Source organism: Peromyscus maniculatus, chromosome 7, assembly GCF_049852395.1.
Source record: "Peromyscus maniculatus bairdii isolate BWxNUB_F1_BW_parent chromosome 7, HU_Pman_BW_mat_3.1, whole genome shotgun sequence".
Lineage (NCBI taxonomy): Eukaryota > Metazoa > Chordata > Mammalia > Rodentia > Cricetidae > Peromyscus > Peromyscus maniculatus.
The window spans coordinates 16,276,654-16,397,790 of NC_134858.1; the positions used below are offsets into that span (position 1 = coordinate 16,276,654).

At 42.5% G+C, this 121,137-nt stretch overlaps 2 protein-coding genes, 1 long non-coding RNA gene and 1 pseudogene across 12 annotated transcripts; 1 reads left to right on the forward strand and 3 right to left on the reverse strand.

Moving 5' to 3' along the window:
* Positions 1–7,701: 7,701 nt before the first annotated feature.
* LOC102924041 (zinc finger protein 426) lies at positions 7,702–50,240 on the reverse strand. Of its 8 annotated transcripts, none has more exons than XM_076575757.1 (9): positions 50,135–50,240; positions 49,843–49,912; positions 44,052–44,179; positions 18,589–18,712; positions 16,692–16,765; positions 14,421–14,547; positions 12,517–12,597; positions 10,611–10,693; positions 7,702–10,166 (listed from the first exon to the last, which is right to left on the reverse strand). In XM_076575757.1, exons 4-9 carry the CDS (start codon positions 18,611–18,613, stop codon positions 8,910–8,912), a joined length of 1,647 nt encoding a protein of 548 aa, XP_076431872.1. In that variant the 5' UTR covers positions 18,614–18,712; positions 44,052–44,179; positions 49,843–49,912; positions 50,135–50,240; the 3' UTR covers positions 7,702–8,909. The 8 variants fall into 8 exon arrangements, with proteins under 8 accessions (XP_076431872.1, XP_076431870.1, XP_076431868.1 ...); XM_076575755.1 differs by having other exon boundaries at positions 7,702–10,169; positions 44,090–44,179; positions 50,135–50,219; XM_076575753.1 differs by having other exon boundaries at positions 7,702–10,169; positions 50,135–50,219.
* A 2,009-nt stretch (positions 50,241–52,249) lies between these two features.
* Znf561 (zinc finger protein 561) lies at positions 52,250–81,898 on the reverse strand. 3 transcript variants are annotated; one of them, XM_006987044.4, is made up of 9 exons: positions 81,760–81,898; positions 81,418–81,529; positions 63,711–63,871; positions 62,236–62,390; positions 61,489–61,577; positions 60,340–60,466; positions 59,341–59,421; positions 58,074–58,153; positions 52,250–57,656 (listed from the first exon to the last, which is right to left on the reverse strand). In XM_006987044.4, the coding sequence occupies exons 4-9, from the start codon at positions 62,258–62,260 to the stop codon at positions 56,244–56,246; spliced, it is 1,815 nt and encodes a 604-aa protein (XP_006987106.1). In that variant the 5' UTR covers positions 62,261–62,390; positions 63,711–63,871; positions 81,418–81,529; positions 81,760–81,898; the 3' UTR covers positions 52,250–56,243. The 3 variants fall into 3 exon arrangements, with proteins under 3 accessions (XP_006987106.1, XP_015861057.1, XP_015861059.1); XM_016005571.3 differs by lacking the exon at positions 62,236–62,390; XM_016005573.3 differs by lacking the exons at positions 62,236–62,390; positions 63,711–63,871.
* Positions 81,854–82,564, forward strand: LOC143274191 (uncharacterized). Its single transcript, XR_013052632.1, has 2 exons — positions 81,854–81,990; positions 82,179–82,564. It is a non-coding gene; the product is annotated as an uncharacterized LOC143274191 (long non-coding RNA).
* A 7,449-nt stretch (positions 82,565–90,013) lies between these two features.
* On the reverse strand, positions 90,014–90,921 carry LOC143274190 (small ribosomal subunit protein uS5 pseudogene; annotated as a pseudogene).
* Between the last annotated feature and the right edge of the window lie 30,216 nt (positions 90,922–121,137).

A 121,137-nucleotide genomic window follows, 5' to 3' on the forward strand; every position in this document is an offset into this window, starting at 1 on the left:
ATGGCTTGGCAGTTAGGAGCACTGGATGCTCTTCCAGAGGACCTGAGTTCAGTTCCTAACACCTACATGTGACTCCCAACTATCTGTAACGCCAGCTCCCACATATACATCGAATCTTCAAAACAATAGGGAAGAAGCTCAAAGCAAGATAATAATGGCAATCCAAGCATCTGTTTGAAATATTTTTCATTTTATTTAAACAAGAAAATTAGTGTGTGTGTGTGTGTGTGTGTGTGTGTGTGTGTGCGCGCGCGCGCACACACACGCGCGCGCGCCCCCTGGCCCTATAAAAGAGCTTTATACTTGCATATTCTGTTTGCTCCTGGAATGAAAGTGGCCATGAAGCTTTCCTTTCCTGTGTGTGTGTTGTGACTTAGCCTGTCTGCCACCACCTTTTATTTTTGGCAACCAGATATCATGAGATTAGTTTTGAATGTCTTATGTGAGTTGTGATTATGAGCTAGCCTTGGACACTGCCCTGATGGTCTAAAATAAGACCTGTGAGTCCTTGGAGGATTTGCTCACAGATGCTGAAGTTGGAACATTTGTGAGTCATGGTTGAAATCTATGTGTCATTCACAAGTAATACCCTATTCTCACAGGCTAGAGGTTGCCCACCCCAGCAGCTGATTTCAGGTAGTAAAGATGCAAAAATGTAGTTGATCCTTGCTTAAGGCATTTTACTAGAAACCTTGCTAAACACTTTCCCACTTTTATTGCATTTCTGTGTTGTGTGTGCATGCACTCGTGTGCCTTGGTGTGCTATGGGGGTCAGAGGACAGCTTACTGGCATCCATTCTCTCCTTTCATTAGGCGGGGCTCAGGAATTTCAATCAGATCACTAAGCCTGACAGCCAATAGCGGAGCCTATTAATCTATCTTACTTTCGCCCTTACTAAACATACTTAAAAGTGTTAGTTTTTATGTATTCTTTTTGCGGGGGAGTGTTGAGACAAGGTCTCTATTATTATGTAGCCCTGACTGTCCTGGAACTCACTATGGAAACAGCTGACCTCAAATCCACAGAAATCCACCTTCCTCTGCCTCCCAAGTTTGTTTGTTTGGCTGCTTGGTTGTTTTTGACATAAGGTCTCTGTGTAGAACAGGATGCCCTTGAGGCTTTGGAACACACAGAGATCTGCCTGCCTTTACCTCCCTAGTGCTGGAACTAAAGCATGTCCCGTCTCCCCAGTGGCTGAGCCTACCAGAGTTCCCACACGATGTCACCCACATAGGGGAACGGGTGTCAGAGCACAGGTTTGACTTATGCTTCTGTAGGACCTTAGACCCAGCGCACTATGTTTATCTCTGGTTACTAGTCTACAGGAATTTTTGAGCTGGTAAAAAGCTCATTTATAAACCCCTGAAAATATCTAAGAACTGTGCTGGTTTATACAAGGGAATCCATGTTTAAGGCCAGGCCTCACATGACTGCAGAAAAGCTACCACAGATGGTTCCTGAGGAATCAGCAATGTTGAACTAGGTCAGACACAAAAATTATAGTTTTCTCCTCTGAGGACTGGGCTGCAATCTGTTAATCATGTAGAAGAAGAAACTCCCAAGGTTGAGGTTAGAGCCAGGCCTGTGGGCAGTACCCACACCCCCCGGGGGCGGGGAGCTGTGGCAGGACCAGGCACCATCTCTGCACACTATAAGGATAAATAAATAGACCTGAAGGTCAAGGCTGGGCATAAGAACTCACCCCAAAGATACCCAGAAAAGTACTCAGGTCTGGAACTCTGCATAGCCAAGGATGACTTAAGCATCTGTTCCTCCTGCCTCCATCTCCTGAGGGCTGGTATTACAGACATGAGCCACCACGCCCCATTTTGTGCAGTGCTGGGAATGGAACACAGGGACCTGAGTTTGATCCCTGGAACCTGCATGGTAGAAGGAGAGGGCCAACCCCCAGTCTCCCCCTCTCCACCCCCACAAGTTGTCCTCCGACCTCCATACAAGTTCTATGTCATGTTCATGTCCCCAACAAATAAATAAATGTAAAATCAAAAAATCTGTACCTCATATCATATACAACACTAAACTACAAATGGATCAGAAATCTAAATGTAAAAAATAAAACTACACTGTGCAGTGTTCAAGTGATTCCTTGTCAGAGTAAGGAAAGAATGTGACCACAAGGTGGCAGTAGCACACATCATAATTTGGGCAATAAATAAACAGTTGGAGCAGACGGTGCAAGTCCTTTGCAGCCTTAGACAAAGCAGACTCCCTCCAACTTGGTAATCGTGTGCATGAGTGGGGAGAATAGAACTCCCAGCAAAGGCAGTCAGGGAGGTGGCTTGCATGACTATCTAGAGGATGCTACTACTTGGTAATTTATCCAATAGGTTCTGGGTCAGATCTGAAAGCACTAAGTGATTGGGCTCTTCACAGCCACAGGGTTATGCTATCCACGGCTACCAGGTCTGGGGCACAGTCACAGGGAGGATGAAAAGCATGATGACAAAGATGCTTGCTCCGAGTTTGAAATAATCACGATTGCCAGTAATCGTCCCATCAACACTGCAGTGCAAATACAGCTTTGGCTTCCAGCTCTCGGTATTTTGGATTTATAGGAAAAAAGTATCACTGCATCATATAATAATGAGGTTTAATAACGGGGGGGGGGGGGCACCACAATACAGCTCTCCAGACCTGCTATGACATTTTATTACCAGGAATGCACATTTCCTTACCTTTTACCTTTTCGGTTTCTTGGTTTTCGTTTTGTATTGTGTGGGGGTGGGCACATGTGTGAAGGTCAGAGGACAACTGCTAGAGCCGGTCCTTTCCTGCCACGGGAGCTCCAGGGGTCAAGCTTGGGTCATCATCCTCAGCAGCAAGTGCTTTACCCATTGAGCTATCTTGCCAGACCCTCTTTTCTTTTTCAAATTTCGCCCTCCTCCCCATGAAAGATGATAACGGTCATCGTCAGTGTGGTAAAATGGCTTCTCGTTTTCACTTTGCAGGCAACCTATACCTCTGCAGTCCGAAACCGTAAGACACAGTACGGCCCCCGTGACTTCTGCCGTCCGAGACCGTCAGACACAGTACGGCCCCGGTTACTTCTGCCGTCAGAAACCGTAACACACAGTACAGCCCCCGTTACCTCTGCAGTCCAAGACACGTAAGACACAGTACGGCCCCCGTTACTTCTGCAGTCCGAGACCGTCAGACACAGTACGGCCCGGTTGTGGTTTGGGTTCGTTTTCCTGTTCAGTGACTTAATCATCTTTTGCTGTGCTTGCTGCTCATTTGCACACCGTTCATTTGCATACCTGGTGAAGTTACTCAAGTCCTTTTATATATTTGAGTTTTACTGTTACTCTTGAATTCAGAGGTTTTGTATGCGGGCATGTGTGTGTCTCAGGCTGGCCTCCAACTTCTTATTTGACTTTAAAAAATTAATTGTAAGAATTGGTATTCAAAGCAGCAAGATGGAACTCACTACGTGGACCTGCCGGCCTCTACCTCTCAAGTGTCAGTGCTAAAGGCCTATGCCACCATATTTGACCCCCTTGTACCTTCATGTTGATCTAATAGATTGCAGTATTTTAGACATTTTCTTTTGTATGGTCATTGGTGACATGGGTAATGTTAATTGAGTCTAATTGATTTTCTGTATCTGGGACCTTTGAATTCTAGTGCTGTTGTAATAGTTTGTTTTCTCCTCTCTGAGTAGTACTGGGGTGACCCCTAGAGAGAGGGCTGCTCACTAAAAAGACCTCCAAATAAAACTAGAAGAGCTGTCCATCCAACCACATGAGTGAATCACAGCTTAGAAACACACGAAACACAGGACAGCCAGGGCTACACAGAGAAACCTTACCTCAAAACAAAACAAAACAAACATGACCCCTCCTGGAGATCACTACCACTCAATGACTGACTCCAAACAGAATAGAACGGCTGAAATGCTAGACAAAGAACTCAAAAGTCTAAGTTTTTTAAAGTTTTTTTTTTTTAACTTTTTTTCTCATGGGTCAGTGTGTGTGCATATGCCAGGGTGTGCTCTTGAGGCCAGAGGACAACGTGTGGAGGTCAGTCCTCTCCTTCCACCATGTGCATTCTGGAGATTGGACTCAGGTCCTCTGGATTGGCACTGAGCGTCTTTACTTGCTGAGTTCTCTCACCAGTCCTGAGAAGTCATTAAAATGATCAATGACCAGCCAGGTGGTGGTGGCACACACCTTTAATCTCAGCACTCAGGAAGCAGAGGCAGGCGGATCTCTGTGAGATGAACAAGTTCCAGGACAGCTAGGGCTACCAAAAAATATCAATTACCTCAAAGAAGACTAAAGAATAGCTGATAAATTAAGTAAGAAATCAGTTCAGGAACTGGACAAGAACGTTAGCAACGTGGATGAAAATTTCAGCAAGGAAGCTGAGCATGGTGGGGAATGCCTTTAATCCCAGCACTTGGGAGGCAGATGCAGGTAGAGTACAGAGTGAGTTCTAGGACAGCCAGGGCTACCAAGAAAAACCTGTCTTGAAAAGCAAATTTAAAAATCAGCAAGGAATTTGAAAGTTTGAAGAAAAGAGAAATACTAGAAACAAAATCTCAGTAAATTAAACAACAACAAAACAGCAGAAAGCATCACTAACATATCAAAAGAATATCAGTTATTGAAGATAAAACCGAGGAAAAGCCATATCCAGATATTAGGAAAGGAAAAAAGTCAATACATTTTTTCAAGAACTCTTGGAGATGATAAGAGAGAGAGAGAGAGAGAGAACACACTAAGAAATCATGGGGAAGACAGAGCTAAGATAAAACTAATAGCACAGAAAACATACCCAGTAAAATATTGGAAAAATTCCATATCTAGGAAAAGATGTGGACAGCCACACATGAGACTTACATACCTGATAGATACGAGCAGGAAGAGCCTTTCCTCAGGCCAAGCAAGATGACTCAGCCTTAGACAAGCTTTCGACCAAGGATAATGACCTGAGTTAAATCTCTGAGACACACGTGGTGGGACTAGAAAGCTGACTTAGACAGCCATATGCACACCATGGCATGTACATGTCCACAAACATCAGCCAATCAATCACTGTAATAAAAGCAATAGGTTTGGGGAAATAGCTCAGTGACAGATTAATGCTTTTGCAGAGGATCTAAATTTAGTTCCCAGTAACCATTATCTGGCAGCACACAACCACCTGTCACTCCTTCACAGGCAACCAAACTCGTGTGTACATGCCCACACAGAGACACATAAAAATCATTCTTAAAAATTAGCTGGGCATAATGGTGCATACTTTTTAATCCCAGTACTCAGCAAACAGAGACAGGCAGATCCATATTAAGTTCCAGGACAGCCAGGGCTACATACAGAGACCTTATCTCAAAATAAATGAAAAAAATATATAAAAAGGAACTGTGATTTGACACATGTATTATACTCCTTAAATTCATGAGTCTTCCCACAACTTGAATATTTTCATGTATTTGAACTGAAACAAGTGAAAGGCTTTTCCACATTGCTTAGATGCTGTTCTCAACTGTTTCACATGTGAACATTAAGGCTGGGGGATGTCTTTCTGTACGCTGTGAATATATGTTGTTCCCATTGGTTAATAAATAAGCTGCTTTGGCCTATGGCAAGAAAGCTTACAGCCAGGTGGGAAATCCAAGCAGAGATACAGAGAGACAAAGGGTGGAGTTGGGGGAGACGCTGCCAGCCACCACTAAGAGAAGCAAGATGTGAAAGTACCAGTAAGCCACGAAGCCACGTGGCAAGAGAGAGATTAATGGAAATAGGTTAAGTTATAAGAGCTAGCTAGTTTAATCCCAGCACTTGGGAAGCAGAGGCAGGTGGATCTCTGTGAGTTCAAGGCCAGCCTGGACTACAGAGTGAGTTCCAGGAAAGGCTCCAAAGCTACACAGAGAATCCCTGTCTCAACCCCCCCCACACACACAAAAACCCGTAAGAGCTAGCTAGCAAAAAGCTTGAGCCATAGGCCATACAGTTTGTAATTAATACAAGCCTCTGAGTAATTATTTCATAAGTAGCTGTGGGACCACAGGTGGGAGAGATTCGTCTGGACCTCGGGGCCAGGCAGGACCAGAGAAACATCTGGCTACACTCCATTCCATATATGTTTTATATATATATGTGTGTGTGTATATATACATATACATATACATACACACACACACACACACATGTTATAAAGTTCATTTGCGGGCTACAGAGGTGGCTTAGCAGTTATGCATTTCCCCGTTACCACAAATTATACAGTCACGTTTCCCGTATTTAGGGAAAATGCAGGGGTCAAAACATTTGGAATACAATGAATAGGCCATGCGCTGTGAAAACAACCTTTATGAGCATCTCCCCTGCCAGGTATGACTTATGAATTTAAGTTGTATAATAAATGTGTCAAATCGCAGTTGCTTTTGTTTTTGAGACAGTGTCTTAGTTACTGTTCTATTGCTGTGACACCATGACCAAGGAAATTCTTATTTAAAAAGAAGCAGCAGCAGCATTTACTGGAGGCTTGCTTATGGTATTAGAGGGCCATGATCATTTATTATGGTGGGAAGCAGACAGGTATGATGCTGGAGCAGTAACTGAGAGCTTTACACCCTGACCTGCAGGCAGCAGGTTGAGATATATTGGGCCTGGCATAGGCTTTGGAAACCTCAAAGCCCACCTCCAGGGACACACCTCCTCCAACAAGGCCACAGCGCCTAATCCTTCCCAAAGTTACACTAATTGGGGACCAAGCATTCAAACATGAGCCTTTCCCATTCAAACCACCACAAACAGGATCTCAGTTAGCCCTGGCCAGCCTCAAACTTACCATGACAAGGGTGACCTTGAACTCCTAGTCTTCCTGCTTCCACCTCCTGAGTGCTGGGATGACAGGTGTGCACTACAACACTCGGTTTTATTTTTGTTTCGAGATGGGATCTCATGGCACCCAAGATGACCTCAAACTCAGCATGTAGGCAATACTGAACTCAACTTCCTGATCATTCTGCCCTCATCCCCCCAAGTGTTAGGATTATATTAGTGTGCCGTTATTTTCATGCTATTTGGCTTTTTAAGATTTATTCAGCAGGGCAGTGGTGTCGCACGCCTTTAATCCCAGCACTCAGTAGGCAGAAGCAGGCAGATCTCTGAGAGTTCAAGGCCAGCCTGGTCTATAGATCCAGTTCCAGGATAGCCAGGGCTACACAGAGAAACTTTGTTCCCCCCCTTCAAAAAAAACCCAAAAGAGTTATTAATTATTTTGTGTGCATGAGTGTTTTACCTACGTGTATTTATGTGCAACACATGACTGTATGTTGCCCTCAGGAGCCAAAAAAGGGCATCAGATGAGCTGGAACTGGAATTACAGACATGATTATAAGCCACCATGTGGACACTGGGACTCAAATACTAGGTCCTCTAGAAGACTAACAAATGCTCTTAACCGCTAAGCCATCATTTTGCCCCCATCCCTTGATTTGATTTGTAAAGATGTGATATTGAAGAAAAATGTTTGAAAACACAGAAGACAGACAGGACCTTGCTGTGTAGCACAGGTCTTACACTCAATCCCACTTCCACCTCTCAAACTGTAGGGTTATACAAATAAGGGCCACTGCAATCAGACCTGCATGTAACTAAAGCTTTTGGGTAGTCCAAAGGTTCATTCATATTGAATATATTTGTTAGAGCTAATGCAACAAAGTAACAGACCAGGAAGCTCAAATGTGGTTATTTATTTCTTACAATTGGGAGGCTGGAAATCAAAGATCAGCATAACTCAGGTAGTTTCCTCTGGAGGTCATAGTAGAAACATGTAGTAGAAACATAGTAGAAACATCTGTCTCATTTGCAGAAGGCCATTTGAAGACTTCCCATGGTCTTCTCTCTGTATCCTGCTGCACCTTAGCCTTCTGAGGACATCAGTCACTCTGACCTAACAGGACTCATTGCAACTTCCTTTTCTTTTTATTATCTTTACTTTATGTGTACAAGTGTTTTGCCTGAACATGTGCACTCTATGTATGATGAGTGTTCACAGAGGCCAGAAAAGGGTGCCAGATGTCCTGAAACTAGTTATGGATGGCTGTGAGTTGCCATGTGAATGCTGGGAACAGAACCTGTGTCCTCTGCAAGAGTAGCAGGTGCTGGTAACTGTTTGAGCCATCTCTACAGTCACTCATTTCAATTTTTAAAATCTATTATTCTTGGAGACTGGCAAGAGGGCATGTGTGCCACAGCATTCATGTGGAGATCACAAGGCAGCTGTTAAATGCCAATTCTCTCCTTCCACGGTGGGGAACCAGGGATAGAAAGCAAGTTGTCAGTACTGTATGGAGAAGGCTTTTATCTACCGAGCCATCTCAAGAGCCCCCATTTCCATTCTTGGAAGTTGTATTTATTACTGCGGCATATGTGGGGAGGTGGGTAAACATACGGGGTCACAGGACAACTTCAGGGCACTGGTTCTTCTACCTTGTTGAGGCAGGGCGGGGTCTCTCTTGTTCTTTCTGCCATGCTGCATACTCCAAGCTGGCTGCCCTGCAAGCTTCCAGGTGATTCTCCTGCCTCTGCTTCCCATCTTGTAGGACTGCTGGGAATACAGATGCATGCCACTCTATCTGTCTATTTTACAGGGATGTGGATCAAGTTCCAGTCGTCAGACATTCACAAGTGCTTCTGTCCACTGGGCCCTCTTGCCAGCATTCACTTTAACTTTTCTGACATGGAGTATCTGTGTTGCCCAGTATAGTTTTAAATTTACCCCCATCTTCAGCCTCCTGAGCAGCTACCATACAGCACTGCTCCAAGCTATGTATATAATTTTAAACATTTTCTCTCCAGTGTGAGTACCATCATGTCTTCAAAGCAAACTAGAGCAAATAATGGCTTTCTCACATAGCTAACATCAACTAGGCTTCTCACTAGTGACTTCTTTCATGCCTTCGAAGTGAACGAGGATGACTGTAGGCTTTTCCACACTGCTGACACTTATATGGTTTTTCTTCAGTGTGAGTGTGACTTATTTCATGAATTCTGAAGGAACTGGGACAGATGAAGGCTTTCCCGCACTCCTTACATTCATAGGGCTTCTCTCCAGTGTGGGTTCTTTCATGTATCTGAAATGAAGTGGAATGACTGAATGCTTTCCCACACCGTTTACACTCATAAGGTTTCTCTCCAGTGTGGATTCGCATGTGAATTTTAAGGTGGGTGGAATAGTTAAAGGCCTTCCCACATTCCTTACATGTGTATGACTTTTTGGCATTGTGAGTTCTCATGTGATTATTAAGACATGAAGGATATCCAAATGCTTTCCCACAAATCTTACACTCACATGTCTTCTCTTCAGCATGCATTTTCAAATGTCCATTGAGATTTGAAGAGACAGCAAAGGCTTTCCCACATTTGACACACACAAAAGGCTTTTCTCCTGTGTGAGTTCTCACATGTTGAATAAGTCGTGAGGATGTAAGGAAGGCTTTCCCACACTCCTTACATTCATAGGGCTTATCACCATTGTGAGATCTTACATGTATACTAAGGCCTGAGTACTGAGTGAAAGCTTTTCCACACTGATTACATACATAGGGTTTCTCTCCAGTGTGAGTTCTTCCATGTATCTGAAATGAATTGGAATAATTGAAGGCTTTCCCACATTCCTTACATTCATAGGGCTTCTCACCAGTGTGAGTTCGCATGTGAATATTTAGATATGCAGGGTATCTATAGCCTTTCCCACATTCCTTACATCTGTAAGGTTTCTTTGCATTGAGAGTTTCTATAAGCACAGCCAGTCTTGAGTTTATAAAACTTCTCCCATATTCATTCCAATCATAAATTCTGTCTCCACTGTGAGTTCTTCTATGTGCCTGAAGGTGTGACTGATTAATAAAAGACTTCCCACAGTCACTGCCTTCAAAAGATTTCTCTTCTGTGGTAATTTTCTGATTAACCTTAACTGGGGTCATACAGATTTCTTCATTCTGATTGAACTCAGAAAGTTTCTCACCAGCACAGTTTTTCTTCTGAAGCATTACAAGGTCTTTTCCATACTGACTACAGTCATAATTATCCTGTGTAGTTTGAGTTTCCCTATGTGTCTTAAGGGATGAGAGTTCACTGAAGAAGTCTTCAGATTTCGTCCACTTACAGCGCTCCCTTCCATCCTGGCTTCCTGTCTGCTGATAAAAGGGAAGAACAACATTTCTTTATTGCAGCCAATTGGTAAGGTTATAACCATTTGATAACAAAACATTATGATTATTTTTCACTACATGCATACAGTTCATACTCGTGAATTGCTCTCCAGTGGTGTGATTAAACACTTCCTCCAGAATGCTGTTATCTGGTCTAATCTTTAAAAGATTTCTGTACCATTCCAAGAAAAGGATGTAATTTGTGTGAATTCTGAAGCAGTGAGTTTCATTACACATCACGGGCACAATTTAATACTATTCCTTCAGACTTTGCTCTTGTGTATTATCTGCTTCTCTCAAATCTCCTTTAATGAGTTTTCTCCTTCCAAGGGCTTCAAGCACGCCAGTTAGGTACTGTACAAGAGACACATCTCTAGCCGCTAATTTTCTTTGAGAATAAAAATAAGATAAATTTTTTATTCTTACCATTTGCATCCCATTGGATATGTTACCCCTCAAAAATTCCTGTTGGGGTGCTGAACATTTGTTTTCAAGCTGCATTTTCCATTCTGAAGTAAAACAGAAAAATAAATGTTAAGAGTTTGGAGAAAGAAATGGAAAATGGGAGTTAAAAATAAGACTTGGGCTGGAGAGATGGCTCCGTGGTTAAGAGCCCTGACTGCTCTTCTAGAAGACCCAAGTTTAATTCCCAGCACCCACATGGCAGCTAACAACTGTCTCGAACTCCAAGATCTGACACTGTCACACAGACATCCATGCAGGCAAAACACCAATACACATAAAATAAAAATAAATTATCTTTAAAAAAATAAGGCTCATTTATTTTTATTTTGAATTTTAAAAGGTAGAAAACAGTAGAAACAGATGAGGTTATTTTTCTGTTCTATTTTAAGACTAAGCAGCCCAGCCTTGAACTCACTACACAGCTCATACTATGCTGACTTCATAACCATTCTGTCTCAGATTCCTGAATAGAAGGATCACAGAGATGTGCCATGCCAGGCAAAAACAATAACAATTGATCAAGCTTTTAGATCATATTAAAAGTTAAAAGTTAATTATATAAAAATTAAAACCAATGGTAAACAGAAAGAATTTATAAGGGAAAGAGAGTAGAAAATTTCAGGAAAATTTAAGTAGAAAAATCTCTCAAAGCAATGTTTAAGAATATTGGAAGTTGAAGATTTTCCTTCTTGCCTCAGAGTTCTGAAACAAATTTTATCTTGAATAACTTCATTATAGGAGCTGGGCTGGTTAAAAAAGAGTAAAGTCTTATTTTACAAGTGTGAGGACCTGAGTTCAGATCCCCAGAACTCACATAAGGCTGAGCATGGCAGCATGTGTCTGCAATTCCAGTACATCTACGACAAGATGGGGATGGAGACAGGAAAACCCCCTGAAGCTTGCTGGCCTGGCACATGCAGTGGCAAACAGAGACACTGTCCAAACGCAGTGGAAGGTGAGGGCCAACACCAAAGGTTGCCCTCTGACTCCAAAATACATACCGCGGCAACCCATACACGCCCCTATACACACATCACACATACATATACAAGGGTTTTAAGGTTTTTTAAAACATTCATTCATCCATTCATTCACATACTGAGTGCTGTGGATATCGCTCTACATAAATAAAACACTGATGGCCAGTGACCAGACAGGAAGTATAGGCGGGACAAGGAGAGAGGAGAATTAGGGAAACAGGAAGAAGGAGGGAGAGACACTGCAGCCACCGCCAGGACAAGCAGCATGTAGAGACTCTGGTAAGCCACCAGCCACATGGCAAGGTATAGATTTATAGAAATGGGTTAATTTAAGATATAAGAACAGTTAGCAAGAAGCCTGCCATGGCCATGTAGTTTATAAGTAATATAAGCGTCTGAGTGATTGTTTTATATGTGGATTGTGGGACTGCGGGGCTTGGTGGATCCTGGAGAGAAGCCCTCCAGCAACAACTGAGTGTATGTGTGCACACATACATATGTGTCATAGCATGCAGTAGAGGTCAGGGGACTTTGGGAGTTGGTTCTCTCTTTCCACCATGTGGGTTCCAGGGATTGAACTCAAGTTATGAGGCTTGGCCGCACGTGCCTTTACCTACTGAGCCATCTCTCCAATCCAACACAAGAGTTTAGTTTTTATTTTAAGTTTATTTCAGTTGCAAACATACTAAACTTTCATTAAATAGAATTTCCAAGCCCAGTGACGGTGGTACACACTTTTAATCCCAGCATTCAGGAGACAGAAGCAGGCAGATCTCTGTGAGTTCGAGGCCAGCCTTATCTACAGAGTGAGTTCCAGGATAGCCAGGGCTACACAGAGAAGCCCTGTCTCAAAAGAAAAAAAAAAAAGAATTTCCAAGAATACTGACCTGGGAAAACTATCTTCTGACCTGTACTAAACTCTTCTTGTTCCAACCAAGAGACCAGGCTGGGTTTGATGAGCTGATATCCTGTGCACAAGGTAAGACACATTGGTGAGAAGGCACAGTCAGAAAAATGACGTAACTTCCCATGGTTCATGAATCCCAATTTTTGCTTTTTTTCTCCAGTGTGTGAAGACAAGCACTGGCTTCAAGCTCACAGAAATAGTCCTCTTTCAGCCTCCCATGGGCTTGAATTCCAGAAGTGTGCCACCAACCCTGGCCAGAAATTAGAGTTGTGATGATAACATAAATTATTTTTAAGGGACTAATAATACAAGTACCACCTGTCTATGTCTCAAAAGTTCAATTTGCTCTGGAGCCTAAGACCCCAATTAATTTAGTCACATACACATTTACAAAGCACCAGAGTTTTCTTTCTGTAGTACAGGGGACTGCACCCAGGGCCCTGCAAGTGATAGATAGATAGGTGCTCGATCACTGAGTCATATCTAACCCAGAATCTGACTTTTATTCAAACAGGAAGTAAGAACAGCAACAGCCAGGCAGTGGTGGTGCATGCCTTTAATCCAGGAGGCAGCGGCAGGTAGATCTCTAAGTTCAAGGCCAGCCTGGTCTACAGAGTGAGTTCTAGGACAGACAGAGCTACACAGTGAAACGCTGTCTCAAAAACCAAAAACAAAAGAAGGAGAGAGAGAGAACTGCAACAAAGAGATCTTTGTTCCTCTAGGGAAATTAACTACAAGTGGTTCATATATAGTATTGTTCATCACAGTCATCAAGATAATCAAACTTTCTAATTTACTTATTATTTTGCATGTGTGTATAAGTGCTCATGTCTGTGGGTGTGCTTCTGTATAAGTGGTAGTCAATATCACACCTGGCTTTTACATGAGAGCTGGGGCTCTAACTCAGTCCTCTTGCTTAGGCAGTGACCACCTTACTGAGTCATCTCCCCAACCCCTTCCTTAATTAAATATATGCATTTGCGGGTATGGATGTGTGCGGTGTATGTGTATGTGGAATATGCACATTTGTGTGCATGTCTGTGCCCACATGTAAAGGACAAAGGGGGTGTTGGGTGCCATTCTCTATCACTCTCTGTCTTGCTTCTTTACAGCAGTCTCTCCTGGAACCTTGGCTTATGTTTTTCCAGCCAGGCTGGGAGCCAGTAAGCCTCAGTGATCCTCATTTCCAACCTCCCCCCTATTCTATATACTAGGGTTTCAGGTGTGTGCAAGACCACAAGCCGCTGGTTATATAAGTACTGGATTTCACTCCAGGTCCTCAACAAGGTCTCTTAACCACTGAGCCATCTCTTGAACTCCAAGAGAACTTATTAACACACAAATGATGTAAGATTTTACATTGACGTCTCTAATTTAGCCTATCAACATGGAGAGGGAAAATATATACTCTCTTTCTAGAGTGAGGGGCAGGGTTCAAGATAGGGTTTCTTTGTGCAACATGGATGCCCTGGGAATTCGCTCTGTAGACCAGGCTGGCCTCAAACTCAAAGACTGCTGGCCTCTGTCTCCTGAGTGCTGGGACTAAAGGCGTGAGCCACCAACACCCAGCAAAAATATATACAGACCTTGGACTTTTTGAGAACTACCCCAGAATATTAAGACACATTTAGGGTGGTATACACTTTTAATCTCAGCATTCAGAATGCAGAGGCACGGGTAATATCTGAGTTTGAGGTTAGCCTGTTTTACATCTCATGTTCCAGGCTACCAAGGGCTACAATGAGACTCCCTGTTTCAAAATACAGCAAAGCAAAAACCAAAAAAGTATGTATTTAGGGATGGAGCTGTGTCTTACTCAGAACTACCATCACCATTCCTGAAACACAGTCCATGAGAGGCTACAGGGAGCAACAGCAGACCTACCTACTGTGACCAGGTTCTGGTAGTTCTCCAGCATCACATCTCTGTAGAGGCTTCTCTGGGCTGGGTTCAGTGAGGACCACTCCTCTTGGGTAAAGGCCACAGTCACATCCTCAAAGCTCACTAACTCCTGAAATATTGAAGACAAGCTGGGTTTAGCCAAATAAGATCTTTGTTAATGAACATGGGAGGATGAGGAAGCAGGACCCATCATCTATAGAAAATTTCCTGGCCACATTATAAAATCCTCTGTAAACTTGTGTGTGCGTGCGTGCGTGCGTGCGTGCGTGCGTGCGTGTGTGTTGTGGTGTATATACTTGTATACTGATAGGTATACTTGCCTGTGCAAGTTCATGTGAAGGCCAAAGGTTGATGTTGGGATGACTTCCTCAATGAATTCTTCACCTTATTTTCTGAGACAGGGTTTTTCACTGAACCTGGAAATTGCTGTTTCAGCTAGACTGGCTGACCAGAGAGTCCTGAAATCTGCCAGTCTCCACCCACATGACATTATAGACATATGCTGGGGATATGGGGATCAACATTCAGGTCCCTGGGTTTGTACTACAAGCCCTTTACCCACCGAGCCGTCTCCTCAGGACCTGCCCACCTTTCTGCCTTGCTAGAAGGAACTCAGACCCCGACTGGGCATGCTAGGCAAGAACCCCACCACTGAGCCCCACCCCAGCCCTATTCTCACGCTCTTCATTTCCTCAAGTTACATGCCATGCCGAATTGGAACCGGTACTAGCAGTACACAAGAAAATACCCTATTTCTCTGTATTAAGCGCAATAGCCAGCACTTCCTAAAGATGTGAGGAATGTGCATACATGAATGAATGTCTGTAGAAAAATAAATTGTCATCTATCTTATCATCTGCCAGAGAACTTAACAAAGGAAGAAACATTCAGTTGATCAGGGGCCAGCAAGATGGCTCAGTGGGTAAAGTCATTTGCCACCATGCCTGATGACCTGAGTGTGATCCTCAGACACACATGATGCAAGGAGAGAACTGACTTTTGCAAGCTGTCCTCCAAATCCACACACTGTGGCATGTGCTCATATAAACATTTGCATCTACACATTCATGGGCACATACATACATACATACATACACACACACACACACACACGTAATAATAAAAGAAACATGAGGAAGCTGGGCAATGGTGATGTGTGCCTTTAATCTCAGCACTAAGGAGGCAGAGGCAGGTGGATCTCTGTGAGTTTGAGGCCATCCTGGTCTACAGAGTGAGTTCCAGGATAACCAAGGCTACATAAAGAAACCTTGTCTAGAAAAACCAAAAATAAAAACAAACAAAATGAGGGCTGGAGAGATGGCTCAGAGGTTAAGAACACTGGCTGCTCTTCCGGAGGTCCAGAGTTCAATTCCCAGCAACCACATGGTAGCTCACAACCACCTGTAATGAGATCTGGTGCCCTCTTCTGGCCTGCAGGGACACATACAGGCAGAACACTGTATACATCATAAATAAATCTAAAAAAAAAAGAAGAAGAAGAAGGAGGAGGAAGGAAGAACGGAAGGAAGGACGGAAGGAAGGAAGGAAGGAAGGAAGGAAGGAAGGAAGGAAGGAAGGAAGGAAGGAAGGAAGGAAGGAAGGAAGGAAGGAAGGAAGGAAGGAAGAAAGAAACATGAGTTGATACCATGAAGGTAAAACTAGGTTATTATTGAAAAATCAAGATTAACTGTAAGTTTCCAACTCATTTAATAGGAAAGTTTTTTGTCATAGTCACTGTCAACCTGACACAAACCTAGACATATCTGGGACTAGGGAGTCTCAACTGAGGAACTGCCTTCATCAGAGTGGCCTGTGGGGCATTTTCTTGGTTTGCGATTGATGAAGGAAGGCCCAGCCTACTGTGGGTGGCACCACTCCTGGGCAGGTGGGCCTGGGATGTATTAGAAAGGTAGCTGAGCAAGCCAGGGGCATGACCCAGGAAACAGATTCCACCATTGGTCTCTGCTTCAGTTCCTGCCTCAAGTTCCAGCCTTGGCTTCCCTCAGTGCTGGACTATGACCTGAGAATTGTGACCTGAGAATTGTAAACTGGAATGAACCCTTTCTCTCCCGCCCCCTGTGTTTATCAGGGCAACAGAAGGCAAACTGTGGCAGGCTCTAACTCCCAGGAAACTAGAACAGGGAGCGAGATCCTTAGGTGAGGCTCTATTTACTCTAGAGACGTGTTTGTCCAGAGGAAACTGTCTACAGGCAGAACAGTTTGAAAGTGTGTGTATGTGTGTATTTTTTTTACCTGATAATTTGTCAGGCAGTCAATCAACATCCTTTCTGCTGCTACCTTTTCTTGTTGAAGGCAGACTGAGTCCCCTGAAAGATCATAAGGAAAATGAAGCAAGTATGAACACTCAGTTGTCCAGAATCTCATTCAAAGGCACAGAAGTCATTCCACCTACTACAAAAGCCTTATGTAATCAATCTAACTACAGACTGATGTCTCCCTCCCTCCTATTTTCCATCTTTCTTGTTCTGTGTCTCTCAATATATCCCTTTCTCCTCCCTCTCTCACTCATTCCTCATCTCTCTCTCTCTCTCTCTCTCTCTCTCTCTCTCTCTCTCTCACACACACACACACACACACACACACACACACACACACAAGTGCTCTTCCCCACCCCTACATGCCACAGAATGCTAGAACAGTCCTGTCCCATCTACAACCTGAAAGAAGGATGACAAGGAATGCTGCTTATTAGGATAACTATTAACAACAGCCTAATTTCACAAGTAACATAGCTTTATGCCCTGAAAACACTACTCTATCAGGGCTGGAGCTGGAGCTCAGTCAGTATAGTATTTGCCTAGCATGCATGGAGCCCCATGTTCCATCTTAGCATAAACATGGGTGTGATGGTGCATACCTGTCAGCCCAGTTCAAGAGGTGGAAGCAAAAGGTTCAGAAATTCAAGGCCATCATTAGTTACCTAGCAAATTCAAGGCCACCATGAGCTGCTTGGGGCCCTATCTCAAAAAAGAAAAGTGTTGGGGGTGGGAGATGGTTCAGTGACTAAGAGCACTGATGTGTCTTCTAGTAGACCCAGGTTCAATTCCCAGGGCTCACAAGACAGCTCACAACTGTCCAGTCCCATCTGATACCCTCTTCTGGCCTCCATGGGCACTACACACACATGATGCATTGACAAACACACATACATATAAAAATAAATAAAATCTAAAACAAAAAATGGTACTTTATCATGATTATTAAACTTATAATGAAGACTTCACCTTTTCCCTTGTAACACACGCCAGAGACATTTCAAATATCCCTGTGGGCCAGCAAGTGGCACTTGCTTCCAAACCTGTCAACCTGAGTTCAATTCCAAAGATCCACAAGGTAGGAGAGAGTACGGACTCCTAAAAGTTGTCCACACATACACATACACATACACATACACATACACATACAAACACACACACACACACACACACACACACACACACACACACACACACACAAAGATTCCTTTAAAAAAAAAAGTAATGCAGTGAATGATTGAAGAAAACACCCAATGTGGACCTCTGATCTCCACATGCACACATCAATGTGCACATACACATTAACATGTATACACATACACACACACACACACACACACACACACACACACACTCACGGGAAAAAAACCAAATATAACAAAATCCTTAGGGCACATTTCAAATACTAGATCCTTGGTTGGAAACACTCCAATCATATAAATACCCACTCTCTTCATTGGCACAGGACCAAGGCAGACCAACTCAGAATTTGCACAGCTGTTACATATGGAGTATCTTCTCAAAGAACTACATTTTTGTTTTTAAATTTTACATGTACTAGGGTTCTGTTTGCATATATGTCTATGCATCACATGTGTACCTAATGTCTGCAGAGGTCAGAAGAAGGCATTTGGTCCCCTGGAACTGGAGTTACAGATAGTTGTGAGCCACCATTTGGGTGCTGGGATCTGGGGTCTTCTGCAAGAGCAACAAGTGTTTTTTAACAGTTGAGCCATCTCTGCAGTCCTGAGAACTACCTTTTTAAAGTATATAAAGAATCAGCAACATAAACTATTCTGACCCAGACCACAGTGCTGGGAATTCTTAGGGGAACCTTAGGAATTCTTCTAAGACACAGAATCATCAGACCTTACCATGGGATGAATCAGCTGCTGCCATTCTGTAACATGGAAGTGTGTCTGAATACTCCTTTGACTGGGGTTATCATCACTTTAGTGCAGCTGCTGAGGTTCAGTGGACAGAAGCACTCTCCATTACCTGTTGTACACAACCATTAGCATTCCTGTAGTATCAATCATTAATTAACATGACTCTGAAACATGAATTCTAGTGATCTACCTGCCATTTACTGAGGAATGCTATGTAGCACACTGTGAAAGGAGTGTGTGTGTATGTGTGTGTGTGTGTGTGTGTGTGTGTGTGTGTGTGTGTGTGTATGTGTTCAATTATCATTATAACCAGCCTTCACAGTAAATACAACTGCTCTAAAAAGTCCTACATTCAAGCCAAGTATGGTGGTGCATGACTGCAATGCTAGTGGTGTGGAACAATCTTTTTGTACACTGTGAAAATGTGTTGCTCTCATTGGTTAAATATAGGGCATTCATTGATTTAATAAAGAGCTAATGGTCAACACCTAGGCAGGTAGAGTTTAGGCGGGACTTGTGGACAAAAAGAGAGTATGTGGATGAAGAAGGGCAGAGTCACCAGCAAGATCCAGAGGAAGCAGGAGATGAACATGCCATGCTGAATAAAGGTACCACCATGCAGTAGAACATAGATAAGAAATATGGGTTTAGAGACAGGCGTGGCGGTGACGGCAGGCAGAGGCAGGGAGGTCCAGCAGCGGCCCGCAGAGGTAGACAGGCCCGGCAGAAACAGGCCTGGCAGAAACAGGCCTGGCAGAGGCAGACAAGCCTGGTGTGGAGGCAGAGAGGCCCAGCAGGCGGCAGCCAAAACACAGTTGCAATGAAGACCAGAAACTGAGCTATTACCCGCTGAAGAGATAGTGAAAACAAGCTCTTAATCAAGAGCATGGAACAGGGACGCCTTTAATCCCAACACCCTGGGAAGAAGCTATCTCTGTGGGACGGAACCAGAATGAATCTGAACACTCCATCTGAGGCCAACAACAGGGCCCAGCTTCTCATCCTGCGAAACCCAACAACTTGGAGGTGTTGGTGAGACTACCCCGCTCAGCTGAAATCCATCCGGGAGAGGATTCAGATGACTACAGTTTGAAGTCTGAAGAAACAAGATCAGCTGAGGAGTTGACAAATGAACAAAACAGGACGTGGGAACACAGAAGAAGGCGCTGCCCAGCCACCAAACCAGATCACCAGAATCATAAGTATATACTTCACCGACTGAGACCAGCTGCCCCTGAAGAAACAGCCCAATAGCACAATTTAACCAAGAACTCCTAGTGAACCAAGACTAAAAATTAGAACAAGAGAGGCACTCTCAGACACAGACACCACCTGCACCGAGCAGGGGAAGAGATGAGTAGACGCCAGTGCAAAAATACAGGTAACAACATAAAGACCTATATGGCAACACCAGAACCTAGTGATTCTACACCTGCAAGACCTAAACATACCAAGCAGAAGAAACAGAAGAAATCAATCCTAAAAATGACTTTAAGAAGATGATAGAGGCCCTTAAAGAAGAAATAAAACATTCCCTTAAAGAGGAAATAAAAACTTCCCTTAAAGAGGAAATGAAAAACTCCATTAAAGAGGAAATAAAAACTTCCCTTAAAGAGGAAATGAAAAACTCCATTAAAGAGGAAATAAAAAACTCCCTGCTGGGCGGTGGTGGCGCACGCCTTTAATCCCAGCACTTGGGAGGCAGAGCCAGGTGGATCTCTGTGAGTTCGAGGCCAGCCTGGACTACCAAGTGAGTTCCAGGAAAGGCGCAAAGCTACACAGAGAAACCCTGTCTCGAAAAACCAAAAAAAACAAAAAAACAAAAACAAAAAAAAACTCCCTTAAAGAAAAGGAAGAAAAAACGAACAAAAAATGGGAAGGAATCAAAGAAAGCCAAGAAAAAGCAGTTAAACAGATGAAAGAAACATTCCAAGACCTGAAAAATGAATTTGAGACAATAAAGAAAACACATGCTGAGGGAATGCTGGAAATAGAAATCCTGACTAAACAAAAAGGAACTACAGAAACAAGCATAACCAACCGATTGCAAGAGATGGAACAGAGAATCTCTGACACTGACGACATAACAAAGAAAATAGATTCGTCAGTCAAAGAAAACACTAAAGACAAAAAAGTCGTAACAAAATGTCCAAGAGATTTGGGACACCATGAAAAGACCAAACCTAAGAATAATAGGGATAGAAGAAGGAGAAGAATACCAAGTCAAAGGCACAGAAAATATATTCAACAAAATCATAGAAGAAAACTTTCCTAACCTAAAGAAAGAAATACCTATGAAGATACAAGAAGCTTACAGAACACCAAATAGGCTGGATCTAAAAAAAAGTCCCCTTGCCACATAATAATCAAAACACGAAACACACAGAACAAAGAAAAAATATTAAGAGCCACAAAGGAAAAAGACCAAGTAACATATAAAGGCAAACTCATCAGAATAACACCAGACTTCTCAATAGAGACTATGAAAGCTAGAAGATCATGGACAAATCTTATGAAGACACTAAGAGATCACGGATGCCAAAGCAGACTATTATACCCAGCAAAACTCTCAATCACCATAGGTGAAGTAAACAAAATATTCCAGGAGAAAACCAGATTTAATCAATACCTGTCCACAAACCCAGCCCTACAGAAAGCACTAGAAGGGAAAATCCAACGCAAAGAAGCTAACACATCCATGAAAAATCAAGCAATAGATAATGCCACACCAACATACACCAAAGAAGGACAACACAACACAACCACAAAAAATAACAGGAATTAACAATCACTGGTCATTAATATCCATCAATATCAATGGTCTCAACTCACCTATAAAAAGACATAGGCTAACTGAATGGATAAGAAAACAAGACCCATCCATCTGCTGCATACAAGAAACACACCTTAACTTCAAAGACAGACACTGCCTCCGAGTAAAGGGCTGGGAAAAGGCTTTCCAAGCAAATGGACCTAAGAAACAAGCTGGTGTAGCTATCCTAATATCTAATAAAATAGACTTCAAACTAAAATCAATCAAAAGAGATCAGGATGGACATTACATATTTATCACGGGAAAAATCCACCAAGATAAAGTCTTGATTCTAAACATTTATGCTCCAAATACAAAAGCACCCACATTCATAAAAGAAACACTACTAAAGTTTAAAACGCACATCAAACCCCACACATTAGTAGTGGGAAATTTTAACACACCACTCTCACCAAAAGACAGATCTACCAGACTGAAACTTAACAAAGAAATAAAGGACCTAACAGATGTTATGACTCAAATGGACTTAATAGATATCTACAGAACATTCCATCCTAACACAAAAGAATATACCTTCTTCTCAGCACCCCATGAAACCTTCTCAAAAATTGACCACATGCTTGGCCACAAAACAAATCTCAACAGATACAAAAAAAATTGGAATAACCTCCTGTATTTTATCAGACCACCATGCCTTAAAGTTAGACCTCAACAACAACAAAAATTATAGAAAACCCACAAACTCATGGAAACTGACTAATGCCCACCTGAAACATCAATGGGTCAAGGAAGAAATAAAGAAAGAAATTAAAGATTTCCTAGAATTCAATGAAAATGAAAATACAACATACCCAAACTTATGGGACACTATGAAAGCAATGCTAAGAGGAAAATTCATAGCTCTAAATGCACACATAAAGAAGATGGAGCAATCCCATACCAATGAATTAACTGCACAACTGAAAGCTCTAGAACAAAAAGAAACAAACTCACCCAGGAGAAATAGACGCCAGGAAATGATCAAATTGAGGGCTGAAATCAATGAAATAGAAAACAAAAGAAAAATACAAAAAAATCAATGAAACAAAGAGTTGGTTCTTTGAAAAAATCAACAAGATAGACAAACCCGTAGCCAAATTAACCAAAAGACAAAGAAAGAGCACCCAAATTAACAAAATCAGAAATGAAAAGGGAGACATCAACAGACAACGAGGAAATCCAGCAAATCATCAGATCATACTTCAAAAACCTGTACTCCACAAAAATGGAAAACCAGGAAGAAATGGACAATTTTCTGGATAAATACCACATACCAACATTAAATCAAGACCAGATAAACCATTTAAATAGACCAATAACCCCTAAAGAAATAGAAACAGTCATCAAAAGTCTCCCAACCAAAAAAAGCCCAGGACCAGATGGTTTCAGTGCAGAATTCTACCAGACTTTCAAAGAAGAACTAATACCAATACTCTTCAAAGTGTCCCACACAATAGAAACAGAAGGAACACTACCAAACTCTTTTTATGAGGCTACAATTACCCTCATACCCAAACCACACAAAGATGCAACAAAGAAAGAGAACTACAGACCTATCTCCCTCATGAACATTGATGCAAAAATACTCAACAAAATATTGGCAAACCGAATCCAAGAATACATCAAAACAATTATCCATCACGACCAAATAGGATTCATCCCAGGGATGCAAGGATGATTCAACATATGAAAATCAGTCAATGTAATACACCATATAAACAAACTGAAAGAAAAAAAACACATGATCATCTCATTAGATGCTGAAAAAGCCTTTGACAAAATCCAACACCCCTTCATGATAAAGGTCTTAGAAAGATCAGAAATACAAGGAACATTTCTAAACATAATAAAGACAATTTATAGCAAGCCAACAGCAAACATCAAATAAAACGGAGAGAACTCAAAGCAATAACACTAAACTCATTAACAAGACAAGGCTGTCCACCCTCCCCATATTTATTCAATATAGTACTAGAAGTTCTAGCTAGAGCAATAAGACAACAAAATGAGATCAAAGGGATACAAATTGGCAAGGAAGAAGTCAAACTTTCATTATTTGCAGATGATATGATAGTATACATAAGTGACCCAAAAAAACTCTACCAGGGAACTCCTACAGCTGATAAACTCCTTCAGTAAAGTGGCAGGATACAAGATCAACTCAAAAAAAATCAGTAGCCCTCCTATACACAAATGATAAAAAGGCTGAGAAAGAAGTCAGAGAAACATCACTCTTTACAATAGCCACAAATAATATAAAATAACTTGGGATAACACTAACTAAACAAGTGAAGGACCTTTTTGATAAGAACTTTAAATCTCTAAAGAAAAATTGAAGAAGATATCAGAAAATGGAAGGACCTCCCATGCTCATGGATAGGTAGGATTAACATAGTAAAAATGGCAATCTTACCAAAAGCAATCTACAGATTCAATGCAATCCCCATCAAAATCCCAACACAATTCTTCACAGACTTGGAAAGAAAAATACTCAACTTTATATGGAAAAACAAAAGACCCAGGATAGCTAAAAGAATCCTATACGATAAAGCAACCCTTGGAGGCATCACCATCCCTGACCTCAAACTCTACTATAGAGCTATAATAATAAAAACAGCTTGGTACTGGTATAAAAACAGACATATGGACCAATGGAATCAAATTGAAGATCCTGACATTAATCCATGCACATATGAACACCTGGTTTTTGACAAAGGAGCCAAAACTATACAATGGAACAAAGAAAGTATCTTCAACAAATAGTGCTGGCATAACTGGATGTCAATATGTAAAAGATTACAAATAGATCCATATCTGTCACTATGCACAAAACTCAAGTCAAAGTGGATCAAAGACCTGAACATAAATCCAGCTACACTAAACTTAATAGAAAAGAAAGTAGGAAGCACTCTTGAACGCATTGGCACTGGAGATCATTTCCTAAATATAACACCAACAGCACAGACCCTGAGCACAACAATTAATAAATGGGACCTTTCAAAATTGAGAAGCTTTTGCAGGGCAAAAGACACAGTCAATAAGACAAAAAGACAGCCAACAGAATGGGAAAAGATCTTCACCCACCCCACATCTGACAGAAGATTGATCTCCACAGTATATAAAGAACTCAAGAAACTAGACATCAAAATACTGAACAGTCCAATTTAAAAAATGGGTTAAAGATCTAAACAGAGAATTCACAAAACAAGAACTACAAATGGCTGAAAGACATTTAAAGAAATGCTCAACATCCTTAATCATCAGAGAAATGCAAATCAAAACGACTCTGAGATACCACCTTACACCTGTCAGAATGGCTACAATCAAAAACACCAATGACAGTCAATGTTGGAGAGGATGTGGAGCAAAGGGAACACTCCTCCACTGTTGGTGGGAATGCAAACTTGTACAACCACTGTGGAAATCAGTATGGCGGTGTAGCTAGAGTTTTCCTGCCTTGCCCACAGTCAGGACAAATCTCTGTCACCCGCCAGTCCCACAGCCGCTCAGACCCAACCAAGCAAACACAGAGACTTATATTGCTTACAAACTGTATGGCCGTGGCAGGCCTCCTGTTAACTGTTCCTATATCTTAAAGTAACGCATTTCTACAAATCTATACCTTGCCACGCGGCTCGTGGCTTACCAGCATCTTCACATGCTGCTTGTCCTGACAGTGGCTGGCAGCGTCTCCTTCTGCCTTCCTGTTCTTTTATTTCTCCTCTCTGTTAGTCCCGCCTATACTTCCTGCCTAGCCACGACCAATCAGGTTTTATTTATTAACCAATCAGAGCAACTTGACATACAGACCATCCCCCAGTACAGCCAAGTGCAGACCATCTCAGACACCTGCACTCAGGCCCATGGTCCTAATCATCCTCTATGCAAACCTGCTGAGTAACGCCACAAGGAACCCAAGAAGGGCTCCCACAGGACATACATTAACATCCCACAGCATGGCGGTTTCTCAGAAAATTAGGAATCGAACTACCTCAAGACCCAGCCATCCCACTCTTGGGCATATACCCAAGGAATGCTGATTCATACCATAAAGATACATGCTTAGCTATGTTCATAGCAGCACTATTTGTAATAGCCAGAACCTGGAAACAACCTAGATGCCTGTCAACAGAAGAATGGATGAAAAAAAATGTGGTACATATACACAATGGAGTACTACTCAGCAGAGAAAAACAATGAAAACATGAAATTTGCAGGCAAATGGATGGAACTAGAAAAAATCATCCTGAGTGAGGTAACCCAAACCCAGAAAGACAGTCATGGTATGTACTCACTCATAAGTGGATTCTAGATATAAAGTAAAGAACAATTAGACTACAACCCACAGAACCATGGAGGCTATATATATAGCATGGAGGTCCCTAGGACGACTGTGGCTTATAATAAATTTCGGTTTTACTCAATTACTGAGCAAGCCTCAATGAAACATCTCACTATTAAGATAAGAATACATACTCTATCAAGATGATAATAGAAAAATAAATTAATTAATTTTAAACAATAAAAAATAAATAAAAATAGAAAAATTTGAAATATTAAACAAACAAACAAACATTTTACTAAAGTTAAAAAAGGAGAACTAGGGACTCATCATTCCTCTCCACATTCTATTCTTTCCCTTGTTTTATATATTTTAAATTTTTTTATCGGTGGATTCTGCTGGAGTTTATTGGTGGATTCTGCTGGAGGATCCAATGCAGATAAGTACTGGAGGGTTCCTGTTGCAAATCATCCTCTGGAGCAATGGAAGGATCTTTCTATTGGCACTTGGAGAAGACCCGATCTAGTGTTGGTGTGGCCCCGGAGTTTATTTTATGTCTTTCCTCAGGACAATGTGGTTCCTCTTTGGATTCCTGAGCACTGAACGCACCCTGTGGCTGCTGCTGAAGCCCAACATGACAGAGACCTAATGGGTCATCATGAAAAAATCTACCCTTCTGATGCCAATGGAGATTGAGAGCCCAATATGGCCAGCTTTGGCAAGCATTAATGTAAGCCTAGGAACAGTAGCAGTGAGATTGGATTCTCCAGAAGAGCTGCCAGCCAAAGTCATGCTGGGATCAAGAAAAACAGGCCTTGGCGGTTTGTGTTCCTGGAGTTGTATCCATGCCAGTGGATGTCCACACAATCCAGAAGAGAATTTAACATTGCTGCTGCCACTGTTGCTGGTATAACAATGGTGCACACCGCTGCTACTGTTTCTGGGATTACCATTTCATAATTGCTTACTACAGCTAGCACAGTGCAGACCCTGGCAACAAAAGCAGCTACTACAGTTAGTTAATCTTTCATTCTATTGGGCATGATAAATTTAATTGAGTAGTTATATACATCTCGATTGGCTTTGAAAATTATAAATTTATAAACTCAAGTTCCAGTTGCTTTTGGGATACTATCTTACAAGGACTCCAGCGTACAGTATGGCTCATTAAGGAAGGGAATGGCTCAGTTGCCTTTAGCCTACTGGCTATGGGTGAGATAGGACCTCTGTTGGTCTTTTCTGTATCAAACACACAGATTGCAAGCCCAGTGCCACTTTGAGATCTTCGGCAGCAATTAACCATGCAGCTCACACACGATTGAGCCGGTATGATAATGAGTATTCAGAGATGGGTAATGCCTGGGGGCACTCACCAACCTAAGACAGAACACCTGTGTGGCCTGGGCAGGCGTCTCCATGACGGGTAAGGTGACCTGTTGACGTCCCACGCAACCCAAGTCAGAAGCTCATTTTTTAATAAAAGGGGGACCTGCAGGGCCCTGGCCCCTGTTTTGGGTAACTGTTGCCTTGCTTGCAGACCTTGAACTTGATATCCTCCCAGTGCTAATTCCCTGCCAGGTTCCACCCTCCTGAATGCTTAAGGGAAGTTCCTTGTCTGTGTATGCTGAATAATGGGCGTTAACAGCTTAGATGCAAGATTGTAAAACATCAGTAGCGAACTTCTGCCCTCCGGAGTCCTCCCATTGTGCTGTAAGCCTGTAATTAAGACCTCCTACCCACTTCAAGAAATGACATTCGACAAGCTCCAGTGATCCTGCTGTCTCCATCCTTTCTTAGGACTGGAGCTACAGGTGTTAACTGGACACCTGGTTTGATACCTGAGGCTCAGATCCACAGCAAATGTTCTTAAACAATGAGCCATCTTTATGGTCCCAAAATAATTCTCTTGTTTTCAGGTAGATTTTTGTTGGTAGTATTTGATTCTGTTTTGCAGGTGTGGAAATCAGGATCTCATGCAGGGTAGACAAGAGTTCTACCACTGACCTATATCCCAGTCTTAAATGTTAAGGAATTTGGGCATGGGGAATCTCAGAATACAATTTAAGCAGTGAGCAACCTCAGCAAGGTCATGGTAGGAAATATGGAACTCAAAAGACATGCCTTCTCTTCCTAGTTCAGGGAAGGCTAGAGCAAAATCAGACCTATTCAACACCTATTTTATAGGTCTTTTCAGACAACCATCTTTTCAGTTTTTTGTTTTAGGGTTTCTGATTAGTTGCTTAAAACAAGATCTCACTATATTGCCTAGGCTAGCTTCAAACTCACAGCAATCTTCCCATTCAGTTTCTCAAATTTTAAGATTATAGGAAAGTACCAACAGCATTCCTTCCTTAGGTAATAAAAGGTAGGAATAGTGTTTCATATGTTTAATTTTTTTCACCCCTGGCTAACCTGGAACTTGTTCTATTCACCAGGCTGATCTTGAACTCAGGAATCCACCTGTCTCTGCCTCCCAAGTTGTCTTTTCTTTTTCTTTTTTCTTTTTTTATTTTGTTTTTTGTTTGTTTGTTTGTTTTGTTTTGTTTTTCGAGACAGGGTTTCTCTGTGTAGCTTTGCGCCTTTCCTGGAACTCACTCTGTAGACCAGGCTGGCCTCGAACTCACAGAGATCCGCCTGGCTCTGCCTCCAGAGTGCTGGGATTAAAGGCATGCACCACCACTGCCCGGCTCTCCCAAATTGTTTTTAAAAAACAAAACAAAACAGAAGATCCCATGTCCTAGGCTGGCCTCAAACTCACCACATAGTCAAGGTTAGCCTTGAACTTTTAATCCTCTCACCTCCATCTCTCAAGAATCAACATAGAGGTGTGCCACCCTGCCCAGTGTATGTGGTAATGCTGATCAAACCCAGAGTTTTGTGCATGCTAGGCAAGTATTCTACCCATTGAGTTCTATCCCCAGCCCTCCTTTCTGTCATCATTAAGCATTATGTATTTAAAAAATAATTCTGGGGACTGGAGAGATGGCTCACCTGTTAAATCCTAGGCTCATAACCAAAAATTAAAAAAAAACATTTTGTTAAAATTTAATGGCAAAAAAAAATAATAGCAATTGTCCAGGCGGTGGTAGCATGCCTTTAATCTCAGCACTCAGGAGGCAGAGGCAGGTGGATTTCTGATCTGCAATAATAAGTTTCAGGATAGCCTGATCTACATAGTGGTGAGAGACCCTATCTCAAAAAAAAAAAAAAAGTGTGACCTGTACCTCCAACAAAACAATGGCCTTTACCTCCAAGCCAGTCTCTGAGATCCTAACATGAAGTTCAGATTTAACTAGAGGGCAAGAGACATGCATAGCTAAGCAGTCCTGGTTAGTGTGTGATACCCCTCATGATTCCCCAGGTTCCAGTTCTTCCTGCAATATGATCTGACCTCTTTCCAAGGGACAAACCCTCCCCAGCTCCACCCCTCACACACACACCAGCTCCCAGCCCTTTTCCTCTCCCAACATAAGAATTTTTTTTTTTTTTTTTTTTTTTTTTTTTTTTTAGTTTTTTGAGACAGGGTTTTTCTGTATAGTTTTGGTGCCTGTTCTGGATCTCGCTCTATAGACCAGGCTGGCCTCAAACTCACAGAGATCCACCTGACTCTGCTTCCTAAGTGCTAGGATTAAAGATGTACACCGCCACCACCCAGCTGTGAATTCTTTAATAAGTTTTTTTCAAATGTATTTTGAGCGTTTTGTTTGCATGTATGTACGTACACTATGTGCATACCTGGTGCCCAAGGAACTCAGAAAATTCAAGTGTTGGATTCTTCTGGAACTGGAGTTACAGATGGCTATAAACCACCATGTGGGTGCTGGGAACTAAACTCAGGTCCTCTGCAAGAGCAGCAAGTGCTCCTAACTGCTGAGTCCTCTCTCTAGCTAACACACACGTGAACTGTTAGTGGTTTTGGTCTAAAAGTGTAATTATTATTAATTATTATTGTGTGTTGTGGGAATCAGTATATGCTGGAGACGGCATATGAAAAGCCTGAGGTGTTGCCATTGGAATCTGTGCTGGAGGTACCCGAGAATGAGGACATCAATCCCTCCGGCCTGCCCTGCCAGACACTCTACTAAGCCTGCCTTCTGTGCGCCAGGGAGAAAACCGCCCTTGTGTCCTGAGGGCAGACTTTATGGCAGATGCATGTCATGTTCTCACCCATCCAACTGGTACTGGTTCTTGTCATCCTCCTAATCTACTTGCTCTTTATGATTTTCTTTCTCTCTCCTGCAGTGGTTTCCATGAAATTAGAAATGATAGTGAAATTAGAAATGATAGTGAAATTAGAAATGATAGAGCTGCTCTGCAGGTCATGGGAAAACCCAGAAGGGTGGTGACAGAAAACTGTAGATGGAGTGACACATAGATGGGACAGAAGACAAGAGTTGCCCAGAACTAGTTAGAAGACAACTTGATGAATTACAGAGAGATGAAGAAGGACTTAAGCTGAGAGGAAGCTGGCAGTCTGGCACCTTAAACCACTGCTTGTACTTCTGTGCTTTCTGAGAAACCTCAGTAGATGGCCTCTGGGGTGCTAACCTCAGATGTTCTGATAATTATTAACCTGCGAAAGAATAAGATGGCATGCTTTGGCTTTCTTCCTGGGAACTTCTATGTGAGATCAAGGGGCATGGGGTACACTTTGCTGATTTCCAAAAAGAACTTTTGAAACTATTGTGAAGAACCCAATCACCTGTTAAATTTTCTCATCCCCTATTTCCTTGTATTATTACAATAAAAGACTGGGGCTGAGTTGGATCGGGAGAAGGCGGAGAAGACGCACACCTCCAGATCTGACAAGACTCGTCAGCTTGCACCAACCTATGTGTCCGAGTCCTTTTCTTGCACCTGCCAGACATCCCTGCTCTTCCCTCGAAACTGCTGAAGCTGGTCCCCGGCAACTGGCACATAACAATGTGGGGCTTGAAGGGAAGACCCTAGGGTAAGTATTGTGCTTCCGGTCTGGTAAGGAACCTGTTGGGGGGGGGGGGACCGCGGACCCCTCAGTCAAAGAATAAGGCTGAGAAAGGAGAACATGAATTTAATAAAAATGGGACAGGTAGAATCTACTGAAGAGCATATGTACAAGAAAACACTAAGAAGACTGTTATTTTTTTCTCCCGCCCCCAAGAAGACTGTTATTTTAAAAGGGAATTGAGTTTGAAAAGGGCAGTTTAGAAGAATTTACCACTTTTATTAGAAAAACTGGCCCTTGGTTACCTGAAAAAGGAACTCTAGCTTCTCAACTGTGGGGAAAGGTAGGAAATGATATAAGAAACTGGCTGCCTGAGCACAAAGAGGAGACATGATTCTGGTATGCCAGAAAATGCTTTACTTTACTGGTTCATTGTTAAACAAGCAACGACTTACGCCGAGTTGCCTGAACTACCCACATCAGCAGCAGAGGGAGAGTTAGCTCCTCTTACTGAGGGAAAAAAAAAAATCGCCTTTGTATGCTTCCTCAGGGAAGACCCCACCAGTGAAAGGAAAAAAGGAAAATAAGGCTTGTGTTGTTGAGGTTTCAAACTCTGACTCAGAATCTGACTCCTCAGATGATGAGGAGGAGGCATTAGATCCTGAGGATGCTTTTGAGGAAGAAGCAGCCAAGCATCTTAATCCTGATTGGCCTCCTTTGAGACAGCCCCTCACTAATAGAAAAGGCCTTACAAGGGCTGGGCCACGATCTCGCTTATGGCTCGCTGACAGAAGCTCGAGCTTGAGAGAAGCTGCTGCTGGCCCTCCCTATGACAGTCGTGGATAGGGAGTCCCAGTGGGAGGCTATGCCCCACAAACTGGTAAAAGAACTGGAGGAAGGTTGCTCAAATTATGGGCCATCAGCACCATGTGTCCTCTCCTTAGTAGATAATATCTGGGGAAGCCACAGGCTACTACAGATTGGACTGTTTTGGCCAGGTCATGCTTAAGAGGGGGACAATTCCTCCTGTGGAGGTCTGCTTATGATGATGAGATAAGGGCCTTGCTTGCCACCAAAGATTAAACCTGAAGAGGTGGAAGACTTGGGCTTTCCCTTATATAAGGGACAAGGAAAATGGGCCCCAGTAGACCAACAGATTAAAATTCCTTTGCCCATATTGAAGAAAATTGCTTCTGCCGCCATTCGAGTATGGCACTCACTGCCCTCCAATGATTCCCGACCCCAGCCTTGGTCTGCTGTTAAGCAAGGAGCTGATGAAACATATGCAGATTTTGTGGCTAGACTCATTGATGTTGTGGAGAAATCAGTGGCCGATGCAGGTGCCATTGATAAAATACTGAAACAGTTAGCGTATGAAAATGCTAACAGAACTTGTCAAGCTCTACTAAACCTAAAAGAGAGTGATGGCAGATGATCTGCTCTAATTTTTTTCTCCCTCTATGGTACAAGGAATGGCTCTTGCAGTTACAATCCAGGGAAGGGTACCTGGGATGCCACCCCAACTAAAACAAAAAGGGGGACACCTCGGACCACCTGGAGCTTGCTTCAAGCATGGAGCAACTGGATATATTAGTAGAACCTGTCATAAAGGACAGGGGACTCAGTTTGTTACCACCAGTATGGGACAAGTTCCTGCTACACCTTGCCCACATTGTCCAAAAGGGTATCATTGGCAAAGAGATTGTAAATCTAAATTTCATAGGAATGGGCAGCCACTGGGAACAGCTTCTGCGCCTTACCAGAAATGGGCCCTGTCCCAGGCCCCCCAAATAATGGAGACATCAGTCAACAATCCATTTCTCCCATAAGGACCATCGACTCTTTGTATAGGACCTCCCCAGGGAGTGCAGGATTGGACCTCGGTTCCTCCACCACAGTCATATTAACCCCTGACTCTCAGACTGTTAAAATCCCTACAGGAATTTTTGGACCTCTCCCTAAGGGGACTGTAGGATTCATTTTGGGGAGAAGCTCAACCTCAATGCAGGGAATAAAAGTGTTACCAGGGGTGATTGACTCTGATTATACCAAGGAACTACAAATAATGATTTAACCAGATTCAAAAACTACTATGACTCACAAAGGTCAAGGAATTGCACAACTGCTCTTACTTTCTTATCTTAAAAAAGGTATAGATATTACTCAGCAGCCTAGGAACAATGCAAGTTTAGGCTCCGGTGATTATATCTTTTGGGTGAAAAAAAATTAAACAGGAAAGGCCATTAAAGACCCCAGAGGTGACAGGGGATGATTGGTTTTGGACACTGGTGCAGATGTATCTTGTATCTCATCAAAAGACTGGCCTTCATCATGGCCAGTTCAGACTACTGCTGCCTCCCTTACAGGGGTAGGACAGGCATCCAATGTGGCTCAGAGTGCCACCATCCTGCAATGGAAGGATGGTGAACCAGCTGGCACCTTCCAGCCATCTGTGGTGCCCTCTTTGCCTTTTATATTATGGGGAAGAAATATCCTGAATCAAATGGGTACCTATCTGATTTCTGCATCAGACCCTGTTTCTCAGACAGATGCAAAAAATGGGATTTCAAGAAAAAAAAAAAAAGGCTTGGAAAAAACCTGCAAGGGTGTACTGAACCAGTCCCTGTTAATCAAAAACTGGATAGATATGGAATGGGGTTTCAGCCTTTTCAGTAGGGGCTGCTGCTTTAACAGCAGATAAGATTTCTTGGAAATCTGACAACCCTGTCTGGGTCAATCAATGGCCCCTTTATGGAGACAAGATCCAGACAACACAAGATTTGGCAGAGGAACAATTGCAAAAAGGACAGCTAGAAGGAAGTACTAGTCCATGGAATACTCCTGTCTTTGTTATAAAAGGAAACCAGGAAAATGGAGATTATTGCGGGATTTCAGAAAGGTAAATGCCACTGTGGAAGACACGGGAGCCCTACAACCTGGACTCCCCTCTCCTCATGTATACCTAAAATTTTTTCCATCATTATCATAGATTTACAAGACTGTTTTTTCACTATCCCCCTACATCCAAGTGATAAAAAAGATTTGCTTTCAGCCTTCCTCCAATTAACTTACAAAGACTTTATCAGAGATATCAATGGAAGGTTTTACCTCAGGGAATAAAGAATTCCCCAACATTGTGCCAAAAATTTGACCACGTCTTAAAGAAGGTCAGGAACTCCTTTCCTGTGATAATATGTCATTATATGGATGATATCCTCCTTGCCAGCTCTGATCCACAGGTCTTGGAGCAGTCATTAACAGAATTAGTTACTCAATTACAGGTTTATGGCTTAAAGATAGCTCCTGATAAAATACAAAAGAATCCTCCTTATAGTTATTTAGACAGAATTATTACAAAAGATGTTATAATACCATAGACCCTTAAAATTAGATATTAAGCTCTTAAAAAACCTTAATGATTTTCAAAAATTACTAGGGGAAATAAATTGGGTAAGGCCATATTTAAAATTAACTACCAGACAATTATAACCTCTATTTGATATCCTTAAAGGGGATTCTAATCCAAAATCAAAGAGACATGACCCCAGAGGGATTGGAGGCTTTACCTTTAGTAGAACAAGCCCTTAATAATCAACTACTATACAGATATGACCCTGACTTACCACGTGGTCTAATAATTCTAAGGACCAGATTTGCCGCCACAGGAGTTATTTGGCAAAAACAGGGTCCTCTTAAATGGTTACATTTACCTGTATCCAGACCAAAAGTATTCTCTGCTTATTATGACCTCTGTTCCCAGTTAATAATTAAAGACAAAAATTTTGTGAAAAGATACAGATTTTATTATTGCTCCCTTTACTGCTGAACAGGTTGACTGGTTAATGACAAATTCTGAAAATTTTGCTGTAGCATTAATAGCTTTTGCTGGGACACTTCAATATCATTTGTCATCACGCCCTGTGTTACAGTTTTTACAGTTGCAATCTCTGATCTTTCCATCTAAATATTCTTATGAGCCCTTGAATAATGCTCATCTTATATTTACTGATGGCTCATCTAATGGTAAGGCTGCAGCTGTTATTGATAAAACTAAATTTACATCAGCTCAAAAAGCAGAGATTTTTTGCTATGATTAAGGCATTTGAATTATGTAAAGAAGCTTTAAACTTATATACTGATTCACATTATATTTTTAATCTTTTTCCTAATATTAAAACTACAGTTATTAATATGGATAAATCCTCAATTAATGCATTGTTGCTCCAACTTCAAAGCTTGGTACAGGCTAGAACTAGTTCTTACTTTATAGGGCATCTGCCGGCACAGTTGCCAGGACCCCCTGTGGAAGGAAACAGACAAGTGGATGTGCTTACTCACTTGGTGGTGAACCCTACTGAAAAGGCCATCGCATCCCATCAATTGCATCATCAAAATTCACAAGCCCTGAGATACTAATTTTCTTTGACCAGAGAACAAGCTAGACAAATTGTTAAAACGTGTCCTCACTGTCCCACTCACGAAGCTTCACTCCCTTCTGGGTAAACCCATGAGGACTGTCACCTAGACTATTATGACAGATGGATGCGACACATGTGGCTTCCTTTGGAACGCTTTCTTATGTGCATGTCTGTATGGTCATTTGCTCTGGACTTTTTACCACAGCCGGAACAGGAGAGGCCTATAAGGATGTCGTGCAGCATCTCTTTGCAGCTTTTGCACTTATGGGGATGCCTAAACATATAAAGACTGATAATGATAATGGTCCAGCCTGCACTTCAAAGGCTTTTCAAGATTTTTGCCTCAAATTTTACGTTAAACATACCACTGGGATTCCTTATAACCCTCAAGGACAAGCCATAATGGAGAGATTAAATCAGTCATTAAAAAATGCAAATACAAAAATTACAGGAGAGACTTTTAAGTATCTTTCTCCTCCTCATTTGCTGCATCATGCACTTTTTGTGCTTAATTACCTTAATAAAGATTCTGAGGGATATTCTAATATAAAAAAAAAACATTGAGAATCCAACGTCTTGCCTAAATCTTTGATGAAATAAAAAGATGTTCTTTCTTCGACCTAAAAAGATCCAGGCATTTTGCTATCCTCTGAAAGAGGATCTGCTTGTGTGTTTTCACAGGATGCCGAGTCACCAATTTGAATACCAAACCATCTCACCAGACCCTACGCTGCTGATCCCATCGACCCTGCAGAAAAAGCCCGGCCAAACCGCAAGCAGCGTCAGAGGCACATGCGTCAGAGCCTACTTCCTAATATGGCCCAGCAGCTGGATAGTTTTGACTTTCGTCTCTGCTCATCTGAATGTACAGGGAAGCACTTCTCCTGTCCCGTTGCCTACTCTTGACCAACTTTGTGAATTAATTCAGCAGGCTAAGAAGAACTTGGAAAAGTTGGGGATACCGGTGACTCATCTCAACATCCTTTTGGCTGTTTTCTCACTGCTGATGTTGCAAGTATTTGCTGCTGCTGATCTTTCTCTACAGCTCATTATTGGACTTACTTGCCTGATCTCATTTTCATCATGCTACTTGGAAGGATGGTCCTATTAAGGTTACTATTAATAATACTCATTTGCAGCCGAGTGCCTTTAATCCCAGCACTTGGGAGGCAGAGCCAGGCGGATCTCTGTGAGTTCAAGGCCAGCCTGGGCTACCAAGTAAGTTCCAGGAAAGGCACAAAGCTACACAGAGAAACCCTGCTTCGAAAAAAAACAAATAATACTCATTTGCTTGGAGGACAGAATAATACATATTTAAAAGAAGAGATGCTTAAAGGTAACAACTACTCTGGTTTAGCTGACTTCCTTCCTGTTTTACTGTTGCTTTAAATCACCCAGAAGTTTTCAGTTACAGGAATGACAGTTAATTTCTGATTTTCCTTCTCTGTTACAGTGTTCTGATCAGGTTCACAATAGAGATGTTTGGTTTTTGAAGCTCTTTCTTCCTCCTCGAGGGGGCTCAGCCTTTGAGCAGACTCCCTCTGCCCTTCCTTCTCGCTTACATCCTTGCTTGGATGCTGGGGAATTGGAGTGTGCTTGGACAAAGGTTCCTGGTGATGGCTATCCGCTTTGGTGGTTTTGTGGTTTTGCACAGAAGACTGTTTCTCTGAAACCTTTCAATACTTCCTCTTTCTTGCTGAAGGACTGGTCTGTTAGCAGTCTGGGTTTTGACTACAAGTCACAGCTTGATCAGTTGCACTACACAAAGGGAGACTCTCATCCTCCATCTTCGCCTGCCAATGCCTGGTATCCTCCTGGCTGGGTTTCACCTGTTTTTCAACCTTTTTAATCTTTCTCAATTATTTCCTGCTCAACTTAATTTATTTAGACTTTTTACAACAACACATAAGGTTACTTTGGTGAGGCCACACTCCAATGTTAAACTTCTGCTCCTGTGCAGGCCTGTGTGGGTGCTTCATATAGCATTCTCCCTACAGGGACGGACAGCAAGTTACAATCTGCTCTGGATGGCAATAACATTTATCATGTTTCTTGTACTGTGTTTTATCTAACTGCCTTTCTTCCACTCCTAAGGGTATTTTCCTTATTTTGCGTCAGCCTCCTTTTTGCTTCTGCCGGTTGCTGTTAATGGGACATGGTTTGCTAATCCTGGCTTGGAAGCATTACATCAAGCTGCTGCTGCGCTTGTTGGCCTAAGGGTTTTGTCACTGCCCTTATTTTGGGTATTACTACACTTATAGGTATAGTTTCTTCTTTGGCTATGTCTACCACTTCTCTTATGAAGGAGGTGCATTCCACACATCATATTGATCAGCTCTCTAGGAATGCTAATGTGACATTAATGATTCAGGAAAGAACAGACAGGTCTTGAGGATAAACTTAATGCTTTGGAAGAAGCAGTACTGTTTATTGAAAACGAGATACAAAATATCAAGATTAGACTGGCAGTACAATGCCCCTTTATGATTAAATGGATTTGTGTCACTCTTCTTCAGTATAATGCGTCCCAGCATAACTGGGATACTATCCAAAAACATATTTAGGGTGTTTGGAATCATTCTTCCTTTTCTATGGATATTACTCATTTACATCACCAAATTGCTGAAATTAGTAAGTCACTTGTAGGTTCCTTCTCTCTCGAGGTTGCTGCTGCTTTTACATCCTCGGTGCAGTCTTATACTGGCAGTTTGAATTAAAATACATTCATCTATAATGTTGCCATTGCTGGAGGTCTTTTTCTCATTGTTTTAATTCTCTTTCCAGTCCTCATAGGACTACTTTGTTCCACTATCTCTTCTCTAATGGTGGATATTCGCACCCTCCACCTAAAACAAAAGGGGGAGATGCCAGAGACGGCATATGAAAAGCCTGAGGTGTTGCCATTGGAATCTGTGCTGGAGGTACCCGAGAATGAGGACATCGATCCCTCCGGCCTGCCCTGCCAGACACTCTACTAAGCCTGCCTTCTGTGGGCCAGGGAGAAAACCGCCCTTGTGTCCTGAGGGCAGACTTTATGGCGTATGCATGTCATGTTCTCACCCATCCAACTGGTACTGGTTCTTGTCATCCTCCTAATCTACTTGCTCTTTATGATTTTCTTTCTCTCTCCTGCAGTGGTTTCCATGGAATTAGAAATGATATTGAGATGTGACAGTGGCAGGAGATAGAGCTCCTCTGCAGGTCATGGGAAAACCCCGGAGGCTGAGGAAGCTCTTCAGGCTTGGGACAATCATACAGAATGCAAAGTTCAGAATTATAGCGTATGGGATGCGATACACAGGCAGGCTGAATTACATTTAGTGCTTGTGCAAAATTCAACCTTAGATGACCCGAGAACTCTGCCTGTGCATGCTAAGCACAGTCCCGAAGAAGAAACCATTTAAACCCCAGAAGGCCAGTGACAGAAAACTAGATGGAGTGACATGTAGATGGGACAGAAGACAAGGGTTGTCCAGAACTAGTCAGAAGACAACTTGACAAATTACAGAGTGATGAAGAAGGACTTAAGCTGAGAGGAAGCTGGCAGTCTGGCACCTTAAACCACTACTTGTACTTCTGTGCTTTCTGAGAAACCGAAGTAGATGGCCTTTGGGGTTTTGACCTCAGATGTTCTGATAATTATTAACCTGCGAAAGAATAAGATGGCATGCTTTGGCTTTCTTCCTGGGAACTTCTATGTGAGATCAAGGGGTACACTTTGCTGATTTCCAAAAAGAACTTTTGAAACTATTGTGAAGAACCCAATCACCTGTTAAATTTTCTCATCCCCTATTTCCTTGTATTATTATTATTATTTTTAAAGGTTTATTTATTTATTATGTATAGAGAATGTATGACTGCAGGCCAGAAGAGGGCACCAGATCTCATTACAGATGGTTGTGAGCCACCATGTGGTTGCTGGGAATTGAACTCAGGACCTCTGGAAGAGCAGTCAGTGCTCTTAACCTCTGAGCCATCTCTCCAGCCCTCCTTGTATGATTACAATAAAAGACTGGGGTTGAGTTGAATCGGGAGAAGACGCACACCTCCAGATCTGACAAGACTTGTCAGCTTGCACCAACCTATGTGTCCGAGTCCTTTTCTTGCACCTGCCAGACATCCCTGCTCTTCCCTCGAAACTGCTGAGGCTGGTCCCCTCAATAGTGTAGTTATACACATAGGTGTATGACTGAACATGTGCAGAAGTAGAAGGCAACGTTCAGAAATAGGCTCTCTTGCTGTGAGCTCTAGGGATTGAAGTTGGGCTGTCAGACTTGGGAGTAGGCACCTTCAGCTGCTGAGTCATCTCACTGGTCCTTTATATATTATTAATTATTATTATTAGTGTGTGTGCTGTGTGCAGGTACATGTGCCATGGTATACAGAAGATGGCAAGCAAACAAATCTGGGAAGCTGGTTCTCTTTAACTGTGGGGTCCAGGGATTAAATTCAGATCAAACTCACACAGTAATTTTTACCCACAAGCTTTACCCGCTGAGTCATCTCACCACCCTTTTTTAAATTTTTTATTACTGCTATATGTATGTCTGGGTGTGCTGCTGGTCCATGGCACCCATGTAGAGATCAGAGGACAAGTTTTGGGAGTTGGTTCTCTTCTTCCACCATGTGGGTCCCAAGGATTGAGCTCAGGACATCAGGCTTGGCACCAAGCACCTTTACCACTGAGCCATCTTACTGGTCTTCTTTCTCTTTTTGATCATCTCAAGTGCCGGATTACAGATGTGCACCTTTATTCCTGCTAACTCAATTGTGTGTGTGTGTGTGTGTGTGTGTGTGTGTGTGTGTGTGTGTGTGTGTGTGTTGTATGTACATGCATGTGCAAAAGAGCACACATGCCACATGTGTCCGAGTGCCTGTAGAGGCCAAGAAGTTGTCAGGTACCTTGAAACTAGAATTACTGATGGTCCGACTTAGGTGCTGGGAACTAAACCTGGACCCTCTGGAAGAACAGCAAATGCTCTTAACTGCAGAGCCGACACTCTGACACCACAACTCAATACGTTAAGCAGCAACTGGGAATGCTGACACTTGTCATCTGGGTTATGCAGATATAAAAGATGAGCAGAACAGACTGACTTAGCTCCCACAGGTCTATAAATCTAACTGGAGAGCCATATATGACAAAGCACATCTATATTCCTAATTTGGGGCAAGAGGCCCAGTTCAAGGTCATTCCTAGTTAACAGTGAGGTTAAAGACAACCTTGAAAAACAAACAAAAAACAAAGCAAAACAAAATCCACACAATTAGAAAGAGTTCATTAGACATATGACAAGGTTTGGAACCCAGTTCACTAACCAGACACTCTGTTTTGCCATCAACACCCAAGAAAACAGATCAGACACCTCGATCTAAAATCAAGATAATGTTTTCAATCTTGCATGAGAGCCCAGGGTGGCCTTGAACTTTCTACCCTCCTCTTAGTTTCTGCAGTGCTAGAATTATACTCCTGTAGCTTTTTGATAAAAGTTAAGTGTTGAGAACATTGGTTATTAAAACATAATTTTGCAACACCCTTGTCTGATCTCTCTAAGAAATATACAGATGGCAGGATGCAGCTGGAATGACACAATCTCTACTTCCTCTGTGGGCAGTCAAAAATCCTATCATTCATTCAATAAGCACTAGAGACCTAAAAAATATTTATTATTGTGTGTGCATGTGTAGGCATGTACATGTAGAGGTCAGAGGACAACTTTGAGGAGCTGGTTCTCTCCTTCTACTGTGGGTTCCAGGGATCAAACTCAGGTTCCAAGTCTTGAATGACAAATTTTTTTGCACACTGAGTCACCCACTGGCCCTGGACTAAACAATCTTACCAAAAGCAACTTAATGGGTGATGGGTTTTTCTGGCTTACAATTAGAGTCTATAGTCTATCACCTAGGGGAAGTCTAGGCATGAATTCAAACTTTTCACATCACATTGACAATCAAGAGGAGAGAAATAAATGGATCCTTGGTTGCTTGCTCTTCTGTCTTATACATACATTTCAGAGTCCCAAACCAGGGAATGATGGCACCTTCAACAGGCTGGGACTCCCTATAGGAATTAACAATCAAGACAATGCTCCCATAGACATGCCCACAGGCCAATCTGATTTACACAATTCCTTACTTAGATTCTTTCCAGGTGATTCCAGGTGGACAAGTTGACAATTAAAAGCTAACCATCATATAACAAAGGGGAAAAAAATGACTACTCCAACAGGATGGATTAAATAAAGCAGTGATAGAAGGGCAGAATAGAAGAGGGAGTATGGGAAAAGGCAACATTAAAAGTCTTTTGAAGACAATGCATAGAAGCCTACCTTCCTAAAATTTATACTTGTATAAAAAGAGTTTAAATAGAATTACCCTGTAGCCAGGCAACAGTGTCCCCACTGGATATACCACAGGCTAACAAATCAAAAAGTCAGTGCCAAGAATGCACTACCTCTTTTGGTGGTGTTGCACAGACCCCCAAACATTATAAACTATTGCCATTGCTTTTGGTTACCCTTCAAAACTTGAGAATAAGACCCTGTTGCTGAAGACACCACATACTTGAGCCTCAGAACATGAAAAAATCAAACTGTTGGGGCTGGAGAGATGGCTCAGAGGTTAAGAGCACTAACTGCTCTTCCAGAGGTCCTGAGTTCAATTCCCAGCAACCACATGGTGGCTCACAGCCATCTGTAATGAGATCTGGTGCCCTCTTCTGGCCTGCAGGCAAACATGCAGGCAGCATGCTGTATACATAATAAATAAATCTTAAAAAAAAAAAAAATCAAACTGTTATTAACCTGGAAGCTTCATCCCTACTGACTAGCTTTTAGTGCTGAGTGCTATGCATGCTACTGGGGAGTGGAGGGGGACGATGGTCAATCTTTATATATATAATTTATTTTTATGTTCATTGGTGTTTTGCCTGTATGTATATCTGAGAGTATCATGTCAAATGTGCTGGAACTGGAGTTACAGATAGGTGTAACCTGCCATGTGGGTGCTGGGAATTGAACCTGGGTCCTCTAGAAGAGGAGCTAGCTAGTGCTTTTAACTGCTGAGCCATCTCTTCAGTCCTGGAATCACCAATCTTATCCAGCTGTGAACTCTGCAAGCTACAATAATGTCCACTCTGGCAAGATATGCCCAGTGATGCAACCACTAGCGGCACAAATGCTATGGGAGTAGCCAAACACTTTCTGATTGGACTTAAGACCCTTCACATAAAATGGAACCCAGACCTGCATTATCAGAACCAAGAACCTGTGGCTAGTTGGTCATAGGAGGGAACCTACCACTATTATTCTGCTAAATAGACATAGTATTAAACAAACTCACGACTTATCACTATACCCACAGACTATCTGTTAGCCAGATAGTCTAGCCAAAATGGTGAGCCACAGTTTTAACCCTATCGCAATCTAAATCTTCATCGGAGAAGCTTCTTGCAGTAAGTAGCAATCAACACACAGAATAAGAAGTTTTGGAGTGCTCAGCCCTAAATGAGACATCTACATCACACCCTTCCCCTCAAGGCTCAGGAATCAAGAAACAGGGGACAGTCAGGGCCAGAGACCACAAATGACTATAATGAAAGTGTTTCCCAGACACACCATGGCACTTACACAAATGAACTCATAGTGGCTGTATAACAAGCACAAGACCTCTGCAAGCTCAAGCCAGACAAAATCCCCGCACAGAGGGGAAGGTGAGATGAGGTCTAACCCTAAGCAGAGGAATTACTGGCAGCTTATGGGAGGAGTCTGTTGTCAGTTTAAAAGTGCAACCTCTTGTAGGCTGTCCACAGTCCAGTGGATGGAGTATTTGGGCAACACAATCTGGACTTGATGAGAAGGAAAAAGAGGAGGAAGAAAAAACAGAAGCAGGAAAGCTGGGTGGGAAGGCAGATGGCAACTCATCTGGGAGAAGTTGGAGAAGGAGTGAATATGATCAATATATACTGTATTAAGCCCTCAAAGCGGAAAAAATATAAAGAAACGATCACAGGTATATTGTATGACAGACCATATTTCATGCTGATATTGAGTGATTTCAAAGCATCATTATAAGGTGTTATTAGGTGCTGCAACCTATGACTTGATTTTGACAAAAGATGCTGAATTGGTGTAAATACTAGAGGCTTTGTATTTATGTCACATGCTATTAACACAGAACTAAATGCATTATTAGTTGCTTCCATATTTACATGCCAGTATGCTATTCATGATCAGTCAGTCTGAAAGAAGGTGACTATGGGACAACAAAATATTGAGAAACCATAATCACTAAACTTTTATTATAGTACATTGTTGAATTTCTTAGTTATTTCTGTTCATCTCCTACTGTAGTGAATTCATAAATTTATCACAGATGCATATGTTCAGGGGCAGAAAATGATACACGTAGAGTTCTACACCCTCTACAGTTTAAGCTATCTACTGACATTCTTAGATCAACCACAGGATCTGGGGAGATGACTCGGTGAGCAAAATACTTGCTGTGTAAATATGAAGACACTGAGTGTGGATCCTAGCACCCATGTAAAATCCAACAGGCTAGCACATGTCAATAACCCCAGCACTGGAGGGGGTGTGAGGGCAGAGACTTGTCAGCCAGATAGTCTAGCCAAAATGGTGAGCTATAGTTTTAATCCTATCTCAAGAATTAAGATAGGTGAAGACACAGATATTGACTTCATAGTTCAGCGTATCTAAAGACATAAAAATACACATGCATACATACACAAAATTATGATTTTAAAACACATTTATTAAAAAAGAAAGTCTCTCTTATAGATAAGGGGACCATTATACTGTTCATTTCACTCAGCAACCTGCAGATGATGGAGGGAGGTACCAGGTGAGAAAAAAACTCACGTGACCACTGCACACTGGGTACAGTTTCATTATGGAGAACATGGGAAGATAAGCAAAGAGAAATATATATGCTGCTTACTGAGGACCCCAGATGAAACCAAAGATGCTGTTAAAAAGGGGGAAATGTACTCACAAAATGTGGTAATATGAGTAAGGTATGGTGATACAGACTTGGAATTCCAGCACTTAGGAGGTGGAGATAGGAAGTCCATGAGTATAGGGTCATCCTCAGCTACACAGAGTTCAAGGCCAGCCTGAGTCCTGTTTCAAAATAAAACCAAATATGATACTATAGTTAACAAAGGAGAACATGCTTAACAACTGTTCCCCAGTTTATATGTGAGAATGGGGTAGTTGGCTGAGCACAGTATTAATGCCAAGGACAACAATCAAAGTTTGAACAAGTGTGCTAGTCCCTGCACTTGCCCTTTACGAAGGACAGTAATTACTGGCTAAGGTACATTCATAATGCAGCAGCATCCTCCCGATAGCACACAAACTCACTGCTATACAAACTCATTCACACGTCAAACTCAAGCCGCTCCTTGTAAAGTCTAGGCATCTCAGAGACCTCCACCTAGGTACAGGGACTGGGAACAGGAGCCACTGTTCCTACAGTTGTAATTTATCAGAGGGCCCAGATTTGATACAACACTGGCTTGGGCTTTAATATCCATGCCAGATTAATGGGATATCCATGACCTGGAGTATTATGGGCAGCTGGGTATGGAGAGTCAAAGACTCTATTTGTGATAACCTGTTCTCAGATAGCCCAGTAGGCATGTCATTTGCTGTCTCAAAGCTGAGAAGGGCCATTTCTTCTATCAGAATAGTATGGCAACAAAAGGCTATCTGAGACAGATACACCACAAGGCATAAGAAATATTGATGAAATCTCTACAGTGAAGAAGTAACGAAGGACACTAACATGATTAGCTGTTAGTTTCAATTTGTCAATAAAATTTTAAAATAAGGATGTATCCCACCAGAACTAAAACAGCACAGCCAGCAACATGGCTCAGTAGAAAAAGGTGCTCACCATCAATTCCAAGGCCCCACAGGGTGGAAGGAGAGAATCAACTCTCCCAAGTTGCCCCCTGATCTAAACAACCCCCCAAATAAGTGTAATTAAAAAATAAAGGAAAGGTTGAGTGAGTAAAAGATGCTGCATTTTTTTGTGTCATTTTAATACTGTGCCAGGGCCAGTGAAATGGTTCAGCGGATAAAGGTACTTGCTGCCAAGCCTGAAAAGCTGAGTTCTATCCCTGGAACCCAGAGGTTTGTAACAGACAATCAATTTCCATAAATGCTGTGGCACTCCTACATGAGTGTAAGCACCCCACACATAGACACACACACACATAGATAGACACACACACACACACACACACACACACACACACACACACACACACACTAAATGTAAAAATGAAGTGTGCCAAATGAAAATCCTGGAAGACACTATCAATGTCCTACTTGTGGTCCTAGAGAAAAGTGTATACAGTTAAAATGTTGTCTGAGGCCAGGCAGCGGTGACCACGCCTTTAAACCCAGCACTCGGAAGGTAGAGCCAGGCGGATCTTTGGAGTTCGAGGCCAGCCTGGTCTACAGAGCGAGTTCCAGGACAGGCTCCAAAGCTACATAGAGAAACCCTGTCTTGAAAAAATAAAACAAAACAAAACAAAACAAAAAAAGATGTTGTTTGAATGGACTGTGTGTGATAACAAAGTTGCTATGATACCTCAAAGGCAGACTGGAAAAGCATGCTGTGTTCAAGCTGGAAGAGTGAGGCACAGTACAGCTAACAAGCTGTTGAGATAGGCACCGAGGGGCTGATGAGATGGTTCTGTGAGTATGCTGCTTACCATGCAAGCCTGTTGACCTGAGCTCAACCCCCAGAACCCACCCACATCAGGAAATAGGACAGGGAGAGAACCAACTCTACAAAATTGTCCTCTGACCTCTATGCACATACCCACACACCCACATCACACACAATAATAAATTAAATAAAAAGAAACAGGCACTAAAAGGAATACATTAGCCAATATATAAGTAAAAAATATTTACAAGTTGTTGCTTGAAGAGAATGAGTAGCAACATTGAGTACTGTATATGGGGCTTTGACTACGAAGCCACAACACTGAGGCTGTGGTAAAACACTTCAAGGTACCGTCTGTGTCTATCTGATCCATGAAAATTAGTTACATAAATTTTGGATTTTGAATTAGATCAGAATATAAAACTATTTTATTACTTACACCTGACAAAATTTATCACATATATACCTTATATTATTCATATTAAAATGCAGACATACAGAAATATATAAAGGCAGGAGCAAGAGGAAACATCAGCTACATAGTGAGTTCCAGGCCATCTAGGGCTACACAGCAGGAATCTATCTCAAAAACCATAAATGAAAATGTAAAGACTGATTTAACTCACATAATCTACTAAATTACATTGTATTTTAAGCTCTTGAATGGGACTCATTTTGAAATCATTAACTCAAGGTGGACACACCTATACTCACAATGCTGGGGAGCCTAAGGTAGGAGGATAGAGGCCAAGGCTGACCTACCCAACACAGCAAGACCAATACATACATACACACACACATACAAACAAACACACACACACACACACACACATATACATACACACATACATACATAAGTATTTTGGAAAACCTGAAGTTTAAAAGTCCCTTTACTTTGCTCGTTTGAGTTCACAGCCAGCAAAAATGCTGCTTGGGGAAGGAGAGGAGGGGGAGGAGGAGACACAAAGGAGAAAGAACCAATGACCAGAGCAAGATTACAAAGCAAAAATTAAATAACACTTCTAAATATCATCCCCAAACAATACAAATTCAAACACAGACTCTCACTATGTAATGCTGGTGGCCTCCAACTTGTGCTTTCCTGCCTCCGTTTCCCATGTCCTAGTATTAGAAGTATATGTCACTCAATGATTTTTTTTTTTTTTTTAGCCTCAGTTGCCCAAGCACTAGAGGACAGGTCACCCATGCAAATACAGCTTTTGAAAATTCAGGCGAGTGCTCTTATTCACTTAAAATGGCCAAGTGATTTCCCTTTTCAAAACAAATGCCTTGTAGTTACAACTAAAAATCTGCTTATTTTCCTAGAATAAGTTTTAAATGAAGTTAAAAAATTGATTCAGAAATTGCTATATAGGTAAAAGACGTGGAAAAAGGAGAAAAAGATTAATGTATGTCAAAATAAAGTATACATATGTCCTCTGACCCAGAACACTTGTCCTTAAAAGCTTACTCTGACAATACACCTCCATAAATACAAGGAAGGGGGATAAAAAGGCTGACAAATTGGCTGAAGGCACTTGCAGCATAAGCCTGTCTACCTGAGTTGGGCCACTAGGACCCACATAGAAGGAGGAAAGAATCAACTCCACAAAGTTGTCTTCTGACCACAACCATGTCACCATCATTAAGGTATGAGCATGTACACATTAAAAAAAAAAAAGGACAGGGACATGTATTCACTGCAGGTGACTAATGGATGTTAAAAAAAATAGGTGGGATGAGAGCTGGGGCTCAAGACATCCCTCCCGTCAAACTATCAGCCTACAATTTTTTTTATTTAAAAGGACAAATCTCTGCAAAACAAAGTGCTGGGGCTGTAGCTTGGTGCAGAGTGCTCGCCTAGCATACCCAAGTCCCTGGCTCTAATGGCCAGCATTGCAAACAAGCAAAGTGCTGTAATAGGCAGGGCCTTTAGCAAGCACCAAAATTAGGACCACAACAACTAGATGCCTCCCTAATAAAATATAATCCAAGTATGTGATATCTACCAATTATCTTCCACATAACCTTTTGAAATCTTTGGAGTTGGCAGTGGAAGCCGTGGCACCCAAATTTACTGGAAACAAGATGTGCCTGTTAAGCTAGCACTTGGGAGATGGTGGTAGGAGTCCAAACTCAAGGCCAACCTAAGCCAATAATAAGCTTAAGACTTGCCTGAACTGCATGACACCCTGCCTCAAAAAAGGGAAAGCTGTGCCTAGCTGTTCAACCATGTATGGCAACTTGTCTACTACATGTATACAGCCAATTAGTTGGTAACCTTTACGGCTTATAAACAAGTACAATATAGATGTCTTGTGGTTTTATTTTGATTTTTTTGACACAAGGTCTTGGTATGACCTCAACTTGCAGTGATACTCTTGCCTCTACTGCTCAGCTGTTGGGATTGCAGGTGTCTACCACCAAGCCCAGCACAACACGGAAATCCTGAATGGATCATATACCTCCACACACCCAGAAGCTTGTTGGTTGTTTTGTTTTGTTTGTTTCTCTTCTTTTGTTTTTTGTTTTGTTTTTTTGGTTTTGTTGTTGTTGTTGTTGTTGTTGTTTGTTTTTTGTTTTTTCGAGACAGGGTTTCTCTGTGTAGCCTTGCGCCTTTCCTGGATCTCGCTCTGTAGACCAGGCTGGCCTCGAACTCACAGAGATCCGCCTGCCTCTATGTTGGGATTAAAGGCTTGGGCCACCAACACTTTTTATTTCTTTTAAACAATGTGGAGAACTCTGAATGTCTATAGTTCAGATATCACATTGCATCATTTTTAATTTTCAGTTCTTTTTTTTTTGTGGTGCTGGGAGTTGAACCTAGGGCTTCACACATGCTAGGCCAATGTTCTACTACTGAGCTGAATGTCCAACTGGTTTTTAACATGTTTCTTTCTTTCTTTTTTTTTTTTTAAGAGACAAGATCTTATGTGATCCAGGTTGGCCTACAATTTACTATATAGCTGAGGATGACCTTGAACTCCTAATCCTCCTGCGTCTATGGATTAAGTGCTGGGATTCCAGGAGTATGGGCTACCACACTCGAGATTATATGGTATTAGAGATTGAACCTAGGCATTTGTACATAATGGGCAAACACTCTACCACTGAGCTGCACACCCGGCTCTATTCTCTAACTTTCTTGATGGAAATCTAGTAATTTTGTTTTGATTTAAGACAGGGTTTCCCTGTGTAGCCCTAGCTGTCCGCGAACTCAGAGATCCGCCTGCCTCTTAAAGGCATGTGCCACCACAACCCTGCCATATTCCCCTTTATTTTCAGTTTACATCTTAGCAAATAAATCACCATACAATATATTTATCTATTAGAGGAAAGAGCAAACAAACTTCTGCAAAAAGATGAATGTATCACAACAGATTCTGGACCATCTAATATGCAAGTACATTTAAGGATTTTTTAAAAAGAGAAATAGGGAGGGAATGTTGTGGGAGAGAGAACACTAATTTATCAATCTTAACAGTTAATTCTACGATTTTTAATAAAGCTTCCCACATTTCCTCTGTGAGGTCCATATTTTTAAGCAGTTTAGTGATGCACAGGCCTAAGAACTAAGAGAAAGTATCTGTAGCATGCACAAGGTCCTGGACTTGATCATTAGCACAAGAGCACAAAAGGGACGGAGGAACGAACACAGGCCTAGGAACTTTGTACAGAACAGCCTAGTATTATTGTTTGTTGGGGTTTTGCTTGTTTTTTAATACAGTGTTCCACTATGGAGCACTGGTTAGCCTGGAACTCATTATGTATACCAGGGTAGCCTGGAATTCATAGAAATCCTCTTGCCTCCTGAGTGCTGAGATCTGAGGCATTCACAGCCACACTCGGCTGAGTTTTCTTAAGTGGACTTGAGTTCTACCAACGTTTATACTCTCACCAGAAAGACGTACACTCTAAGTAACTAAGTACGTCTTTGTATCTGAAGCTAATAGTCAACACACACACACACACACACACACACACACACACACACACACACACACACACACACACAGAGTCCAGTTTTCACCCGAGGCATTCGTTTCTAATTTTCTTAAGGAAATCGGCCTTTTCCAAAAGCCACCGTTCACTAAGTGCTCACCAAAGGCGCTGAAATCACAAGGTTTATGATGCTGGTCACTCCAACTACTCCAGCGAAAATTCGTTCCCTTCTGAGGAGAAAACAAAAACAAAAACAAAGCAACCAGCTTTTTTCCATAAAAGTTGCTAGGGCGGCTTTTGAAGAGCGGGAGAGGCAGACACCGCCAGGACGAACCCCGGGGCGCTTTCCACCCCGGTGACTGACAGCCTGAGAGCCTCGGCCTCCGCCACGTCCGAGGAGCCGCGGCGCGCTGCAGAGCTCAGCGCCCGCGTCCCGTGTCCTCCCCACCAACCTGCAGGCAGTGCCCGGACCGCGGAACTCACGAAGGCCACAGCCCCCAGGGAACGCCTCCCTGCAGACACGGGCCGGAAGAGACGGTCGCGGCCCTGGCGTCACTTCCGCTCGCGCTTCGTTTACTGCAGGGTCGGGATTCAGATCCTACTTCATTGCATTCCCTTTGTCAGAATTCCGGTTTCTTCGCAGTCTAAGGGCGGGGGCGCCGGGGTAACTTCACAGCGGGAGCTGGAGGCCAATGGTGGCCTCGAGGACAAGACAGAATTGGAACCCAGGCTGTGGGCCGGGCCACGGGTGGGAGCGGAAGTCACCGGTGGCGCCCGGGCCGGGTCACGCAAGCCCTTCCAGCTCGAGGTTTCCTGTGGGTACTCCACCCACAGGAAGCGCATCAGAAACTTTTCCTGCCTGCCTCCGTCGCGTTAAAACCCTAGCTTTCCAGAGCTCCCTGATTCAGTAGGGGACGGAAGGCGGGCTCGCCTCCGCAATTATCTGGACCTCTCACGGTGTTGGGATTGCTTTGGGCAGTTTGCAACAATAAAGAGTGCTTCAACAGATCGACCCTCAGCCCATTCGGCCGAGCTCAGGAGCCACTGGAGGAATTTGAGATGCTGGAGGTTTTTCTCTTTTTTTTTTTTTTTTTTGGTTTTTCGAGACAGGGTTTCTCTGTGTAGCTTTGCGCCTTTCCTGGAACTCGCTTTGGAGACCAGGCTGGCCTCGAACTCACAGAGATCCGCCTGGCTCTGCCTCCCGAGTGCTGGGATTAAAGGCGTGCGCCACCACCGCCCGGCTAAGATGCTGGAGGTTTTTGATTGGAAATCCTGAAATAACTACTGAGTGGGTCTTAGCATTCTCCCAACCGTATCTGCATCTTACCCAGCAATTGTTTTCCCAGTTCTTGGTTCTGTTGAATGCCCTGGGTCCCGAAACAAAAAGTGAACGCAAGTCTTGTTTGTTGTCATCTCAGGTCACAGGAAAAAATGAATGCGCAGTCATTCAAACAGTTCTACTGTTGGATACTGACACTCCTTTGATACACGAAGGGCTTAACAACCCCACAGTTCAGTAGCTGAGAACTGTGATGTTATTAGAAGCCTTTTGAGGAACTTCCAAAATTGAACTCTCTTGACTTACACTGGTCAAACTGAGTCAAGACCAGCTCACATAAAAGGGAAAAGGAGATGCTACTCCGTCTTCTGATGAACATCAAAGAATTTATGGCTGTGATCAAGAGACCCATTTTGGCCCCCTCTGCCATAAATTTGTTCAGTCAGGGGCTTGTGTTGCCATAGCAACAATATGCCAATAAGAAATCATTGCACACTTAAAAACGGAAGGAAAAGCTCTTTATTAAGCACACTGCCAAATGGGGCTAACGCGCCAATAAGAGCTGGCCTTAAATAGAAAATTTTGCTAACTTATATACACCTTAGGGTTATGCATTTTACACACAGTCATCCTTAAATCTTTTAGGTCCCAGCTTACACTTTTAACATTTATAAACAGAGACAGGAGACTGCAAGTCTAGCCACCTGGACAGAGAGATGATTCACAAAGCAAAAACATTGCCAAAATTATTTAAGTACACCAGTGCTGCTCTTTTCAAACAGATGTGACCCAGGGTCATATTGCCCTTTCAACAGAATTATGCTTTTCTCAAGAAAAGAACTGGGAATTTACAGCAGGCCAGGATTTAACATCCATTGTGACCCTGCGCTGCCCCCTGGAGCTGCCTGTTAAAGGCATGTTCTTTGGGGATGAGACTAATGGCTGACCAGTCAGGCCTGTGAACAAACATTTACATCATGAATCATGAATTTGCTTACCTCTACCAGGCTTGAGTAGCACACTACTAAGTTTGGGGTACTGGGGGGCGGGGAGGAGGGGGGCAGCACTTCCTTGGCTAAGTTCTACTTTGTGTGATTTAGCATCTCCTCAGCAAATATATTAAATCCTCTACAACATCCACTGTTCCTTTGAGTTTCTTCTATGTCAGTATGATGGTGCATTCCCTTCTCGGTCTCTGCAATTGTGATGCTCACTCAGGAAGTCAATGATGGGAATCTGTATGCAAATTGTCTAGTCTACTCCGGTAGAAAGAAACGATATTAACAGATTTTATTTTAAAACTGGATTTAATGTTTTAGAATAGCAACTAAAATAAAAGTAAATGGAGTACATAGATTTCAAGCACTGGGCAAAATTTCAATAAAAATATCATTACAAAGAGAAGGTACATGCAACAAATACAGAAGAAAAAAAAAAACCAAGTTGCTAAAAATCCAATTTGTTACTCATTGCATTATACATAATGGTCTAAAACAATTGTTAATCAGGATTTTTCAAGTATTCAGAGTTTTAAAACTCCAACTAAAGTATGTATAAAAGACACATCTACAGCTGGGTTATAAGTCAGTGGTTAGCATGTGTAAAGCCCTAAGTTTGAATCCTAGCACCCCCCCCCAACAAAAAAAAATTTTTTAACTAAGGATACAAAAAGAAAGCTTATATATATATAGAGAGAGAGAGAGAAAGAGAGAGCCATGTAAATACCTACCAGAGTGAATGGAATAAAAACTATATAAGAAAGTTTAAATATTTCAAGATGATTTTTCCCTCCCAAATCATTAACCAGGCCCCCAACTCCACCTTTGGGTGCATTTGTGTTTGTTTGTTTGTTTGTTTTTCTGTTTTATTTTGGTTTTTATCTTTTTAAGACAGTGTCTCACGAAGTAGCCCAGGTTCAGGCTACCCTTAAATCTGTGACCCTCCCGACTTGGCTTCCAATCTCTAAGTGGGTGGTAACACACTCTGCTTTTGAGACAGATACTCACTGAAAGAATACTGGATACTTTCAAGATCAACTCAATGGAAATACAAGAAGAAATCATTGCAGAATGCAAGACAGACCCAAAGTAAATTTAATTATACAACCAGGAAATATTAGGAATATAAGAAAAAAATAAATTTTTGCTTTGTATGTGAAAATGAAAGCATGCCTAGAAAAATATACTCAAAAATTTTAAATGATATTGTAAATATTAGGTGTCCTATAAACATAAAAGATATCGAACAGTTTAAGATAAGGTACCCAAAACAGTATCAACTATTCTAGATCAGGATAACTGAACAGGTTAAGAATTTAGAAAAGTGAGGAATACACTTAATTGTAGTATATGACACTGTTCTAATCTACAGCTAAAAACCAGTCAATTCATTTTAAAAATTTGTTTTGGTGGTGCTGAGGATTGAAACCAGGATCTTGTACATTGATTGATAAACAGAAACTCTACCTATCCCCTGCTCCATTCCTTCTTGCACAAGGAAAACTTACACGTCAATGTTACTCAAGATTATCTATGATAAGCTTTATGTGAGTAAACATAATCAACACTAAGTAGTAAAAAGGATCCATTTGTCTCAAGATTGTAGCTCAGTGGCAGAGTGCCTGCCTAATCCTGGGTTTGTTTGATCCTCAGCAATCACACAAAACAAAAATGATCCTTAATGTCCAAGTTGAATATATCTAGGAATTTAAGGTTAAGATGAGACAACTAATATATAATCATCATTAATAAATGACTGCTTTTATTTTAGAGTCCTTTTACTCATTCCAGTATTTATTAGGTATTACGGACCAAGGAAATCCTAGGTACTTTAGTCTTACCAGCAAATGAGTACAAGTCATCACAGAAGATACAGGGAAAGCAATGAATGAATCCAAGAGGAATTTTACTTCACCAATAAAGATATACTATAAAATCATTATGTAAAATCCAGATATTAAAAAAAAAACTATCTAATAAGCGAATCAGTATGATGGAGAGCATACCTCATTATAATTCTAAAGAAAAATACGCTTTTACTACTTTGACTAGTGTGCTGGACATCATACTCATTTCTGTAAAAGTAACAACTAAAATAGAAAAAAAGTCATTATCTACAGGTATGACTACCTGTCTAGGAAACCAAAAGAATCTATACATACATGTACTGAACTGATGACCCTCTCAAATTCAGGTTAAATCTAACCCACAGCATGATTGTCCAGGTAGGGTCTTTAGAATTCCATTTGTTAGGCAAGGACAATGAGTGGAAACCTCACCCAACAAGGCTATGATTTTATCAGAAGAGAAAGAAAACCTCATTTTCAGGCTTTGTCATGTGAAAGAGACTGCATGCCAGTAAAAGTCTGCAGCAGAAGTCAAACATGCTGTTATTTTTTTTAATGTGTGTATATACGCAGGCTGGTATGTGATACACATTTGCACACGGCATGTGGAAGCCAAAAGATAATATCAGGTGTCCCCAATCACTTTCCACTCTATTTATCAAAGCAGGGTCTCTTGCTGAACTCAGAGCTCATGGATTCAAGTAACCTAGCTACTCAAATCACCTGAGGATTCCCATCTTGCTTCCCAAGCATTGGGATGACAGGAGGGCCTCCATGCCCACCTGGCAGTTAGATGGGTTCTGAGGATCCAAATCTGGTCCTCATGTTTGCATGGCAAGAGCTTTCCCCTCAGAACCATTTCACTAGCTCCCATGCTGTTTTCTTGTATGAGAAAGTAAATTGCTGTATATTATCTGTCCAGGGCTGGAGATAAAAACTAGTTCTGCATATGCTAGGCAAGGACTATTACCACTGAGCTAAACCCACAGCCCTAAATTCTATCCAAAAAGTGGTAAGCTAATGAGAATAGAGTACAATAACATATAAATATGAAAATGTCATAATGGAACCCAATACTATGCTAACCCAAAACAACTTAGTTTTGTTGTTGTTGTTATATTTATGGTGGTACACTAAGTGTGTGTGCAAGCTGTGGTATGCATGTAAAGTAGAGGACAACTTGTAGCAGTCCATCCTGTCCCTTTACTATGGAGGTACCTGGGACTGACCTCAGTTCCTGATTTGATTTAAGCCATTTTGCCAGTGCTGGCTATGGTGTTTTGTGGTCCTGGGTACTGCAGTAAAAGAACACTTAAACAGATGCAAGTAACTTTGAAACTGAGTGATAGGTAGACACTATTCTGGTGAGGGCTCCCTTAAGAAGGAAGAACATGTTACTAGAACATGAAGAAAAAGCAATCAGTGATATGTAATGGTCATGAACCTTGCATTTTGTGTGGAAGTTAGAACTTGAGAGTGATAATATAAGAAATGTATGTAAGAGCTGTAATTAAAGTGTTCAAAAGGAGCAACTTGGTTCCTCTTGAGTGCTTTTTAGTAAAATATGAAAGGGGAAACTACTGAAGCTAAGAAGGAATTGTTCAACAAAAGAGAACTGTACCTTGAAAAACTCTCAGCCAATCCACATTACAATAACTGAGAAGTTTGTATAAAAAAGACTAAGAGCCAGCTAGGGATCTAGCTTAGTGGCAGAATACTTACCTAGCATTTACAACACTCAGTTCAATGCACAGATCAATCTCAACCAAACTGAGGAACGGACATTGGAAATATGAACAAAGTTACTGCCAATTCAATCCAAAATAGATCCCAAAAGGTGGGATGGAATGCACTTTTTGAATTTTATAAAGGAACACAGAGATAACATCTGTCGATAGAACAGCTACTAAGAACAGATAGGGATGTTTCTTGGTATGCTTATTGGAATCAATGGGGTCAGAATAGTTGCCTGGATTATGTCTTTCCACAAACCACCTGTGTCCTATATTATTTTGGCTTGTGGTGAATTTTCACATTAACAAGACACACTGGCAGCCACTAAACAAAAGGATCAAATCTGTTTCATTATTTTATAGCATTTAGAAATGTTATAATCACTAAGAGTAAAGCATCAGAATGAGGCCATCTTGTATACTGGCCTCATTTATGACCCACAAATATTCAGACTCTGATATCCATGAAAAGGTTCCAGGGATGTAGCTCAGTGATTGAGTGCTTGCCTAGCATGTGTGATTTTCAAGGCCAATCCTCAGCACTGCCCAAAAGAAAGTTTGAGGGACAACTAAATAATCCTGTTTCACAAAATTAGGATGGTGTCTAAGGCCAGTGTGAGCCATTATAACCCACACAAAGCAGATAAGACTAATTTGATGATCTTTGGTGTCACTGTCAATATTTAAAGGTGGCAACAGATGGGCTAAATAGCAACACTCATACCCTCACATTGATAGGGCTTCTCTTCAGTGTGGACTCTGCTATGTTTCCTTAGACGTGAGTAAACAGCGAATGCTTTCCCACACTGCTTACATATATAGGGCTTCTCTCCAGTATGGGTTCGCATGTGAATGTTAAGGGATGTGGAATATATAAATGCTTTCCCACATATATTACACACAAAGGGCTTTTCGCCACTGTGAATTTTCAGATGTTTTGTGCGATGGGAGGAAGTTATAAAGGTTTTCCCACAATGAACACATTCAAAAGGCTTCTCTCCTGTGTGAGTTCTCACATGATGAATCAGGCCAGAGGTCCTGGTAAAGGCCTTCCCACATTCCTTACATTCAAAGGGCTTCTCTCCACTATGAATTCGTACATGTGTGGCAAGGCCTGAGTACTGAGTGAAGGCTTTCCCACACTCCTTACATTCATAAGGTTTGATTCCAGTGTGTGTTCTTATATGTTCAGTAAGCTGAGTAGATCTAGAAAAGGTTTTTCCACATTCCTTACATTCGTAAGGCTTTTCCCCAGTGTGAACTCTTATGTGTTCAGTAAGGCCTGACCATCGAAGGAAGGCTTTCCCACATTCCATACATTTGTATGATTTTATTCCAGTGTGAATTCTAACGTGATCATTAAGGTATGACATATTTTTAAAGGCCTTTCCACACTCCTTGCATACAAAGGGCTTTTCTTCATTGTGAGTTTTTACATGTGCAGAAAGTCGAGAAAAATTAGCAAAGGACTTCCCACATATCTTACATACTTTGGATTTTTCTTCAGTATGAATTGAGACATACTGAGTTAGGTGTGAGGAAACCGTGAAGGCTTTCCAACATTCCTTGCAGTCACAGAACTTATCTCCAGTGCACATTCCCATGGGATTATTAAGGCATGCAAAATACTGAAAGTCCTTTCCACACTCCTCAAACTTGTAGGGGTTTCTTGCATTGAGAATTGGAAGATGCATAGCAAAGCTTGTGGGGTGAATAAAACCATTCCCATATTTATTCCAGTCATAGGGCTCTCCTCCATTGTGAGGCCTCAAATCTGTCTGAAAGTACGACGGATTAAAAAAGGCTGTCTCACAGTCTGTGCATTCAAAGGGCTTCTCATTTGTGCTAGTGCTCGGGTACATGATGTTTGGAGTCAGACTGAAGATTTTCCCACACTGATTAAGATCAGAAACGTTCTGTCCAGTAGAGGTTTCCTTGAGGAAAGAAAGAATGTCTTTCCCATACCAGTTACACTCAGAACTGTATCCTTGGCTCTGCATGCTCACCTCTGTGTTAAGGCATAATTGTTCCCCCAACACTTCTCCACATGGCTTAGAGTCACATAGGTCCCCCTCATTATGGTTTTCTGACTGTTGAGGAAGGGATGAATCACCCACCTAAAGACAAAAACATTTTTATGTTCAATATGAATTTTACAGTTTCTTTTCCATGCAATTATTTCCTGACCTCTATTTTTTTCCAAACTGAATGACAGATCCCTTTGCCCAAAGCTTGAGGACTGGTTAATTATATGCATTTTTTAAAAAACAAATGTGTATTTTCATGAAATTGCTTAAAACCTTCATGTCTAATTGCATATATAGAAATACATACTAGTGGAAACAATGAGATATAATCTTTACGGTATATTTCGGGAATCTTCCAATTCATGATATTCCAAATAGTTCTCCAGAAGTATCAATTCCTCTTGGGTGCAGACTAGTCATCTCAAATATCATTTCAAATAGTTTTCTACAACAGAACACCCTCTTCTTTTTCTGAGTATGAAACAGAAAATCCTTTGCTAATCTTACCATTTCTATTGCACTGGAACTTTGCATCTTAAAATAATTCGGAAGCTCTGTATCATCAATTCTAGGTTGCAATTCCAATTCTAAAGTTAAATAGAAAGAGAAACGTAAGAAGTTCAAAAAAATAAGTGGTACATACAAGGAATTAAAGGTGGTAAAGGTCATTTGCCTTTCTTTTCAAATTAATCACATTAAGAAAATACAAGTGAGGGATGGAAAGATGGCTCAGACATTAATGGCTAAGGCTCAAAACCAAAAAGATGAGAAAGTAAAGTGAGACAGACATAACAGTGCACAATTGTGATCTTAAAGCAGAAGATGCTCAAGCCAGAGACTCTTTTTAAGTTCAAGAGTATCCTGGGCTATATTATGACACTCTGTTTCAAAATCAGTACCAGAAAAACAAGGAAAAGGGAGGGGCAAGGGAGATGGCTAGTTGGTAAACCATGAAGCCCAGAGTTTGAACCCCATAACCCACTTTGAAATGCCAGGCATAGTGGTACATGCTAATGATCCCAGTAACTAGAGAGGCAGAGACAAGCAGATTACCTGATTCTCACTGCTCAACCAGCCTTGCCTGGTCAGTAAACCCCAGATCTCAATGAGAGACCTGGTCTCAAAATAAAAGGTGGAGACTACTTTGTCACCAAACGTGACAATCTGAGTTCGAGCCTTGGAACTGATATGGTGGAAAGAGAAAACTGACTCTGAGGTTATTCTCTAACCTCCACACATCTGCCGAGATTTGTACATTACACTCTCTCCTACATGTGAAAGAAAGTAACTGCACATATTTAAGGATTTTGTTATGTTAAAAATTTAGCAACAGGACTGCTCAGTGGGTAGAATGGTTGCCTCACAAGCCCAGGACCTGGGCTCAATTCCCAGCACCTCAAAAACAAGAGCAACAAAAAAGTTGTAATAAAAAAATAGTAATAAAATAAAAGTAGAGTCAACATTTTATGAATTACAAACTGATCCTGTAGGAATTATAGCAATAGGAAAGTCAGAAGGTCTGGAAAAACAGTTAACATTGAAGTCCTAAACTTAGGAAATGGAACACATAGTGTTACCAGATCACAGGTATGCATGAATACCAGATCACAGGTGTGCATGAATAGATAGAAACAGTAGGTTATGTAAAATGGAAGATATCTCAAACTCTGAGAAAAATGGCTCCAATCTCTGAGGCCAGGACATTGTAAGAAAATTGATTATAGTTTCAGAACAATACTGAACTCATCAAACAGATTTCTACATGCATACTCACGTTGAGGAACTGCGCTTTCCACTGTCTCCAACTCTTCTTGTTTTAACCAGGGGGTCGGACTAGGAATGAAGAACTGACATCCTGCATATGCAGAAACATGATTGGAAGAGGTTCAAACAAGAGATGGCAAACTTTTATATGACTAGGAAAATCATACTTCAAATGAAAGCAAAGAAATTCTTTCAAAATGAGTAAAAGTGCAAATGCAGGGGAGGGAGAGATGTAGTGCAGTGGTAGACTGTCTGCTTAACATGCCTAAGGCTCTAAGTGCAGTTTCTAGCAACATAAAAGACAATGTTCCTATTTCTGTGCCCCAAAAAGGACCCCTGAAAGCCAAATGCAAGTTAATGTACACTTTCAAGAGGAGCTATACCTCCAGGGCCGAGCATTCCCTAGCATGTGCACTGCCCTGGGGTTTCATCTCTGGCAACTCACTCATTCTCTCTCTGTCTCTGTCTCTCTCTCTCTCCAAAAACAAGTCTACTTACTATGCAAGGCACAGTGGTGTGTGAAACTTGAAATCCCATAACTTGGGAGGATGAGGACGGAGAATTCCAAGTTTGAGGCCAGCCTGGACTATTCACAGAAGATTTTTATTGCCAAAAATAGGTGAGAGTCACAAGTATATTTTTTAAAGGAAAAGGAAAGAAGAAAGGGAAAAGCAAAGAACTGCCACCATAGATTATTATGTATTGTGACAGGAATTTTATTTGTTGAAGCTGGGAACATGGCTTGTTATAGCCTGGCCTGGAATTTGTTACATAGACCAGGCTAACCTTGAACTCAGAAATCCACCTGCTTCTGCTTCTGCCTCTCAAGTGCTGGGATTAAAGGTGTGAGCCCCTTGTCTGCACGCCCACACAAAAGCTGTTTCATTTTAAAAGTTGCATTTGTCATTCCACTATATTCAAAATTAACACGATCAATCTCCAACACATTAAGAAGCATGCAATATGTATCTGTTTCATAAAAGGTAATGAGGAATGCTGGCTGCCTTACCTACTGAGGTCAAGTTTTCGTAGTTCTCTAGCATCACCTCTCTGTATAGGTTTCTCTGAGTCAGGTCCAGTAACGTCCACTCATCTGGGGTGAACTCCACAGCCACATCATCAAAGGTCACTGAATCCTAAACCAATTACACACATGTTGGTTTGAGCCAATTAACAGTCTTGCTAGTACTCAATGGAAAATTAGGAAGGTGGACCTAATATCTATACATGGTTCTCAGATCAGCCTCAATCCAGCTGCAGGATTCAATGGCCCCAGGAACTCTTCTCTCTAAACTCACTCTGCCGACCTTCTACTGTCACATGACTAAGCATGATTTCTACCAGCACAGCCAGGCTAGAAGCTCTTCTGGTCCTACTCTCTCATCGCAGCATATTCCTAAGCAAACTGTAGATATCTAATAAGTAGATCTTCTGAGAAAAGGGTGCTCTCAGCTGCCTGATCATCTGTCAGAGCACTCAACAAAACAAAAGAACATGCAGTTGTCACATGAGACTCAAGATTAGTTAGTGGAGGCCTATGTCTATAATCCTCAACACTGGAGAAGAAGGTTGAGACCAGCCAGGACTATATAGTGAGTGGAAGGTTAGGTTATATTGCCAGACCCTACGTTAAAAAAAAAAAAAAAAGATTACCTAGTGTAGCTGGGGATACAGCTCAGTGGTGAAGCATGTGCCTAGCATGGGTAAAAAGGCCCTGGTTCAATCCCCAGCCAAGCAAACACATTAAGTAGCAATTATAGAAATGCTAGAATGATTTGCAAGGTAACATGTTACCAATATAAGGCTCTGCTCCCCAGGGAAATTCAGCCAGACACTCTTCACCTCCTAAGGAGAATGCATTTCCTTTAAGAAGTCCTGGAGGCTGAGTCTGTCTAGATTCTAGACTCTAGAAGAAAACGCATCTAGATCATGGACAAAAAAGTTTTGAAATATATTTTATTTTTGTGTGCATTTGTGTTTTTGCCATGGTTGTTGGGGTCCCCTGAAACTGGAGTTACAGACAGGTGTGAGCTGCCATGTGAGTGCTGGGAATTGAACTTGGGTCCTCTGGAAGATCAGCCAGTGCTCTTAACCGCTGAGCCATCTCTCCAGCCCCCCAAAAAGTTTTATTTGGTAGAATGCTATCCTTTCTTTTTACCTGGTAACAATTTGCCTGGTTGTCAGTCACCGTCTCTTCCTCCTCTGTATTTTCTTCATAGATGTAGACAGGCTCTCTAGAAAGAAGACCTGACAGGAAATGAAGACGACATCAAATCCCAGAGCCATGAAGTCACTCTACTCTAGTGTGACATTCCCTGTCATCTGGACCCTCATCAAACCACATAAACACATGTTCCTACCAAGAAATACACAGCACTTCCGTCTCCCCCGGAGCCAGGGGGGCAGGCTAGGAACTCTGCTGCCTGCTGAGAAAGGGAGTGTTCTCACTCTACAGATGAAGAAACTTAAAGGGTGAAAAACACTGACTCTGGGGCTGGTGAGATGGCGCCATGAGGTTAATTTGAGTGCTCAGACCTGGTGCCCAGAGTTTGATCCCAGGATTCCACAATGGAAGGAGAAAACTGGCTCCCTAAAAAAGTCCTCTGACTTCCACATGTACCCTCACTCACACAAATACACACACACACAATAATAATAGTTAAATAAAATAAAAAGTAGAAAGAAAAACATGACTCTAAATTGCACCTGGTAACAGAACTCAGGACAATTATACAGCACCTCTTCTGAAAGCATACACACCGGGCCTAAATCACAGAGCACTATTATGTGACCCATTTCAGCTCTTTGTAAACGAACACACAAGATACTGAAGCCCTGCCCACTGGAATTTGCTGTGCAGGAGAGACCTAAAACAGTCTAAAAAAGAGCTTCAACAAGGACTTACCATGGGACAAATCAATGGCTGCCATCCCGTGATGCTGATGGTGAAATGTGCCTGAACACTCCCTTCCCTGATGCCAAGATCACTTCGGGACAGCTTATGAATCTAAGTGGACAGAGGCAATCTCCATTCCTCTTAATACAGGGTTATATGGAGTCCTGTTCACATCAATCATTAATCAACAACATCGAACGTCAGTCAGCAAACATCACACAGTAGTGCTCACTCTCTGCAGATAATATATGCAAAACCCACCAGCCAACATCTACTCACTAGCCATACGCATACCAATTAACAGTTACTAGTTTTGTCAGAAGCTGTGCTAACAGTTTACACATATAAGCTCACATGTTATCATAACCGTCCTACACAGTAGACATCAGTAGATATCGTTACCCACACTAAAACACCCATATCCAGGCAGCACTAGTGGTCAGTCTAGTATTACCCTGCTTGGAAATGAACTGAGACTTGATGAAACTGAGTTTGTCCAGAAAGCTTGATTTTCTATGACTGCTACTGCTCCCCAACGTGACAAAACATGGACCCACCACAGCACTATTCAGGATTCACTAGTTCCATATGTAAATGATTACTTCATAGGTACACATTATGACTTAATTTTAAAAAACTAAAATGGAAGTATTTCTAAAAATCAGTATGACTGTTATTTGACAACGCGTAAGTACGTTGGCACAAGGCCCAACGCCACACGCTTAGTGCTGGCACTTCAGAGGCCAAGGCAAGAAGACTGTAAGTTAGAACCTCAACCACATAAAGATTCCCAGTCTTAAGAAACAAACAAAAAATAAAAATAAAAAATAAAAGATGATGGCACATGCCCTTCATCCCAGCACTCGGGAAGCAGAGACAGGCAGATCTCTGTGAGTTCAAGGCCAGCCTGGTCTACAAAGACAGTTCCTGGAAGGCCAGAGCTCCACAGAGAAACTTTATCTCGGAAAAAATAAAAAAAAAAAAATAAAAAAAAATTGGAATAGCTTGTCTATTTGAATCTATCTTTTTTTCTCTCTCTCTCTTTTTAAGGACAGCATCTCATATAAAGGCTGGCCTTGAACTCACCACGTAACTGAGGATGACTTTGAACTTCTGATCCTTTTACTTCTATCTCACAACTACGAGGATTACAGATACGTTCCACCATGCCTGGTTTATGTGGTGCTGGGATAGAACTCAGGGCCTTGTGTACACTAGCCAAGCACTCTACCATGGGGCTACATCCCCAGCCCTGTGTGTGACTGTGAGCTATACCTAGGGCCTCATTGTAAGCTAAACACACACTCTACCACTAATATATACCCCCAGGTTCTGAATCTTTTAAAACTACTAATCTCATTTATTATAAACATAAATCAAATATGTCTGGAAAAAAACACAAGCATCTGAGTTTTTTATTATGTACTAAAATGGTATTTTCAATATATGGGTTAAAATAAAAACATGATTACAAATAATCTTACCTCTTCTATTTCATTTACTGTAGGTACTGGAAGTTTATTTCAGGTCTGGCTTATTCTTTAATTCTTTCAGCAAATAATTAGGAAGTCCTATTCCTGTGGTAGGCATGAGCAGAGCAGGGAAGGACACAGAAAATATCCTGTTCTGTAAAGATCTAGAAGTCCTATGGGGAAATATAATCATAACAAAAGAACTGATATATTACTTCATAAGGGCTCCAGGAAATCAAGCAGCTGAGGAGAGTCCTGCATATGCACACACGGGAAGCACAGAACTACAGACTTGTTTGGGGCAAGAGAGCAACACCAAAGAAAACTAACACTGGCTGTATCATCTGTGACCACGAGATTAAGGTAAGAATTGACAGGATTGTTTTTTTAAAGGACTCAGGGCAGGAGAGATGGTTCAGTGTCTTAAGAGCACTGGCTGCTCTTCCAGGACCTGGTTCAATTCCCAGCATCCATATAGCAGCTCCCACTATCTCTAACTCCATTTCTGGGGAATCTAACACCCTCTGAGGACACCAGCCATAAAAGTGGTGCACATACCCATTCATATTAAATAATAATAATTTTAAATTTTCTTAAAAACCAAACAAACAAAAAGCTGGGAGACAGTTCAGTCATGAAAGCATGAGGACCTGGGTTCTGTCACCAGTACCCAGGAAAAGTCTGGGCACGTAATCCCAGTGTTGGGGAGGCAAAGATAGGAAGATCCCTGGAGTTCACTGACCAGTCTCATCAAAATAGAGTTCTGCATTCAATGAGAGATCCTGTCTCAAAACATAAGGTGGACGGCAGCTGGAGAGATGGCTGAACAACTAAGAGCACTTGCTGCTTTTTTTTGGGGGGGAGGGCAGTTCAAAACAGGGTTTCTCTGTGTAACAGCCCTGGCTGTCCTGGAACTCGCTCTGTAGACCAGGCTGGCCTCAAACTCACAGAGATCCACCTGCCTCTGCCTCCCTAGTGCTGGGATTAAAGGTGTGCGCCGCCACCACCGCCCGGCCACTTGCTGCTTTTGCAGAAGATCTGAATTCAATTCCCAACATCCACATCCAGCAGCTCACAACACCTGTTAACTCCAGCTCCAGGGAATCCAATGGCCTCTTCTGGTCTCCAAGTACCCACACACACCACAGACAAAAACACAATAGATAATAAAACTGAATCTTTGAAAAATAATAAGGTAAAGAGTGATTGCAGAACGCACCCAAAATCGCCTCTGGTCTCTCTACACACACCACACACACACACAGACTCAGCACACTTCAAGTACTAGGTCTTGGTTGGAAACATCAGAATCATACATAAATGCCCTTTCCTCTTCATACTGGCACAGGGTCAAGGACGAGTCAGAATCTGCCCACTCTTTTGTGTGGCATACCTTTTTAGATAAAGAGTACCAGGCAATTAAAAGAAAAAGTGCAAGTTTGTCTTTTTATTCTCTCTTTATCCAACCCCCCTCCCAACAGGAAGACCTGATTGGCCTTGAACTCACAGCCCTGCCTCTACCTTCTGAGTGTTGGCATGTGCCATCCAAGTCCTTCTTTTCATGATGCTGGGGACTGAACCCAGAACCTTGTGGTTTACCACTGAAGCTGTATCCCCACCCAAAAAGGTTGACTTTTTTGTTTTCATTTCTTCCAATAATTTCCTTCATTTTTCTTTTATTGTTACCATGCAACATATAGTTTAAAGACTGGCTTTAAAAAAAAAAAAGAAATGAAAACCAGGTATGATGGGGGAAGCTTTGTGAACCCAGCACTGTCAAGACAGAAGCAAGAAGACCCTAAAGCTAGCCTGCGCTAAACAGCAATAGTTATCTTTAAAAACAACAACAACAAAACAAACAAACAAAACCCCAGAGCTGTAATTCCAGTTACTGAGGCAGCTGAAGCAAAATGACAGGATTGAAAGCTCAAAGCTAGCTGGAGCTACAGAATGAGTGCAAGGCCGGCATGGGCAAGTTAGTGGGATCCTGTCTCAAAAGGAAAAAGAGCTAAGGCTGTAGCTCAGTGATAGAGCACTTGCCTAGCATATGTCACAGCCTAGGTTCAATTCCCAGTACCAACGCCCCACACACACACATAAATAAATAAGGGCCAGTGAGATGACTGGGCAGGCAAAGGTTCTTACTGCTAAGCCTGATGACTTGAGTCCTATCTATGCCCATGTCCCACATGGTAGAACGAGGGAACAGACTCCTGAAAGTTGTCCTCTGACTGCCACATTCACACTGTGGCCTGTGTTCTCTCCCCACAAATAAGGTTTCATAAAGCCAATAGAACACCAGCCTACCTAGTGTTCCACACAGTGGCATTTCAATGAACCCCAAAAGTCCCATAGCTCATTATCCACCAACAAAATTCACCCTCTCAAAATCCCTATGCAGCTTACTCTATAGTTGATGAATCTAAAGTGCTGGACTAGATAGTCTCCTAAAAATCACATTTAGACTCCACAGACAAATAGAGCCCACTACAATTATCCCTAGAATTTTGTCCTTCCGGTCCCTGCTACCCCATGCTGGGGCCTCTAAGATACAGAAAGTAGCAGTGCTCTATGGTGGTATTCTATTTGTACTGAAATGTGATTTTAATTGTATGTTAATAAATAAGGTTGCCCGGGGGTCAGAGCTACTAGAGCCATAGCAAGAGTGTGGTAGTGGTGGCGCACGCCTTTAATCCCATAGATCTCTGTGTGTTCAGGGATACAGCCAGCACTGGAGACATACGCCTTTAAGACCTAGAGGGCTGTACACAGGCAGTGACGAGGCAGTCATGTGTTTGGGTTTACAACCAATGAGAAGGCAGAACAGAAAGACTATTTAAAGACATACACACAGGAAGTAGGTCTCTTTCGGAGAGCTAGGAGCACTGCAGGAGGTAAGATTTTAGCTCTGAGCTCTGACCTCTTGGCTTTCTCTTTTACATTGGTTCTGTGTTTCTTATTTTAATAAGATGGTTGGTTACATCTACAGTGCTCCTTACAGTGGGAAAGACATTTGGTAAAATCCCATGAATCCCAACGTTCCTGTGGGTGACTGCAGTGCAGTGCCAACTATGGCTCCTGTCTCAGGAGTCCAAACAGATGCTGCTGTAACTGTCAGCGGCAGTTCCTTGTTTACTCTCCAGCCAATGTTCAGATCGAACTTAAGGGCTCATGCAGGGTAATTAAGTACTTTCCCACAATACCCCCAACCATGATGGTATCTTTTGTTGAGATATTGTCTTACTCCATAGCCCAAGCTGATCTCAAACTTACAGCAATTCTCCTGTCTCAGATAGCTTTCCAATGGAGTGGTTTTTTTCAAAAAAAAAAAAAAAAAGTTTTTGGATTTGTGAAAGGGCTCATTGAGTAGTTGCCACAAGTCTGACAACCTGAGTTTGATTCCCAGATCCTAAATGATGAAGAAAAGATAGCCAACTTCTCCAAACTGTCCTCTGGCCTCAATGTATGCCATGGCATGAGCATACCCCACTACACACACAAAATAAATATGTGGAAAAGATTAATTTGTAAGTCTTTAAAGTTTAAAATAAAAAGCCCTTTCCTTTTCTTGTGTATATGGCTGTGCTCACCTGCGCAGGCTGATGTGGGAGCCAGAGGTGGTGTTTGGAGTCCTCCTCTACAGCTATTCTTTTTTGAGATGGTATCTCTGGCTCAATTTGGGGATTTCTGTTTAGACTAGCCTGGCAAGTCAGTGGGCTCCAGGAATCCAACTCTCCTGGCACCACTCTAGCACTGCAGTTTCAGGCCCACACCACCACATCCAACTTACTTCTTTAGGTTGGGTTCTAGACTCAAACCCACATTCCCTGCTTGCAAAGCTATCTCCCCAGTCCTCAAAGTTTTTTAAGTGTGCTTAAAACTCAGATCTGTTGACCTGCAGACCCACTTAAGATCTAAGACCCTTCCAGGTGTGGTGGTGAACACCTGTAATTCCTGCACTATGGAGGCTGAAGCAGGATGTTCACAAGTTTGAGGCAGCCTTGGCTACATAGTATGATTCTGTCCAAAATAAATAATAAATTAATGAATTTTTGAAAAATCTGGAAGGAAAGGAACACTACAAGGTTGTTAGTACAAAACACAAAACCTGAGTTAACAGGACAAATGACAGCCATGGCCCATATCAAATATTCTTCAAGGGAAATCAGGGTGCTGGTCAATAGACTATAAACAGGGAGTGAGTTTCCATGAGATCTTGGGGGATCACTCTGTCATGGCCAAAAAACTTACACTGGAGAAACATGTGAACTAAAGATTTACTCACAGGTGCTAGAGAGGAACACATACAGAAAAAACAGGGAACCACAGAACAAGGGAGCTGTACCAAACTGGGGACACCTGAGAAAGTGAAGGCCTACAGAAAGGTCATGTCAGAGGCATGACCCTCACACAGCATGTCCAGAGGCGCGGTCTCGAGACTGATAGCTCAAGAAAGCTTGACCTCATCAGTGGCTCACCTAGCTGATGGATTCCTAACTTGACAGGTGTCTTAATGTGTTTCTGTCGCTGTGATAAAATACCCTGACCGAAGTAGCTTACGGAAGAGTGTATTTTGGCTCACAGTTCTAGGGTACAGTTAATCATAGCAAAGTCATGATGGTAGGAGTGTGAGGCAGCTGGTCACACTGCATCTGCAGTCAGGAAACAGATGGTAATGAATACTGCTGCTCAGTTCCTTCCTCCCAGTCCAAGACCCAGTCCATAAAAACATGCTGTCTATAGTTAGGGTGCCACCCACCCAAATTTGCCTAATTTAGATAATCTCCCCCAGGTATGCCCAAAGGCTCATTTCCTGGACAATTTTTACGTACTATCAAGTGGAAAATCAGTATAAACCATCACTGGTGACCTTACTGAAAGATGGTATATACTTCCACAGGACCCAGTTGGAGGAAGTAGGTCACTAGAGGTTCCCTTTGAAGCCCCTATGTCTTGTCAGGTGGTAGAGGAAGGAGGATTAGAAGTTCAAGGCCATCCTCAGCTACATAGTTCAAGACCAGCCAGGGCTAAATAAGACATCATCTTTAAAAAAAGAAAATTAAAATATAAGTTGGGCATGGGGCTGGAGAGATGGCTCAGAGGTTAAGAGCATTGGCAGCTCTTCCAGAGATCCTGAGTTCAATTCCCAGCAACCACATGGTGGCTTACAACCATCTATATAATGAAATCTGGTGCCCTCTTCTGGTATGCAGATAGATAGAATGCCATATACATAAAATAAATAAATCTTTTTTTTAAAGATTTATTTATTATGTACACAGAAGTGGGCACCAGATCTTATTACAGATGGTTGTGAGCCACCATGTGGGTGCTGGGAATTGAACTCAGGACCTCTGGAAGAGCAGTTGGTGCTCTTAACCTCTGAGCCATCTCTCCAGGCCCCAAAATAAATAAGTCTTAGAAAAAAAAAAAAAAAAAAAAAAAACAAGTTGTGCCTGGAAGCTGAAAAGCAAAGACTGATTTTGAGGCCAGCAAGAGGAAAATAGTGAGATCCTGTCACACAAAAACAAAATAGGTAAAGCTCATTGGCAGAACACTTGCCTAGTATTCCTGAGGCATAGTATTTCATGTTTAGCACCACAAAAATATACAATGAAATTATACAATAAACTATGCAATGCAGGGGCCAGATGGCTAAGAGGTTAATAGTTTTTGCTAGTTTTCAGAAGGATCTGGGTTCAATTCCTAGCACCCACATAGCACCTCACAACCATCTGTAACTCCAATTCCAGGGAATTTGACACTCTCTTCTAGCCTCTGAGAGTACTTCATGCACAGACATACATACAGGCAAAATACCCATACAAATAAAATAAAATAAATTTTTATTAAAAAACTCTGCATGGTACAGTTAGTAAAAAACAGGAGTGTGAAGGGTGGATGTAGGGATCTCTCTGGACTCAAATGAAAGCCACACTCTTAAGCTTCCACAACACCCTGAGCTTCCTTGACCAGGGAAGCATTATGCCCACTAGTTGCTCAGAAGGCAACCTTTGACCTACTTGAAAACTCATTCCAGGGAGATACCTGGAAACAGGGAGCTCATTTTTCTAAAGAACTTTCAAAAGCACTTGCTGCTGTTACTAGACTCACAACTATTACTAAACTCAGGGACAATCTACTGTACAACACCAAAGTCGATACCCCACACAATAGAATTGCAAGCTAGAAACACAGGCCTTGGCACACCATGTCATACAGTACATCCACTGAGCACACTGACTACAACTAATGAATAGGTAAGATAGGTAGTGGAGGGTGTGGGTATGAGTGTGTGTATGTGACTAGATGCAAATGCATGTGCATATGCTGAGGCCACAAGAGAATGAAAGGATGTCCTTTGACCTACATAATCACAAATACATGCACTCCCACAAAATAAGAAAGTCATCCTTGGCTAATGAGTGAGTTCTAGGCTAGACTGGGATACATGAGACCCTGCCTCCAAAAAAATTAATTTTTGTATCCTTAATCCTTATTCGTTTTTTTTTATTTTTTTATTATTATTTTTTTTTATTTTTTTTTTTTTTGGTTTTTCAAGACAGAGTTTCTCTGCGTAGTTTTGCGCCTTTCCTGGAGCTCACTTGGTAGCCCAGGCTGGCCTCGAACTCACAGCGATCCGCCTGGCTCTGCCTCCCGAGTGCTGGGATTAAAGGCGTGCGCCACCACCGCCTGGCCTCCTTAATCCTTATTCTGCGGGTTGGTGGCACACACCTTTAATCTCAGCACTAGGGAGGCAGAAGCAGGTGGATCTCAGTGAATCGAGACCAGCCTGGTCTACAATGCATGTTCCAGGACAGCCAGGGCTACACTGAGAAACCCTGTCTCGAAAAAACAAAAACAAAAAATAAATAAATCCTTGTACTACTTTTCCCAGGTATAGACTACCTAACAACAAATTAAAAGAAGGAATTACTAGGCTAGCAATATGGCTCAGCAAGTAAGACAGATAAGCTGAGTTAATCCCTCAACCCGCAGTAGAAGGAAAAAACCAAAAGCAGCATGCATACGCCCACTCTCACACATACATATCAGAGAGAGGGACACACACACACAACTTTGGGAAGCAGGGTTTGAGACAGGGTCTCACTATGTAGCCTTGGCTGGCCTGGTACTCACTACATGGACCAGGTTGGCTTTGAACTCATAGATCTGCCTGCCTCTGTTTCCCGACCCAAAGTGCTGGGATTAAAGGCCACCAAGCCTGGGATAAATGAGTATTTTTTTTTGAAAAAAGATTTATTTTGCTCAGTTTGTGAGGGATCAGCCCAGGGGAGCTTGGTGCAGGTGCTTGGTCAGAGCATCAGTGGCAGGAGCATCTGGCAGACCAGGCTCTTCACAGGCGCAGGCAGGAAGCAGAGCAACACAGTAACAACAAGCTACGGCAAGACACAACCCCACGAACATGCTCAATGGCCTTTCTTCAGTTCCAATAGTTCACACAAACTTTGAATCCATCAATGGATCAAATCATTCATGAAGCTAAAGCCCTCATAATCTAATCCTTTCTGGAACCATCCTCACAGAAATACCCAGAGCTGTACTCATTAACTGACTAGACATCGCTCAGTTGACTGGACATCAACTAAGTTGACAGTCTCCCTTCAACTTTTCCTATACTCACAAGGGATTTACGCTTGGCTTATTTCCCTTAATACAACATCCACCAATGTTGCCGCAAATGACAGAATTTTCTTCATTTTAAACCAATCTCCAGTCACTTTTAAGATTTCCAGTTTTAGTCAGGCAGTGGTGGCACACGCCTTTAATCCCAGTGCTCAGGAGGCAAAGGCAAGTGAGTCTCTGAGTTCGAGCCCAGCGTGGTCTACAGAGTGAGTTCCAGGACAGCCAGGGCCACACAGAGAAAAGCCTGTGGCGGGGAGAGGGGTGAATTGCACTTTTAAAAGAGCCCAGGCTGCACTACAAGCTTCTCCAGCATTCAGCTTAAATGACCTTGCAGACCAAGGAAAGCAAGGTCCCGCTAACAGTCCCTGACAAAGGACCAGAGGGAACTCAATGTACAGTTTTCAGGTAACATGGACCAAATCTGTGACACTTTCTGAATGAAGCTATTCTCAAAAGGAGGAACAGCTTAGCCCTGGCATATAATAAATTGAACAACTACAAGATATCAATATACCAAATGGCTGGAATTTCCTAAATTATTGAGTCACCTGATCCACCAAGCCATGTGTTAGGGCATGCAACAATCTGCCACCCAACAGGAACTCTACAGAAAACACTGCACTCAAGCTGGGTGTGGCAGTGGTGTACACCTATAATTCCAGGACTCAGGAGGCTGAGGCAGAGAATCAACGCCAGCATAAGATTATACCAAGACAAAGAAGACACTGAATGGGCTGATGATGTGAATCAATGCGTAGCATGCTTGGCTAGCATACATGAAGCCTGTGTCCCTTCCCTAGCACTACATAAAACCAGAGGTAGGAGCACATGCCTTTGGACTCGATACTATGAAGGTAGAGGCAGGAGAATCAGGAACTGAAGGTCATCCTTAGTGTTCAAGGCTGGCCCAGGCTACATGAGACCCAATCTCCTCCAAAAAGAAAGGAAGAAAAATTACAAAATCCTAAGGTCTGTCAACTCCAGTGAACACAAGTAAACTATAAGAACTTGCGGCAAGACCTTGTGATCGACTAGTTCAACACTGGTTTCAGTTGCACTGTTCCCAAACATAGGACAAGACCTACTTTATAAATGATCCTGCGTGACATATCAGCACCACCTGAAAGGAGAGCAGAGACATCAAGTTCTATGGTCTCACTGAACTCTGAAGATTTGTATTTATGGAAAATCATCCCAGTGAAGAGAGCTGAGAAGCAGGCAAAGCATTTGCCATGCAAGCATGAAGACCTCAGTTCGAATCCCCAGAAACCATGCAAAACCCAGCAGCAGCAGAAGCATGGATGTCTGCAAACAAGGGTGCCTACAGGAAGGTGGGAAGTAGAAACAGAAGCAGCCCAGAAGTGCCAAAGTCTGTTGGACATAGTGGAAAAACAGACTCCAAACGAGGTAGAAGGCAAGGACCCACATCGGAGGTTGCCCCAATTCCACATTCATAAACACACACTCACACACCCCATATATATACATACATACACACACACACACACACACACACACACACACACACACACACACACACAGAGTTTTTAAAAGCAAAATGAATGAATAAAATGTGTAGTTTAAAAAGAATCATCTCAATAAAGAACCTCCAAGAGTGTGTTTGCTGTTTGCCTTGCCTTACCTATACACTAACTCACGAGAGTTGCCAATCATTTGTCTGGACAGTCAAGGATGTACAAAGACAAGAATGGTGACAAGGACATCTGTATGGGCATGGGGCACACACTTGTAACCCCAACACTCGGAGGGCTAAGAAATTCCAGGTCAGCCTGGGCAACACAGTGAAACTGTCTTTGTCTCACTTTCCATCTCTCTTCCTGTCTGTCTGTCTGTCTGTCTGTCTGTCTCTCTCTCTCTCTCTCTCTCTCTCTCTCTCACACACACACACACACACACACTGGACTGCCTTGTCTGAAAGAACACAAGGTATCAAGGTATCTGTGACCTGCCTGAACCCCATCACAGGTAATCTAAGAGAATACGATCACTGAGCCAGGGATGCACTCAGTGGTATAGAGTGCTCATCTCGAAAGTTCAAGGCCTGGGTCACCCTCAGCCTAGGGTTAAAAGGTGACTTATCAGAGTTGTTTGCAGTGTATCTTGGAACTCCTCCTTCTACTCAAATTAGTCCTTCACCTCCCTGAAAGAGTGTCCAGAGTAACTGGGCTCCTGGGACTCTTGATGAACACTGACACACCCAGGGGGCTGGAATTACTCCATGGGTAACAGCCAGAAATTCCCTCTGCCAAGATGAACTGCCAAAAGGACCTGAAGGGAGCAGGCAGCTTGAAAATGTCCTTATCATCTTCTGTATACCGCACTTGGAGACCCCAAGGAGCTAGCGGGGTACTCTGACAGGGCTGAGAGAGCTCTGGGCCTGGGAGATGGGTCCGCGGGCAAAGGTGCTTGCTGCAGAGCCTAGTGACCTCTCTGGGACCCACATGGAGCAGAGAGAGAAATGACTCCTTCAAGTTGTCCTCTGACCTCTACAGGTAAGCTGAGGCACATCCTCCCTACATACAAAAATAAACAAAATCTAATTTTAAAAAACAGTAAGAGTTCTTAATACTAAGCCAATCAGGACACGCATACATTGCTGACTGAGTAGATTATGGGAGAAACAATTTCAAAAACTACTGGCAACATCCATGAGATTCTTGTGTCCACACACTATAAAAGGTGTGCTCCTGTGCATAAAATGGAAGCAAATGCCTTTGCTACCACTACAATTTGCAAGTTCCAAACTGGGAGAAAAAACAACAACAAATATGGATCAACAGAATAGGTGCACTATGGTAAAACACTGAAATTCTCTGCAGTAAAAAGAAAAGGTCAAAGGCAGGACAAGAATGTACATGGACAGACAGATGCACCTACAAATACATTTGTCCCTTGTTTTTCGTATATATGTCTCCGTGGTTTGCATATGTATATCCATGTTCACCTGTGGCACACTGTATCAGTCAGAGCTCTCTAGAGGAACAGAACTTACAGAATGAATATAAGCAGGTGTGGCCCAGATTAAAGGGAGAGCTTTCCTCCCAAAAAGATCTGGATTAAAGGTGTATCTTCCCACCTCAAAAGAGCCATATTAAAAGTGGGTCTTCCCACTTCAAGTGATTTAATTAAAAAACGTATCCCTTGGGGCTGGAAAGATGGCTCAGTGGTTAAGAGGGGACCTGGATTCAATTCCCAGCACCCACATGGCAGCTCCTGTCTTTAACTCCAGTGCCAGGGCATCTGACACCCTCACACAGACACACATGCAGGCAAAACACCAATGCACATAAAATAAAATTAAATAAGTAATTATTTTTAAGAAAGAGAGGGGGCAAGGAAGGGAGGGAGGGAAGAAAGGTAGGAAGGGAGAGAGGGAGGAGAAAGAAATCCCTCACAGGTAGACCCAGCCGCTTGGGTTTTAGTCAATTCCAGATGTAGTTGACACCAAGAAGTGCCATCGCAGGCACACATGTAGGTGCAGGTGTGTATGTTAACGAGGAGACCTGAACTTGATTATAAAGTCTTCCTCGGCTGCTCTCCATCTTATTGAGAGCCTGCCGATTCAGCTAGTCTAACTAGCCAGCTTACTCAACAGATCCTTTATCTCTGCCTCCTGAGTGCTAAAATTATAGACTGGTTGCCACACCCACCCAACATTTATGTGGGCTCTAGTGATCCAAACTCCATTCTCCAGAATCCAGAAAGGGCTTTAACTACTGAGCCATCTCCCCAGCCCAAGACTCTGTGTTCTAGTACACAGTAGATGTCCCTGGGGTCCCTGGGCAATTGGTTCCAGGTGCCATGTAGATCCCAAAATATGCAGATGATTAAATCCCTTATGTTAAAAGAAAAAAAAAAAATCACAGTCTTTGTGTATTACTTATGTACTTCTTGATATATCATCACCAGATTACTCACAATATCTAATACAGGTTTGAGAATGTAGCTGAGTTGGCAGAGCTTACCTAGCATGCATGAGGCCCTTGGTTCAATCCCTGGCATGGCACAGCATAAACCAGGTATTGGCACATGCCTGTAATCTCAGCATTAGGAAGTGTAGACAGAAGATTAGGAGTTTAAGATTATCCTTGGATATTGAGTTCAAGGCAAGCCTGGGCAACATGAGAGCCTGACTCAAAAAACAAAACAAAAAGCCCCAATATAATAATATACATGCTAAGTGATTGTTACACTACATTGTTAAGAAAAGAGTGGTGCTGGGCAGCAGTGGCGCACTCCTTTAATCCCAGCACTGGGGAGGCAGAAGCAGCGGATTTGTGAGTTCAAGGACAGCCTGGTCTACAGAGAGAGTTCCAGGACAGCCAGGACTGTTGCATAGAGAAAACTTGTCTGGAAAAAACAAAAAGAAAAAAGAAAAAGAAGAAAATCATGGTTAAAAAAAAAAAGTCTATACATGTACAATAATGATGCCATCATTGAGCCAGGTAAGGAGAGGAAGCAGCTGTAACACCAGCATTTAGGAGGCTGAGACAAGAGTACAAGTTCAAGGCTAGCCTATACTACACAGTGAGTTCCAGAACAGCCTCAGCTACATAGTGAGACTATCCTTGCACCCCCACCCACCCCAAAAAACACCAATGGGAGTGGTGATGTACGCTTGTAGGCCAGCAGACAGGAAGAGGACAGTGAATTTGAGGCTATTTTGAGCTACAAAGCAAAACTCCCTCTCAAAAAAAAAAAAGATGCAACAACTGCCTACATAATACTATTGGAACAATGTAACCCTCCTTCTAATGCAACAGCCTGGGTCAGGACTTTGCATGGCATGGCCCCCCACAGAACTTGAGGGGAGAACAGAGGAGAACATGCGAAATTGGTTCTACACAAAACAATTGTTGCCTTCAGTTCCATTTCAGACTCAAGGGAAAGCATTCCTCAGAAGGCACTGGAAATGAGACTGTCACAGGGTCATTTGAGCTTTGTCTAGCAACAAATACCTAATCAAAAGGCAAGGGGACACTAACCAATCCATGGGCTACAGCAACTGTTCCCCACTACCAAAGAGAAGTGGGATATAAGGATATATTCAAGGCAAAAAGGAAGTCTGGAGTCTCATATACTTCCATGATGCAGAAAGTTAACAGAAAGTTACAACTGAAAATAAAACAAAAGAAAGGGACTGCAGAGATGGCTCAGTGGTTAAGAGCGGGCACTGCTCTCACAGAGAATCAGAGTCAATTACCAGCAGCCATGTTGGCAGCTCACAACTGCTTATAACTCCAATTCCAGGGAGATTCAACTCCTCTGGTCTTTGGAGACACACACACACACACACACACACACACACACACACACACACACACACACACAAACACCTATAAAAAGGAGAGAGAAGAGGAGAGAATGAAGGATTTTCTGTCAGATATATAACCCAGCACAATATCCTTGCTGAAGGAAATATGGGAACAATACCTGAAAAGGCAACCACGAGGGAGGGGAAAATAAGGTAAAGGCCCAGGGTAGTGGCACACATCTGCAGTCCTAACAATTGGGAATTTGAGGGAGGAGGATAGGGAATTCAAGGCCAGCCTGGGCTATAAGTGTGAGGCCAGCCTAAGCTACATGAGAAGAGCAGCAGTCCTTTCTTATTGGATTGTAATAATTGTGTCCAAGCATTCAATCTCTTTTCCATTTTTCTCTGCAAACACTGGAGATTAAATTTGTTTTATTCTTCTCCTTTTGAAACCGAACCTCAATATATAGCCCACATTGACCTTATACTCACAATCTTACCACTACCACATTCAGCTTCTAGTTCTGCCCCCTCTACCCTTTCTGGTATTGGGGATGGAACCTAAGGCCTCACATATGCTACCACTGAGATAGCCAACCCTCTTCGTCACTTATTTTGAGAAAAGGTCTCACTAAGTTGACTAGACTGGCACTGAACTCACTTTATAACCCTTAATGGCCTTGAATTTTCAATCTTCTTACCCTTCTTCCCAGCAGCTGGGATTACAGGTCTGAGTCACCAGTCCCAGCTCTAATTTAATCTTTGTGGCAACAATACTCTTCACTCAGAATGTGTCTAAATATGAGGATTAATGAATATGGTTTGTGATAGCATGTCTATGGGGGACTGTTTCTCCTCACTATGGGGAAGCATTACAACTTCCTTTGTATTCTCTTAGCTAGACTATAGACTTGTTTAATTACTATTACATTTGTAATAGTAATTAAACAAATAGTAAATGCAACCACACTGTGGACTGCAGTATGCCTCAAGTTCTCCTTCAATACATGCTACGTAACACAACACTAGTTTTTTTTCCCCTTCCACCTTTGCTACTTGCTATGTAGCTCAGGTTAGTCCTGAGTTGTACCTGACTATCTTCCAGGTGCTATGATTACAGGTGTCCATCAACATACTCAGTCATGTGACATTTTAAGCCAGTAAATGTGTTCAAACTTGTTAGGCACTAATTAGTAAGTATAAACATGTTCTTCTTTTTTAAACAAGTGTTTTCTGACGAAGTCAAATCCATGACTTGACAGGGGCAGGCATGCTTGTGTGGAGGACAGAAATGGAGCTCAGCGGTACAGCACTTGTATAGCATTCACAACACCCTGGACTCCAAGGGTAGGAAAAGGAGATGTCAGAGAAATTCACCTTGTGTGGGATCTATCATTGATTTATCCCTCCAATTTACTGTAAGATGAGTCTCTTGTCTCTACCTACTAAGTACCAGAATTACAGGAATGTATGCTATAGTCAAGTGTATGCAGAACCAGAGATAGAACCCAGGGCTTTCTACACAGTAGGCAAGCACTCTGCCAACTGCACCATTTCCCCAGCCCTCACAGTTGTTTCTAACTGAATACAATTTTAGTAATAATTGTGAATACTTTCAATAATACATTTAAATAATATTTAAATAACTTTTACTTGTATACTAATACTATAATATCAGAACATTCACATTAAACACTTAGCAGACACTACTAATAGTTCAAATTATTTCTCCACTAACTTCGTCACCAGCGTTATACGTACAGCCTTACACTGCATGGTAACAACTCCTCATTAATTTTTCTGTTTAGTTGGTTGGGTTTTCTGAGACAAGGCCTCATGTAGCTTAGGTTTACTTGGAACTCAGTATGTCACTCAGGTTGGCCTAGAACTCAAGACCCTCCTGCTTCACCTCCGAAATACTGGGATTACAGGTGTTCACTACCATGCCTAGCTTTCTCTCATTTTTTTCTGACTCCTCTGACACCATCAATTTTTAATCTATGTCCCTTAAAGAGCAAATATAGAAGAAACCATGAATGCTGTCAAGCCCAGGTATCCCTTGATATTTTCAGCTATACCATACTGGCAGGGGACCTTCTGGTCATTTAGCCCTGGAGTGGTTCCAACTGTGTCAGTATCTGTAAGCAGTCACACGGGACCAGTTCCTCCTGTAAGAACTAGAACATTCCCCCAGGGAAATTGAGTCCTAGTTTGGATATGGGAAACCCAAGGCAGTCTAAAAACCACTCAAAGAGGCTCTGGCTGTTCAGGAACAAAAACATTTCCTAAGATTAATAACTAGCATAGATGAATTTTCTATCCTGTTTTGTCTCGCTGTTGTGATTATTTTATTTTGTAGGTATGAGTGAGTGCTTTGCCTGTGTGTCTGTGCACCACTTGCATGCCTGGTGCCCATGGAGGCCAGAAGAGGGCACTGGATTCCCCTGGAACTGGAGTTACACATGGTTGTAAGGTGCCATGTGAGTGCTAGAAACCGAACCCAGGTCCTCTGCAAGAGCAACCAGTATTCATAATCATGAGCCCCCTTGTTTATTTAGATAGGGTCTTGCTATATAGTCTTGACTGGCCTCAAACTGGCAGCAATTCTCCTGCCTCTGTTTCTACCACCCAATTGCTGGGATAAGAGTTTGTGTACCACCAAAGAAAATGAGTGAAATTACTGTCAAGCCTTGGATTAACTCTTGAGGCTCTCCTCTTGTACTGTACAAATATAATTAGTCACTGCTTACCATGCTCTCTCTACCTCCCACGTCCTTCTCTTTCAACATGGTTATTCCTATACCCTGTCATTTAGTCTCAACTTAGAACTCACTTCTCTTGAGAATGAACATGATCAAAATACATTATGTGAATATATTAAAATGGCATAATGAAACCCATTATTTTGTAGAATGAATATATTCAAATTAAAGAGTATATGGAGCCATTATGCTGGGAGGGAGAAGAATAAGAGGAAAAGGAAGAAAAGGAGGGAGAGAAGCACAAAGCCCAGGGAGATGGCTGACTGTATAAAGGCATTTGCCACCAAGCCCAAAGACCTAAAGTTCCCTGAGTTCTACTCCCAGGACCCACAAGATGGAAGAAAAGGATGGACTCCAGTAGGCTGTCCTCTGACCTCCTCACACACACCACAGCACATACATGCACTCATGTGGACCAAAAAAAATGTAGCTTAAGAAGTTAAGTAAAAAGACTAGGGGTGTAACTCAATGACAGAGCACTTACCATGACCAATGCTGTAGGTTCAGCACCCCCTCCCGTCTCTCTGTCTCTCTCTGTCTCTGTCTCTCACACTCACTCACTCACTTTTATTTCCTTCATGTATTCTCATAATAGCAATAGAATGTATTAACTCAGTAACTCAATAGAGTATATGAACTTCCAAAACTGATCAATTTGTAATATATTTATTCTGGGTTTTAAGAACAAGCTTAGGCTGGATTTCTTTCACTACCTCTCCCTTCCTTTGCAGAGCTGAGGATGAAACCCAAGGCCTCAAATATTCTAGGCAAGAACTCGACCACTTCACTCACTCAGCCATCAAAGCATCAATTAGTCTACAGGGGGAAAAATTTTTTTTTAATGGGGAAAATTCTTAAATGGACAAAAATGCCAATAAAAATAAGCCATCAAAATATACACAGAAACGGGGGGGGGGGGGGGATGCCTCCTGAAAAAGTTAGTATAACAAACAACACGACTGCTCTAGGTTCAAAGATTCTGCAAGACATTTGAAATTTTCATGTAAGACCCTTAAAGAGGGAACTAAAGTGATAAACGGCCTGTCGGTTAACAGTGGGTACTGCTCTTCCAGAACCTGAGATCTGGTTCCCAACACCACACCAGGTGGCTCACAACCTCCTGCGGCTCCAGCTCCAAGGACCCCATGCCCTTTTCCGATGTCCCAGAGCAGTGCACTCGAGAAGGCATAAACCCGCACCCCATACATAAATATCAAATTTTTAAAAATATGTTAAAAAAAAAAAACAACAAAAATGTCTTAAAGAGGTCTGGGCTTATAGCTTAGTGGTAGAGAGCTTACCCAACAAGCACAAAGCCCTGGATTCAATTGCCACTATCGAAAAAACAAAACAAAGAAACTTTGAAGAGATCTTAGATGCAAAAACACTCAATTTTATAACAATGAAGAATTCTGATTTCACACAAAGAAGCTATTAGATAACATTATTGTTTTTAGTTATCTTGGTTGAAACATTACCATTAAGGTCTTACTGGGTGGATATCTTAATTTTTTAGAAGATGTATTACCCATTCTGTAAAGTATCATGCCTGAAACTCTCAACTTATTTCAAATAGTTCACCATAAAACGTTATTTTACTTTTCCTTGGAAAAAGCCAATCAGTACTAACCTAACAAAGCCTCCATTTTTTAAAGTCTGCAAGAAGGCACAGGCCTACAACATTCAGACAATAGCTAACTATTTGGGCCGGGGTGTCGCTCAGCAGGAGCGTACTTAGCATCATGAGGTCCCGAGTTGCATCCCCAGCATCAAATCAGAGTAACTTGGTATCCTTACTTTTCTTCGACACAAAGGGACCCGTGTAGGGTCTATGTACGTTTAGATTTACATACAGATAGACGCATCCTGCATATGGGTATAAAAAAGCTATTTTTTTAAAGATCAGAATGCAATGTGTCTCAGGTAAACAGATGTCCCACAAAAGCTAAATTTTCGGATAAAACATTCCTTTCCACACACACACACATACACCCACACACAAAGAAAAAACGAGGAAAGGGCTGTCCTCACCCACCTTTCGGCCAAAGCTCGGCTGCAGCAAACAGAATCGCCCGGTCCGAGAATGGAAGATGCAGCGTCTCAATGCGATGCCAATGGCGGAAAGTCTATTCTTTCTGGGAGGGGGACTGGGGAGAACAATTCCACAAAGGTTACTTTGCACGGGCTTTAGAAGAAAGGTGGATGCAAACAGCTCCGGGCTGAGTCCCGATGCGCACTCGGGGCCGCGGCACCTGGAAAGGCTGCAGACCCCGGCGGACGCGCGGCCCCGCCAGCGGAGCTCGGCCCGGCCCGCCGAGGCCTACCGAGTGCTCTCCCTCCCGGTGCAGGCCCCCGCACCCCCTCACCGAATCCTCACCGTGCGGAGTGGAGAGCCCTCGGACAAACGCCGAGAAGGTCTCAGGGCTCCGAGAAAAAAAGGGGGGCCGGTGGCGTGACGTCACTTCCGCTTCCGGCTCGGCGTTCTCGGCCACGTTGGATGCCTTCGGGCCGGGGAGAAAAGCCTGTTTGTTCCCGCGTCGGGGCAGTTGCACCCTTCTTCGGGTGGGCTCGTAAGGGGCGCAGAGACGAAAGGGGCCGAGAGGTCGAGGTCAGAAGCGAGGCCCTGAAGACGGGCGGGCAGCGCGGGGGCGGGGTGAGGGGCGGGACCAGGCCCGGGTGCGCCGCAGTTGATGGCGGACCGGTGGGGCGAGGATGGGGGTGGGGACGCCCCGATGGAGATGCTGCTGACAAAAGCCTTTCTGTCGGGCCTCTCCCTCACGCTCGCGGTGCCCTTAGCCGTGTTGCATAATCTGCCAACCCAGGAAAAATGATCCGTCCGGCCCCTTCAGTCACTGCCGTCTGCAGACACCTTTTTGTGGACCTGCCTTTGTGTGCCTCTGGACACCGCGCTGACGCCGCAGTCGCTGACTCTGTCGTGTTTGTAGAATAAAGGCACAACCCCCCACCACCACCCAGGGCTCAGTTTGTAAAGCCCCTGCCTAGCATGCACGCAGCCCTGGAATCCATCTCCAGCCCCGTGAGATGGTGCCCGCCTGTCTCAGTGCTTGGGAGATAGAGACGAGAGGTTCAAGGCCAGCCTCCGCTACATAGTAAATTCGAAGCCAGCCTGGGATTCATGAAACCCTGTCACCAAAATAAAATAAAAATGGGCTTTCTGTAAATTCTGAGTCTTTTGAATTTTCTTTGTTTCCTTTCCCCTCCATCTAATGTGGCTTGTTTGGGGTTTGGAGCGCGTGGAGGGGGAGTGTGTGTGTGTGTGTGTGTGTGTGTGTGTGTGTGTGTGTGTGTGTGTGTGTGTGTGTGTGTGTGTTCCCCATTGAGTCAGGGTATTTTGTAGCCCAGGCAGGATCTTATGTAGCCCATGCAGGCCTCTAACTCCCTAGGCTGTGTTAACTCTGAACGGAGTCTCCCGCCTCCTCCTCTGAAGTATTGGGATAACAGGCATGCCCATGTTGGGATTAATAGGGTACATGGGTATTAGTGTATGTTATTCAAGAAGTTTGCCAACAGAGCTTCATCCTCTACCTCAAGTGTTAAGTTTTCTGTTTCTTGGAATTTACCAAATAAACCAGCCTTTCCTACTTTACAAAGTAATATTGCTAACATGCATTCTAAAATTGTGCCTCAAGGCTTTTCTGGGTATCACTGAGTTTTCAGTGGTTGGCCTTTGGGGAGTTACTGTGAACACTAATTTACTGGCATTTTTTTTCAATAATTATTCACTAGGGCTGAGAAGACAGTTTGGTGGCTGAATACTTGCCTAGTACACTCAAGTCTCTAAGTTCAGTCTCCACTGCTGCGATTTTGTTGTTGTTGTTGTTGTTGTTGTTGTAAGTTTTTTGGAAGCTGAAGAGGCCTCACCCATAAGGGCACTTGCTGCTCTGAGGACCAGAATTCAGTTGCTCGCACCTTCTTGATATGGCTCAAATTGCCTTTAACTCCAACTCCAGCAGATGTGGTGCCCTCTTCTGCTCTCTGCAGGCACTCACACTCACATGCACATAAACACAACTAAATAATAAAAATATGAATCTAAAAAGTTATTCATAGACATTCCTGCAATCCCAACACACTCCAGAGACTGAAGCAGGAGGATCAAGAGTTGGAGGCCAGTCTGGGGTGTATAATGAGTTCAAAACCAGCCTGAACTACTGGATTGTATTTCTACACATATAAACTGGTTGTACTAATTTGTATCACCAGCATCTCAGAGCACAATAAATGCCTCATTCTTGAATGAATAAATAAGTGAAATATAGGACACTGAGAAGAAAAGTCACTCAAGACTACTCTTTTGAATTCTGAGGAAGTGTCTCAAGGGAAGCTGTGTACTTGAACTGTATTAAATCAGAGCTCTTGGAGGCCAGCCTCAGCTACATAGTGAATCCCTGTCTATAAATAAATAATAAAATAGTATCTCTGTGTTAGCAAATTTAGTTTACAGATATGTTGAATTGGTAACTCCTTTGCTGTTCTTTTCCATCTTTTCTGTATACAATGATCAGTTTGTAGGAGGAAGTCTGTATTTGTAAAGAATATTTAGGTTTCATGAAATTTTAGATAACATGAGGTCCTAATATTTTTTTCTGAGTTTTAGTGGTGGTGGTGTGTGCATGTGCATGGGCATGTGTGTGACAGGAAGAGCAGGCATGTACATGGTCATGTATGGAGGTCAGAGGAGAACTTTCAGGAGTCGGTTCTCTTCTCATGGTTTCAGGAATGGAAGTCAGCAATGGAAATCATCTCTTTCACCCACTGAGCCAGCTTGCTGGCCCAAATAGCTTACTTTTTTAGAGACAATTTAGCAACTTGTGTATTTTCTATTTTTGGAATAGTTCAAAATAAAACTAGGTCAGGCATAGAGGCATTCACCTTTAATCTAGCACTCAGGCAGCAAATATAGGTGGATCTCTGTGAGTTCAAAGCCAGCCATTGATACAGATTTCAGAAAAAAGACAAAACTACTGTTTTATATGTGGATCCTAGCTTTGTGTGTGTGTGTGTGTGTGTGTGTGTGTGTAAGTCATGAACCTAGAAAGGGGAGCATGAATGGGGTGGGAGGAGAGGTTTTAAGGAAATAGGATTTGGGCTGGAGAGATGGCTCACTGGTTAAGAGCCCTGGTTTAATTCCTAACACATACATGGTGGCCCACAACAGTCTGTAACTTGAGCTCCAAAGATACCTGACACCCTCTTTTAGCCTCCATGGGCACCAGACATGCATACAATGCCCAGAAATACATGCAGGAAAAATACCCATACCTATACAAAAAAAAAAAAATTGTTTTAAGAGGTAGAAGTAGAGGCGGTAAGCTGGAAGTGGGTACGAGGGTACATTTTGAAGAGGTGGGAACTGCAGAAATGAATGGGGGAGGACAGTCAACCAAAGCAAGGTATGTATGAAAATGTCATGCCGAAACTTATTACTTTGCTTACTAAAAAAAACACGTGAAAGGGGTAGAAAGATGGTTCAGCAGTGAAGGCTATTTGAAGCTCTTCCTGAGGACATGAATTTGCATCCCAGCGTCCGCGTTGGACAGCTCACAGCAATCTATTAGCTGCAGCTCCAGGGATCTGACCCCGGGAGCTGTTCTGATTCAGTGCGGACAGGAGGCAGATCACCCCTATTTCTGTAAATAAGTTTTGAACGAGATTGTTGTTCTTGAAAATGTGTGCCTGTGTTTATCACCTTTTAGTTTTGTAAAGACAGGATGTACCTGGCTCAATATTTGGCCAAGCCAGCAAAATGATAAGTGTTGTGTTTTTGTTTAAAGATGTTTTGATGTAAAAGTAGGAAAAAAAAAACATATTTGACATACTTGTTTTTTGCCAGAGGTTAACATTGGGGGATGGGAAAAACTTATTAGTGTGGAAAAAATGCTTGGTTTTGATATATAGATAAAGACGACTGGAACTACTTGGGGCTGGCCACTTGTGTGAAACTCATCTGGTGGTCAGACAGTTCATTTCTTCGCACCAATACCCCTTCCCCATCTCAGGACCTGAACTTGAGCCGAGGCTGGACCCCAGTAATAATGTATTTGCTATTATATGATATATGATATACTTAATATTGTATAGTATATTGTGTATTATTAATTTGTATGGTATATTGATATTAATATATATGGGCTGGGGAGATGGCTCAATTGTCTAAGAGAACAGGCTACTCCTCCAGAGGACCCAGGTTTGATTTCCAGCACCTACATGACTGATCACAGCTGTCTATAACTCCAGTTCCAGGGACCCTTCACAGGCACCAGGAAAGACACAGTTGCACAGCTGTTTTGCACAAGCAAAACACTCATACACATAATAAAATAATAAACTTTTCATATATGTATATAGAGGCCTATCAATGTTGATTGGTTATGTTTTTGTTGCTGTAATAAAGCCCATGACCAGCCGGGCGGTGGTGGCGCACACCTTTAATCCCAGCACTAGGGAGGCAAAGGCAGGTGGATCTCTGTGAGTTCGATGCCAGCCCGGACTACCAAGTGAGCTCCAGGAAAGGCGTAAAGCTACACAAAGAAACCCTGTCTCGAAAAACCAAAAAATAAAATAAAGTAAAATAAAATAAAGCCCATGACCAAAAACAACTTACAAAAAGAAGAGTTTATTTGGACTTATGTTTCCCATGGGATGAGAGTCCATCATGGTAAAAAAAAAAAAAATCTTAGCAGCAGGCAGGCATGGCAGCTGAAGCAGGAAGCTGAGAGATCATGTCCCAACCCCAAGCTAGAAGCAAGAGGGTGAACTAGAGATGGGGTGAGGCCTCAAACTTTCAAAGCCCACCCCCAGGGACATCTGTCCTCCAGCAAAGCCTCATGTCCCCATGACCTCCCCAAACAGAGCCACCAGCTGGGGACCATGTGTTCAAACCCTGAGCCTATGGGAGACATTCTCTTTCAAACAACTACAATTGTTCATGGTAATTTTTTCTACTTGTTTGAGACAAAGCCTTATGTAGCCAAGATGGCCTCAAACTCCCTAAGCAGGCATAGTAAGGACCCTAACTCGAGAAAGGAAAAAAAAAGGAAAACAAAGAGTTGGGAGCAGGGTGATGGTGGCACATGCCTTTGATCCCAGCAGAGGGAGAGGCAGGGGGATCTCTGTGAGTTCAAGGCCAGCCTGCTCTACAGAGAGTTCAATTCTACCCAAGGAAAGGTGGAAGGTGAGATGTGACCCTACAAAGTTGCCTTCTGACCTCCACTAGGGCACCACAGTAACTGGGTACCCACATGTACACAGCATACACAGAAATAATTAAAAGAAAAATTAAAGGTTTTTAAAGCCAGGCGTGGTGGTGCATGTCTTCAATTCCAGTGCTCAAGAGGCAGAAACAGTGGGATCTCTGTGAGTTTGTGGACTGGAGAGACGGCTTTGTTATTAAAGAGCATTTGCTGCTCTTCCAGAGGATACAAGTTTGATTCCCAGCACCCACATCTGATGATTCTCGACTGTCTTGGGACTTTTTATTGCTGTGAAGAGACACTATGACCATGGCAACTCTTGTAAAGGAAAACATTTAATTGAGGTGGCTCGCTTACAGTTTCAGAGGTTCCGTCCATTATCATCAGGATGGATAACATGGCAGCACACAGGCAGATGTGGATCTGGAGCTGAGAGTCCTACATCTTGACTCAGAGGCAACAGGAAGTCAACTGACTGTCACATTGAAGCTTGAGAAAAGAGAGACCTCAAAGCCTGCCCCCGCAGTGACACACTTCCTCTAAAAAGGCCACACCTCCTAATAATGCCACTCCCTTTGGGGGCCATTTTCTTTCAAACCACCACAACAACCAACTGTAACTCCAGCTCCAGGGAATCATACACTCTCTTCTGGTCCTCGTGGCCACCTGCACTCTTGTGCATATACCCACCATATACACACACAAAAAAAATCTTTTAAGTGAAGAGCTGAAGATGTGGAGCACTTATCTAACATGCAGTAGTGTCTGGATTTGTTCCTCTGTTCCTGTACAAAAAAAAGGAAGCAAGGTGAATTAGGGTTTTCCCTAAAGGAACAGAACTTATGAAGCAAATATAGATGATAGATAGACAGATAGACAGATAGACAGACAGACAGACAGACAGACAGACAGACAGACAGATAGATAGATAGATAGACAGATGATAGATATTTACTGTTGCTATAATAAACCACCATGATCAAGAAAAGAAAGAATAGCCGGGCGGTGGTGGCGCACGCCTTTAATCCCAGCACTCGGGAGGCAAAGGCAGGCGGATCTCTGTGAGTTCGAGGCCAGCCTGGTCTACAAAGTGAGTTCCAGGAAAGGCGCAAAGCTACACAGAGAAACCCTGTCTCGAAAAACCAAAAAAAAAAAAAAAAAAAGAAAAGAAAGAATAGATTTGGGCTTACAGTGACAGAGAGTTCGAATCAATAATGGCAGGGACAGCATTGCAGCAGGGGCAGGCGTGGCGGCAGGAACAGAAAGTTGAGAACTCACATGTGGAACCTCAAGCACAAAACTAACCGAAAATGACCAATTCTTTAAGCTTTTCAGTCCTACCTCCAGTGACATACTTCCTCCAACAAGGCCATACCTCCTAAACTGCTGTGGAATGTCTTTCTGTACACTGTGAATATGTATTGCTCTGACTAGTTGATAAGTAAAGCTGTCTGGCCTATGGCAAGTCAGGTTATAGCTAGGCGGGAAACTGATGAGAGAGAGAGGAAGAAGAAAGGCAGAGGGGAGAGACGCCAGCCACCGCCAGAAGAAGCAAGATGTGAAAGTACCCGTAAGCCACAGCCACGTGGCAACTTATAGATTAATAGAAATGGGTCAAGTTATAAGAGCCAGCTAGCAAGAAGTCTGCCATAGGCCAGGCAATTGATGATTAATATTAAGCCTCTGAATGATTATTTTATAAGTGGCTGTGGGACCTTGGGCCTGGGCGAGACTGGAGAAACCTTCCAGCTACACTAAACCTCCCCAAACAGCACCACCAACAGGGACCAAGTATTCAAATATGGGAGCCCGTAAGTGACGTTCTCATTCAAATCCCTACAATATATGAAAAGGAGATTCTTAGGTTGGCTTACAGGCTGCAGTTTGGGTAGCCCAACAACTGTGTTGGAAAGGACAAGAATCCAGTGGTTAATCTGTCCACAAGGCTTGGATATCTCATCAGTCCCGATTTGGCACTGGAGTCCTGAAGGATGCCTGGAGAGCTGCTAATCTTCAATCTGTGTTGGAATCCCAAAGAAATTGGTTCTAGTACTGATGAAGAAATGCCTCAGCAACAGAATAGATGGACTCACTGGCAACAGTGAGCAAAGCAGGCAAAAAGCGGTTTCCTTCTTCCATGTCCTTTTATCTGGGTGCCACAGAAGATGCTGCCCAGATTTAGGGTGAGTCTTCCTGCTTCAAATAATCTGGTCAAGAAAATCCTCGCAGGAGTGTCCAGCAGTTTAAATGTTAGTTGATTCCAGATGTGGTCAAGTTGACAAGATTAGCCATCATGGGCTGCTAGGGAAATGACTCTACTGTAAATATTTGCCACACAAGCATAAAGACTTGAATTTGTATCTTTAGAAGCCAAACTCAGGAGCATGATATAGCATCTATAATCTTAGCACTCCTACAGCAAAATATAATGTGGAGACAGGAAAGTCACAGGCCAGTTATCCTGGTATAAGCAGCAGTGAACAAGATACGTTGTCTAAAATAAATTAAAAGCAAGATACTTGAGGTATCTACTGACCTCCACGAGGTTGTCCTGACAGGTGTGGGCCCGCCCACACTCACACACATGAACACTGTTTTGTATGGTGGATGATCCTCAGTAGTGGCACTTTCTGTTCTGACTGAGTGAGTTTATTGACTATACAGCAAGCAGGAAAACAAGAATAAGCCAGCAGCAGAAATATAGTAGAGCATCGTATCAGACACTGCCACCAGCAGAAAGTCCAAGATAGGGTGCAGGCAGTCAGCCCGGCCCCTGGTGGATAAAGAGGGTCTCAGAGCATAGCCTAGATAACACTTCCAGTTAGCCATTCCCATCACAGCATTTTATATCATAAGGTAAATTAGTCTTTTGCTTTGGGAAGATACTTGGAAATAGTTTACCTCCCAACTGTGTTCAAGGACATAATGTTTTTATTCTGCCAATTTTCTCTACTTTTTCAGCATGATATTTTCATTCTTGGCCTTGTCTCCATTTTCTCACAGGGCCAGGGGCAGGGCAGTCCATCCCTGGACAGGAGGTCATGGAGGACACTCAAGACAAACATACTTGGGTCTGAAGTGGAGGACTAACTGCACTTCCAGAACCAGCGTCTCAATAATCTTAAACAGTGTGTGGCAGTGTACTAACACAATGTGTATTACATCTTGTTTTTAAACTATTCCTGAGTAGTTACAGGATAGGAAGGGACTACAATGAGTAGTGAGTACAATAGGTAAAAGCAGAAACATAGTCATCACTACAAGTGCAGTCATTAGTGATATTATCACTACATCACATTTATATGTTTCTCAGCCTGCAGCCCATCCCAAGAGTCCTATGGAATGAGTATTTTACTAATGTTGTTTGTAAATCTGAGATCAATGCAGAAATATTCCGAGAATCATCATTCAGGTCAAAACAACACATGGCTGGAAATTCTCTGCACTCAGGTGGTGTAATAATAAGCAACAGCAGCTCGAATATACCTTGGCACATATTGATTAATTCAATACACTTTGTTTTTCTTGTATAAAAACCCTTACGTGGTGGCCACAGCTGGAGCCTGGGTTCTCTGAACAGAGACTCTGGTGTGGGTTTTTACAAGATGGTCAGTGAATTCCTGATAAGAAGATTTGGTGAACACAGTCTTTTTCCAGAGGTCAGGGTCAGGTAGCTGTAGGTCTTGGAGATGGCATCAAAGGTGGTCTTGGCAAAGTTGCCCAGGGTGGCAGTGCAGCCTCTGGCTGACGTGTAGCAGTCATCAATACCGGCCATCATCAGTAACTTCTTAGGCACAGGAGCAGAGATGATGCCAGTGCCCCTGGGGGCAGGGATGAGACACACCAACACAGAGCCACAGCGGCCTGTCACTTTGCACGGAACAGTGCAGAGCTTGCCAATCTTGTTCCCCCAGTAGCCTCTCCACACAGGGACAATGAACAACTTGGCCAAGATGATGACCACTCAGATGGCAGTGGCTACTTCCTTAGAGCACTTAACACCAAAACCAGCATGACCATTGTAATTCCCAATAGGGACAAAAGTCTTGAACCTGGTCCTCTGGCCAGCCCGAGTCTGCTTCTGCACTGGCATGATCTTCAGAACCTCATTCGTTAGTGATGCACCAAGGAAAAAGTCCATAATCATAAATTCCTTAGTGGGCAGGGATTTGATCTTCATGACTTTGACCAGGCGGCCCAGTTCAGTGATGGGGATCCAGTCCTTGTCTTCCGCTTTACTTCCAAGAGTCCTGAGGCCTTTGGCCACGCCTACAGCTGCTGCTGCCAACTCCTCAGAAGCCTAGCCTGGTCCTTCCGCGGCACTGGCTTCCTCCGCCATTTAGTGTTTTCCCGAAGAAGAGAAAGTTTGATTAATTCTTAACAGCAGTCAAGGCTAAGGCAGTGCTGTTCACTACTTTAGTGATGAAGCTTCTAACTGAAAGTTCACTTTGCAACCCAGCCGTAAGCCCTGGAACGGCTCGCAAAGATGTAGCTACTGCAATAGTCGTCAAAGCAGGTACGGGATGAGGTTAGCATCACAAGACCAGAAAGAGTGCGCCTGACCCAAAACGTGGAGTTCTTTATGATAAGAGCCCTTAGTATAAAGACGTCTGTACACTATGTCACCGATCACACAGCCCACATATCTCACTAGTGTGTGATCAGAAGATACGTTAAAACAAAGCGGACACTATTCACAAGCTTCTGCAGGAACGTACTGCCAGTAGAGTGAGTTACATTACATTCTTAGAGCGGGACAGTCCGTACAAAGACAGCACTGATTAACAGTATCCGTGCTGGCCACGTGGCTGTCTAGTGGGTTAGCATGAAGGGCATCCCTGTAGCATTTACCAATGTCTCCACAGGTAATGCCTCTCTCTATCAGGTTATTTTGTAGCAACTTTTAAGAACATTTTTGAAGGTTTTATCTTTAATTTTGTGTGTGTGTATGAGTAGAGGTGCTCACAGGGGGCGGAAGAGAGCATCTGATTCCCCTTGGAGCTGGAGTTAGAGGTGTTTGTGAGCTTCCTTGCGTGGGTCTGGAACTGAACTCGGGTCTTCTGCTGGAGCACTAGGCACTCTTAACTTTTAACTGTTGAACCATCTCTCTAGCCCCAATGTTTTAATTTATAAATGACATTTATTCATTTACTGTTGTGGGTGGAGGGAAGAAGTGGGTGGGCCTGTTGGGGCCGGAGGACAACTTGCAGGAGTCAGTTCTCTCCTCCTTTCATGTAGGCCCCAGGACTGAACTCACTGCGAGGTGTGGTGGCGAATGCCCTTACCAGCTGAGCCGTACCACCGGCCCTTGTAGTGGTTTTCTAGGACTATATCTATTATGAACACCAAAAGTAAACTGATTAGATTTAGAGCTAAATTCAACCTGAAATTTGGTTTTGTTGTTTTGTTTTTCAAGACAAGGAATCTCTGTGTAGCCTTGGCTATCCTGGAACTCACTCTCTAGACCAGACTGGCCTTGAACTCATAAAGATCCTCCTGCCTCTACCTCCTGAGTGCTGGGACTAGGGGTGTGTGTCACTATGCCAAGCTTATATTTGTTTTTATTTCCTGTGTATACATGTGTGCCTGAGTTTTCATAAGAGCACCATATACATGCAGGAATCCAGAGAGGTCAGATCCCCTGACATTGCAGATGGTCATAAGCCACTCTGTGGGTGCTAGGAGCCAAACCCACATCCTTTGCAAGTGTAGCAAGTGCCCTTAATTGCTGAACCATCTCTCCAGTCCCTCCCTACAGTTATTTTAAAAATTACATTCATTTATTTCCATGAGGGAGAAAGTGGGTGTGCACATGACATGGCATCCTTGTGGAGGTTGGGACAACTCATCAGAGTGTATTCTCTCCTACCACATAAGTTCCTGGGTTCAAACTCAGCCCTCATGCTTGGTGGCAAGTGCCTTTACCCACTGAGATATCTCAAAGGCTGCTTTTTATGTTTGATGTAGATAAAGTCCTTATCATCCATTGAGTTGCTCTAGGGAGTCACATGGTGAAATCACAGTTGTTTTTCTGGGGGGCGGATCAATAACGTTTTTGAATTAAGAGATGTCTCTGTTGCCCTGGAAAAATACCTCCGTCGTCTCCCTCTCGTAAACTGCTCGTCTGACAGGAGTGGTGCAGTTAGTCCAGGAGCTAAGGATTTGCACAGCTCCCAGAAGAAGAATATTGAACTGGTCTCATAGAGATCAAGCAGCCTTCAGCAACATTAAGTATAATGGATATAAAATTCAAGATTCATCTGGGCATGATGGAGCACACCTTTAATCCCAGCATTCAGGAGGCAGAGGTAAGCAGATCTCTGAATTCAAGGCCAATCTGGCCTACAGATTGAGTTCCAGGACAGCCAGAGTTACACAGAGAAACCCTATCTCAAGAAAAATAAATAGATAGATAGATAGATGCCCCGATTCAGTATACTCGTGTGAGTAATGGGTGTATGAGACAGCCGGTCATCTCCTGGGCAGATGACCACTACTGTTTCATCCTGAATTTGTGCCACAATTTTCATAGCATGTGGAAGGCTTTCAGGGGCCTCTTTATTTCCAGCCTCCATAAAGTGCTGACTGATCCAAAGCCTTGGCTCCTTGTACTGCTGGCAGTGTCAGAGGGTTCCCTTGTTTTACTTTAACTTCATCAAATGCACAGAGCACTAACTGAGCTATTTTGATATGTCTTTGCATGGGCAGATCTTTGGCTCCAACAGTATTTAAATCACCTTAATCTCCCTCCAGTGGTCTGGCTGAATCATTCTACTTAGTATCTGAGTTCCAAGATGGCCAGACCTGACTTTCCCAAGATTAGCCCAAAAAATCTAGGAGGGGATAGAACACACTACCAGTAGGTGTCACACGCAGCAGGAACACGCCAGGCGGGGCGGCGGCGGCGGCGGCGGCGGCGGCGGCGGCGGCGGCGGCGCCGCATGCCTTTAATCCCAGCACTCGGGAGGCAGAGGCAGGCGGATCTCTGTAAGTTCCAGGCTAGCCTGGGTAACAGAGTGAGTTCCAGGACAGGCTCCAAAGCTACACAGAGAAACCCTGTCTTGAAAAACCAAACAAACAACAAACAAACAAACAAACCCCAAAACCAAGCAGCATGAACGCTAAGTGACACTCCGTGGGGAAGTACACATCCAGTCTCACTGAGTCAGAAGCTGCCCAAAAGGACACCTGAGCACCAGCCTTAACCTCCCAGGACATTAGCCCTATTGTTTCATCTTTTGTCTCCAACTATGGTTTGGAGATCTAGAGTCATCACCCATATTAGTGGTGTTTCATTTTGTCCTATTGGCCTATTTTTTAGGTCTGTACCATTTCCAGTAAATGATCTTTCCATTTATGGAATGAGCCTTGCCCTAACTGTTTAAATTGCTGTATTAACATCTGTGATGGTTATTCTTGGTTGTCAACTTGGCTATATTTGGAATTAACTGAAACTCAAATGGTTGGACACACCTGTCAGGTATTTTTTTCTTAATTAAATCATTTGAAGTGGGAAGACTCACTTTTCATCCAGATCTTGAGGTGGGAAGATCCACCTTTAATCTGGGCCACACCTTCTGGTGGCAGCCTCTATAAAGGACATGGAAGAAGGAAACACTCTTTTACCTGTTTGCTCTTGCTCTTGCTGACAAGTCTATTCCTTCACTGGCATTAGAGCCTACTTCTTTGGGAATCCTGGATATACTGAAGATCAGCTGAGGTATTCAGCCCCATGGACTGAACAGCTACTGAATTCCTGGACTTTCCATTGGTAGACAGCCATTGTTGGACTAGCTGGACCACAGCCTGTAAGCCATTCTAATAAATCTCCCCATTTTAATAAAGAATCCATATATTTTATATAAACATGTATCTATTTATAAACACATTCATATGTTAGATAAATTCTATAAGTTCTGTTACTCTAAAGAACTCTGACTAATACAGCTTGAAGTAGCTCCCATGTCACTCTGGATTTGTATGAGCATATCAACCTTAGCATTATAGTTTAGAGTCCATATAGTACTCATTTGGGCAGCATGGGCATATGGACATACAACCAAACATCCAGATGTAGGTATTTACTGCCACAGAGATGGACTGACAATTTTGAGATCAAGTCAAAGCTCCCGTATTATTGATCTGCCAGATTGTCCTGGTGATTTTGCCTGATGAATATGATCTATCCAATGATGCAGGATATCCCATTTCTGCATCTGCTGGCAGAGGGGCTCTTTGAGGATACTCTTCTTTATGATGTCCTGAGTACTAGGCATTCCATAGTCCTGTGCCCACCTGTGAGCAGCATACTCTCCAAGATGTCTGGATTTGTGATAAACCCATTTGTGCTTATCAGAGGGAGCTTACACACTCACTGGAGTCTGGACTGAGGAGTCTGGGCTGAATGATTATTCTATGGAGGTAAGTAAGCACACTGTGAAGTATCGCCATGAAGTACAGTGCCACTGACTGACCACTGCCAAATATCCTCCAACGCAGGTTTTTCCATATTTCTTTGCCACTTGTGGTCCATTCATGTTTTTGCTATCAGGCCATCCAAATGGCCATTTCATTTGTCACAGACCAGTTAATGTACACGTGGCACTGTCCTGAGTCAGTTTGAATAGCTTTATAGATAGCATATATCTCTACATATTGACTGCTCACACCAGAGGCTGAGGAGACCATTGATCAAAAGACTTTCTCCAACCTAACTGGAGACTCTGTTGTAACATCCAAAGTGAGAGAGCAGTCCGATTCTGCTGGGACAGTGGCCCTGCGTTTGCTCTGTCCTGCTTGCCCTTCCACTTGATGACACTAGGCTCCTATGCCTGCCCTGTTTCATGAGTGGCAGGTTTGATGTGTGCCCATGTTGTAATGGAGTGTGGAGTCTCATCAGTACTTCATGATAGGCAGTGATTGGTTCAGTTTCAATCAAAGCCCAGAAGAATCCAGTAACTGTTTCTCTAAAGGGGTATACGCTTCACTGGCAGAGGACAGATTTCTCTTCCAAAAGCCTGAAGGCACCCTCTGTTTTTCTCATTTCTGCCATAAACTCCAGTTGGCATACATCCCATCAGCTCTTCCTTATAATTCAATGTAGTCTGTTCTGACCAGCCAGACCTCTAGTGCCACGTATTATCTGGTTTGCATGTTCAAATGTTTGCTCCTGCTTAGGGCCTGTGCAAACTGAAATTTCTTTCTGGTTCTTTTATATAGAAGGTTCAAACTGTTCTAGATGAAGGATGGTGATGCTGGAAACCAATCAGACCAATGGACTTTGGGCTTGCTTTTTATCCTATACAATGAGAAATTACAATTTCTTCAGTCTGGATTTAAATAATATTTACTATCTGCCTTGATTCAAAAATACTTTCTCCAAATTAGACAGTAGTTTCCAGTCCTTGAGTTTTCACAGAGTTGATTTCCCATTCAAATTACTTCAACCTAGCAGTCACTAACACTACAGCTTCTGGGATGGCTTCTTCCTCCATCCTCTGAAGCATGATGTTATCAATGTAACTCATTATCTGAATGGAGAGAGACACCTTTACACCCTGCAAATGCTCTGTTATGAGGTGGTGGCATACAGTAGGACTATGAATATACCCTTGGGGTAGGCACACAAATGTGCATTCTTTGCCCTTGCTTGCATTAATCAGGATGGGTATGTACTGAGGCAAGCATTAGCCAGATCTATAACAGAGCCAGGCGCCTGAATGGCACTGTACTTTTCTAAAAAGGTGACAGCATCTGGGACAGCAGCAGTGAGAGGCAGAGCTACTTATTTAACTCTCAACAGTCTTTGGTCTTCTTCCATGATCATTGTTCTAACAGACCGTATGGATTTGCTCCACTAAGCAGTAGTAGGCACCAAAACTTTTATTTCCAAATCCTCCATAGTCTGGGCTATTTCTCCGTGGTCCCTTGATGATATTGCCTCATTTGCATCACCTTAGTAGCTCACCTACACAGGCACCTGTTGAGGCTTACAAGAAACAGTTCTGATTTCAGATTGATAAGTTCCAGCATTTAAATTTAGTTTTAATCCTCTTAACATATCAATGCTCACAATCTACTCTGGAATGGGAACTATCATTACCTCATGCCCCTGTCTAGGAAGCTGGCCACTTTTTAAATGGAACTGTAGTTTGTTTGGCAAAAATTCCCTCCCCTAATCTAGTAATTGTAACTGATTTCCCTTTGAACAATTTTGGATTACCATAAATTAAATTGGTCTCATCTCTAGTACCCACCAAAGTGCTAGTATAGTAGTTGACCCATTTTTCCAATAGATTATGACTTTAATGTGGGGCCTAAAGTCTTTACATGTCACCCTCACTTCTGGAGCTGGACTTTCCAGTTTTGAGAGTAAAACAGCAGACAAAGCAAAAGGAGCCACTGTAGCAATGGGGACCACCAGGGAAGCATCAGCCAGGGGCTTTCTGGAGGATAAGGATGCTTCTGTCTTTTATCTTTAAACATCTGTCGCAGTTCTTGGCTAGTCACTCCATCTATTTTATCACGTGGCACTTCTGACTTAAGAAGGGCAGTGAATGTTTGTCTCTGGGGGTTGGAAGCTCTCCTCCCATGGTGCACATGGGGAGGTTGCCTTCCTACAGTCCAGTCCCAACTTCCCTCTTTGCATTACCTTTTAAATCACTCAAGTCAATAAGTTATCTATCATTTATTAGCAGAGCCCTGATAATTTGTTTGTTGCTGGAGGGCTTCTCTCTAGGTTCTACCAAGCCCCGCAGTCCCACAATCCAAGTATAAAATAATCACTCAGACGCTTATATTACTTATAAACTGTATGGCCGTGGCAGGCTTCTTGCTAACTGTTCTTATATCTTAAATTAACCCATTTCTATAAATCTATACCTTGCCACGTCGCTTGTGGCTTACCGGTGTCTTTACATGCTGCATGTCTTGGCGGTGGCTGTAGTGTCTTTCCCCCTTCTTCCTGTTTCCCCAATTCTCCTCTCTCCTTGTCCCGCCTATACTTCCTGTCTGGTCACTGGCCATCAGTGTTTTATTTATATAGAGCGATATCCACAGCATTTGCTTATAAGCAGGAGATGCGGTTTTAATTGTCTTATCAGGGTCAGTGAGACAGGTCAGGAGGCAAAGGCACTTGCTGTCAAACTGGACGATCCAAGTTTGATCCCCAAGATCCACATGGAAGAAGAAGAAGAAGAAGAAGAAGAAGAAGAAGAAGAAGAAGAAGAAGAAGAAGAAGAAGAAGAAGAAGAAGAGAACCAACTCCCAAGAGCTGCCCTCGCACTTCCACACATACTTTGTGTCATGAGTGCAACCACCATAATAAATAAGTAATAAAGAATAAATATTTTTAAATTGTCCTATTCCTGATTTATGTTCCTAAAGCAGGGTTGTTAGATCATCAGCCGCTGCAACACTGGATGGCTCCAGGATTCTCCCACGGTTTGTACACAATCCTTTAAGGAGTATCATGGGTGATTAGCTGTGGGTCACCAATCAAGAGTCATCGCTTTGTCCCTGAGCACCCCTCATAGCCAGTTCGGACATGTTGGTGCTGCCAATTGGCCTGCCCTGTGCATCTGTGGATAAGCCCTTATGCTCCACACTCAGAACACATTGCACACTGCAGATTCTGTGGTGGCAATAACAACATGAAGTCTCTTGAATCCAGTTTAATACCAGTGACACCTAGGTCATACAATTGCACCAGCTAGGTAATCAGGGGTTCCCCAAGCCTCTAGGTAACCCTTGATAATGTCATTTATTTCATGCCATGTAAAGTATTCTATTACATCCCTTCAGATCCCCAAATCCTCCTGTTGTTCTAAGCATCTGTGCATGAGAGCCCAGCTTTCAGTAAGGTGGAATTCTCTCTCCTCATCATTACATCCCTCATCACTCTAATCCTTATCCCGTACATCACTATCCCAGTACAGGTGTCAGGATCTCAATTTGGCCACAGCATTTGCCAGGTGGCATTTCCAGGCACTGGCCCTCCACTTCCTCTCCTGCACTTGTTCACTAAGGATATGTGTCTGCCATTGCAACATCATCAACAGCTCTGCAAATCTGCCACCTCCTTTTCCCATTGAACATTTTTCTGTCTTCCCCGCCTACATCTTCAATAGCTTTCAAGTAGATCATTAGCAAACACCAGCCTCACCTGGCCAAAAGGGTCATATTTATCCCAGTAACCATGGTTTTTGAAGCCTAAGCTACATGGTGTAGCTTCAAAGCTTTCAACTTGCTGGCCCACTCTTCACAAAGACCAACCTGATTTATTCACTACGAAGCCAATACACAAAAGAGAAGTTCCTCAGAGCCAGGGATTTGCTCAGCAGCCTTAGAATGCTTTCTCTTTCAGAACAGAGCTGTATCTTGTGGAGGGATCCATGCTAGCCATGCTTATGGTTTGGAAAGAAAACAAGCAGAGTATGAGGCCAGGCACTTACAGCACCCAGCAGAAACTGTCTGAGGAGGCCCCACCACCAAGACAGTCAGCTGGCACTCTGACCACCAGAGGATTCCAGGCAGAACGTGTTCCCCTGGGTGAGACTTCCCATTGGCAGTTCACACCACAGGCATCTTTATATCATGGGATTAAACAGTAGCAGAGTCTTTAGCTTTGGAAAGCTGCCTAGGAATGCTTACCTCCCAGTGTGTTCAAGGACACAGCACTTTTACTCCTTCTCATAGTCTCATTGGGCTGTTTTGCTGTTCTTTCTTCTCCTCACAGGACCAGAGGAAGCTAGTCCATTCCCAGGCAAGAGGTCTTATTAGCATGCTTGGGTCTAAAGTGGGGAGGGGGCAGCCCTACCCTAAGAGCCAGGTTCTCAGTGATCTCAAACTGTGTGACAACTCACTACTATAACATATATTACACACACACACACACACACACACACACACACACACACACACACACAAACACCCAAAAGATAAAGGGACTGGGGAGTTGATTCAATGGATAAAAAACATGCCAAGAAAGTGTGGAGACTGGAGTTTGCACCCTGGGAATCCACATGAAAGCCATGGGCAGACATGGTAGAAACCTGTAATTCCTGCGCTGAAGGTAGAAACAGGATCCTTTGGGCAATAGGCTAGTTAGACTACCTAGAATCTTCAGATATGGGTTCAGTGAGAGACTCTAGCTCAATGAATAAAGTGGAGCATCACCAAGAAAGACTCCTGACATCAACTTCTGGACTACACACACACACACACACACACACACACACTACACACACACACACACACACACACACACACACTACACACTACACACACACACAACACACACATATACATACACATATACACACACATTCCTAGACACAGGCAAATGCATACACATGTGCATGTATACAACACGGGTTCAAGCAACAAAGGTTAAAGTAGAGAAAAGAAAAAAAAAAAAAAAACTATGTAACTTTGTGACTAACAGAACCATCTGCAACTCTGAAAGGAATAAGGAATGTCCTGGCAGGGCCAGCAATGTGCTTTAGTCTATATGATAACACATCATTTCAATTTATAGTATCTCTAAGACAACAGATTCCCAAAGTTTTGATTCTCTAAAGTGCTTTAGGCAATGGTCTAATAGTTTCTAACAAACAGAAAACAAAGGATGGCTTATTGGTTAGTCTGGGTATCTAGGCCTAAGGCACTAGACTGAAACCTGGCCCAGTATGTCGCTTCTGGGTCCTTTTTTTCACTGGCTTTGATGTGCAATTGCACACATGGGCATACACATATGAAAACACACACACACACACACACACACACACACACACACACAATGTAATACAAATTTAAGGAAAAAAAAAGTCTCAAAAATTAATTTGAAACGGATTCTACCCAAGCCATGCCTGCAGCGCTCCCGATCTCAATGCCTGAGCACAAGTAAACCAAGAAGCTGGGACCTGGGCTACAGTTTCAGGTTCTCACTGTGCCTCCAGGAGAGCCCAGCCTCAGAGGAATAAAAAATCACAAGAGGCTGGGGCATGTTTACAATTCTCACTGGCCTGGAACTCAACAAGTGGGCGAGGATGGCTGGCCACTAAGTCCCCGGGATTCCTCCTTTTCCTGCTCTCCCCCAGTACTGGGGTTACAAATGTTTACCACACTCGGCATTTTGTAGGTCCTAAGGATCGATCTCAGGTCCTCAGGTCCAAGGTGGCCCTAGGTTTGATCCTCATCACCAACTTAAAAAAAAAAAAAAGACAGCAAGCAAGGAATAAATTTCGCAGTGGGAGTCTTCCTCCATCACTGTAAGTCCTAGGACTTTTTAAGTTGGTTTTTTGTTTTTGTTTGTTTGCGTTGCGGTTAGTATCCAGGACTTTACACTTGGTACACAGGGGCTCAACACACGAGCCACACCCTGGGTACTAGGAATACAATTTGTAGTCTAGGAGTCAGTCCTGTTCAGCTCGCCTGTCTGTCCTCAGCTTCTGCGCCCTAATGCATTTAGCCTTGGAATTCCCAGTACGTGACTCGAGACCAGTCTGCGTAGGCTGAATAGCTAGACGGCAGGCATGCAGCAAGGCTTTTCGGAGCATCCTGTGGGGCAAGTCCCGGCATGAAACCTTGCTCTTCAGGTCTATCCCGCTGTGCACACTACGAACCGACCCGGCCCCACCTCCCGACCAAACTTGCGTGTGCAGGCTCCCCGCTGGGTAGCGGACCCGCCCCAGAGTAGGACTCCCGGTCTCTGGATAGGTCAGTACTGGAGGCCCGGCCCCTGGGCAGAGGACCCGCAACGCGTAGCCTGGACAGCGGCCCCGCCCCCACGAGGAGGTAGCCCCGCCCCCAGGAAGAAGCCCCGCCCCCAGCGTTCCGGCTCATTCTTAAGGTGGAGCTGTGTACTGGTCCCAGCCTGTTTACTGCCGCTGAACCCCAGCTTGTGCGCCCCTCAGGAGGCTGTCCCGGAAGTGACACCATAAAGCAGTCGTCTCTTCCGCCGCGGTCCCCGTTTGTCAAAGAACAAATTGTTGTTGGTCCTACCTGGAGACGGTCTAGTGACGTGGAGGGTCCGGGTGTGGATGGAGGCCGGGAGCCAGCGCGCTCACCCCTGCCCGGGCCGGCGGGAAGTGTCCTGTCCGTACACTGCGTCCCCGGGGTGCTTTTTGCCTTCCTTTTCTTTTTTAAATAGTATTGAGACAATGTCTCACAATGTAGTTCAGAGTGATTTTGAACTCCTGACTTCCTGACCCAATTTCTGATGTGCTGGGATTACAAGGCGTAACTACCACGCGTGACTCGGGTCTGTTTTCGTGTCTTCCCCTCTTCAAAAGCCCCTAGAAAACCTTCTGGTTTCATTTCTTTTCTTTTCTTTTCTTTTCTTTTCTTTTCTTTTCTTTTCTTTTCTTTTCTTTTCTTTTTTTTTTTTCAGAAGGAAAAACATTCACCTGTCAACATACATTTAGTTGAGTCTCGCCTTACATCTTGCGGCTGCAGGACCTGGTGATTCTGAGGCTTTCAGGTGAGCACTGGATAGAAAGACCATTTCGGGGAGTCAGGACACCCTATTTATTTTTCTTTTTGAAGCAGAGTCTTTGATAGCCCAGGCTAGCCTCGACTCATGACCTCCCCACCATACCTGCTTCACTGTGGTGATTCTGAGGGCATCTGACCGTCTATATAATCGGTCAGAAGTAGGGAAACAGTGACCATCGAGACAGGCATAGAGCTGCCACCTTGGGCAGTCCTATGGAATAAACAGTCCATGGAAAAAAGTAATTTTCAATGGATACTGGCCAGTTCTTTGAACATAACAGTAAGAGGGGAGAACTTGAGAAGGATTTGTTACTCACATTGAATACTAAACAGTGAGTGCATTGCTGTTTTCTACTTGTTCTGACAAAGTGCCCGAAAGAAGGAACTTACGGTGAGAAAGGCTGGCTTTAGGAAGGGGTATAGTCCACAGGTGGCGGTGCCCCACCCTTTAATCCAGCACTTGGGAGTTTGAGGCCAGCCTAGTCAGTCTACATATCAAGTTCTAGGCCAGCCTGGCCACATAATGAAACCCTGTCTCAAAAGCAGAAACAAAAACAAACAACACAAAGAAAACAAAGCCAACAAACTGAAAATAGATTAGATTTATAAATAACTTCATAATAAATTACTGCAGTCTCAATGTTATGGTTCCATCCATTAGGCCCAATGATTAGGGTCTCCATACCCAACACCTAATTTTATTAAAATACAGATTCTAATCAGCCTATATTTTGCTAGTATAGATTTAGATGGAGCATTCTGTTTAGTGTCTTTCTCAATAGCTCCTCGGCTGCAGTTTGCCTTCATCTATAGGGAAACACAACATACCTTTTCAAAACCACTGTGAATACCTCAGCTTGAGTCTCCTTACAGATAATCTTGCAGAGAGAAACTTGACTTTGTCCAATTTTCTCCAGGAATACAAGTATGATAATACATTGATGACAGCCTCTTCAAAGATATACATTGGACTCTCACTAAAGTTATACATATTCAGGGCTGATGGGATGTCTTGGTCCGAGTTCAATTCCTTGGACCCATGTGTTGGAAGGATAGAACCAACTCCTTCAAACAGTTCTTTGCTCTCCACACGTAGGATCACAACACGAACTCCATTAGGTCCTTCAGATACTTCATCATGGTAATGGCTTAGGTAGTTTCATGCTTCCTGAAGTCTCGGGTGGCCATTCTAGTTTGTGTCTACTCACATGCTCTTGATGGAAGAAACAACACCCTTTTTTGAGGTATTGTCTCAGGTATTCCAGGCTGATTTCAAACTGTGTGGTCAAGGATGACCTTCTACTCCTAATCCTCCTGCCTTCACCTCCTGGGATTACATGCATGCACCACCATATCTGGTTTTATGTAGTGCTAGGTGTAGGGGAAAGGGGCTGGCTAAAGAAACCAACCCTGTCTCAAAAAAAAAAAAAAAGAAGAAGCAGAAGAGAAGAAAGAAAGAAAGAAAGAAAGAAAGAAAGAAAGAAAGAAAGAAAGAAAGAAAGAAAGAAAGAAAGAAAGAAACCCACTCTGACCCTGGAGCCCAGCACTAGGAAAAGATGGCTCAGATAAGGCCAGTGAAAGAAACAGTTTGGCTCAGATCAGAGCCATCTCTGTCCATGGCCAAGTGACTTGTGAAACCAACCACAGAGCAGGACAGTAGAATCCTGGCCCTGGGGCCCAGGACCAGGGAAAGAAACACAGCCTGGGTTTGGGACCTGAGCCGGAGAAAGGAACCAAGGAAACAGGCCCGGAGTCTGAAACCAGTGCCAAAATGACGTTCTTGCCATGTACTTTAAAAGCAGCTGCTGGCTACATCCTAGGATGTCTTGGAAATGGTCTCTCAAAGACCCTGAGCCCATGACCCTCCAAACTCAACTGCTAATTATACTTAGCCTTATGAAAATTGCAACAAGATGGCCTAGATGTGCCTATAAAATAGTCTCCAGCCTGGGTCCGTAGAGTGCTAGCCTAGCATGTGTAAGGAAGCCTTGAGTCCATACTTAGCACCAGGGGGGAAAAAAAACCAAGCTGGATGTGGTGGCTCATGCCTTAATCTTAGCACTTGGAGGCTGAGACAAGAGGATTGCTTCAAATTTGAGGCCAGCCTGTGTGTGATACATAGTGAGGTCTAGGCTAGCCCAGGCTGTGGAGTAAGACCCTGGAAACCGTGGCCAACAGGTGTCCCGTGTTCACTGCTGTTGCACAAACTGTTCACTACTGCTTAAAAAATTGTCCTGTTCAGAATGATGCTGGGGCCGGGCGATGGTGGCGCACGCCTTTAATCCCAGCACTCGGAGGCAGAGCCAGGCGAATCTCTGTGAGTTCAAGGCCAGCCTGGGCTACAGAGCGAGATCCAGGAAAGGCACCAAAGCTACACAGAGAAACCCTGTCTCGAAAAAACCAAAAAAAAAAAAAAAAAAAAAAAAGAAAGAATGAATGAATGCTGGGGATCTCTTGATTCACAGAGGCTAAAATAGTTATCACTGTCACATTTCAGGCTGGGGACAGAGCTTAGCCATAGAATGCATGCTTAATATGTATAAGACCTGTGTTAGAATTGTAGCACCTAACAATGTCACACATCTCTATTTCTACTGAGGCCAGAGTAGTAGAGTACAGTGGTTGTGACCAGATCCTGGCAGATCTGGTTTTGTTGTTGTTGTTTTTTTGTTTTTTTTTTTTTTGGTTTTTCGAGACAGGGTTTCTCTGCATAGCTTTGCGCCTTTCCTGGAGCTCACTTGGTAGCCCAGGCTGGCCTCGAACTCACAGAGATCCGCCTGCCTCTGCCTCCCGAGTGCTGGGATTAAAGGTGTGCGCCACTACCGCCCGGCTGTTGTTGTTTTAACATTTATCTATTGTGTGTATGTATGTATGTGGACACGCATGTAGCACAGCACTTGTGTGGAGGTCAGAAGATAACTTTGCAAAAGTTAGTTTCTCCTTTCCCCATGTGGGTTCTAGGGACTGGGCTCAGATTGTCAGGCTTGGCAGCATGGGCCTCCTACCTGCTGAGCCATCTCACCCACCCAGACATTTTCTATGGCCTTCGGAGTTACAGGTATTGGAAAGGGAAGGAACCCCAGCACATACTTCACTTTCCCAAATGTGTAATTGGGAAAGGCAGCCACTGAGACTTTCATTTCCTCATAAATTCAACAAAGGCAATGCTGAGAGGTACAACAGACTCTTCAAGCAACTTAAAATTCCAGCCCAGGAGCCAGGGCTGCAGTTCAGCTGGTTAGAGTGCTCGTCTCCCATGCTCGAAGCCCTGGGTTCCATCCCCAGTACTGTGTAGTAGGTAAGGTGGTGTGTGACAGGATCCCAGTACTGTGTAATAGGTATGGTGATGTGTGACAGGGATCCCAGCACTTGGGAGATGGAGGCAGAGGAATCAGGTGTTTCAGGATCTTCCTCAGCTACACAGCAAGTTTGAAGACAGCCTGGGCTACAGGACCCTGTCTCAAAATAAAATTCCAATCCAACAAATGGATCTCTAGGTTTCAGTGCTGCTCCAAGCTTAGCCTATCTTGTAAGTTTCCCATTGTTCCTTCATCTCATGGGGTGCAGAGCAGATTGAGGGTACATGGTTTCCTGACCTGCTTTCCAGAAATTGTTCCTTGGACTAGGTGGCTGTTTTTCTGACATGGGGTCTGTTTGAGCTTATAGTTCCATTAAAACAAAACAAAAACTGTTGGATGGAGCCAGGCTTTCTGTTTTGTTGGTGATTTCATTAGTTTACAAGGTGGAGACTCACATTTCCACATAAGTCATTTTGTTTCTCCCGAGCATGGCAGAGGTAGACTCCCATCTCCACCCATATGGGATATCAACTGGAAAGGGTTACCCACTCCCATATTCCACTAGCCTGGAAGCTCCCCACTGCTGCTGATGTCACTTAAAATCACTCCATTGCCCCCTTGGTAGTGTATAAAAAGTCCATAAGAACAAATCTTGGAGTGGCTGGGTATTGACCCAGAGCCCTCCGGAAGCTATCCTGTGTCTGTCTTTCTCATCTCTGCCTATATTTCTATGTAGTATTTCCTCATTCCTCTCTCCTCCCCCTAAGAACCTTTAGACAGGTCGGAGCTGGACTCAGACAGGAACCCATATGATGGAAAGAGAGAACTGACTCCTGCAAGTTGTCCTTTGCCATCCATACATGATGCAGCACATGTGTAAAAACATGCACACACACTCTAAATAAATAAATCAAATAAATTCTTAATGTGGTCCAAGTGCAGATGTGGTGATGCACTTCTGTAATCCTAGCACTTTAGAAGTGGAGGCAGGAGGATCAGGAGTTCAAAGCCAACCTCAGCTACATAGTTTTTTGTTTTGTTTTGTTTTTTAGGTCAGTCTAAGATACATAAGATCCTGGAGAGAGAGAGAAGAAAGAGAAATGTGAAGAAGGGTGGGCAGAAGACAGTCGGTTTAACTCAGTTTCCTGAGTGAGAGTGTTAGTTATAATTGTGCACATAATCATTGATTTGCGCTTCAACTTTCAGAGATAGTCTTTAGAAACAGATAAAGCTCATTTTCAGCTGTCTTTGTCAAAGTTCTTTTGCTGTGACAAGATTCCATGACCACAGCAACTCTTGAAAACATTTCATCGGGGCTGGCTTGCAGCTCAGAGATTTAGTCCATTGTCATCATGGTAGGAAGCATGGCAGTGTACAGGCAGCTATGGAGCTGGAGAAGGAGCTGAGAGTTCTACATCCAGATCTGCAGGCAGCAGGAAGAGAGAGAAATACTGGGCCTGGCTAGGGCATTTGAAACCTCAAAGCCTATCCCCAGTGACACATTTTCTCCAAAAGCCACACCTCCTAATAGTACCACTCCCTATGAGCTTTTGAGGCAATTTTCTTTCAAACTACATCCGCCTTTCATAAATAATTTCATGAGTATAATGAGGAGGAACATTATGGATTATCTGGAGGTACTTGATGCTTCCATGAGTCTGTTCTGTTGTACAGCATTCCCTGGGCACAGGTTGTTTACTGCTCAAACCCAGCGAGATCTCTCAATTAGAAGATGTGGGAGCATTGCAGAGAAGAGACCACCAAGGTGAGTATGAAAGGAACTGCTTAGGATGCTGTTGATCTTAAAAGAATGAATTTATTTATTGAGAAAATAGGGTGCCTTTAGCTTTTCATCCTCATTCACATTTTGTCCATGAAAACATTCCTGTCTTTCTTGCAAGACAAGGTCTCACCGAATGGCCATAAACTCTCTATGTAGACCAAGCAGGCCTGAGATGTGGTGAGCGGCCCCCACACCCACCGTCTCAGGCCCATGCCCGCACAGGGCTGGCTGCCTGCCCTGGTTGCCGCCACATGCATAGTGGGCAGCTAACCTAATGGTTAAACTACAGCCCTTTAAGACATACAGGTTAAGGTCTTCTGCAGAACCTGCTTTAGTGAGACACCTGCTGGCCGAACAGCGCTACTACACCCAAAAATCATTACAAGAACCGAAACACCAGCAACCAAGGATTTCATTCAAGGTAAAAGTACTTGATAATTTTACACCTTAAAACCAATTAATAAATAAACAAGATAATAAAAATTTATTTACAAATTTTGAATATTATTTCTCACAACATTGTGGAAAAATATTACTTCACAAGAATTTGAAAACTTTTTTGCTTGCTTGTATGATGAATGAATTTTTACAGGACATATATGACCTTCCTGGGATGTACATGATATACACCATTTTAGTGTTTAGCATAATAATTCACATAGCATTGGAGAACTGGTTTAATAATAATAACAAAGATGAGTCATTACTGAGACTGATACAGGCTTTACAAGGTAGCAATAAAGACTTAAATAAAAAGATTATTTCTCTGGAATCTAAAAACCAGGCATTACAAAGTAGTAATAAAGACTTAAATAAGAGGATCCTTTATTTGGAATCTGCTAATTTACTACAAGAACTTTAGTCTATTAATAATAAATGTACAACCAGATTTGATTTTATTGATAATAAACATGAATACTTAGTGGATAAAACAATAACTCTCCAGAGTGATGTTGCCACTACTTTATACTTTATAAGGAAGAAAGATTATCATTAACTGATAAAATAAGGTCTATGGAATCATGTGTGTTAGAAGAATATAAAAGTTTGCATAATTCAATGAAATTTCTAGAATCCGTTACAACAGAGGAGGTTCACTCAATGCATGTTACCATAGGTGCTCAGTTGCAAGCTCTGGGCATAACTCTCAGTAAAGATGACAAAGGAGCTAATAGGCAGAAGGGGAAAATCATACAAGTCATAACATCTCCAGATGACTCTCATAAAATAGCTCATCCTGTCATCATCCATGAGAAGCCAGCAGATGACAGACAGCCTGAGCCATATGTGGAATATATGTTGCAAGCTATTCCCATGAGAGATTTAAAAACCATTAAGGAAGTGGTGGTCACAAATAGCATACACTCAACATATGTAAGACAGATGTTAAATGCACGGTCTTCCACAAATAGAATCATACCAGATGGTTGGAATCTGTTAATCTCAGATGCTCTAGAATATAGCCAGCAGTTACAATGGGAAATCTGGTTGAGAGAGGAAGCTAGAAGTCTAGAGAAGCAGGGTAAAATCAGAGGTTTTGAGATCTCCCAAGATCAAATTCTTGGTGAAGGACATTTTGCTGATAGAAATTTAGAAGATACTTTTGGTGAGCATACAGTATCCTTATGCTGTACAGCAGCCCAAATGCTTGGGGAAAATTCCAGAACCAAGAAAACCAATTGAGCAATACACAAAAATTTTCCAAGGCCCACAGATTTTTTTTTTTTTACTGATTTTTTGCAAAGGCTGATTACAGTTATAAAAAATCCAGTGTCAAAGAACTAAAACAAGTATTAACTGAGTCCTTGGCATTTAACAATGCTAATGGAGAATGCAAAAGAATACTTACGCCATTAAAGGTCAGGTCAGCACCTTTGGAAGAATGGATTCAATATATTAATGGTGTTGAGTCTCTAAACTGTGGTAATGAGTCTTGGATAGGAGAGGGAATTTCCAGAAGTGGAAGGAGGCCTCAAGGTACCAAATGTTTTAACTGTGGTACAACAGGTCATATAAATAGAAACTGTACATAGGGTGCTCCTAGAAGCAATACTCCTCTAGAAATAACCCAAATGGGAGACCTCAACCTTCTGGATTATGTACAAGATACAGCAAAGGCCAGCATTGGACCAATGAATGCAGATCAACAATAGATATACGAGGCAACTTTTTATTATCAAGAAACTCCTCAGAGGAACTCCTGCCAGCCCCCAAATCAAACATAGTCCAAACATTTCCAGCCACTGTGGAGGAAATTCCTCTTCAGAACAATTAAACAATCCATTGTCTAATGTAAAGAATGATACTGCACTGGATAATAAAACAGCTCTGATAGCTAAATCAAAAGTTCCAAAGAATACAATAAAATGAATATTTTGGCAGACTTCCATAAATAAAGACCAAAACGTGGACTTTGAATTAATGGCATTGTTCTAGAGGGCCTAGTAGACACAGGTGCAGATGTGACTATATTTACACCAAAATCATGGCATCCAAATTGGCCTCTTCAAGAGGTAGATGTCCAATTTCTAGGGATTGGAACCCTATCTCAGGTAAAACAATGAGACGGGTTGAATGCATAGGACCAGAAGGACAGAGAGGAAGGCTGAAGCCATATGTGGCAAATGTAGCAGATCTGTTATACCTGTGGAATACCCAGATTTAAATTCCTACAATCTCAGAAAGGGAATATAGACCAATACATGTTTCTAGGAATAGTATTATAACATACCATAAAAAAAAAAAACAACCACCAACCATTCAGGCTGTACATAAACAGAGCACGACTGCTGTTGAACTCTCAGAAGTACCAACAGCCCTACCTTTAAAATGGCTAACTGATAAACCTGTCCAGGTTGGACAATGGCTTTTGACAAAAGAGAAGCTACAAGCTTTAGAACAGCTTTCAAGAGCAGTTGAATGCTCAACACATTGAAGAATCTACCAGCCCTTGGAATTCTCCTATACTTGTTATTTTAAAATAGACTGGTAATTGGAGAATGCTAACAGATCTGAGAACCATTGATAAAGTAATTCAACCTATGGGCTCTCTACAGAATGGGCTACCCTTGTCCTCTCTGCTACCCAAAGAATGGCCTATTATAGTTATTGTCTTAAAAGGCTGTTTCTTAGCCAGGCGGTGGTGGCGCACGCCTTTAATCCCAGCACTTGGGAGGCAGAGGCAGGCAGATCTCTGTGAGTTCGAGGCCAGCTTGGACTATCAAGCGAGTTCCAGGAAAGGCGCAAAGCTACAGAGAAACCCTGTCTTGAAAAACAAAACAAAACAAAACAAAACAAAAAGACTGTTTCTTTACCATACTTTTACAAGAAAAGGATAGAGAAAATTTTGCATTCACAGCACCTAATTATAACAATTCTCAGCCAGTCAAGAGATATCATGGGAGGTCCTCCCACAGGGAATATTAAACAGCCCTATCTTGTGTCGATATTTTGTGCAAAAACCATTGGAGATAATTCGTGTGAGATTTCCACAATCCATAATTTATCATTATATGGATATCTTATTAGCTGATCCAACATTAGGTACCTTAGAAAGCATGTTTGAAGAAGAAAAGAAAGTTTTGCCTCACTGGAGACTACAAATTGCTCTTGGAAAAAAACACAAAGAGGAGATTCTATTAATTAGTTAGGATATAAGATAAAGCTACAAAAAATTAGACCCCAAAAGGTACAACTCAGGAGAGATCAATTGCGGACTCTTAATGATTTTCAAAAATTGTTAAGAAGCATTTCCAACTTACAGGCTATAATTGGAGTACCTAAAGATGGACTAATAAATTTGGCCAATACCCTAAAAGGGGACAAGGACTTAAATAGTCCAAGAGAATTATCGGCCTAATCTGAGAAGGAATTGGCTCTAGTAGAAAAGAAAATACAAAAAGTGCATGTGGATCATGTAAATCTAGAACTTAAATACATTCTGGCAATACTCCCCTCCAAAAACTCCCCCACAGGGATTTTGATGCAGAGGGAAGATTATATATATATATATATATATATATATATATATATATATATATATATATATATATATATGTATATATATATGTCTCGGTGTGTAATATATATACCACATATATATACATATATATGTGATATATATGTATATATATATAATTTATTTAATGCTGAATGCAGTTTATTGAAGGAGGGAGGAGGTCTTAAATACAGGCTTACAGCACAATGGGGAGAACCCCAGAGGACAGAAGTTCGCTACCAGTGTTTTACAGTCTTGCATCTAAGTTGTTAAAGCCCATTATGCAGGATAGACAGACAAGGAGGGAAGATGTTATATTGGAATGGCTATTTCTACCATGTAAATTAAGTAAGAAGTTAAAGACGTATGTGGAAAAGATCTCTGATTTGATTCTAAAAGGAAAATTAAGACTTTGCCAGTTAACAGAAATGGACCAAGCAGAAATTGTAGTACCTTTAACTAATGAGGACATTTCCTCACTATGGAAAGATAATGAGGGGCTAGAGAGATGGCTCAGAGGTTAAGGGCACTGAGTGCTCTTCTAGAGGTCATGAGTTCAATTCCCAGCATGACATGGTGGCTCACAACCATCTGTAATGAGATTTGGTGCTGTTTTCTGACATGCAGGCAGAACACTGGATACATAATAAATATGTCAAAAAAGATAATGAATACTGGCAAAGAGCCTGCAGTAACTTTTTGGGAGAGATTAACAACTGTTACCCCCAAAAGCATGAAAATATAATTCTTAAAGAGAACTGAGTGGGTCGTTCCTCACATTGTCTGACAAAAGCCAATTTATGGAGTCCTCACATTCTACTGATGCAAATAAATCAGGGAAAGCAGGATACAAATCAGGAGACTTAAGTGGTTTGAAGTCCATACAGCTCTGTACAAAAGGCAGAACTGTATGCCATTCTTATGGTACTGATGGACTTCACAGAACCCCTCAATCTAGTCACTGACTCTCAATACACAGAGTTGTTTTACATATTGAAACTTCTGAATTTGTTCCTAATAATACAGAATTAACTTCATTATTCATACAATTACAGGAAATCACCAGAAATAGGGAACGTTTTCCCATACAGGTCTGCCAGGACCTCTAGCACAAGGTAATGATGAGATTGATGAGTTATGAATAGGAAACATGCTAGAAGCCTCAGAATTTCATAAGAAACACCATGTAAATGGCAAGGGTTTGAAGAAGGATTTCTCCATCACTTGGCAACAAGCCAAGGAAATTGTAAGACAATGTCCTACTTGTTCCTTCTATAACCAAACTCCATTACCTACAGGAAGCAATCCAAAAGTTATACAAATAAATGATATTTGGCAGATGGATATGTTTCATTTTGCAGAAATTGGAAGATTAAAGTATGTACACAATACCATTGACCCCTATTCAGTATTTCAAGGGGCAACTCCTATGAGTTCTGAATAGGCTGATTCTGTAATTATACACCTATTAGAAGTTATGGCCAGCCGGGCGGTGGTGGCGCACGCCTTTAATCCCAGCACTCGGGAGGCAGAGCCAGGCGGATCTCTGTGAGTTCGAGGCCAGCCTGGTCTACCAAGTGAGTTCCAGGAAAGGCGCAAAGCTACACAAAGAAACCCTGTCTCGAAAAACCAAAAAAAAAAAAAAAAAAAAAAAAAAGAAGTTATGGCCATCATGGGAATACCTGTACAAATTAAGACTGACAATGCCCCAGCATATGTCTCAAATAAAATTAGACAGTTTTTTGCTTATTACAATATAAAGCATGTTACAGGTATACCACACAATCCCACAGGCCAAACAGTCATAAAAAGATCCAATTGAACTTTAAAGGATATGCTTAATAAACAGCAGCAGGTAACAATGACTCCAAGAAATAGATTGCATAGTGCTTTATTAACCTTGAATTTTCTCAATGCTGATGAGAAAGGAACAACAGCTGTGGAGAGAGAATGACAACAGAAAAAATTCTTGAGCTAAATCAACCTGTTTATTTCAAAGATGTGTTGACCTCAGAATGGAAACCTGGATATGTTCTACGTTGGGGAAGGGGTTTTGCTTTTGTTTCTGCAGGAGAAGAAAAGCTATGGATACCAACAAAATTAATAAAAATTTGATTTGAACAGGAGAAACCCCTTGATGAGGAGAAGTAAAAGCCCATCCACCAATGTGACATCTCTACAAGTTGTAAGAAAAATTCAACAAACAAGGGTTGGGGCAAGGTTCTGTTTTCTTTATTTATAGGATAATGGAAATACCCATCTTCCAGAAATCATAAGGCCTTGGATACCCAGACATATGCAACAGAAGGGAAGAACCTATTGGTACAAATATACTCTACATGGTAATATCTCACTGCCTCACATCAATATCTCCTTAACTCTAGAATAGTTGTGGTCCCTATTCAATAATAAATCAAGCTGGCTTTAGAATTGGAATTTGGCTCTCTCCTTCTCTAAACCCAAGCATATTACTAAAAGAAAAAATCAGGAGATTCTGTCTCATATCTGAAGAGCCAACTAGTGTGAGACAGAAGAAAACCAATAATTTAGGGACCACTGTCATCTCAACTCTATTTCTTTCTATGCTTTTCCTCTCCTTTCAAGAATCCCTTCTCTATCCAGTATAAATTCCAAACTTTTTATGTTGATATTGAAAATGTTCAAGTTTTCCACAGTAATAAATAAATCTCTTCCATTGGCAATCTCTGAAGTCTCCAGAAGGAAGATGGGGCTCCACAACAACGACTCTACCCAGTCCAGAAGGATACCATGGAATTCATAAACATTACTCAGTGATCAACCTTGGACTGAAAACTCTTCGAGACAGTTCCATGATAGGATGGTCTATCCTACTACACCTCTAGCCAGAATCTCAGACAACCTTTCCCATTACTCTGAGACTGGCTGCAGAATCTACAGTTAGTCCAACTGAGACCTAACTATCTGAACTTTCTTACAGAACCCCACAGAGATACTGTTGCCCCCTAAACAGCAGAAAGCAATTCTAAGAAAATGACACCCTTTTACCCAAAGTTTTCATGTTTCTCAGGGCTATGGATAATGGTTATAGGGTTTGGAATGTAAGAAAATATTGGACTTTAAGAAAAGAAAAAGGAGAATGGATGGGTATAGGATATTAAGGTAGATTATTGTAGATACTAGTAAACTAATTTAGTAAAATATCAGCCTTAGATAAATTGCACTGTTAGGGATTATTGTATATTGATACAAATGTAAACTTTTTATATTCATATTTAAGATAATTTGTATATTGATACAAATACAGAACTATATTTATTATAATGTACATATATTTCTATTCCTATTTGAAATATTTTGTATATTGATACAAATATAAAATTGTATTTGTCATACTGTATGTATGTTCTACCTCTGTTTAGGATATTTTGTATACTGATATATATTTAGGATTGTTATCATATTGCATATTGCACTATACATTCATAACTCTGCTTAAGCTATTTTGTGTATTGCCACAATTTTGAGGTCATTGTCCTCTTGCCATACATTTGCTTACAGACTGTTTACCCTGTTTATGTGAAGCCTTAATACTTTGGTTATTTAGGTAGATAAGACTTACAGATTTATAGTCACCTGTGCTTGTTATCTCTATAGTTATGTTAGTTAGGTTGTCCAGATTTACAGATACATAGGTCAGATGGACAGGTAATCTTCAAACACTTCATAGACCTAGAGAATATAGCATTTAAATAACTTAGAATTCTGTTGATGTAAAACATGATTGCTCCTAGCACCAATTTGATTCTGAGAGAATGTTGGGCTCCTAAGACATTTCTGTTTGGAAGTTTGTCTTCTTCTTATCACAAAATGGCCTACTGGGCAAAGAGCTGCCCTCGCCTCAACTGCTGACAGCACAAATGTTGTCCCTTCTGGATGAGCGGGACACAAGGAAAAGCAGCTACTGAACTCTGCCAAGACAGGGTAAGATGGTCTTTCAAAATTCCTGCTTCTGATAATGGTCTGTCAGATACTCTAGGCTTGTAGCTAATTTGAATGCACCAATGATGCTGAGAAACTTTAGGTGAGTGTCCAGGCTGCCACCTGTCTCTGTCTACTCTCACAAGACTCGCAAAAGTTGCTTGTGTCCATCTCCAGTTCTCAGGTATTATTGTATTCCTTCTCAGATATTTGATGGGATTGAAGACTAACAGTTACAGTTATAATCTTCTCATACATTAGCTAGAACATATTAAGTATTAGTTCAGGTTCTTCAAGATAGGATACCTTTTGGAATGATCTCTGTACATGCTATTTACCTGTGCTCTAGACTTCTCTGGATGTTAGTATGTGTCTCTTGTTTGATGTTGCTCTTGTTGGTTATAGTTTCATTTGTTTATGTCATTACCCTTTATTTCTCCTTGGTAATTATTCCTATTGTATATAGTTTTGTGTTAGGTTAGAACTTTCTTCCTTAGACAAAAGGGGGAGATGTAGGGGTAGTTGTCTGTGCTTTACCCCTGAAGCACCACTAGTAGGCATCAGGTAACTGCTAGGTACCTGCCCCCGACCGGGGGCGTGGCCGAGACAGGAACTCCTTAAGACCTGGGATGAGTAGTTGCTCACTCTCTCTTGGCTATCTCATGGTCTTGGATGCTGGTGCTGGGGATCAAGGCAGAGTTCTCCAGAGAACCTTGTTGGACTGCATCCCACCCCTCCTAGATTATTTGACAAACTCTTTTATGCTTGTTGTGAGTTAAACCAGAATAAATTCCTTGGATTATCAGATAGGCTCCATGGAATTTCCTCACTAGTCAGATGTGGTGCACACTTGTAATCCCCAGCCCTCAGGAGACTGGAGCAGGAGGGTTGCAATTTCAGGCCCATTCTGGACTTCACAATACAGCCCTGTATCGACCAAAAGCAAATGACATTTAAGGAATTGAAAATGTTTCTCTAGTTGCTAATCACATTATCCCACACCAGTGAAAGACTGAAACAGTTTCTTTTGAGTACATGAAATGTGTCACACTAGAAAAAAAAACCCAGTAAATATAAAACGCATGATAAGCCAGGCAGTGGTGGCACACACCTTTCATCCCAGCACTCGGGAGGCAGAGCCAGGTGGGTCTCTGTGAGTTCAAGTTCAGCCTGGTCTACAGAGTGAGGACAGGCTCCAAAGCTAAAAAGCATGATAAAGTCACTTTCTGGTTTAATACATTCAAAACTCATTTGCAATATATTTAGGTCTTTTTGAGACAGGATCTCGTGTAACCCAGGTATGTAGCCAGGGATGACCTTCAACTTCTAATCGTCCTGCAACCACCTCATGAATACTGGGATCACAAGTGTACACCAACAGCATCCTGTTTATGTGGGACTGTGGATTGATTCCAGGACTTTGTGCATGCTAGGCAAGCACTCTACAAACTGAGTCTCAACCCTCATTCACAAAATATTTTATAGATGATGTTTTTATAGTTATATTTCATCAGGAATGCATTTTTTGAGACAAAGCCTCATTCTGTACACCAAACTGGCCTTGAACTCAGAGATTCTCCTGTTTCTGCAGTGCTGGTATTAAAGAAATGTGCCACCACATCTAGCCTAAAATATCCATTTAAATTGTCCTTTAGTTAGTGATGCTACATTTAATACTTGCTTAGAGTATTGAGCAACAGAGCACTCTAATTTAAATACTTTTCTTTTTAAATAAGAGAATGATTTGTAGGTTGATATTTTGATGGTCAGAACACCTATCCCCCAATAACTATTGTTTCAGTATCCACGAATAACTTTAAGTAGATAAAATTATATTTCAAACATTTTTATTAGTTTATTTTCAAGATAAATGTTTGAGTAAAAGTGCAAATATGTTTCCTTTCTCTCAACTGACCTTCTCTTTCCATCCATGCCTCATCCTTCCAAAGTCTGAGATTACAGGCCTGTGCTACCATAATTGGCCTTAAAAATATTTTTAAGGAATTATTTTCTATTTGTGTACATGTGTGGGGTGTATGTTGCATGGTGCGTGGAGAGGTCAAAGGACAACTTGCAGGAGTCATTTCTCCTCTTCCCTTTCCACTGGAAAACTAAAACCCCCTTTCAGCACAGAACTGGGGTCCTTCATTTCTCTAATTGACCCTGTCTTCTTTAAACACCTTCCTACTTGGGACTATTGCCAACAAATTTTATGTGCCCTCTCCACTATGGAGGAAAGGGAATGGATCTGACTGACTCAGCTAAGGGACTCCCTGGGGTGGAAACACTGACCAGTGAAGAAGACAAATGCAGTGACAGAGTCCTGCCAAGGCAGAGGCCTGACGGGAACTCTAGGACTGAGGAAGGTCGAAGGTCACTCGTGAGTACCACCAGGCTTTATTGGGAGATTATTTATTGAAATGGGCAGCCCAGAAGTCCACCAAGGTATGTAAAGTATCAGTCATAAAACAAGATCCAGGCAAATGGCCTTCAGTTTTTCTTGAGTGACTCTTAGAGGCTTATCATCTATTGATCCAGAAGATCCAGCCAACCTCAAGCAGCAAACCTGGCCTTTGCTGCTCAGTCAGCCCCCGGTATACATAAAAAAGAATAGACAAATTTTCAAAACAGAATAGGTCAGAACAGCTAGAGATAGCCCAAAAAGTGTTTTGACAATCAAGATGGCAAAGAAGAGATGTTGATTAAAAAGATGGACTGAGCCACAGTGGCCATCCTACAAGCCCCAGCCCCTTCAGCCCTGTCCACACACCCTGTGATAAGAGGAGGAACCTGCTAAGGGAGCAATGTACACACTGCAAGGAATTGGGACACTGGACAAAAGAAAGCTCTCAACAGAAACAGGTGGGCCCTTCCCGGCTAAAGCCAATTTTGGCTCTGGAAGAGTGTGTGTGTGTGGGGGGGGCTAAAGCTCTTTCAAATCGGGCCCCCAGGAGCCTATGGTAACCTCAATCGGGGCCCAACCTACAAACTTCCTAGTCCAAATGGGGACTTTGCACTTGGTATTACGGAAGCTTCTGGGGCCCCTGAAACGGTGGTGCAGGGAGCAACAGAAGTAAAAAAAATACAAATGGACCACAGAATGAACTGCTGATCTGGGGAAGGGGGCAGTGACTCATCCTTTCAGCATTCTCCCTGAATGCCCCTTTCCCTTGCTGGGAAGAAACCTGAATCAACTCCCAGCAACTATCTTGTTCTCAGGACATGTGCCAAGGCTACATCTGGAGAGCCCAGCAAAAGCACTGACCATTACCTGTCCTTTGAGTGAGGGTTCCTCCTCCTCCTGGGCCCAACTCAGACCCCTGAATGGGAATTAAAAAGCAACTGATCAGGGATGTTCCAACCATATGAGCTGAAAACAGTCCTCCCGGTCTGACTGAACATGGGCTGCTGGTTGTAGTACAAATGACCTCTGGGGCTGTGCATATCCAAGTCAAACAGTACCCCATCAGTTCAGAAGCTAGAGAAGAGATCAAGGTCTACATCAAATGCCTCCTCAAGACAGGCATACTCACTCCATGCCAATCAGCCTGGAACACTTCTATTATCTAGTCAAAAGCCTGAAACCCAGGACTATAGACCAGTCAAGATATAAGGGAAGTGAACAAGAGGGTGGAAATTTATTCACTTATTCTTAATGTGTATACACTGCTCAGCATGCTACTGCCTGGACATAAGGTGTATACTGTACTGGATTTAAAGGATGTTTTTATCCATCCCTTTGTCAAAAGTAAGCCCACACATCTTTGCATTCAAATGGGGCAATCCTGAACTGGGAATATAGGGGCAACTAACCTGAACCCCATTACCTCAGAGGATCAAGGATTCCCCTACCATCTCTGATGAAGCTCTCAACAGGGACTCAAGTCATTTTTGAAGTCAGTACCCAGAGGCTACCTTACTTCAGTGTGTGGATGATTTACCCTTGGCAGCCAAGGACAGGGAGAGCTGTTTAAGAGCTGCTTGGGGTCTCAGAAACTCTGGTTCACTCAGGCTACCAAGTCTCAAAAATTAAAACTCAAGTTTGTGCACCCAGGTCACACACTGGGGATATGAAGTAAGAGGAGGAAAAAGACTATTGTCACGAGCCTGCATAGAAGCCGTAATAAAAATCCCTGCTCCGGCCACTAAGGAGCAGTTTAGGGAATTCCTGGGTGCCATCAGGTGTGTCACCTCTAGATACCTGGATTCACTGACATTGAGCCCTGAACTTGGCTGTGGCAGGGGACAACACACTCTTGGAATGGAGTGAAGAATCTGAAAGAGGTGAGTGTACAGGCCCCTGCCTTAACCCTCCTTGATGGCACCAAGCCCTCCCTTCATCTTTGTGTCCAGTTATGGAGAAATGGAGGTAGATACGAACACATCTCATTATACACATGCATGAAGTTCTCAAAGAATTTTTAAAAAATAAACTCAGGGTCTTGAGAGATGGCTATATAGTTAAAAGCATGTGCTGCACGTGTAGAGGACCAGAGTTCAACTCTCATTACTTATGTTGTGTGGCCCATAACTCCAGTTCCAGGACACTCTGACACCATTGGCCTCTTAGGGCATCTACACATATGTGCACATGCATACACAAAACACACACACATACACACAAACGTTTTTTAAATAGAATGGTCATCATGTAAAATACTTATTTTTTATTCCATTTTATGTGTATGGAATTTTAAAGCCTGCATGTATGTCTGTGTACCTCATGTGTGCCTGGTTCTTGCAGAGGCCAGAAGGAAGTGTTGGATCCCCTGAGGCTGGAACTACAGATGGTTGTGAGCTGCCTTGTGGGTGCTGGGAATTTAACCCTGTTCTCTGGAAGAACATCCAGTTCTCTTAAATACTGAGCCATTTCTCTAGCTCCCATTATTGTTTTTATTAATATTATTACTATTATTATTTATTGTGTACCATGCATGTGTATGTGTGTGTGCATGTACATGCACATGATGTGCCGTAGCACACATATGAAGACTAGAGGATAACTGTGGAGGCAGCTCTCTCCTTCCACCTCTATGTGACTTCCATGGATGATGTGTGACACTATTCCTAGGGAGATGTGAGCAAATGTCTACTCATACCAGATAAAGAACAGACAAGGAGTTCAAGGCCAGCCTGGTCTACATAATTCCAGAACAGCCAGGGATATGTGGAAAGACCCTGTCTCAAATGAAAAATAAAAACAACTGGAAAGAAGAAAAGGAAGAACAGATGATAGAACAAAGTACTGATACCACCAAAGTCTAACTTGGTGGACCAGTGATTTTTACTGCAGTTACTTACAGGAATATGGGTGGCAGTTTAGTTACAGGAGCAGAAATGACTCAAAGGCAGTTGCATCACCAAAATCAAACTTTTTACCCAGGCAGATCTACCCACACTCCAGGCTTAAAACAGGAGGCAGATCCTGTATACCAGCCCAGTCCCCTCTGACCATCTGATTTCATTCCACCCAAGCCATTCCCAACCCATCTGCACATCCTCTAGTCTTTCTAAACCTGCTCTGATCACATCAGACTTATAACTAACAAAAGACACCCACCTGGCATGATCTCATCCCAAAATTAACAATATAAAAGATCAAGCCAGTGTCTTCTCCTCAAAATCTACCAGCCCTGTATAAATGTTCACCAATGAGAATTACCTAGATGAACTTTAAGTCACAGAATTTAAAGGAATAGTTCATAAACTTCATCAAAGAATTCGAGTTTAAAGAAGACACAAAGAAACCTCTCAATGAAATTAAGGAGAAAGAACTTAAGGAGAATAAACAATTGAGTGATGGCCAAGAAAACACAAAACACAAAGCTGATGGCAATGATGAAGACAATCCGGGATGTGAGAAAGAATCCAATAAGAAGACTGAAACACTGAGGAGGACTAAAATGCAGAGGGAATCAAAACACCCAATAACTCTGATGGAAAATTCAAAGGAAAAGCCTTATGTCTCAGTTACTTTTCTATTCTGTGAAAGAGGCACCACAACAAA

What these genes read in the sequence shown, in the direction of transcription:
- LOC102924041 (XM_076575755.1), bottom strand. Translation starts at nt 18,613, where the DNA reads ATGGCAGCAGCTGATTCATCCCATG. An exon ending in ACTGCCTGACAAATTATCAG is followed by an intron (nt 14,548 to 16,691) that starts GTAAAAAAAATA and finishes TCAATATTTCAG; the next exon opens with GAGTTAGTGAGCTTTGAGGA. An exon ending in TATCCAATGGGATGCAAATG is followed by an intron (nt 10,170 to 10,610) that starts GTAAGAATAAAA and finishes CCCTTTTATCAG; the next exon opens with CAGACAGGAAGCCAGGATGG.
- Znf561 (XM_006987044.4), bottom strand. Translation starts at nt 62,260, where the DNA reads ATGGCAGCCATTGATTTGTCCCATG. An exon ending in AGCCATTGATTTGTCCCATG is followed by an intron (nt 61,578 to 62,235) that starts GTAAGTCCTTGT and finishes ATTTCCTGTCAG; the next exon opens with GTCTTCTTTCTAGAGAGCCT. An exon ending in GTTCCAGTGCAATAGAAATG is followed by an intron (nt 57,657 to 58,073) that starts GTAAGATTAGCA and finishes TTTTGTCTTTAG; the next exon opens with GTGGGTGATTCATCCCTTCC.